The sequence below is a fragment of the Clytia hemisphaerica genome, unplaced genomic scaffold (assembly GCF_902728285.1).
Source record: "Clytia hemisphaerica strain Z4C2 unplaced genomic scaffold, Clytia hemisphaerica genome assembly, whole genome shotgun sequence".
Classification (NCBI taxonomy): domain Eukaryota; kingdom Metazoa; phylum Cnidaria; class Hydrozoa; order Leptothecata; family Clytiidae; genus Clytia; species Clytia hemisphaerica.
The window spans coordinates 2256873-2401051 of record NW_027103334.1 but is presented as its reverse complement, the minus strand read 5'-3'; the positions used below and the strand labels follow the sequence as shown (position 1 = coordinate 2401051).

Genomic DNA, 144179 nt, shown 5'->3' with positions numbered 1-144179 from the left:
TAAAAAAACATTCGGCAGTTAAACAATGCGTTGAAATCCAGAACTGACGGTCGATTTAATACTTCCCCAAATTCAGTTGCGAAAAATTAGTGAATCTCTAAATCTTCCATAGTTTCTCCCCTGATTAATACGAAAATCCAACTAAAAACCGTCTTGAAACTGAAAACTACAGGATCGAGGCTATTCCCAACCTCAATTTTACTTTTGTTGCCATTTTTAGGTTTCCAAATAATATATATATATCAAAGCACGCTTGTAATATAAGGTTGAAACGTGTTAATAAAATTTTGAAGAAAGCCTTTGGTAGCTGGAAAGAGGTGCTTCCTCACAGTTCTTACATATAGAACCAGCACGATATGATAGCTTTCGAAATCACACACTCAGTCAACTAAGTCATACTGTGTTTACCTAACGAAAATAACAGTTTTCTCTCTCACTCAATCACACCTTTTCCCCTTCTCTTCTTTGCTACCAGCAGATCATTGCGTTGTGACTATTGCAATTCTCGCATACCACTGGGCGGCCTCTATACCATTAAACCGGTCGCCGAAATATTTGGCGCCAAAAATATGCCCATTTTGTTTTATTTATGTTCGACGACTTGTCGTAAACAACTTTTGGTTTCTACGCATATACCACGGTTCGATGAGGATGGAGCAGCTCTGGAAAACTTTCCAATGGACTAAAAGAAACTATGTAGAATGAATATAACGATTATAATTTGACACTTGAAGTTGCATCAAACTATTCAACCAGCCGTACATTTATTCCCCAGTCAAATCAACTAATAAACTGCCTCGATGGATGTTTCAATGGATTTCCAGATAGCTGGAGTTCCCAGAAATATTTTTTGGCCATTCTATAACTGCTACCAGTATGTGAACTTGTGAGGACCTTTCTCGGTAGAACCCTATCGGTCCTCGTCACGACACGAAATGATAAAAAGAAGGCCACGAATGAAAACAAAAACACAGAAATAACATGTGCGTCGAACTGCGCTGAAAGAAGCTCCGGAGCTGAAAGTGATTTTCTGTTTCAAGATGTACCATATAAAATTTCAATTAAAATTTTAATTGTAATTAACTTCTGTTCTACATTTTGATACTTTTTTGTTCCAAAACTACTCTACGCGCGGAGTAAAGCAAGTAAGAAGAAATTTGAAAATTCACTGAGTTGGAAATTTTGAATCGACTTACCCGCCGGGGAGTGTACAAAAAATATATATTTTCTTTTTCGAGTTTTCACGATTGCGTAAGTTTTTGGTCCTAACGTCTAACGATCCCGGGATCGATCCCCGGTTGTAAAACAATCCTTGAATTAATTGCATGACGTCAATGTAAAAAAGCCAATTACGTGATGACGTCATTATTTTTACGTGTAGGAAATTTTTAGATGTGTAAATATTTGCTTGTAAAATTTCAAAATTAGATTTATAACCGGATGTTTTAAGGGTTAATATTTTAATTAAATAATGTTGTGATTCTATTGTTTATTTTTTCTAAAATATTTTTCTAGAATTTGTAAATTTTTCGCCAAATTTTCAATTAAAAGAGTTTAAATACCCGTGAATATTTAGTGTGATTTTGTGGCAACTCTGTGAAATTATTTTGGCAATAATAGAGGGTTTATTCAGACTTTGACCTCTAAAATTTACCTCAATGTGAAAAAATTGCGCGGATTGAGGAAACTAGAAAATGTTTTTCAAGTCAGGTGTTTTTCTCTGAATCCACCTCGTGTTTTAGTTTTCCTCTCTCTCTCTCTCTCTCTTGTAAAAAAAATCTGTTCCACAAAATTCACTTCACCAAGGAAGAAGTAGAAGGAAAAATGAATCGGAAAGATTAATAGAAAAATATAGAAAGAAAGAAAAAAAAATCTTGATAAAAAAATGAGAACCTGGAATAAATCAAATCAGATTTTCTTTATTGTTTTTGTTGTTTTTATAATCTAATTGAATAAAGAAGAAAGATAGGATAAAGATAACAGATGCATACAGGATGAAAATGTGCTTCTTGAACTTTTAACAGGGTGTGTAGTACATCATTTTTATTGCCTACTCTTCACTCAAAACACCGCGCTCTCTCAACATATGCCTTAACAGAATGCCCCGGGAAGTTTAAAATCGTTTGATTAATCCGAAACTTTTCATTCGACAATTTCTTGGCAATCCTGTATGTTTATATCTTGGCCAACCAAACTTCGAGGACTTATTATTGAGCTTCCTTCGCCCTCGTATTCGTCTCTCTCAACAGAAACTACTGTAAACACCCCTGTATCTATCACATTGGTCATCCTACTCTGTTGTGCTTAAGAATAAGGGGGTCACTTTGCAATTTTCCGGAAAAATCACCCCAACAGCATTTTATAATGACCCTTAAAAAGACTGAAACAATGCCAAAACCTTCATTTTCCTAGGGGTTTTTGGGAAAGTTACCTCAGAATAAATCACTTGATATTGATCCCCCCTTTTATGGTTGTTCAGTACAGTATCCAGGTTTATACATCCTTCTAGCGTTAAACTAACTTTATCGTAAACAAAGATCTAACACTCCAAGGCTAAATGCTTATTTCCTGGTTTGAGGCATTTACAAGTGAAACAAGAAATCGGTGACCTCAGTGCACTAATTACTAGAGCTATTATAAAGCAATTAACAAGATTTCTCTTAAACTCGTTTATTCTTTCCTTCCTCTCGCTTCATCAATCTCGCTGTATCGCTGCATGTTCGTGCAATTAAATTAATGAGAAGACCTCAATTGGATCAATTCACTTTTTTGTCAAAATGCGATAAAAAATTTCCCTTTTTTCCGACACCTAATCGCAAACGGATTTTATAATTCGTTTGGCATCGGCCCTCGTATGAAATCAAACCATTAACATGCTCTTGTTTTGCAAAAGCCGCTTTTTTGCGGAATTTGACACAAATTGAGGATAATGTAAACATCCTGTTTATCTGGATCAAACAACAGTCAAAAGGAAAAGGAATCTTGCTTGCGCTCTTCGGGGCATTGACCTTAATGGCCGATGGGGACGTGCCGCTGGAGTTTGAAAAGTGGATTCTGTCAGAAATGAAAGTTTGGTAAAAGTAGACGAAAAAGTAAAAACTTTCCACCCTTAAATATGTCCAAAATAGCCAAAAGTCGACCCTCTCAGATACACTCCTCGAAAATTAGTAAATTTGAGACCCTATTCCCACCCTTGGTTATTTCAGGTGTATACCCATAAAATTGTTTCACCTTTATTCTTATACAGTATGTTATGAACCTTGGTTGGATGTTGTTATGACGTTTTTGTGCCTACTGGGAAAGTCCCCTAATTAACTTTGATCGGAGTCGCAGCAGTATCGTTTTGTCTGCAAGGAGTATATATTTGAGTGTCCTATTTAAAGGGCTTCAATATCTATTAAAAGTAAATGGGTACAAAACCCTTATTCTTATCGTTAGTCAACTACGTATCTATCCTTTTAGAACTATTTCCTTGCTTCAAAACCTTTAAAGAAAATTTCTATTTTCTATCTGTTAAATTGTGGTTTAAAACCGTTATATGGGACGTTTAGCAATGATGGCTCAAAAAGCTATTTAGTCCATTTTAAGTTAAGTTTACATGTTTGGGAAAGTGGAATAAAAAGCCTGATTCCATTTAAATCGATTATGATTTTTCTCCTTCATTAGCTAATTAAAAGGGTATAATAATCATTACATGAGTTTTCAACTAATTTTTATAGCCTTTTTACTATAGAGCATGAATAGAGCAAAGAAAATCTAAATTGGTCATTGATTCAAGAAGTGAATACTGTCTCAGAAAACCAGTAAATTGTCACTAGACTCTTTATAATATGTTATCTATACATTAGGATGTTCTTTACCATTTTAGATATTCTAAATTTCGCCTCCTACATATTATTTCGAAGCAAAAAAAGAGCTTTAAATAAAAACAGTTTTTTCATAGTCTTCTTTTACGACTCCTATTTCGTTCGATGTTCTATGCTTTTCACGGAATTTTAAAGTCAAGTATAGAATAATAATAATCTCAGTTTGAACAAGCTTTAATTTGTTTAAGGATCCTTGTTTTTTACAAAAAAATTAAAATGTTCTTTTTGAAATTATGCACACATTGGTAAAAAAAATTGAAATAGGACATTTTTATATCCTTCATAAAGCTCTTGGAAAAAATTATAGATCTATAGATTTGTCGTACAAAAAGGACTCCTTATAGAATCAGGGTAATTTACTTGTCTCTTTTTCAAGCTTAGCCAAAAGCTTTATTTTGAATCTCATCTAAAGTCATTTCATTACGACAGCGAAGAATTTAATAACAACAATCTCTTATGAAGTCAATGGCACACCACGTAAACTTCTCTCGTACAGGACGTCCTTTATAAAATCTCTGCATGCATGTAGTGCTTTTGATTATGAATTCGGTCACTGCGACTAATAAAGGGAATTTTGTCATGCCATTACACATATCCCCTCATGTGAAAACGACTCAGGGCACCGAAACTATTTTTGAACTAAAACGACTCATCTCAGTACTTACATTCCCAGAGTTTCCCAGAGCCTGAGATTTTTTCCCATGTATATACGATAATATTTGTTCGAAATTATACTTGTTGGACCACTTTTATTAGCAGGTCAAGAATCAATCAAATTGATTGATTGATTGATTGACTTTTGACATAAAAATAACTACCTAGTCGAGCAAAATTTTCAGCTCTGCAAATAAGAAAGTGAAAAAATTTGTTGATATTTTCTCTCTGTTTGTTCTCTAGAGAAGAGGCATTTTGTCGGGTGGATCAAAGAGAAATTTTCTCGAATTTTTTCACATGTTACGTCATTTTTCTTTTGTTTTCTTCCCTCTTTTTTTGCACAGGGCAATCATTTTCAATGGGTGCATATTTTACCACTTTAAAAAGTAGACCGCTCCTTTTGTTTTATTATACCTTTTGTGTGTATGTTGTTATCTTTTGTGAAAAATCTCAAAAAGTGAAAATAAATGAAATTCTTTATAATTCTATAGAATTTTGTTCAAATTCCCATGTTTGGAGATCAAAGTTGGGTTGGACTGCTTTTGTTTCTTGGTGAATAGGGGGCAAACGGGGTACAACGCCCCTTATTGTTTGGGGCACAGGTAGAAGGGAATAGTAGAGGATAAAGTAAAACCTCAAAAATAGGGGGCAACGCGTGTTACCTTTTATTTCTTATTAGAATCCAGGTATATATCGCGTATAATAGAAATAAAAACGCGATAAATCTTTTTGATAAAAAAGTATTTTATTGCGTCCTGAAATTTAGTTCGTATCCTTTATATTTTTTAAGGCCACACTTTTTTTGTATTATCAAAAGAAATAATAATTCTTTTTTTGTGATATGCGATTATTCATAGTCTAATTTGCGGCTGATAATTTTTAGCTTTTCAGGCGCGCTGTATTTTTTATATTTGCATAGATATTAGTTTCAGAGCTGCAAAAAATTTGTTGCTCCAGTTCAGGCTTGTGAATTTTTTTTTCCCGTACCTTTTTCTTGTAAATCTAATTTTCAGTTTAAAATTTTGATATTTGCAATAAAAACTTTTTCAGCACAACAGTTCTACCTGGAATCGAGTTAAATCCTTTAAAAAAAAAGAAAATAAGTCATAAAAACTCATAAAAATATGTTCGTCTTTATACCACACATCGAGAATTTTCCTTTTAAAAATATTTTATTTTTGATTTTTTTTTTAAATCTCGTGCTGTGCCAGTCAACAAAAGCTAATTTCAATCCCAGCCTCCCAAAAAAAATTATTTCCCCTTTTTTCTTGGATCAAATAATACTATTTGTCTTTCTGCAAAATTTGCGCGAAAACGAGGTCATTGAGCTCGGAAACTGTTTCGAAATTGGAGGAATCTTTCAAGGAAATCAATGGCATTTCCGGGGGTTTAATGTTTAACGTATTATATTTTTTAGGTCGGTAAATATATCTTTTTTCAAAGGGTAAAGAAAAATCTTGAAAACAAATAAAAGAAATATTGTTTCTATTGACTATATAGAAACACAGCCGGGCTTATCGGCCTAAACACAAACAAAGAAATATTTCGTGAAATTCTATTGTTTATAAAAAAATTTCAAGCGAAACCACGCTGCTCTTTGTGTTTGAAGTGCGCCCAGTACACAATCGATAAAATATTCAAAATATTAAAAATCTAGTGGGAGGAGAGAGCTAGGGAATTTCTACCAAGTGCACCGATAGAGCTCAGAGAAGGAGTGCGCTTTGGGTTGTCAATTTCGTTCACCTGAGGAAAGATAAAGAGAGCTGTATCTAAAGAGTAATTATCACTTTTTAATAGCTATTCGAATAAGTAGGTCAGATCTTATGAATAAACAAGTGTTATAGTGGTGCACTTTTACAACAAATACAGTGAATAAAGATTGAAGAAAGAAGTTACATATACACGCAGAAGCTCCATTCCTAAAGAAGATTTATTGTTATTGGCAATTCTTTCTGGTAAGTTTTTTTTGTGTTTATCTTTTGCGTGGGAAGCTTTACAGATACTTCTATGGCCAGAAGTATGTGCTTTCTTTCAAATACTTAGGAAATGCATAGGCTCCAATCTCTTGCGAAAGTGCTACAGTAGATTTTTTCCATACAATATGCGATGGCTGATCGCCTTATACTTTGCGGAAGTTTTCATTATGTAACGGGACATTTTTTGAGCTATGTGACCGTTGTCTCTCATTCGACCTGATCAATTATAAAATGATGTCTCCAATTCGATAATAGACTATCAACGTTTTTATTGATTTTTTTTATTGATTAGCAAAAAAATAAAAATTTATATAGAATAAAAAATGGGAAAAATAAGTATATCGCTGAGAGATCGTTCCTTCTATTTTGTTAGAAAAAAACTTGATGTGAATTCCCAATTTATTTCAAAATAAAGACTTTTTAATGTTGATCTAGCTAGCAAACTAGCTATTTAGACCTATTGGATATTTTCTATAGGTTTTATATACTATAAAAACTCTTTAATAAAAGCAATACAAGCTATTTTTTACGTTGAATAAAAACAGTATAGTTTGTAATAAATACGACGACTCGAGTTGTTAGTGTTAGCTTATTCTCTTTTTTCTATATTTCTATAAACTTTGATAATTCTATGTTGGTGTGTATAGTAAAAAGTCTATACCCCATGGTCAACGATTCTTAATTTCTTGAAATAGAGTCGATATGATACAATTGGCGTCTAGCCAGAAAGGGGACACACAGTATTGACTAGCAGGGGAAAAAGCTTGTACTCTAATTATCTCTAGCATAGCAACTTTCTATTTTCGGTTGTACAAATTTTTTCGCTCGTTATTCTTGGGGGAAATCGAAAGTGATGTTTCTAAAAAATTGTCAAAAAACAATTCTCGCGCATTTTTTACGCTTAGAAACCGATCGTTACTAAGGACAGTAAAATTAATTAACAAATCAGAAAAGTTCGACTTTTTTATTAAAATACAAAGGAAACAAAAAAATTTCTCTGCTCTGTAAGAAAAATCACAACACAACTACTTAACATAGAAAAAAAACAAGTTAAACAAAAAAAAATCACTGTAAGATTTTTGGAGTAAGTTTATAGTCGTGTTGTGTAGTTTAGTAGTAAGATTTTAAATGAAAAAAAAACTTGAGTTGGTTTTCTGTTCAAAAAAAGCCCGGATTTTTTCTCTCTCAATCGGGTACGACCTCCTGCGGTATTACCACGGTTGAGTGGCTCTACGGCCGTATACAACTTTTGAATAGAATGGATTTAATAAAAAAGAGAAAGATTTCAATAACCTATTGTTTGATATTCGAGTCAAGCTTTATGACGACAAAATCCTTGGAATAATTGACTTTTTTATTTTTATTATGATTCGCTAATAATTAATTAGAAAAGGTCGTTGTGCAGCTTTACACTGATGTCTTTTATTATGTTTAAAAAAAAAATTTTTATTCAATGGGGAGAGAAAAAAGAGGGCATTGAAATTTTTTTATTTCATATAAGGCAGCTGGCATCATAACAAATGATAAAAAACTTGTTCACTGAAGCACAAAAAAACTAAAATAATTGAGATGAAATTAAGGTTATCATCACACACACAGACGTTTTCATTCATTCAATGAGTGTATAGTCCGAGAGGAGAAAGGAATATAGAAGGAATTAAAAAAAGGAGAAAAATAGAAGAGGGAAAAAGCTAAGGAACGGAGAGCCCTTTTTCCAAATAACTTGACTGTATTTTTATAAGAAGACTACACATATACAACAAAATAGAGACCTTGTTTTATTTATTTTTCTCCTCTTCTTCAAGTTTGAATGTTATCAACAAGCGCAATGAGCCAACCAGAGGACCACGGGCCAACAGCAGGACAAATGGTCAGTGCAGTCAACGTTAACAGTAGCCTTTCCAATGGGCAAACCAACGGACAATTTAATGACCCGATCTCACACCATCCTGGACATGATCATCCCGTCGATCACAAAGACGAAAAGAAATCCGATGAACCACCGAAAATTAAACGACCCATGAATCCGTTCATGATCTTCGGTTGCGAGAAACGACGCAAATTAGCGCAAGTTCACCCACGAATGCATAATTCTGAAATCTCCAAAATCCTTGGCGCTGAATGGAAACGCATGAGTGATTACGAGAAAGCACCATACATCCAAGAAGCCAAACGTCTAAAGGAACAACACAGTATTGAATACCCGAACTACAAATTCAAGGCGAACCGACGAAAACCACGACAAGCTGTTAAGAAAGAACGTCCCGCTTTTCCATACGCAACAGATCTTACAGCACTTCCAACCGGTATGAAATATCCTTATCCAAGTCCTTTTTTCCAAGAATCTATCTACGGTAGCATGTTCCCTGGCATGCCTAGTGGTAGCCATCCGGCTTACACGACCATGTACAGCGACTACGGTTCTATCGCACGTCAAGCCATGACCGCACCTACGGTCGTACGTGGAACGCAACCGCCACCGTCAACGACACCTTCCGGATCCACCGAATATTACGCACTCAACAAAACAGCGAGTTCAGGCGGTGGTAGCGGCGCCGGAACGCCAATGAATGATTACTACGCAACGGCCGCTCCCAACAAAGGCGGTGATTACTACCCAACCATGCATTCGTCCGCCGGTACGGCTACACGCTCCGAACGTACGACCACGGCGGAAGGTAATATCGACCGGTACGTTTCTACTAGTGACACTTCAGGCGCACGTCAGTTTGAACGTTACTCTACGTCTTTCAACGGCGGTTCACAAGCGAACTCTGGCGGCGCTTACGCTGCTAATAGTCTACCGTCATTGAGTAGCGAAACATATCCTATTTACGAACAAAGGCATTAAATGTTGGTTTTTTATAATGGGGAAAAAGTTGACATTTTTATAAAAATGCATGTACTTTATTTCCACTTCATTTTTGTCCCCAAATTACGTTTTGGGGAAAACTTCAAACTCCACTAATGACTTTTAATTAGGATGTTTGGTCATTCTAATCAATTAACTTTTGTTTTCTTTCAAACTCATACATTTAAATGAGAACGTCGTAATTTTTTAAAGAAATTCTTGTTGTTTTATATATACTTTTATTACTTTTTTCTTATTTTTTTTTTCAAAACATACATGCATATACTACTTTCGTTATCTCTCATCCACTATCCAAGTTATTCCCTAGATTGTTACCTTCTAGAACTCAAATTCAAAAAATATTCTACTATTCTAATGTCTAGATTTATGAAAAAACGTCTCTGTGTCAAAATGCTAATGTTTGATTTTTGTTTTTTTTAAGTTTTTTTAATGGTCATTCTTACAACAGTTTTGCTTTAAAGGAATGAGAGGTTCCAATATCTTTCCTTTTTAGTCCCTTTTTATGTTGATTTTGAAAAGCAAGAACATTCAGTGTAAATAAGCAAATAATTTGTGTTTCAAACATACTAAACAATTAATAAAGAAGACGTTGCATTGTAAATTAAAAATAAAACTTCTAATTTGGGAAAACACAAAAAAAACATACCACTGACATCTTACCCCCCCTTTCTAGATGAACCCCCCCCCCTTTCTGAAAACTTCCCCCTTTCTAGAAAAAATTCTCTTACCCCCCCCTTTCTGAGATTTTCTGAACATCGCTACCCCCCCCCTTTATAAAGGGGGGGGTGCGAACTATGTGAATGTTTATGTTTTTTTTTTGAAAAAGTTCCATATGTAAATTATTATATACGATAAAAGTTCTAGATATAAAACAAAATCATAGGCTTCTGTAGGCACAATTTATAATTTAGTAAGTAGTATAAAGAAACAGATGAATTCTATGTTTAAGTTATATACGGATTTATTAAAGACAGAAAGGCTCTCATGTACATAAGTTTATTTACCATTAAGATACCCTAGCACATATTATATAATGCCGTTTTTTATCAATGGTTACATATAAATAGTATATATTATTGTTGTTAAAACTTTTTAAAAATGTTGACAAGGTTTACTAAAAAAACCTTTTCGAAGAAACACACATGATAACTAAGAAAACTTTTTCGTATTTTTTGAACACAGAGCCTTGAGCTCTTCCTTGTGATTTTCGAGACAGGTTCTATTCTCAGTTTGATCGAGCTTCTTTTAGCCCGATTCGTTTCAATTCTCCCTTTTTCGGCTCATCCTAACCATTAAAAAATACTTTCGTTTTCGTTTTTTTTCTCTTATATACGAGTCATCATTTTCGGCATAGCTTATTATTTTTCCAAGAATTTCTTTTTCTTTCAATTCTGAAGTCACATATCAAATTTACATAGGCGTTATTTAAAAGGGACTGGAAACCCAATCTTGCCTCAGGCTTCTGAAGGGGTTTACAGGTGTCGGGGGGGGGGCTTCTTGGTCCCCTGTAGCACATTGTACACATAAATTCGAAAACTGATGCTTTAAACAAACTACACAGGATATCATTTTGGGTCTGATGTATTGAATAGCCCTAACCGCCCTACCTCTCCCTTTTCTTCCAAAGTTTCATAAATTCTTTCACACATCCCTATATTTCAGTGGAGAGGTAAAAATTTCGAAAGTGAAAAACAAGGGAATAAATAAAGATGAGTTTCAAATCTTGTTCCCCAATTTCGAGTTTCACGTTTTTGTGATTAATTTAGTTTTTTTCTTTTTTATCATATCTTTTCTATTTTCAAATTGCGAGAGGTAGAATATAGTTGCTAACAATCAAAGTGTGGTGTTTATTTTTCATAAGAACAAACTATATAAGAACATAATAAGGCTTTGATGGCCGTAAATATTAAAGAACAAGTTAAAAACATTTTAAGATTTTGGTAGGCCCTAACACCCGATTTCTTTATAGGAAAAGGAACAAAAATACTCACACAATGGCGAAAATAAGAACATGTTAAGAAAGTTTTTAGGCTAACTAAACTAAAAACTAACTAAACTAAAAAAAGTTAAGAAAATCCGAAGGCTTTAAAAATTTTGGATGTTCTTATGAAAAAACGTGTAGCTTGTTTGAACGAAACATACAGGATGTTGAATACCTGCAAAAGAACTTATCCAATTAACGGCTTCTCTTTACCTCATTAAAGTTGATCACCCCCTTTTTTAATTCTCATATCGATCGCTCCATAACAATTCATTAAGGGGGTAGTCATATGAGATTTTGAAAATTGGTGAAAAATTCATCAATTTCGGGATTTAGGGCTTTTTAGGATCCTTTATCCTTCCTGAACATACCCTGAAAATTTCAAGGCCGTAGCATAAATATCTGCCGATATATTGGGTTTCTTATGAGCCCTGGTATACAATTTTCTCCTTAGCAACGGGAAATCGCATCCGTTGCTAGGGCCTCATTTCCGTATGGCTGCTCTAAACATAGCATCATGACATACCAAATGAAAGCTCTTTTTACGCCCTTTTTGGGCGTCTAAGTCAATACCGCCTTTTTTCCCCGGGATTTCTTAATATGACGTAATTAAAGATGGTAACCGAAGAAGTGGTATTTGCAAAAACATTCACATTTTGGGGGCAGTCAGCTGTGTTTTTGACATGGAAACTGAGCTTATGTATTGTTTTGGATTGAATTATGATATTATTGAATGTTTTATTTCATTTCTCACATCTGGGAAAGCTTTGGAAGCCTTTAATTTGAGTGAAAGCAACAATTTGATTCTGCGAACTGATGTTTTCGAACAGTAAAACTTGTACACCGAAAAAAACTTTTCAAAGTGATGGATTATAGACTTTGAATAAAGTTTGAAGCAAGGAGCCAAACACATTCAATGATGTATCCATTATGATTCTTAAATCCAGTGGAAATCTAGTCTTTCATGAGTCATGGCACTCATGGCGCCAGAGGCGATCCTGGAAAATTAAGTAAAACTATGCATGATTGACGTTCAACCTGAAGACACGTTTCCCTAAGATCAACACTGAAATTCAACTGTAAATGATATAAACAGATTTGAGAGAGCACAAGGATGATATATTTTGTTGGTAATATGTTTTTTGATGAGAAAATGCACTTTTATTGACTTAAAGCCATGTTTACGCGTTGTACGCAGAGTTGACGCAAAATACCTGGAGATTCCCGGAGCACGTGGAAGGCCATTTTTTCAAAAAACTTGGACTAATTTAGTATTTCCAGTACCTTTTCAACATTAAAAGTTATGTGTCAATCCATTTTGGTCAACCACAGCAAAAATTTTGTAAAACGGTCTATGTATCGCAGAAAAATTGAGAAAAACCTCTATTTTCAACTTTCTGCGCTGTTTTCTCAAAACACGTTTTAGGGGGTTTTCGCGCACCTTGTCAGCCTTTTCTCAGGAATGAGAAAAGCTATTGACTCGAAATTTTCAGGGTAGTTTTCCATTATGGTAAGCCTCAGGATGAATGAAGCAGTTTTTCAAACAAATCATTTTTTGGCTTTTAAACTGAAAAAGTACAAATTTTAGGTTCCAGACCCCCTGGCTTGAAATTTTGAAAAATTTTTCCACTCATTCTGGAGACTTTCATAATACTAACCTTCACCAGAAAAAATTTTTTGAATAGCTTTCTTAGCTTTTCTTAAAAGGTTGACACAATATTTTTATAGCTTTTACCCCCTGGACGATATTACCCCCGTCTTTGCTATTTTTAGAATTTTTTTTTAATTTTTCATATCCTTTATAGTTGTGCTACAATTGTGGAAAGTTTCATTGAAAAATATTTACTACTTCACAAGATATAACAAAAAGTTTAAAAAATGACATTTCAAATTTCTCATATGACTACCCCCTTAAGTTGAAGACACTTCTCCTGTACCCCATTTTTCTTTTCTGAATTACAGTAAAGGTCTTGTTAGACGGTAACATTTTTGTGTAACATTTGCTAACATTTCTAAAAATAGAAGATTTCAAAAATGTGCTCAAGAAATGTTAACATATGTTACACGCAAACATTTTGTGTGTAACATTTGATTTTTTTTATTAAAAAAAAAGAGAGAAAAAGAGAGAAAAAGAGAGAAAAATCGGCGAAAAAACACGTGCGCACTTGAAGTATCCTTTTAAATTCCCTTTAAATGGCGGCATCCTTTGATTCAAAATGTTAACCATCGAGAGCAAATCATTTTTTTTTGATTTGCTATCTGCGCGTAACATTCGTTAACATTTGAATGTTTCTGAATGTTAATCGATGTTACACAGTAACATTTTGTACAACATTTGCTATTTTTAGAAAATGTTACACAAAAATGTTACCGAATGTTATCGTCTAACAAGACCTTAACCCATCATAAAATCCTAAAATTCTCATTTTTAAGTTAAGGGTAATAAATGGTAGATGATATATATCTAGACATGATTCTAAATGTTAAATTGGACTTTTCTCTTAAGTTTTTGACGAGTTTATCGAAAATATTCTTGAATTTTAATAGTATACACGCTTTTTTTTTATAAGAATACACTTTATAAGAATGTCCATGATGAAAATGGCCGAAAAATTAAGAATATGCTAAGAATATCACCATCATGGAATTTTGCTATTCAAGCTTAAGAATGTCATTTTTAGAGCATTTTAAATTACAAATTGCCATTTACCCCCAAGTAATAAGAATGCTGTAAGAATATTTTAGGCTGATTTTCCCAAAAAAGTTAAGAATATCCATGATGAAATGGATTTACACCATTTACACCAAAAAAAAGCGTGTAATGGAACCGTGATTTTGTATTTTTTCTAGCAACTCGACATTTTCTACAAGCTCAAGCTAAATTTCTTAAGATTCCAAAGTTTTGATTCAGATACTCGACATAAATTACATTTCTACTCATTCCGCCCAGTGAAATTTTAAATCCCTTTATTCACTTGAAAGTACCAATTTCACTGCAGGGGGCTTTCTTTCACAAACTGTTCTTTTGTTCTTGTACAAGCAGGACACAGGAGAAAAATTGGAAATGAGTTCTTATTAGATTTTGACCAATCTCTTTTCAAAGATTCATTCAAGATCAAAAAAGTTATAAAATTATATTAGTCACTAAATCAAATCAAGTTCGTTAAAAAATTACAAGGAGGAAGATTATAATTAATTTCCACATTCAGGAAGAAAAGATTACATTTTCAATGATTGAAAAAAGGCTTAAATTTCATCATTAAAATTTTGGCGCGCTTTTTTCCATGCATGCAATTTCTTCTCATGCAAAATTTTTCATCAAAAAAAAAATCTTACAGCCTGGTGTGAATTTCACAATTTTTACATTTGCTTATTAAAAGTAGTGGAGAAAATGTTATAAAGTTAGAGATGACGAAGTTAATACGACAAGACTAAAAAAAACGACAGCACTTTTGATTGATTGAATGAGCAATACACCTTTCCCGTAATTCAAATTTCTCAGAAATGGCCCGGGAAAATGTGCGCTCCACCGTTGTGTATAAAATTGTTTGGGAGGTAAAAATCGCGTTTTTGCCTGCGAGGGGTTGGGGAAATTGGGATTTGAGCCTCTAACTTTTGACAGCGACCTTCTTTTGGCAAAATATTTTCAGGGTGGTATAATATCATGAATAGGTTGAACATACTTAAATTTGAGGGGATTTTGTTCGACAGAACTCAAGAAAAGCTCAAAAAACCAACTTTCCCTAAGGGAACGCAGGCAAAAACGGGTTTGTTTACCTCCAGAGACCAAACGGTGGAGAGCATCAAAATAATGCGCACGCATTAGTTTTACGAATTACGGGAAAGGTGTATTCATCTTATGGAAGCTTAAGTTAAAATTGAGTGGGGACTTTCCAACCAACCATTTTATAGTGTTTATAGGGACACTTTTATCAATCAATCCTCGATATTTAAATAATATGATTTCCATAAGGTTTGCTTTATTTATTCTTTGATAATACATTTATAATAAAATTCAATGATTGAGCTAAAAGATATTTAATCGAGTCAACCATAAAAAGAAATGTTCAAAAACTCACGGCCTTTTCTATATTATAACCCTTTCTTAGAAATTTTAAACAGTTTTGACATGTTATAAGAATGTAACAAATAGATATTATATAGCCAGGGTCTAGATATTATAAGACGTCTGAAAGGCTTTACAACCTACTATTTGATTGTTATTGTTAGCAAACTTAAATTTAATATATAAAATTCACAATCCTATTGCAATTCTATTGCATGTATTATACTGTTATATTTTAACAAACTGATTTTTTAGAGCTATTATAACTGTTTTACATGGCCTCTAAAACGACATTAATACATTATGTACAGCAAATGAAGTGCCTCAGGCAGAAAAGAAGAAAAAAATCCAGAATAAAAATCACATGACCTTCTTTTCTTTTGAAAAAGGACACGCCTAAACTTATTCTTAAAATGTTTATTTCTTCACCATTTTGTGAGTATTTTTGTGCAATTTCTTAAAAATCGGTTGTTTGTAAATTTCTAAAAATGTTCTTTTGTTGTTCCTTCTAATTTGGTCGTTGTGGTCGTTGGGGAAATTCCCCATTGTTTGAAATTGCCTTTTGGTGGTGATCAAATTATTATGTGTTCTTTATGTTTGATGTGAGCCATGAAGTCCCACTAATCACTTTCAGGCTAATTAGACTCTTATTTGAGCCCCCAGTCACCTTTCAAATCACGCAATCACGCAAAAAAAATTCCCAAATCACGTTATCACGAGTTAGATTTTCTTTCTATCACGATCACGTTGATCACGCTGGTTCCTCCGATCGCGCAATCACGCACTTAAAAATCTTCAATCACGATAAATCACGAACTTGAAAAAACGTCAATCACGTCATCACGAAAACCGCTGGGGGGCCTCTTATTTAGCATTGTAAAGTTAGGAAATTTCGCCTGGCGATAACAGATCCATGAAAGAAAGGGATTAAAAGAGGAAGGATTGAACACTCCCTTTTAAATATGATTATTCAGAAAAGCCAGTAAAAATATATATAGGAGACAACTTTGTTTTTGATTGAGCAATGCGAAAAAAATAATTTCCCCTTTTTTGTTGTTATTTTGGTAAAGAAAAGTTATCGCTTTTTATTTGATAAAAATTAGATAAATAAATAAGCTTTTTCTCCCTTTGGAATCCTTTTTAGGGAAAAATCGAAACCTTTTGGGATAAGTTCATATAGGTAACTAAAGGGAAACAAGATATAAAACCACTCTGTTGCCACATATTTATTTGACCTCAAAATTCTTTCCGCCAAAACTTTAGTCGCATAAAATACAATTAATAATATGAGGTATGATTTTCACTCTTTCACCAATTTAGCCTCTAAATACTATACAGTAAGGTTTACAATTGAAGTTTGCCTTTGTAACACTAGGTTCGATTGTCGTAGGCCCAGTCCCCCAGATTCAAAAGTCGGAATGAGTTCTTCCAAATAAGAACTGTGCATAGGCTACATGGGGGATTGAATATACAATCATGGAGAAAAGGTTTTAGACTTTTCAAAAATCCATAAAAAAAGGTTCTCACAAACTCGGTAGGATTTTATCAGCAAGTGAAATAACGAACCAAAACTCGATGGAGGTTGATATTCCCATGTTTTTTATAGCTGGGGATTTGAACTTCATTGTTTTCTAGCCAGAAAATTCAGTGGAGATGGATAAAATAGTACAATATTTTCCAGTGGGGATTTGCTTATCTGATTATTTTCAGCGGGGACAAAAATTAGAGTATAGTTTTCCACTGGGGTCGATGTTTTGACCAATTTTTCCAGTGGTAAGGGTTCCAGTGGGTCTTTTCACATCTAACTAGACCATATTTGAGATGACTTGTTCAATCATTTTTCAACAACCTTTCAGAGCTCTCTGGTCCACCCACCACCTGTGTGGCCGAGTTTCACTCATTTTCAGTCCTCGGGAAGTCCAAGAATCATAAGGACTAAAGTCATAAGAACTACCAACAAGCCTGTTGATATTTTCTGTCAAATACGTGCGTGTGGTTTATTTGGCTTACTTGGAGAATTTCTCAAGTGTGAAAAATACTGTTTTTGGTACTTTTGGGGAATTTTGAAAAGTCTACAAACCTTTTTACCACGATTGTATATTGCCTATTAACAGTTTTTTTCTAGGAAAGCTTCTGAAATTGAGGTCTGTTGTAGTAATATTTTTCAAATGGTTGAATCTACAGAGGATGTGAACGAGATTGAAAGTCTCCTCGTGAAATGACATTAATTTATTAATCAGCCATTCAAATACGTGTGGCCCCCTATCGAGTTCGAAACAAGAGAAAATCATGTTACACTCCTATGCTCCCTCTTTTTTTATAAGCATCAAGTTTTTGAAGAAAGTACTTACTAAATACACAAAGGAATATGATGACCATTATGACACAGAACTAAAAGTAAAAAGCTCTTTATTTGTTGTCAGTAGCCAGTGTTGGCGCAGTACTATCATAGATTCATCTTTTCAGATGTATCTCAAAAGATTTCGATATTTCGCTTTAAACACCCTTGTGGACCCGGACCCGTTGGGTTCCCCACCCCACTGGAGAATTTGGCCAAAATTTGGTCAACGCTAGGAAAAGTACCCTTCAATTTCATACCCGAGTATCTACCACGCTTCTTTCACTTTCTGGAAAAAAGTTTTATTTTTATTTATGTTGAATTAATATCACAGATGCGACTTCTTCATGTTCTTATAAAAAAAATCTTTCGATTCCCGTTTGGCATAAATTATTGATAATGTACTAGTTTCTAAGACCGATTTTCACCTCCATTCTTCCTCTTCTTCTTTGTTCATCACTCCCTGCTTAGCTAACGACTCTTTGTTGTTTACGGAGATGGAAAAAAGAAGAACCTTGTTAAAATAGGTGGACATTTTATTGATGAAAAAAATGAAATAATGAATAAGAAGAATGTTGAAAAAAATCCAAGCATGTTACTTCTTTAGCTCATCTTATAAAAACAAACCGTAATTTTGCATTATTTATTTATTAAGTTCCGACGCCAAATCTCACCAGGCTAAACTGAAGTATCCTCCTCCCTCTAAGTCGCTACTTTAGCCTCAGTTCCTGAGTTCTCGGTCAACAGTTCCCAGGCTAAAAGCGTCTGAAAACCGCGCGAAATCACAATTTTGTAACTTGTAACAGATTTATACTTAAAAGTTCTTTTATAAGAACTTCCCTGATTTAAGATAACTTTATAAAATGAAAAAGTGAAGAATTTAAAAAATAAAATGTTAAAAAATATATTTTGAGTTTGAGTTTGAATATGGAATGGTTTAATTCAGACTTGTGAATTTCTATGTGATGTATCATACAGTATTCATGTGAATGTGAAAAAAACTACATGAATTAACTCAATAATTCACTCTCGGTAACATCCTTGCCGACCCATCAATACTGAGTATTCACAATACCTTTTAGGATAGGGTATTCATTCAATCACAGCTACTTGTCTTTAACAATGATCAGTTAATAAAGTTACATTCGGAAATTGGTATTAAAATATAATACAGATTATTCTGTAACTTCATTTTAAAATTATGTTACTTTTATAATCCTAAGCTGCTGGTATACTTTGACAAAAAATTATTCTATTTTATTAAGTTTACACTTTTTGACTGTTGTTTTGACAAAATTTTGATGAACAAATTTGGTTTTGTTGCGATTTCTTTTTCGAAATTATACAATTTCACTTCTGCTTGAAATATATGTATTAGACTTGTATGTGTGGACTAGGATTATCAAGGGAACATTTGAGGTGTTGTTTCGATCTAACATTGATTTACTTTGAATCAAATAAAAGCTATAATGAGCTTGTTATTATTATTTGGAGAGAAAGTTTTTTCTACGTTTCTTGGAATTATAAGGGGGTGGGGCCACGCCTCATGGATTAACGATCGAATATTAAGGGCTTGCATATACATGTTTTTTATATAAGTCTACCCCTTTATCAGGATCGTATTTTGCTTAGCATTCTATTGTCCTCAAACAATATAGCCATTGCTTAGGTACCAAAAACAGAGTCTGCATATGGTTATAAACGTTATGCTTATAGAAAAAAACATGTTGTTAATTATACTTTTTTTCATTAGACCCAGTAAACCTTTGCTGAGGTTCGTATATTCTTATTTCAATTTTTGGTTCTTTCCCCTTTGAATTGCTCTCAAATTTTTTTTTTCTATAAGAAAGGTGTTTTTCCAATTCATCATACTCTTAAATTTTTAAGGAAAATCGTCGTGATATATTCTTAAGGCATTCTTATGTTTTTAGGTTACAAACATTGCTTAAATTTGGTATGCAATATATACCCCAAATAAAGATTTGGAATTTTTGTAAATGTTTTTAACTTTGCTGGGGGGGGGGTGTAATAAGCAGGGGGTGGGTACTCCAGATAAAAATCAACCAAATGGGGGGTCATAATTAAGTGCTATTGACCTGATTTTGTTAAAAATCCCTAGGAAAATGAAGGTTTTTAGCTAATTTTGGCACTTCGTAGCATAAAGGTCATAAAATAAAGTGATATGGGGGTGATTGTTTTTCAAAAATTGCAAAATGACCCCCCCCCCTACAATTTAAGCACACAAGAGAAGTTGGCAATTTACAGGTGAAATGCTCTAAAAGGGGCATTCTTAGGTTCAATTGCAATTCCATGATGGTGGTATTCTTAGCATATTCTTGATTTTTTGCTCAATTTCATCAGGAATTTCTTATAAAATGTATTCTTATAAAAAAACGTGTATCCTGTTCTCATTCAAGGGCGAAATTAAGGCTTTAGACTTTAGACTTCATAATTTTTACTGCCTCGTTGTTCTTATTAAAAGAAATTGTATATAAAAAGCACGCCTGACAAGACCCTTTTTCACTCAGTGAACTTCTTACCCTGTAGGCTACAGTGTGCAGAATTTCGACCTAATTTTGTTGTTAATAAATAGCTTTTAATCAAACTTGATTGATGTCAACAAAATTGATTAATTGAGCTGTTGCAGTATGTGGGTTATTTTGACTTGACCACTTATCACAATGAATATTCATATCATTTGATAATTACCTTGACTAATGATTGACAAAAAGTTGTCTTTTCTTTTCTTATTATCTCTCTTAATTAGCTTGCTTTTATTCTTTACTTCTTCTCATCAATTAAATCGACTAGATTGTTGTCTCTGCCCTCTTTTTTCACCTCTTGATTGTAGTGTCGCCTACTGTATGTTCTTTGCAAGAAAATAATGTGAATGTTTGTAAAGAAATGTGTTTGTTGTGTCAAACAAGAATCTTGAATGTTGTCGATTGTAACTGGTTGTAATCATTAAGAAATACAAAGTCTTTTCATTTTCAGTTTTTTTTTTTTGGGGGGGGGGAGGGGTTCAAGGTTTACGGTGACACGTTTTCGGCCTTTTTCTGTCCGGTAGTTCGGTATTTTAAGAAAAAAAGTACGGTATTCCGATATTTGAAATGCTTCCGGTGACGGTAAATTGCCTAAAAATGCTTCGGTATTTCGGTATTCAGTACCCCTTGAACCCCCCCCCCCATTTTTATGTTTGACTGTTCAACGGTTGTTTTGTATTGAGACATGTCTGTTCCATAATGGTTGACCTTACTCAGGTTGCAAGATTTCTTCAAAATAGAGACAACAAAGAACAACCCCCTTCTCACAGACCCGGTAGGGTTTTTTCAGCCAGTGGGGGGGGGGGGTAAAAATAACGGACCAAAACTCGATTGGGATTGATATTTCCATGTTTTCATGGCTGGGGATATGAATTCCATTGTTTCCGGGCTTTAAGATTTGCTTATCAGATTATTTTCAGCGAGCACAGGGACGATATTTTGAAGAATTTTTGCAGATCTGGGAAAGGGGCTCAGTGAGTCTGTTAGAAGGGGGTGTCAAATAGTCAAATAATAAGCTATGCTGCTAAGTATGAATCAAATCAACTAATAACCTCCCATGTCTCATAACCCAGTAAAAAGTTAGAGGGGACTCCTTAGACTGGTTACCCAACTTAATTAATTAGTTACTCGTACTAAAGTCTATTCACGATAAGTGTGCACTCTTTTTTCATTTACCTATAACTTTTGAAGGAATTCTTCAATCTTTATAAATTTGGTATCATTGGAAAGATATTAGTGAGTGGAACAATTTGAAATAAAAAAATTTTTAAAAAAATTCTAAAAATGAAGATGAAAATGAAGAAGACAAAAATGAGATCTTGTAGAAAAGTGCTATAACTATCATTTTCACTGAAGTGAATCCTTAATCATCGAACGTCATCACTGTGAAAAAAATTCTCTAAAATAATCATTCAGTCAAAAGATATCAAACAAAGTTATAGCTGATTGAAGTCTAAAAACGCTGTTTTCTGCAGTTTTTTGCTGTTTTTTGGGGTCAATCACTTATGAACTTTGTATCATAACTTTATATTGAATAAATATTTTAATAAAATTTCTTCACAGTGATTATCTCCTAAAATCAAAAAATCTCTCCAGTGAAAATGAAAGTTATGGCACTCTTCTACAAGATCTTCATTTTTTTCTTCTTCATTTTCATCTTCATTTTTAGAATTTTTTTAAAAATTTTTTTATTTCAAATTGTTCCACTCACTAATATCTTTCCAATGATACCAAATTTATAAAGATTGAAGAATTCCTTCAAAAGTTATAGGTAAATGAAAAAAGAGTGCACACTTATCGTGAATAGACTTTAGTTACTCTTATGATTTGTGATGAAATTGGCAAGCATTCACAAGAATGCCAAAATTATTAGCTTGAGGTATGTATTGAATCCTGAATTTGGATTTCATTCACAGCTTCTCCAAATTTAGATTCAAATTCTAATTCAATCCCCTTTAAGATCAATTTCAGGCTATTTTCTGCACTGTGTATCATTTTTTGAAAGATTTCCAGTGAGGTGGGATTTAACAGATTCAATAGATCTATTTGCACCCCTGTTTCCGGAAGCATTTATATGCCAGTGATTGGAAAATCTTCTGGTTTAAGTGCTTTTAGATGCTGGGAGTTTCTAATTTCAGTGTTTGAAGCTTATTTTTGGGCGTGGCTTTAAGATTCTAGGGAGTTGAGCCCTTAAGGGGTCCCTTTTGTCTTTTTTTGGTCAATGGCTTTCGATTATACCCCGTTCAAAAATTCAAAAGAACTTTTCCTAATATGGGGACTTTTAAAACTGGCATAGGGTTATCTGAAAGGTGCATTTTACATTGCAAAATTTAGAAAGTAAAAGCAGTTGACAATTTATTCCAGAAGTAGAATTACGACAGTTAGTTGGCGGTATTCATCCATTGGATCTCCAATTTGATTATAAAATCTGTATCATCTTCAGACGAAATATCTCAGTGCCTAGAAGGAAGTAATTGTTGTTGTTTTTTAACAAGAGAAAGACAAATTGACGGATTTGTCGGTGAAAGTATGATGATCTTGAGTTGATCTTTCAATTTCTTTTGAATCTCTTTTTTTAATAAACAATATGGATAGATATCATCTGAAAGATGGCCATATCCATACAAGGAAGGGAGATGTACGAATATTTCCAGAGGGTAATCCGAAAAAAAATTCCAGGGGGTCTTTTTTCATTTTTCCAAAGTTATTCTAAAATTTCCACGGGGTAGAAGACTGATTTCAGTTCGTTCATCCTCACTTTGAGGTATCCCAGCTGGCACACAACGTTCTTTCAACGTTAATCTAACGTTTATCTAACGTTCACAACGTCCATATAACGTTAAATAAACTTTGAAACAACGTTGTGTGCCAGCTGGGATGAATAGAATCTTTCCGAGGGTACTTTTGCAAATTTCGCCATTTTCCAGGGTATCGACACATTTTCAATAATTTTTTTTGACTTGGAAAGGTTCGTCCATCCTCATGTATGGTTTTTAATGGAACAGTCCAATGCCAAATAACCTTCACAAACATTAACTTTATGCTTTTCGTTTGTTATAGCCAAGTAAATGTAGGGCTAGAGCTTCCTAAAATTCAATAAACAAATCACAGTAGAAACACTTCAAACACCTTCCAATCATCCAATAACCTAGCTTCAAGATGAGTCACTTAAGGAAATCAGTCAAAGGATCGGAGGGCAACTGGATTGATATGCAAATCAACACATTTAGTAATTGGGTCAATGCTAATCTCAATCAACGTGACCGAAGTATTGAAAATTTGGGAGAAGGTATGCTGTTACATTTTTACTTTAGTTTTCAACAAAAGAGCATTTGAAAGTTAGGCTATCGGTGTCCTAAAATACCCCTGTGTCACAGACCCGCTGGGATAGTCCAGCCCCACTGGGCAAAAATTCCGTCCCCGGTTGGAAAATACCTTAGAATTTCAGCCTCACTTGGAAATTAACTTTTATTACATTCCCCATTCGAAATTCAATGTTTAAAAATTGCACTTCAAAACCATCGCTACTGAATTTTTTAACCTTGAAACAAAGGAATTTCTATCCCTTTTGGGATTTCAATAGGAATTTTTATCCCCATTAAGAAAAAAAGTTCCCCCGGTGAGACAGGGGTGTCTAAAATGACTTGAAAACATGGTGTTATTGAAAGGGTCAAGGTTAATCCAGTTAAAGGAGGACTATACCATGGTTGAATAATGAGGCGTATTATGATGTATTCATTTACGAAGTCATTTTATCTCTTTTAGACTCAAACATAATTCCCCCGTATGGCTAAACACATTACACGTTTTTTTATAACAACATCAAAAATTTTTGAAGCCTAAAAATGTTCTTAAAAACATGTTCTTATTTTGATCATTTTGTGAATATTTTTTACCATCTTCCTAAGAAATAGGGTGTTTTGAGTCCTCCAAAGCCTTAAAATGTTCTTAACTTGTTCTTAACATTTTGGCCAGCGAAACCTTATGTTCTTATATAGTTTGTTCTTATAAAAAGAACGTGTAAAAGGTGCACAGTAAATCTTTTGTATTAACTCTCTGTTTAGGTTTTGCTGACGGAGTAAACTTGGTACATTTATATGAAGTCGTTTCTAAGAAAAGAATTGGTAAATATACGAAAGAACCGAAATTTCACAATCAGTATATGGATAATGTTTCTCTGGTGTTGAAAGCTGCAGAACAAGACGGTGTCAAAATGGTCAGTATTGGTAAGTGATCATCATCCTGTTTTATAGTTTGAAACCTCTATAGAGATTAAGGGGCCGGTTTTGGGTGCGGCCTTGGGCGTGGCTTTTATTGAAGATTAATAAGATGAGCTCTGTTGTATAATTTAACTATTTCTCACCTACATGAAATAAAAAATGTCACACGTCTCTTATTCCCGATAAGATATTTTGCTGATAATTCGATTATCAATATCGCTGAATGAAACTTAGCCTTTTTTGTCATCCAATTAGACAATATCTGGGGTTCTTAGAGATATATTCCTCAGTCGATAATGAACTAGACGGAATCACGATTTATTGTTTCTTTCAATGAAACCTTTTTTCATGTTGCACACATAAGGACTAAAATTTTTTTCTATAAAGAGTAAATTAGATTAACAGCTTATGACTGTTCTTTTTCTTAACACAAGCAGAATTCTTGATTTTTTCTTCTTTTGTTCACTTTTTATTGCGCACCAAATTTAAAGTTTTCATTTTTTTCATTGCATTCAATAATGCAATTACAAAAGGATTAGCGATAAAAATGTGGGAAAATTTCAACATTTTGTGTAGCTTTATTATCACACCTTTGTTGTTAGTGATCAACCTTGCCAAAATTCACGGGAATATCTTTAGATTATTATCAAAACAGAAGCATTTCAATCGATTACAATTTTTGGAGTCTTTTCATTCTTACTCCATCACCAACAGCTTTTCCTCGGCATTTTCCAATAGAGTCTGATGATAAGGTGCTTCTGCTTAACTTTGACGTTTACGACCATTTTTGAACTGTTTGTCTTTCCTTTGGACAAAAACTTTCACGCACCTGCAGTTAGTGGATTCTCTTTAACTCGTAACTCGTATTTCTACTGAGCTCGAAAAGGTTTTCTGTCCCTTCAGTTAACAATGCCTTATAGACCTTACTCCTTAATATTAAATTCCTGTAACTCGAAATAATTTGGGTTCCCTGTCGTCGGAGACTCAATTGTCCTAGAAAAAGGCCTACTTTGAGCATACAAGGAAAGTTTCTGCTAAAATCTCAAAAAAAGGTCAACTTTTTGTCATTCCTCCCTCTTATCAAAACTAGTTGCGAAATTTCTGAGGTACACGTTTATTTTATAAGAATGGCGTTTTTCAATTTCATCGTGGATATTCTTAACTTTTTGGGGGAAAATCATCCTGAAATATTCTTACTGTATTATCAGGCTAGAATCCAAACCCAGCCTAAATCAAGCATGCAATACATACCTAAAGCTAAGAACCTTTTAGCATTTCTGGGGAATAATTGTTAGTTTACAGGTGAAATGCTCTTAAACTGGCATTCTTTAGGTTCAGTTCCCAAATTCCACGATGGAGGTATTTTTAGCATATTCTTAAGTTTTTAGCTAATTTTATCACGTATATTCTTATAAAGTGTATTCTTATAAAAGAAAAAGCGTGCAGACAGTTGGGCGAAATCCCTTGTTCGAGATATGCTTTCCGTTCATGAGATGAATCCTTACGGGGAGACGAAGCAAACTGATTTTTAGCAAATTCTCCCATCATGTACACGTTTTTTTAAAAGAACATCCAAAAGTCAAAAACACATCAAACATTCAAAAGTCAGGATGTTCTTAGCTTTTTGAGTTTTAAGCCTAAAAATGTTCTTAACATGTTCTTATTTTCACCATTTTGAGAGTATTTTTGTCCATTTTCCTATAAAGAAAATAGTTTATTTTCCTAAGAAATCGGGTGTTTTTGAGTCCATAAAGCCTTAACATGTTCTTAACATTTTGGCCGTCGAAGCCTATATAGTTTGCTTTTATAAAAAAAACGTGTATATGAAACTAATATAGCAAAATTTTTACAAAAGAGGATTTTTAAATTGACCGAGGAATTCGGTGTCATTACTGGAACTTTGCGTGCTCTAACAACAAAATCCTGCAAAATTTGATGTGAGTACTGTCGAAGTAGAGTACTGTATCTCAATTTTGGATATCTTGTCAAGTAAGAACCAATTTTCTTCATCTACACGTTTTTTTATAAGAAAAAACTATGTAAGAACATAAGGCTTCAATGGCCAAAATATTAAGAACAATGTTAAGAACGTTTCAAGGCTTTGCAGACTCTAAAACACCCAATTTCTTTTAAAAAAAGGACAAAAATTCTCAAAACATGGTGAAAATAAGAACATGTTAAAAACATTTTTAGGCTTAAAACTCAAAAAAATAAGAACATTCGAAGCCTTCAAAAATTTTGGATGTTCTTATAAAGAAAACGCGTATTTGAGAGTGTGGAAAAATACATCATCATTCTTTGTAATGATTATTTCGCCCACTGGCTTTTTTCAACAACTGGGGTATTTTGCCCCAGGACACGAAGAGTCTAAGCTTCATGCTAATATTGTTAGTGGTTGATTGTTTCGTTAATTGTTTCCATGTGCTGGTCTAATTATAGTATTGTGTTAATTAAAAAGGGAGTCCTGCGGTTTGATTGTAATTAGCAATGATTAAATGTAACTAGCTGTTATCTTTAATTACATCTGGAAAGTTTCATTTCCGTTTTTAATAGATTTAAATTGGACATTATGCTATTACAGTGCTAAGGCTGCCGGAGGGGCAAGTCATCCTTGCCTTGCCTAATTTGAATATTTTGCCGTTTTAAATTTCCCCAAATCGCATAATGTTGAGCTGTCTCAGGTAAGTTATGGCATTTCTCAAAAATATGAAAATTGACTGATGATTTTTGAAGACCATTAGCCGGCAGAAAATGAGCAAACCAATGATTTACAGTCTGTCTCAAAATAATTTGCAGCTGAGACAAAAATGGCTGTAACTTTTGATAGAATTCGAATCAAGTTTCGATTCTGTGCTCATTGAAAAGATATTTGTGGGTGGAATATTATCAAGCAAAAAAATTGAAAAAAAAAGAAAAATGAAAATAAAAATTGAAGAAGAAAAAAATCAACTTCTTGTAGAAAAGTGGTATGATTAAGTACCATTTTCACAGGAGTGATTCTTCAATCTTAGATCATTATCACTGTGAAAAAAATTTTCATTCAATCAAAAGATATCAAACAAAAATTATTGCTGGTTGACTCTATAAAGTAGTAAAAAACAACAAAAAAAAACAGCATACTGTTAATCAACCAACTTTATGTGATATCTTTTGATTGAATGAGGATTGAATACGAATGATACCATAATGAAGTTTGCCCTGTAGGGGTGTTACCTAATTGTTTACGCCCTTATTTTCGCGAAAAACCGTAAAAACTAAAAAGTGCTGACGTCAGCAAAACTTGTTTTTCAAATAACTCCAGTTTGGCTAATCAGCAAAATACGAAATTTTGCTAAAAAGTACTGATGTCAGCAAAATTTCAAAACATTTTTTTTTGCGGTACGAACTAGTTTTAAGTAAAAGAGGTCATGATATTCTGCTTATCTTACTTAGCCAAGAAGGATGTCTGAGTTCCCCTTATTTTCATGAAAAAAATGATAGATAAACAAAGTAGACAAGTTTGTGATTAAAAAATGTGAAACTTGTTTTTTCAACTTTTTCCCAACTTTTGTGGTGTGAAGGAATCTCCAGGTGACCGAATTACGGAAAATTGATAACAAGGGGTAAAAACACATGTGGAACATCACTGTTTCCCGAATGTTGAAAAGTTAACCACAAGATACAACCACAACCTTTTTTATAAGAAAAGACAACAAGTTTTATTTTATTTTCAGCAAAAGCTTTTCGGTAAAACCGTCTTCACTGCTAGATGTTTAAAGAATTTTTTTTTGTAAGAGTACTGGCTCTTTCTTTTGATCTCAGGAATTCGGGCCTAGTATCCCTTCGAGACCATAGCAGTGGCTGACGAGACTAAAGTCGGAATTCGGCTAAACTAATTTTTTTTTTTCAAAATCCTCTTATAATTTAGTTACTCTTCAGCTTCTCTAGTGAGCCGCCCTCAAGCAGCGCTCACGCCTTCTCGCCCTCTATACAGCTTACTCACGGTGATCTTTATAAGATGATGAATTCTTATGAAACGCACATTTATTTGTCCAAGTGGCGAGGCTGTATTGTCTGAAACGAAAGTTTGCACAAAATAACCTTCGTGAGATTATTTTTCGCAATATTTTATCAATCTTTAAGAATCCCCGTTTTCTTATCAAATCTTTTCGTAGTTAAAATCAAATTTAGCAGCCTCACGTAAAGGAATTACGTCATAAGACCTTTCTCTCGAGTAGATATTTTCCCCTTACTTAGATTGTATCTTGCTAGAGCTCTTGGTAGAAATCTTTTGATGTATTCTTAAAACCGCCATCTCTTTGCGATCAAGAGTTCTTGGTTTAACTATATTCCGTCTGTTCACCTTTGGCTCACAAGTTTGTGGGTCTCATATACCTTTTTCCAACGACTCTTACATTACACACGCCTGCCTAAAACGAACAGTTTTTTTCCACGCTAAGAGCCTTTTTGTTTCGTCATCCTTTCAATCTAAGACGAGAGCAGTAAATTTATCATAATCATTTGTTAGCCAAATGTCTGGCATCCTCTTGTCAAAAGAAAGCGATTGTCCAAAATTTCAGATTCCAACTAACATAGAACAAAGATTTTTTAAACTATATCAGGTTCTATCTATGGGTCTAAAATGCTTGTATGCTTGTTAGGCCACTCAAATTTACTGTAATGGTTGAAAGGAAAAACTTCAGTTTATAAGCGTGAGAAATTGAATCCCGGAGAGCCAATCTTGCTGAAATTCCTGGAGAAAATAAAATTCTAAAAAAAAAACTGATTATCATTCAACCTACCTGTTCTTTCCCCTGTAACTTTGGTGCTTATAAAATTAGTCACTTGGTCCCGGCTTCATTGTCACCGATAACTAACATTCACCACACTAAGAACTCTTTTCCTTTTTCTCGACAGATAGTGACCACATTGTCAACGGTAACGTTAAAATGATTCTCGGGTTACTATGGCAATTCATTCTTCGATATCAAATTGTTGGTGCTGACGATAAAAATGTAAAGATTGCTTTGAAGAAACTTCTATTGATTTGGCTTCAACACGTGATCCCTGAACAAAGGATTACCAACCTGACCTCTGATTGGAACGATGGTGTAGCCCTATGCAACTTGATTAATGTTCTTCAACCAGGACTTTGTCCAGATTATAAACATCTCGATCGAAGTAATCCCGTTGACAATGCTGCAAAAGGTATGTCTCAATATTGTTTCAACTTCGTCCCTGTGTATCCCAGGCTTTATTTACGTTACTGATGGACGCCAGAGAATACTATCCGGCGCTATCAGTAGGCATAAAAAAGCCACAGGAAAAAAATAGGCAGGAAACGAGGTTAAATAACAACACTTTATAACTTCACTAAAAATTGCAATTTGATTGAAAAAACAACTCCCTAACGAGAAAAAGAGGCTAATTTGTGACTTATAGCTTTTACAAAACTATTGTCAGAGCGGCCTAGAGCTGGTTAGGTAAACCAGTTAATTGTGAAAGTATTGGCATTTTTGGTGCTATGTTACCTATACGTGCCTCTCTTTCAGAGAGTAACTATTGGTTACACTGAGTGATAGCACCTCAATAAACGAAAGCCTTCTATCAAACTAACCGAATTTTAGTAACTGTACCTCAAAATGGGCAGTTCCATTTAGTATCCGGGTTGACGAACATTTTCAAGCCTAAAACTTCTTCTGGATACCTCCTGGAAAATGGAAAAGTTTGCAAAAATATCCTTGGAAAAACTTTTCTTCATTCCTTGAAGTGAGAGTGGAGGAACTGAAATCAGTCATTTAACCAATGGAAGTTTTAGAATAACTTTTTACGTCCTGAAATATAACGAGAAGAAACTTTCCTTAGACCCCCCCCCTGAGAAATCTTCGCGAATTATCTCCTGGAAATGTTCGCCCACCCCTTGTACACATAAAACATGGAATAGCCCAATATAAGTAAGATTATCCTGTATATCTTTTGAATTGATTTCGAGCTTGTTCCAGAATTCTGTTTTCCAGCAAAGTTTCTTTTCTTCCTGGCTGACATCGCTTTACTTATGTATCGAGCACTGTTAAAAAAACAGAAGAAATACTTACATGTTTTCCAACATACACTTCTGAGAGTCTCCGGGAGTTTAACATCATTAACTATAACCGTGCTATTTAAAAACAGATAATTTTCCGACTTTCCACTTTTCTAACTTTCTTTCCAGGAATGAAGCTTGCGGAAGAGAAATTCGGCATTCCGCAAATTATCAGTCCATATCACATGACCAACCCACACGTGGACGAGTTGAGTATGATGACGTATTTATCTTACTTCACGCAAGACAATGGGATCGGCGAACAATGGACTCTGGGATTGGTCAATGATTGGAATAAACAACACCCTGTACAGAATTTTAACAATGATTGGAGTGATGGTAAAGCACTAGGTAAAAACATTTTTTTAGATTCCTGTATCCTACTGTTGCGATACTATGATATTACATTTCTGTGTCATAGATCCGGTGGGGCCCCAACCCCACTGAAAATTCGCTCAAAATTTTGTCCTCGGTTGGAAGAAAAATACCCTACAATTTCAGTGAAAACCTTGTCTGAAAATCAAGATAATATAAGAACAGCCTTGATTCGGTTATAATTTACTTGGTGCTCTTATAAATAGTGTATTATAATGTGGTACCAATGAGACATAAAGGCTATTTTCAATCTTGTACTTGTTTGAAAATCTGGCAGGCCACAACTTATTATGTAGAAAAAAGTGGCTTCAAATCTTACATTGAAGAGTTTTTTCTAGACTGATCAGTAATATATAATTTGTTGACACCAAAAAGTGGCTTCAAGGTGCTCTAGTATTACAGTATTCGGATTTCCTTCCCAGCGAGGTTCAAAAAGACGCTTTTCCGACTCAAAATTTGAGACAATTTTAACCTAATTGTTGTTTAAAGTCCATTCGCCGTCTGATTCAAAAAGGCTTGCTTTAACCACTTGTTTCACAGGCTCCTTGGTCAATAATTTTGCACCAGGAATTCACATTGAGAATCAACCAGATGATGATGTTCAGAATTGTAAAAACGCAATGCAAATTGCTGATGATTGTCTGGGTGTACCATCCATCATTACTGCACAAGAAATGGCAAACCCTAATATCCCTGAACTTGCTGTTATGGCATACACTGTTCAATTCCGAAATGTAAGATCCCTTCTTTCTTTACTGTTTAATTTGTTTTCTCTATCTAACGGTTTTGGTTTACTATTTGAATTTACTTCTGACGATAGAGTACAATCATGGTCGTATATTTAAGAAAAAAGGGAAATTCCTACGAAATCTTATAACCACAAACGATTTGGACGCGCTCTAAATTAGGATGGAAGGGTAGAGTTTTAACTCTGAGCTTTAACGCTAGACTTAAGACTAAAAGTTCAAGAATGGTCCAATAGGGCTCAGAATATAGCCTGAAAGTCTACTCTTAGATTCCAAATAAACGGGGGGGTTCGAATAAACGGGGGGGTTGGGAAATTTTCTAGATTTTAATAAACGGGGGGGACCTAATTGCCGGGGGGGTTGGAAATTGTACTTCTGAGACCCAAAAATAAGGTAAAATCAGGCTAAAATCAGGCTATTTAGAGCAAAATAAGGGGTCTTCTCTTTGACAGCTGAAAATATTCTTAGAGATTAATAAACGGGGGGGGTCCTAATAAGGTCCGGGGGGGTTGGAAAATTTTCGAAAAATTAACAAGCGGGGGGGCCCGTTTATTTGGAACCTAAGAGTATAAACCCTGAAATACTAAATATAATATATTTATATATAATAGATTTATCAATTAGCCCAAAAGCGACTTTCTCGCGCGAACTCCAAATTTCGAAAAACGAGGAAATAAGCTAAATTCTCAATAGGTTTTGACCATCATTGTAGTTATTTTTTAAAACATCGAGATTCAAACGCTCAAAAGATTCATTTCTCAACAAAATCAGTCTGAAAAAGGGCCATTTTAGGGGTTGAAATCTAAATTTTCCCCCGTCGGTTCAAACCGGTTGCACCTCCTTACTCACTATATTTGTTTTCGTTTTTCTTTCCACATCATGGCGAGGTTCTGAACTATTGTACCTAACTGGCTCAAAAACCACCACCCTTTTGGATTCAGTACATCAAATGCTTTTAAATGTTGAAATTAGTGCTTGAGTTTATGGTGGTTTTGGTAAAATTGATGCTAGAGTGTATGGTTTATATGAAATTGATGCTAGTGTTAATGGTTTTGGTTGAGTTGATGGTTTTGTGAATGTAAAGGTCGAGTTGATGGTTTTGGTGAATTTAAAGGTTAAGTTGATGGTTTTGTGAATTTAATTGTTGGGTTGATGGTTTTGTGAATTTAAAGGTTGAGTTGAAGGTTTTGTCAATTTAAAGGTTGAGTTGATAGTTTTGGTGAATGTAAAGGTTGAGTTGATGGTTTTGGTGAATTTAAAGGTTAAGTTGATGGTTTTGTGAATTTAATGGTTGAGTTGATGGTTTTGGTGAATTTAAAGGTTGAGTTGATGGTTTTTGTGAATGTAAAGGTTGAGTTGATGGTTTTGGTGAATTTAAAGGTTGAGTTGATGGTTTTGGTGAATTTAAAGGTTGAGTTGATGGTTTTGGTGAATTTAAAGGTTGAGTTGATAGTTTTGTGAATGTAAAGGTTGAGTTGATGGTTTTGGTGAATTTAATGGTTGGGTTGATGGTTTTGTGAATTTAAAGGTTGAGTTGAAGGTTTTGTCAATTTAAAGGTTGAGTTGATAGTTTTGGTGAATGTAAAGGTTGAGTTGATGGTTTTGGTGAATTTAATGGTTGAGTTGATGGTTTTGGTGAATTTAAAGGTTGAGTTGATGGTTTTGTGAATTTAAAGGTTGGGTTGATGGTTTTGGTGAATGTAAAGGTTGGGTTGATGGTTTTGTGAATTTAAAGGTTGAGTTGATGGTTTTGTGAATTTAAAGGTTGAGTTGATGGTTTTGTGAATTTAAAGGTTGGGTTGATAGTTTTGGTGAATTTAAAGGTTGAGTTGATGGTTTTGGTGAATTTAAAGGTTGAGTTGATGGTTTTGGTGAATTTAAAGGTTGAGTTGATGGATTTCGTGAATTTAATGGTTGAGTTGATGGTTTTGTGAATTTAAAGGTTGGGTTGATGGTTTTGGTGAATGTAAAGGTTGGGTTGATGGTTTTGTGAATTTAAAGGTTGAGTTGATGGTTTTGTGAATTTAAAGGTTGAGTTGATGGTTTTGTGAATTTAAAGGTTGGGTTGATAGTTTTGGTGAATTTAAAGGTTGAGTTGATGGTTTTGGTGAATGTAAAGGTTGGGTTGATAGTTTTGTGAATGTAAAGGTTGGGTTGATGGTTTTTGTGAATTTAAAGGTTAAGTTGATGGTTTTGGTGAATTTAAAGGTTGAGTTGATGGTTTTGGTGAATGTAAAGGTTGGGTTGATGGATTTCGTGAATTTAAAGGTTGAGTTGATGGTTTTGGTGAATGTAAAGTTTTAGTCGATGGTTTTGGTGAATCTCACATTGGAAGCTAATGAAATTGTGGGATTTGATGCTAAAATTGATGTTTCGGGTAAATTTGATACTGATAGTCATGGTACAACTTGCAGCAGTCACAGTTGCAATTGAGCGTTATTTACTTATTGAGTGTGCGTTTGAACCACTGAGCCCTCTGTAAACCCTGGAGAAAGTTTTTCAATCCCGGTCAACCAAAATCTTTGATCGGAGTTTTTTGAAAGTGGTAGCCTAATGGTAGCACTACTCAATAGTAGTGTAAATGTATCAATAGTGGAAGGTTAACTTTTCCTTGAATACTTGCGATGATGTAGGGCTGTTTGATGTTAATCTTTAACACTGCAATGGATTCTTGGCGGATAAAACTTTCAAAGAAACTCCGATTAAAAATTGCAGATGTAGCTTTCTTTGTCCAGTCAGTGATTTGAACAGAGCTTCGTTTCTTTGTTTGGTGTTTTATCAATTGTCTCATTGTTTCAGAAAACAAAAGCAATTTGAAAAGACACTATAATTTATTACTCAATATCAGGCATCCTCAATATTGATATTACACCTTTCCAGCGTAAATGTATAGGCACTCCTGGTAGAGTCCTGATAGGGAAACTGCTACTACTCATTTTTTATTCTTAATCTATTTTCATTTATTATATAATAAAACATCGTCAACCTCATATAATACCGTAAGATCTATAAGTTTAATGGGTTATTCAATGCATTTTAAAATCTCTCCTTATTAAAAGAAATTGAATAGACATTGGAAAAAAGTCACTACATTTATTGAAAGAACTTTCATTGACAATTAAGTATTTATCATTAGCTTTGTTGGTATCGAGGAAGGGTCATCTGCCATTTACTGTCTTTTTAACTTTATTAGTAACTCAGATACGTAGCTCATAACAAAAATCCATGACTGTAGTGGACTTTTTGAGATTTTGATGAGCTTTACCAGTATTCAATGACATTCTTATAAACTGTCTTCCAATGATGAGGAATGATATGATGATGCGATTAGATAAAAACACAGATTTCTTTAGGTATTTTTATTGACTAAGGTAGATGCTACGGCTTTTGATTACTTTTTTTTTGCAGGAATTTCATTATTGTGTCTTTTTCGTTGATATTTGGCTGACTTCTAGAGGTTTACTGTTTTTTGAGTTAAAACCTGTGTAGCCCAGGGTCCACTTAAAACCTTTTTGATAGACTGGACGGATGGCACGATAAAGAGGCTCGGTAGTATATAATAGAGCTTTTGCTCTAGGTGTTTTTGGAATGTCGAAATAGGATTAAAGCGATGTTTTTATTTGAAAATAAGGGATATAGGAAATAGGAAATCAGTTATGGATAATAGTTTTTTCGATTCTTGATTATATTTTTAAACTTTCAAGTAGTTTTGGATTTTTGACGTTTTTCTTTTTCAAAATGATGACCTTGCCAAGTGGTCAGTCTACCTCACTGGATTGAGTGTCATCAAACATTATCAGAAAGCAAAGTTCAGCCAAAAGTAGACACTCCTAAGCTTTTAACACCTCTGTGTCACAAACCCGTTGGCCCCGCTAGAAAATTTGGCAAAAGTTTCGTTCTCATTAGGAAAATACCCTGTAATTTTAGCCCCACTGGGACATTGGCTTTGACTTCAGCTCCATTCGAAATTCAATGCTTTTTAAAAATGCTGGATTTTGGAACAATAGAACTTATATCCCCGTTGGGATTTTAGTAGGGGTTTTTATACCCACTGAGGAAAACAGTTCCATCGGGGCTGTGAGGCAGGGCTATTTTGTCAGGAAATGGTTATGATGACGTCATCACAAAACTTTCAACCTTCATAATTTTTTATACGAATATTTTCAAGGCATGTTTTATACCTCAATTGTCATCAGAATTACGACATCTTTTTGCTGGGACCATCAGATTTTGAATTTTCTAAAAAAAATAATTTTTTCCCCAGCCATGCGGAACTTGGGAAGGAACTTGTAGTGAACGACCCTGTCCAAGTAAGTTTACCTGATGAAATCATCTGGCAGATGACAAATTTGGGGTTACTGTTTAAAATTCGTATAACGCAACAGTGCTGAAAACATGTTTAAAAAGCTAATTATAAAGTATCTTTAACTTTTGGCACAGGACTAATCAAAAGGATTTTAGCAACGTGCTGTTGTATGCAGCTTGCAGTTTTCAACCTTTTACATACATATGCTTATGATTTTATCAACTGCATACTAAAAGCTGTGGAATTTCTTTTAGAAAATATCATAAGAGAGATCTTGAAATTGATGCCGTGTTTGTCGTTGCTTCAAAATCTGTTTTATTAATACTAGCGTAAAACATGAGCTGAAAATCAGAATTTAAACTTTTACCGTAAAACAGTCTTTATTTGATTTTTGTCATTCAAATAAATGCAATGTTTAGGGTCTTCAAACTTTGTAAAATCATATTAATTAAATCCTTTAATTTATCAATTTCATCTATATATTAATAGGCTAAACTATCAAACGGTTATATGCCACCCATGTCTGACGTATCGAACGCTGAAGCTTTCTCCGCTTCGGGGCCTGGGCTGAGTGAACCACGTGTTGGCGAAGAAAATGAAATTTACGTCCGCTGCGAACAAAATATACCTTTCGATGATATACAAGTCTCTGTAGCAGGTAAGGATCTTTATGACACTTCCATAAGTACAGTTGACGCTCTCCAATTCGACGTTCTACTCTTTGGTACGCTCCATTACAAGATAATATTGAAAGTTACCGTCAACAAGAAAACCCTCATAAACGAAACTCTACTATTCGATAGGCTCCGCCCGTATTCGATGAAAATTCCTTTGAAAATTGAATTAGAGAGCGTCAACTGTATTTGGATACGCATGTACTCGCTGATGTATTGGATATTTAGCAAGGTAGTTTCAAAGAGGGGTTGTTTCGATGCTATAAGAGCTTATCGAAAGCATCATTAGAACAATTGGAGAAAGAATCATTGACATAAAGATCTTTGTCACAGTTATATTGGGAAATTTTTACAACAATGGGATGAAATTCTATTGTTCCAAGCTCTAAAAATCCAATTCAATGTTTCATTAATTTCAAATGGGGATGAAATCAAAGTTAATTTCTCATTCATTGGGGATAAAATTGAAGAGTATTTTTCTCTGTAGAATAAATTTCGGCCAGATGTTTCAGTGAACCGGGGTCCCACCGGGTCAGTGAGACAGGACGTACACAAATCTGTATTTTTTCATACACCCTTTTTTTTATAAGAATGGTGTGTGTTGTAATTCCATTTCATCCTGGATATTCTTAACTTTTCTGGGAAAATCATCCTTTAATATTCTTACAGCATTCTTAGGTTAGGATCCTAATTCAGACTAGATTTAACATTTAGTACATACGTCTCAAGCATAAAATGGCATTTTTGTGAAAGGAGTGAGCCTTACTTAGGGGTAATTGACAATGAAAATGAAAATGCTCTAAAAATGACATTCTTAGCTTGAGTAGCAAAATTCCATGATGGTGATAATTTTTGACCATTTTCATCATGGACATTCTTATAAAGTGTCTTATAAAAAAAAAGCGTGTATCACTAATTTTTTTTTTTTTTTAAGTCTTGTACCAATTTGCTCTATGTTTAATTTCGGACCAGACTACAAAAGACTGCCCATCACATACGAGGAAAAAAATTCACAGCTCAGACTATATAAGTATACACCTGAACGAGAAGGTCATCACAATGTTCAAATCAAATACAAAGACCAGGATATTCCAAAAACTCCATCAGTTGTAAATGTCAAAAGTGATCTCACTAAAATCAGAATACACTCATTTGAAGGTATGTGCGCCCGTTTATATTTTTACTCTGTTGCTCAAATTTCATGAACATAATCTTTCAAATTACTTTCTCTTTACTAGACTGGAGTCGTTTTTTATCCGTGTTGTAATACAGTAATATGTGGGCTGTATGATAATGCTTAGTAATAATACTAATAATTAGTGATCATCTTCACTCTTCTCATCAATTGTGGATGGACTGCAAAACCTCAAACTCATTGAAGCAATCTTATTTGCGTGAAGTTCAAAGGAAACTAAGAGCTATGAAGAATTCCTGGTGGGACAAAAAATCTACTGAACTTCAAGAAGCTGCTGATCGCAAAGATTCCAAAAACGTTCATCAAATTTTGAAATCTGTCTATGGTCCAAGATCAAATGGCACGTCGCCTATGTTAGATACTGATGGTCAAACTCTCATCACTGACAAAGCAGAAGTTTTAGACAGATGGAGAAAACATTTTGAAGAACTTCTAAATCGTGATTCAACAGTTGATGATGAGGTTGTTAATTCTCTTCCACAGCGTCCAGTTGTTGAAGAACTTGGTCATAATCCCTCTCTTGAAGAGGTTCAAAAGGCGATCAATCAATTAGTTTCTAACAAAGCACCAGGAAATGATTGTATTCCTGCTGAGATTTTTAAATTTGGGGTGCTTCCTTGGTTGAAAAACTACATGACCTCTTTGTCCTTATTTGGGAAATTGGTAGTGTACCTCAAGATTTCAAAGATGCCTCAATCATTCATCTCTGCAAGAATAAAAGTGCTCGTAATATTTGTGATAACCACAGAGGTATTTCTCTACTGTCTGTGGCTGGTAAGATTCTTGCTAGGGTGGTCCTTAATAGGATAATAACTCATATTGTCCCTGATGTGTATCCCGAATCACAATGTGGTTTTAGAGCTGGCAAAGGTACTGTCGATATGATATTTGCTTTGCGTCAAATTCAAGAAAAGTCGCGTGAAAAAAACAATGACCTTTGCATGGTATTAATCGATCTAACTAAAGCTTTCGATACTGTGAATAGGCTTGCTCTCTGGAAAGTTTTAAGGAAGCTTGGTTGTAAAGTATTGAATTCAAAGTGAGCCATAGACTTCAGACAAAAATATTCATCTCGTTCATTCTGTCTTCTTGTCATAACTCGCACTGTTGAACTAACTTCATACAGAGCGATCAAAAAATATATAGTGAAAATTCTGACATTAGAAAAAACTAGAAACAATGAGCTAGTGACTATACTACAAAGGAAATACAAACGTCTAGGGATTCGTATAAAAGATAATTACTTTGAGAATATAAAACGAGATAATTGCTACAATTGATAGATAATGATCGTAAGAGCGACACAAAGGACATCTTTAGCTAAAAGTTCCGTGGGGAAATATAAAATGTAACACCCCCGTCCTTGAGAAAACCTCTCAAATGAAGTTTACAACCAACACCAACATGCCCATTGATCATTACCAATTAACACAACGAACGTCAATCGAACCAACCAGCACCACAGCTGGATACGAATACTAATCGAATCAGTGGATAACGACCAACAAATTGGATATAATTGTCAACCAACCAATGAAGGTGTTAAATACCAGATTGATACGGATGCTGGTTCTCCTGGTGGGGTGCAATCCTAGTTGCTCAATTCGAGTGGTGAAATCATTGTGATTGGCCGTGTGTAACGACCGGAATGAGTGATGACTTCGACCTTTCGGACACGATTGTCCCGACCAGGAAACACTTGATTGATGCGGCCGAGCAGCCATTTGCCGCGGCTGAGTGATTGGGTGTCATGTACCAGGACCAGGTCACCAACCTGGACGTTTTTTGAAGCTCGAGTCCACTTGTTTCGAGCGGTTAGAGTTGGAAGGTATTCCCTTCTCCATCTATCCCAGAATTGTTGAGTGATTGACTGGACTTGTTTCCAGCGCTTTCTTGGAGTCACGTTGTCATTGTAAGTGATGCATGTTGGAAGTAGAGTAGAAGCTCTTCCAATGATAAAGTGGTTTGGAGTTAGCGCGTCCAGGTCAGACGTGTCATCACTGACTGACGTTAGTGGTCTGCTGTTGACAAGTGCTTCTACTTCAGTGAGGACTGTCAGGAGAGTAAAATCGTTTAACACGACGTATTCGGCCATGATGATCGCATTGAGTGACGTCTTTACACTTCGAACCATCCGTTCCCATACCCCACCCATGTGTGGGGATTCTGGAGGGTTGAAATCCCATTCAATGCTTTGACGTCTCAAACTTTGGTCGATCTTGGCAGAGTCCATACGTTCTAGTTCCTTCTTGAGTTCATTGTTTGCTCCTTTAAAGTTTGTCCCACAGTCGGAACGAATTAGCTTTGGGCTTCCTCTCCTACAAATGAAGCGTTCCAATACGTTGATGAAGTCGTCTGATTCTAAGGATGGTGCAACTTCTAAGTGAATTGCTCGTGTTGTGAGGCAGGTGAATATGCATCCCCAACGCTTTACACGGCTTCGCAGTACCTTGACGAGTATTGGACCAAAATAATCAACACCCGTGTGATAGAACGTAGGCGTTGATACGGTTATTCGGTCTTCTGGTAAGTTCGCCATCTTTGTAAATGATGGTTTGGCGTTTAGCTTTTGACATGTGATGCATGATTGTATGATCTGTCTACACATGGCTCTTCCACCGATAATCCAGTAACGCTGCCGAAGGAGTGACAACATGTGCTCTTTTCCGACATGGTGGAATTGGTTGTGAAACTTTCTGCCCAGTAAGATGACGGCAGGTTGTTGGCTGGTAGGACGATTTGATGTTTGGATGCATAGGGAAAGTCTCCATACTTTAGTCTACCACCAACACGCATAACTCCTTGATCATCTAGGAACACATCAAGTTTCTTTAGAGAACCTTTCAGTTGACGTCCTTCTTGGATTTGCTTCATTACATCTGGGAAGGATTCGTTTTGGATGAGTTTGACAAGCTGGTGCTCACTTGACTCTTCTTGTTGTAGAGTTGGTTGATAAGTTGGACTTGATGAGATGATTTCTAGTCTTTGCGTGGATGTCAGTTGCTTGGATTTGCTCGATGATTTTCGACTTGCCTTGAAATTCTTGAAAAAGATGTGTATCCATGCAATGACACGGACGATCTTTCGCCAAGAGGAGAATCTCTCGTATTGTAGAAGAGGTTTGGTTACGTTCATTTGCGTGACGTTTACCCTTCGAAGTTCAATGTAGTTTTCGTCTAGGGGAATCTTCGGGATTGATGGCCATTCCGATTCAGGTAGCCTAAGGTACGCTGGACCGTTGAGCCATACATCGTCTTCTACTGCTTTCAACCCTTCCTCTCTTGTAGCTAAGTCTGATGGGTTTGTCTTTCCGGGAACAAACTTCCATTGGGATACTTCGGAATGCTCTCGTATTTCAGAAATACGGTTGGCCACAAATGTTCTGAACCTTCTCTCCTCATTGTTGATGCATTGCAGGTTCAGCGTCGAGTCAGTCCAGAAGATGGTCTGCTCGAAGTCGTGGTCGAATTCTTTGTTGATCGTTTCTTTGATTCGCACCGCCATCACTGCTCCTTGCAGTTCGAGGCGTGGTAAAGATATTTGTTTTATTGGTGCAACTCTGGTCTTTGCCATAATGATGTGAACACGAACAGCGCCGCATTCTTCGACTCGTATGTAGGCAGTTGCAGCGAAGGCTCTTTCTGAAGCATCGCAGAAGACATGTAGCTGAACAAGTTGAGATGATTCAGGGATTAGATCCAGACTTCTGGGGATGCGGATTGATTTTGATAGTTGTGACAACTCCTTTAGCCATTGTGACCAAACTTCGTTCGTCTTGACATCTAGTGGTTCATCCCAATTGACTTTCAAACGCCATAAATCTTGAAGAATCAGTTTAGCTTTGAGTGTGAATGGTGCTAGGAAGCCCAGAGGGTCAAATACTGTTGATGCTTTTTTCAAGATCAGTCTCTTTGTGAGGGTAGTAGGGATCGGATCGACGTTGACGTTGTAGAGAAAGCAATCTTCCTTTAAATCCCACTTGACACCTAGAGCTCGAGTGATCGTGTTTTCAAATTCAATTGAGGTATTCGAAGCGCGTTTGTGTTCTGGAGCGGCTTGAAGGACTTCCTTTGAATTGCTGTTGTATTTCGTCAGGTTGAATCCTCGATTTCCCATCAGTATGTCAGATGATTTGATGAGCTCCTTCCCCTTGTCTTCGTTGGTTACTGATGAGAGGAGATCGTCAACGTAGAAGTTCCTCAAGAGTGTGTTGATGACATCTGAGGGGAAGTTGCCTTTCTGATCAGTTATTGCTCTTCTAAGGGCGTATGAAGCACAGCACGGCGAACATGTGGCTCCAAGGATATGGACGAGCATCTTGTATTGATCTGGCTCTTCCTTTGAATGTGGATCATCGTGCCAGAGGAACCTCAATGAGTCGGTATCCTCAGGTTTAAGTCGAACCTGATAGAACATCTTCTCTATGTCGGCGACGATGGCTATTTTGTGTTTCCTGAACCGTAATAATACCCCAAGTAGACTGTTCAGCAAGTCTGGACCGGTACTAAGACTGGAGTTCAGGCTTTGATTCTTGGTCTTTGAAGCTGCATCGAAGACCATTCTCACCTTCCCTGGCTTATTCTCGTTTATCACTCCGTGGTGGGGAAGGTACCATGATTTGGTTAATTTTTCTTTGGATTCTGCCTTTGTCAATTTCCGGGCATAGTTGTGGTTAAGGTACCCATCTACATTTTCTTTGTACTTGGTAAAGTAATCTTGGTCCCTCTGGAAGCGTTTGGTGAGGTAAGATAGTCTCCTGAATGCCATTGGTGAGCTGTCAGGAAGTTTCTCATCAGACTTCCATAACATGGGTACGACGTAATGGCCGTCTACGAAGGTAGTTTCGTCTTCTAGCACTTTTAGAAACTTCTTATCCGTCACTGACATTGGTTCCTGCATGTCGAATTCTGTTCCAAAGGATTCAGTGTCCCAGAATTGTTTGACGAGATCGTCCAGTCTGTTCTCCTCTTTGTGAACCCTTGGTCTGATGTGTTTGATCCATATTGATCCTGACGCACCTCCTTCGTATAACCCGAACAGGGTCCATCCTAAAGGTGTCTTGGTTGCATAGGGTAGACCAGACGCTCCCTTTCGAACTTCTTTGGTAAGTAGAGCTGCTGGCACGTCGGCACCAATGAGGACTTGAACTTGTCTCGATTCTACTTGAGGAAGATCGATGTCTCGAATATAATCCCATTTAGGGTCATCTGTTACTGGAACTGTCTGTCCTGGAACCTTGAAATTGTCTTCATGTAGAGAGTAGACATTCTTCACTTGAGAGACGAAGCTTCCATCTGTGGAGGATAACTTTAAGTTGACAATCTTGGCCTGCATTTCCTCCTCGTCTTTGATGGTACCAAAGGAAACTTTCTTTACCTTTCCTGGCAACTTGAGTGATTGACAAAGGCTCTTTGTTATGAGTGTACACTGGCTCCCACTATCGAGGAGGGCGTAAGTATTGACTGAATGACCAGCTTGGTTTGTAACTGTTACTGGGACGACTTTCAGGAAGACGTTGTAATCGTTTCTGGTCATGTTGATGCTTGGTAACTTTGGCCCGTCCTTTCTATCTTTGTCTTTAGAAAATTCGGGTTTGGCCTTGGACTCCAAATTTACTATTGCCTGGTGGATTGTAGTATGGTGATGCTTCTTACACCCCTTTGCAAAACAAGTCTTTTTTGAGCTGCAGGTACTGACACCGTGTCCTTGACCAAGACAGTTAAAACATAGACGCTTTGACTTGACAAAGTTGAGTTTTTCGTCATCTGGTTTTGCTTTGAAGCCTTCACACTTGAATAGGTAGTGATCACCGTTGCAGCATGGACAGTGCCTTGTATTGTCTGTTGGACCAAACTTGTGAACACGTGGACCATTTCGATTACTTCGATCAGTTGGCAGGTTTGGGTCCTTTGAAGCCATAACTCTTGCTTGTAGCCACTGCTCCAAATGGATCAGGTTTGGTTCTGCCTTTCGCCTGAGGATCAAGGAGTACTCAGACCATTTTCTCAGGAGGTGGTTGGGAAGTCTCTTTAGTATTTGTCTCAGAACATCAGTGCTGTGGATGTCAGCCGTATACTTCATTTTCACTAATGTATTAATGCAAGTAGACAGGGCGTAGTAGAATTGGGTTAGAGACCTTGAATCATGTTCGGGTATTTGGTTACCAGTGACAACCTTTCGTATTGTTGCTTGGGCAACCAGTGAAGGATTACCAAACATGTATTTAAGTCGTTTGAGTGAAGCGATGTAGCCATCGGTGTCACTTGCGAAGCCTTCTATTGCCTTCTTTGGTTCGCCCACGAGGTGTTGGTTTAAGTAGGTTCTTTTTTGAAAGATGTCCAAGTACGGTTGATTGTGGACCATATCGAAGAAATTTGAGATAAACAAGACCCATTTATCGGCGGCCCCATCAAAGGTAGGAAGTCTTTGGGGTGGCAGTCTTTGCTGAATGAGCATCTGCATTTGAACGTCATGGATCCTACCATCTGGGATGATGTTAATAGTGGATCGATTGAGGTCGTCTATCCAAGCATCTACAGCTTGTGTGGAGGAAGATTCATCTTTGTCTTCCGGCGATACCCTTTCGGTTTCTTTATCTCTCTCCCTTGTGGACTTTATTTTGACACTTGGCTGACGTTTGTCTTGAATGATGTAGGTACTGTGGAGAGGATCACCTTCAATGATTGGACTATTCAGTGGTGCATCGGTTCGCAGATTTTCTTGGAACGTAACTTGCCTTTGTGTTCGACTGTTTCCGTAACTTTGGTACAAGTCCTGGTTGGTAAACTCACCACTTGATAATCGAGATTTGAGTTGATCTCTTGTTGTTTGGATTGGTTCTTGAAGGTAGAGTCTTGATTCTGAAGTTGGGTCTAGTCCGTCTTCGTAAACATCTGGTCTTCGGAGAGGACTGGGTAAACTTGAGTTTGGTTGGTTTCCCCTTTGCAGGTTAGGATAGTTGTCGAGAAAGGGGGCTGTTTCTTGTGAATTTGCAAGATGTGGTAAGTCTGAAAGGCTGCTGCTTTTCCTTCCTATGTGCTTTACATCAGATGATTTCTTTACATCAGCATTGTGTCGTCTGTTTGTAGTTTCAGTAAGGTTCTCAGTGACATGAAGCTGTGAGAAGGCTGCGGTAATATCGTCAGGCAGTGATTGAGGTCTGTCATCTGTCAGGGATTTCTCCTCTTCTTGGATTTGGGTTGCGGTTTCTTCTCTCCACATTTGGACTCTTTCTTTAACTTTTTCCGATGAAGACGAGGATAACGTGTCGTTCTCACGTTCCTTCAGGTATGTTGTAACGTCACCACAACAAGAGTTGATTCTCAAGGAGAGGTCATCGATCCAGATGTCATTGTAATCAGGGTTATCGTTTTCCAGGAGTAGCATCAGGTCTTCGTGTAGTATAACAGCTTGATGATGCATGTCATCGAGAGCAGTTCGAAGGTATTTTACCTTAGTTCGACTACCTCTGGTTAAGATTAGTGAACTGATCTCCTCTATGGTTTTAGTGATCATGTACTTCTTGCTGTTCCTTTTTCTCTTTGCTTGAGAAATCTCTCTTGCCTCCGGCATTATGTCGAGACAGATGGATGGAGAAGAGAAGAAGTTGAGTGTTGGCTTGAAGCTAGTCTCTTCAAGACTTAATTGATGGAAGGCAGTTACTGATTTTTGTTAGCCAGCTGCTTATTGGAGTCAAGATATAGTGGTACTTGACTTGATGTCTAGACTTTGTTCGTCTAGATTGAATGTGGTGATCGGTGTGATCTATGATTTGTGTACTTGAGTTGTGCGATTGGTATCCAGGTCTCTGGGAGCAGAGTGTGAATTGAGCAATCGGTATCCAGTCTTGCTTGTGACGTGGATTGAGCGATCGGTGTTCAATCTGCTCTAAAACTTGAACTGAGCAATCGTATTCAAGAAATAAGGTAGGTATCCAAGCTATGTGATTATAGTTGGATTGAATTGAGATCGGTATCCAAGCTATGTGATGATAGTTGGATTGAATTGAGATCGGTATCCAAGCTATGTGATGATAGTTGGATTGAATTAAGATCGGTATCCAAGCTATGTAATGATAGTTGGATTGAATTGAGATCGGTATCCAAGCTATGTGATGATAGTTGGATTGAATTGTGATCAGTATCCAAGCTATTTGGCGATATTGGATTGAGTTGAAATCGGTATCTAAGCTATTTGAGCAATATGATAGAGATCGGTATCCAAGCTATTTGAACGATAGTTGGATTTTGAGAGAGATCGGTATCCGAGCTATTTGAGTGATAGTTGGATTGAGAGTGATCGGTATCCAAACTATTTGAACGATAGTTGGATTTTGAGAGAGATCGGTATCCGAGCTATTTGAGTGATAGTTGGATTGAGAGTGATCGGTATCCAAACTATTTGAACGATAGTTGGATTGAGAGTGATCGGTATCCAATCTATTTGAGTGATAATTGGATTTGAGAGAGATCGGTATCCAAGCTATTTGGACGATAGTTGGATTGAGAGTGATCGGTATCCAAGCTATTTGAACGATAGTTGGATTTTGAGAGAGATCGGTATCCGAGCTATTTGAGTGATAGTTGGATTGAGAGTGATCGGTATCCAAACTATTTGAACGATAGTTGGATTTTGAGAGAGATCGGTATCCGAGCTATTTGAGTGATAGTTGGATTGAGAGTGATCGGTATCCAAACTATTTGAACGATAGTTGGATTGAGAGTGATCGGTATCCAATCTATTTGAGTGATAATTGGATTTGAGAGAGATCGGTATCCAAGCTATTTGGACGATAGTTGGATTGAGAGTGATCGGTATCCAAGCTATTTGAACGATAGTTGGATTTGAGGGAGATCGGTATCCAAGCTATCGTTGAGCAATAGTTGGATTTTGAGAGAGATCGGTATCCAAGCTATATGAGCGATAGATGGATTTTGAGAGAGATCGGTATCCAAGCTATATGAGCGATAGATGGATTTTGAGAGAGATCGATATCCAAGCTATATAGATGTGTTTTGAGAGAGATCGGTACCCAAGCTATATGAGCTATATTGATTGACAAAGACGAGGTTGGTAGGATTGAAATCGATATGAGTTTCAATATATCGATTGGAATCGTACTCTGATAACGATACAAGCGATCGTCCGAGGGTACAGTTGTAAGTCAAGTGGTCAAATGTGATTCCAAACGATGAACAAACAAATAAATGGTATACCTCACCAACCAAGTAACTTTGTGATGTAACCAATCTTGGAATCTGTCAGGGATTTTGACTCCACGAGCGTCTCTTCTCAGGTTGTTCTCAGCAATCACCTCAGGGAATTGGACCAAGATGTCCCTTCTGATGCGGTAAATCTCGGATGCCAATTGACAAACACCCGCTCTCCAATGTCGTGAGAGAAATCAGGAATATGGACTCCACGAGTGCCCCTTCTCAAATTGACCAGCAATCACCTCGGATGCCAATTGACAAACACCCGCTCTCCAATGTCGTGAGAGAAATCAGGAATATGGACTCCACGAGCGCCCCTTCTCAAATTGACCAGCAATCACCTCGGATGCCAATTGACGAACACCCGCTCTCCAATGTCGTGAGAGAAATCAGGAATACTAGCCGTCCCGGCGTCGTCCGAGACGACTCTTTAACATGATTATTACGCTCGCTTCGCTCGCTTTCACTTTAGAAATTACACATATTTTGTTTACTTATGCGAAATATGTTTTAGTAATGTAAAAGGAAAATTTCTACGAACAGTTAGTTATGTTTTCCAAGGAAACATAGTTAAGACATATTTCTTGTATTTTCCAAGGAAAATCACCGAGTACGATTTATTGTATTTTCCAAGGAAAATACATCTTATATACAGTTTTTTGTATTTCCAAAGGAAAATACCCTGTTACGATTTCTTGTATTTCCCAAGGAAAATCATCTTATGTACAGTTTCTTGTATTTTTCAAGGAAAATTACCTAAAAAAATATGTTGAATTTTCCAAGGAAAACTAATTGAAGTAATTTCTTGTACTTTGCAAGGAAAAGGAAAACATCTTTTGTCAAATCACTTAATATAATTTCTTGTATTTTCGGAGGAGAATTACATCAGACATTTTTTTTTATGTTCAAAGAAAATTAAAACTATTTTGATACTACTTTCATCAAGTTGGTTTTTGAAAAGAAAACTTTAAAATGATAGAGTAAATTGAATGCAAATTAAATGAAAACTGCCTGGGAAGAAATGAAGATCTTGCATTGCTAGAAATTACCACAATGAAAAATATCTTGTAAATATATTCTTTCGTTTAAGTCCTTTAGCCATCGTGGCTAGCCATCGTGGGTAGACATTCGAGGGTAGACATTCGAGGGTGACTTTGAAAGACTTTGAATAGCTTTGAAAATTTGAAACTTAAATATTTCAAAATGAAAAAGAAAAAGAAGAGTCTTCAATTTCAAAGTGCTCCTGAAAATATTCAAAAAAGAAGATAAGAAAAAGAGAGAAAAGATTAAATGTTTTTCACGGCTTTCATTTTAAAGCTGAAATTTTACTAATGTAAAAACCAACACAGAAAAGGCGCGAAAAAGAATTGCCGTCTGCTTAAAAATCGCTAGCGAAAAAGCTTCATGCGAGAATTGGAGAGTTCCGATTTTAGCGTATTATAATATAGATGGACTCCACGAGTGCCCCTTCTCAAATTGGTAAAGTCTTTTGTACGAAGACTTCACTTCCACTAATAAACAAATTTCTTCTTGGTATAAGTGGTGGTTCTTGCGAGTTATTGTAAAGTATTGAATTCAAAGTGAGCCATAGACTTCAGACAAAAATATTCATCTCGTTCATTCTGTCTTCTTGTCATAACTCGCACTGTTGAACTAACTTCATACAGAGCGATCAAAAAATATATAGTGAAAATTCTGACATTAGAAAAAACTAGAAACAATGAGCTAGTGACTATACTACAAAGGAAATACAAACGTCTAGGGATTCGTATAAAAGATAATTACTTTGAGAATATAAAACGAGATAATTGCTACAATTGATAGATAATGATCGTAAGAGCGACACAAAGGACATCTTTAGCTAAAAGTTCCGTGGGGAAATATAAAATGTAACATTGGTATACCAGAAAATATGCTTAGTGTTATTTCATCGTTTCACAATGGCATGAAAGCCTCAGTTCATGCCGGTGGAGAGTCATTCAATGTCTCTAATGGCACCAAACAGGGCTGTGTAATGGCTCCTGTTTTATTTGCTCTTCTCTTCTCAGTGATGCTGTCTCATGCTTTTGAGGATTGTGATAAACGCATTCAAATCCAATTCAGATCTTCTGGTGGATTGTTTAATCAGCAACGGTTTAAGGCTCGCACTAAGTTAAGTTATGACTTAATTCGTGAACTTTTGTTTGCTGATGATTATGCTTTGGTAACTTCGAATTGCAAAGGCGAGTTCTGCCTTCGGACGTCTTAGACACAGACTTTGGAACGATCGTGGTATCAGATTGCAAACAAAAATAAGTGTCTATCTAGCAATTATTATACCGATACTTCTCTATGCTTCTGAAACATGGATTTTGTACAGAAAACACATCAATCTTTTAGATTATTTTCTTATGCGTTGTCTTCGATCGATTCTAGGTGTTTCTTTAAAGGACAAACTTACAAATAACGAAATTCTCTCGAAATGTTCTTGCATGGGCCTTGAAAGCATGCTTATGAAATCACGATTGCGTTGGCTAGGGCATGTTGTTCGAATGGATGATAAGCGCATTCCAAAATTTCTTTTATATGGTGAATGTTCTCAAGGTTTCAGGAAGATTGGTAGGCCTCTTCTTCGCTATAAAGATAAAGCTAAGGCCAATATTAAAAATTTAGGCTTAGTAAATGATAGGGAAAATCTCTGCCAAAACAGATCAGGTTGGAGAGCAACCTGTTTCAACTCATTGAAAGCTTTTGAAGAACAGCGGCGTGAGCATAGAAATCTTCTACGTCAAAGAAGAAAAACTAGGCCAATCTGTGCGCAATTCTCTTGTGAACTCTGCGATTTCAAGGCAAGATCTAATGCCGGTCTCCTTACACACAAACGTTTTAAACATAGATAAATGAATTTCTTTTACTCTTTTTTTTCTTTCCTTCCTAATTTAATGTACATGATTTTTATCAATTTTAAATTTTAACATTTCAGTTTTCTCTTAACTTGTTTTATTTTCCTTTCTTAACATCTCTCATTTCATTTCATTCATTCATTCATTTCATTACATCAGTTAAATAAATAAAAATTTACAACTGCTATCAACGTCACTCCTCTCACCCAAATCGTACACTCGCTTCACATCACACCTCAAGACACACACTCAAGATAAAAATTAGATAAAATGACATAAATACTAAAAATAAATACTATTATAAATTGATAAAATTGATAAAATCTAAAATCTAATGTTTTCGAAAGATTGAGTATAGTCTTATGTTTCAAAGGATGGGCATCGTGGTCAAAGTGGCCAGAAAGGCTGAGAGACTAGAGGTGTGAGACTAAGACTGAGATGTGTAGTAAGAAGATGCATAGTGGAGAAGTTAAAAACTAGAGTAGGATAGATAATTTGAAGAGCTCTTAAAAGAAAAAGCAATACAAAGATATTGCTTAAACTTTCAGGTGCGTCTTCATGGCGTCAGAAAAATCCTTAGAAGAAATTGTTTTCCTAACTTTAATTGGTAAATCATTAAAAAGTTTAGCTCCACTATATTTGAAGCTTTGTTTTCCAAGTTCGAGTTTCATTTTTGAGGTCTCAATCAGATACCCATTGTTCCTTGTTTTAGTATGTTTTCTCAGCTTAAAATAACCGTTTAGGTTTGAACAAGTTTCATTATCAATCGAGCTTTTAATCAGGTTTAGTGCTTCTGCGTGGATCAAGTTGAGTATGGATGGAATACGTTTCCCCGTTAGTCGATGAGCTCTAGATTCAAGAGATTTAAACTGCTTCTTCTGAGTTTCGGTGTATGTCAGCTTGATCGGGCCTCTGTACGTCAGAATTGGAACAGTCATCATGGTGAAAATAGAATAGGCTGCATCTTTAGTGAGGTAAGAACAGAGTTTTTGGAGAAGTCTCAGTCGACCGGATGCTGTTTTGTAGGAGGTATCGAAGGTTTTGTTAAAGTTCAGATTTGGATCAACTTTGTTTCCGAGATATTTGTATTCCTGTACGTAATTAATTTGTTGGCATCTGTAGAAAACATTAAGGATTTTGTCGATCATTGAGAGACGTTTAGCTGTTCCAAAGAGCATAGTTTCCGTCTTTCCCTTTTTCAAGTTAGCGATCAATTCGTTGTTGTCGAAGTATTCAGAAACTTTATTCAAGTCGTGATTCAGATCACTTTCGATTTGCGTTTTCAACTTTCCGTTGCAGTATATTACGGTGTCGTCTGCGTACATGATGACTTTTGATTTCTCTAAACATTCTGGGAAATCGTTGAATAAAATTAAAAATAGCAGAGGACCTAGTATAGATCCTTGGGGTACGCCAGTGAACAACGGTTTTTTGTTTGATAACGAGTTGCTGATACGGACTTGCTGATTTCTATTAAATAGGTAACTTTTAAACCATTTCAGTTCTATGTCGGAGATCCCGTATTCTTGAAGCTTTTGCAGTAGAATAGCATGACCAACGGTGTCAAATGCTTTTGTCAGATCGATGTAGACAGCTCCTACTAGTTCTCCTTTGTCGATCGAAGATCTAATGTCATCAAACAGTAGGGCACTAGCAATTTTGGTTGATCGGTTTTTTCTGTATCCAAATTGACGATCGGTCAGTAGGTTGTTATTTTCGAGGAAGTCAGAAAGTTGGCTTCTAACAGCTTTCTCCAATATTTTTGAAAACGTTGGCAAGATCGATATGGGCCTAAAATTTTCTGGTTTTTTGTCCCCGGATTTGTGGATAGGTGAGACAATAGCTTGTTTCCAAAGTGTTGGAACTTCTCCTGAAGTGATGGACATGTTGATGACATAAGCGAGTGGTTTGGATATCTCGGTGGCACAGTCTTTTAACATTCCAGGAGGTAAATCATCTGCACCTGTTGCTTTGTTGCGCTTTAAATTTTTCAATTCTCTTTCGACGAAAATTTTCGGTACGTAGTTGAAATTAAAGGCTTGAAGAGTTCTTAGTGGACGAATTTTAGGTGGTCTCCAAACGTGGTCGGTGAACTGAGAAGGTCGATTTTAGCTTTTTGATGACTTCGCTAAAATAATCGGAGAAGATGATTGCTGTTCGTTCGTTTTCTATCTTCTGGGTAGAGAAAGGTACATTTGATTTTGACTTTGTCGGGAATATTTTTTTGACAGTGTCCCAAAATTTCTTTGGGTTTGATTTGTTTTCTTCTAGAATTTCTTTGTAGTGTTTTCTTTTTGAATCTTTTAATTTTCCGTTGCATTTGTTTCTAAGTTTCTTGTAATTATCATAATCGTCTTCGGATTTTGTTCGACGTGCCTTTCGTAAAGCTAGATCGCGTTGGTTCATGAGCAGTGTCAGATCTTTTTGTAGCCATGGAGACGGTTTTCCTTTGATTACTTTAGTAGTATGAGGAGCATGTTTGTCGAAAACAGTTTTTAAAGTGCTCGTTAGGAAAATCGTTGCCTCGTTGGTGTCATGCAGTTGGTACAAAGGATTCCAATCGATCTTTTTCACGTCATTTAAGAGTGCCAGAGGGTCATAGTTTTTATAATCTCTTGTTTGTTTAAAGATTGGTTCATATTTTGTACAATTTAATTTTCTGTTGCAACCGATTATGTCGTGATCTCCAATCGATAAGGGATAAACAATTGTATCTTTGATGTTTGATGAGTTATTTGTGAGAATTAGATCAATCAAAGTTTCTGTTGTCTACTTTATGCTGAACGCTCATCCGTCGAAATCGACGAGAGAGTCCATCAGATGATAATACGATCATTGTTACAGGGATCTCTGCAAAAATCAGGCTTCAAAATTTCTTAAGGTGTGGACCACATGAAACATTTTTCTTCAAATGGAAACATTTTAAAACTGAAACACGGAAAGAGTTACAATTTGATGAAAAAGTTGCTAGTGACTCCAACTCAAATGACGGAAAGAAAGCATATACAAGTCGGTTTCTGAAACAAAGAATGTTTCAAAAAAAAACATCACTAGTTGCAGAAAACTTTTGAAACTTTTCATGGTAGTTACTTGACGGTGACAAAAAATATTTTGCTGAAATTTCTCCGAGGCAGGTAGGCCACTTGAAACAAGGTTTAGCCATTGAATCGCAACTTGTTTATGCTTCATTTTGATGAATTTATTTCAAGCGGCCCCAGACCTTTATCTACGTTAACTCTTACAGTGTCAGCGTAGCTGCTTTCCGTAGGATGCTCAAACTGGAAATAGAGTTTGTTTGAACCTGGTTTTACAACCCCGGGTCACTGAGACAGGGGTTTGGTTTTGCATCAGGGAATGGTGTGTGTGTTTACTTTTTGACACATATAGCACCTATGGCAGTGCTTTCAGATCAAATTTAAATTGAAGTAAGCTTGTTGCAATAAGGTCCATTCCAGCGTTTTCAATTTTCTCTCGTTGTAGTCTTTTATTTTGGTTGAATGTTGTATTTTTGAAAATGAAAAATTAATGATTTTTCTCCTGAAAAGATGTTCATTTAACTCTCTTTTTCCCATACATATGGATTGTTAATAAAAAATATTTGGGAAAAAGTTTCAATCCTATCCAAGTAAAAGAATAGTTTGTAGAAAAAAGCTTGAAAACATGAAAACTGGATTATGGAAGTTTTAGGAATATATTTCACACTTACAAGACGAAGTGAGTGAAATGAATAAGAATGAAAATTGAGAAGAAACTTTCTAGTTTAATTTGACATTCATAGTACCAGTGGATACCCCTTAAAACCACATACCCCTTAAAACCCACAATGTTGCATTTTTGGCTTTCATAACTACCAGATTTAATTTTATGTGGTATGTTTCACTTTTTTACAACCTCTTATAAATGTTCTTTCATAAAATACCAAATTTTAAGGATTTTAAAGATGCTAAAGTATCTTAAAATTCGAAGTTATTCAAAATTTTATCAAAAATCCCTTCAAAAAATCAGGTTTTTTGGACCTAGAAATTACACAATTGAATTTAAGGTCATAAAACTTATACTTTTTAGATACCTATACTTATGGTAGGTATGAAAAAATCATTTTCATCTTCGTGAATAGACCCCAACGAAAATGACACGCCCTTAAAATTCTACTTTAAAGCACTTTTATGGTGATGATCAATAAAATCTGAAAATCGACTTTCTCAAAACCTGGTCATGTTGCATACCAAAATGTCACAAATTTGATGGAGATTTAGAAAAACATTAGAACCATAGGTCAAAAATGAAGCGAATGAAGGTTTTGGCCTTTTGTAGCCGTTTTTGACGAAAAAACCACACACAATTGCATTATGGGCATGAAATCCTGAAAAATGAAAATATTGTTTGTGGGATGAATTTCTAGCAAGTCTTTGAACCATTGAATCACGGAGCAACACCAAATTTGTATCCATCAGCTGAGTATCCCGTTAGCAAGGGTCGGACTATTGGTTTTTAGCCTTATTTTTGTAGGTTTTAAGGGGTATTTTGATTTTAACACATATTTTTGAGATCATTTAGGTAGTAATGGTATATTCATAACATTAGTAACTTTACAGTGAATCACTGTTCAAAATTTGAGGTCAAAAGAACTTTTTTGTAAAAAGTTATTCGAGAAAAACCATTTTGTAGGTTTTAAGGGGTAAATAGCTAAAACTGCACTTTTTCACTTCCTCGTGAAAAACTGAAAACTGTTTTCTACAAAACATCACTGCTAGGGAAGACAATCATAGACAACGTACTTTCAACACAAAAAGTTTCAGCCTTACACTCCAACTAAACAATGAGATAGAGGGTACCACTTTTTATTGTGGGTTTTAAGGGGTATCCACTGGTACAAAGTAAACTGACCTTGGATCTCTTGGGTTTTGGAAATGTTCACTTTGCATATTAAGAACGTTAATAATCTTGAAAAATTGCGTGGTTTTCGAAATGCTTTCTCTAAAAGTAAGTTAACACTTAAAACTTCTGAATGTGAACCGTTAAGTATTGTAGCTTTGATCTCTTTGTTCTTTTGATTTGGTTAGCTAAAACTCATTGGTACCAGGTCTATACTTAAGATTGCAGGAGGAAAAGCTGTTGTGATGTCTGACTCTCTTTTTGCCGAAACAGGACACTATCTGAGTTTTTTGGTTCCCATCAACCAAATTTATATTCAGTCGCTCAGATGGACAAAATGCACAGTATAGGGCATAAAGTAGACTTAAAAAGAATTCTCGTGTTGAGAACAGTGCAAAAAATCAGATGCACCCTGAAAACTCTGATACATATTTCGCCCTAGTGTATAAAGACTAGCTAATAGTGAAAGTGTTTTTATATTTTCATTTTACCCTATTTCTTGCAGGTGGAGTTGCAGAGGAACCTGTTGAATTCGTAGTAGACGCTGGCTCCAACAGTGCCAATATCACAGCCAACGTTAGTGGGCCAAACGGAGCCAATCAAAGTTGTGACGTGACGCCAGTCGGTGACGGTAAATATAAGGTTCGGTTTACACCACGAGGTAGTGGAGCGCATAATGTATCAGTAGCGGTCAACGGCAAGACGTTGCCAGGGGAACCGATACAAATACCGGTGGAAGAAAAACAGGAAGATGAAATTGCAGCCGAGTACGATAAAGGTATGAAAACATGTTATATAGCCAAAGTTTGTTTGCTGGCCTTTTTAAAACTCTAAAACATAAAATAACCACAGATATATTCGTTTACACACTAGATAGGGTAACTACTCACAGATTTCCCGTGGAAAGTGTGTCCAGTTTTGAAGTAGGCTAGTCCGCCATGTTGTTTTCCAATTTACCTTAGATTTTCGAACGTTCGAATATCAAACATTCGAATCGTGCTGTTGACGACCAGAATTGAAAACAGGATGACAGACTAGTCAGCTCTAAAAATGGACATGCTTTCTATTTACGGGTAGCCCGATCCAGTCACGACATTTATGTTCACTGTATTTTTTTTTGTCACAGATAAACATCTTTACGCTGAGCTATACGAAAGGATTGGAATAGCGGTTGACACGCAGAATTCAGGAAATGGTTCGATAACTGCTAAAACAAGAGGACCAACGGGAAACCAGGTTGCTACTGACGTTGATAGAGAAGAAGAAGGCAGTTTTACGGTATGTGAGAGAAAAGTACCTCCCTTCTGTGTTCAGTAATTGTTTTAGTAATTGTTAAGGTTATCAAACTTTAATACAATTCTCCCATGCAACTTATGTATTTCGCTGATCACGTTTAAATGAACAATAAATGAGATAGATTCCATGAAATTATTTTGGACAAACCTCATTTTTTAACAAAAGGAAAGTTTTCGATTCAACGTTCTCTTTTCATAAGATGATGCCATAAAGATAATTCATGTCTTACTTTCTGTAAGGATATTCCAACTCTTTTGGGGGGAGAAATTTGTTGAATACCTTCCACTAATTTTTTCTAACCGTAGCACAAGGTCCGATGATTTTTCAAATCATTTTTCATTGTGAATTATTGTTCTTGACCAAGGTGGATTGTATTGATGTTTTCTAATGAGATATTTTCCTGATTAGGTTTCATTTACACCACAAGTGATTGGTGAATATCGAACGAACGTCTTTTGGAATGATAAAGAAATACAAGGCAGCCCTTTCATCGTTTGGGTAAGTCTTTTTTAATTTAATGTACCCCGGTGGAGGTTCTATAAATTAACCCATGTCCGTCCGTTCGTTCGTTCGTTCGTCCGTCCGTCCGTCCGTCCGTCCGTCTGTTACCAGCTTTTCTCAGGATTGGCTCATTAGTTTTTTCTGATTTTTTGCACAATGATGCAAAATGGCAATGCCCAGAACGTGACGGAGCCCGATTTTTGAGAAAAAATTTATTTGGGCAAATTTGGGCCAAAAACTACCTAAAAATAGGGCTTTTTGGACTTTGTGCAAAATCCTGTCATTACTTTTTTCTGATTTTTTGTACAAAGATGGAGGGCAAGATTCTCTAAAGAATGGCTGAAGTGGTTTTTCCCGGAAAATTCTTATTCGCCTTAAAAAACGGATTTTCGTATTTTTGGGGAAATTCCCTTTAACCAAATAAGAAAATATAGCTTTTCTCAAAGTTGACTCATTATTTTTTCTGATTTTTACAATGATGCAAAATGGCAATGCCTAAAATGTGACGGAGCCCGATGTTCGAAAAAAAATATATTTGGGCAAATTTGAGCCAAAAACTGCCTAAAAATAGGGTTTTTTGGACTTTGTGTAAAATCCTGTCATTACTTTTTTCTGATTTTTTGTACAAAGATGGAGGGCAAGAGACTCTAAAGAATGGAAAAAGTGGTTTTTCCCGGAAAATTCTTATTCGCCTTAAAAGACGGATTTTCGTATTTTGGGGAAATTCCCTTTAACCAAATAAGAAAATATAGCTTTTCTCAAAGTTGACTCATTATTTTTTTTCTGATTTTTTGCACAATGATGCAAAATGGCAATGCCTAAAATGTGACGGGGCCCGATTTTCGAAAAAATATATATTTGGGCAAATTTGGGCCAAAAACTGCCTAAAAATAGGGTTTTTTGGACTTTGTGTAAAATCCTGTCATTACTTTTTTCTGATTTTTTGTACAAAGAAGGAGGGCAAGATTCTCTAAAGAATGGCTGAAGTGGTTTTTCCTGGAAAATTCTTATTCGCCTTAAAAGACGGATTTTCGTATTTTGGGGAAATTCCCTTTAACCAAATAAGAAAATATAGCTTTTCTCAATGTTGACTCGTAATTTTTTTTGCACAATGATGCAAAATAGCAATGCCCAAAATGTGACGGAGCCAGATTTTTAAGGAAAATTTTTTTGGGCAAATTTGGGCCAAAAACAGCTTAAAAGGTTTTTTGGGCCTGAATGGTTTAAGTGATTTTTGTATTTGTAGATATTCCTTTTTACAATTTTACATTATTCAACACACAAGCTTTATTTTTCCATTCTGAATTTCTGTACAATTATTGTCACTTTTTTCTTATTTTCATCTGATGTTAATCATTAGGTAGGTCCATTCAGCATGTTGCTTGTTTAATTTAAATTTAATGCTTCTTTTCCCATGTTCGAATCGAGTATAAAAATATTTCATTCTCCATTTTAATCAGTTTTCAGGGGGTGTATTTTGAGGGTTGATTATAACTTTTTATGAAATAACACAAAAAAGAAGAGATTCTAACGCATCAATTTTAACTCTTTATGGAGGCTCCATAACTCAAACGCGCACGGGAAACACAAATGTATTCCTAAGTTAAGGAAATTACGTGTTATGGAGAAAGGGTTATAAGGCATTGTTAACTGAAGGGACCATGAAACTTGATCGAATTAAGGAGACATTCGAGTGATAAAGGTTCGAGATAAAGAGACTCCACTGTTTATTTATTTTTATTTATTTTGTCAGGTTAGTGATCCAACAAAAATCGTTTCGTCTGGTGACGGGTTAAAAATGGCACGAATCAACGAAGAAACGCACTTCGAGGTCGAAACAGCTGGTGCCGGTCCAGGTGATTTAGAATCATACACGGAATGTGACGGAAGACGGGAAGACGTAAAAGTTGTTAAGAAAAATGAAACATTATATGATTGCGCGTTCCGACCCGATAAAGTCGGCGTACATAACTTATACGTGAATTATAACGAGAACCCGATTAAAGGATCTCCATTTCCTGTCAAAGTCGGTGATCCCGAGGAAGTTGTCGTTATTCCCGATCAGGATATGGTAGTTGAAACGTCCAACGAATATTCGTGCGTCGTTAAACTGACGGAAGATGCCGGCGAAGGTGACGTCATCAGCAAAGTCAGAGGGCCTGATGGTCACATAATACCAAGCCAAGTCAAATATATCAGTAAAGCTAATAGAGAAGTGGCGTTCCGCCCAACTCAACCAGGGCGTCATGAAATGGATGTTTACTATGCAGGCGCTCGCCTTGACGGCTGTCCGTATTACGTTAACGTTACAGAAAACCAAAGGCAGAAAGTCGACCCCAGGAAAGTCCGAGTCACAGGTCCTGGAATCACAGAAGGTAACCCGTTCTTTGTTTTTTTTCATATTTGATTGACACAAGAGAATTAAATGTTATTTATATTCTCTCTTTTTAAAGCCTTTGTAAAGTCCTTAAAATATGGATAAGGGAGCTTACAACTGGGGACACCTACAAGCAAAGTGTAACCCTGATCAGATTGAAATTTTACTTCCGAATAAGAGTCAATCTTTCAATCTAAGTATATCTTTAGAACCTCAGACTTGATAAAGACAACCGTCGAAACGTCGCATACACAACTGTGTTTTTAATGTTCACCTTTAATTTTTGACACAAAAATACATTGACTTTTACGTTCACTTTGGAACCTCAGATGTATATCTCCATTGTTTTTTCCGGTAAGGGTAACATGCCGGGCTTCATCTTTACTCGTGTTTGCGTAACATTTTCCCTGCTTTTAGGTACCGTGAACGAGCCATCCTGTCTTAACGTGGATGCGCGGGACGCAGGTCCCGGACATTTAAGCGCAACCGTACGCGGAGTACGTAATGACGTCGTTGCTGGTATACGTGACAATAAAGACGGAACATATGACGTGACTTATACACCAGACGTACCAGGAGCGTACGCCGTCGACGTCAAATGGGACGAGGAGCACGTGGAAGGAAGCCCATTTAAAGTCACTGTCGAAAATAAACCACACCCTGAAGCAGTCCGTAAGTATTCTTACGTATAATTCATAATATTTATCATAGTTTAAAAGTAGAGAATTTAACTACTGTTCACCAGTTTTTCTTTCAACCCCATGCAGGTAAACAGAAAATGAAAAAGATCGACTGCGGTGGCAATTTTACTGATTCATAAATCTCTACATAATTTAGGAATTAGTTATGTAAAACTCTTGATATATGCTACCGTTGCCATCGTCAACTTTTTGGCAAACATTCCAAAGTAATCGACTGTTTAGAATTCTACCATCGGCCAAATAATTAAAGGCAAGATAATAAAGACATTCAAAATCATATGATTTTAACCACTAAAATGAAGAAAGTTTGGTAGAATTGTTCAGTTTCACAAACACACAGGAATAAAAAATGCATAGTAAAGAAAGACTTTAATTCAATTTAAATGATAATGAGGTCAACCATTACCAATTTGCTTTGAAATAGATCAGGCTGTAATAAGGTCTGCGGGGTACATCCAAATCTATTGATATACAGTGGTTGGTATATAACATTGAAAATGAGTCAATCAGTCTAGAAGGTGACCTTTAAGTAAAGACAACTTTGAGCTTGTATGAGAAGGCTAGCTCTCCTTACCATTTTTCCTCTCATCTCAAATCCGAAAAATGGGCAAAAGTTCAAAAAACACCAAAATTAGATTTAAATTTAAAGTTATAATCAGTTCCTCGATGTGATCCTCTACAAATGGAAGTTGGGATGAAATAGTTTAGAAGCCATTATGAAGGCACTTATTATCCACCCAGATGTGTAACCCACGTGATTTTTTCAACAAACCCAGGGTCGAAAGTTAGAGTTATTGATAATACTCATGACGTAATGTTTAAAACGGAAGCACTCAAAAGGGCCGAGCATCGATCACAAATTTTGAATTCAAACAATAAAACTAGTGGTAAACGCCCGATTTTTGGGTGCTCATTTGATCAGGGGGGGGTACAGACACAGGGTACTGACCCATAGCCAGGTGGTGGTGTCTATTTTTGCATTTCTAAAAAGTTAGTACCTGGTACTACTTTGGGGTTGGGGGTGTATATTTTTCACTCTTCAAGCAAGTACAGGATACTATTTGGGTACTTTTTCACAGAGTTTTGCTGTTTTTCAATAAAAAAAGTAGTTTGTTGTAATATTTTGACTTTTTTCAAATAATAATTTTTTTTGATTTGCAATTTTTTTAATCGACAATTTTTTTTTACTCTTTTGAGAAATTTTTTGATATTTTTGAAGACAAAACTTCGAAAATGGTCAAGAAGTGTGTGATGAAAATCAAAGGACAAAAGCTTCTCACTCCATCATTGATAGTTTGCTTGAATTATCTGTCAATTTTTAGTCTGAAAAACTAACAATAGTACCCCGCTCTTGGTCTAATAGGGTCTAATCTGTAAAATTTAAGATTTTAGGGGTGGTGTCCCTATTTTTTACAGCAAAAATGGAGTAGTACCCGGTGCTAAATATGGGTGGGTGGTACTAAACAAAATTTTAGTAAAAAATCAAGTTAGTACCCTATGGGTTAGTACCCTGCCTCTGTACCCCCCCCCCTGATCTGAATAAAACATTTCAGGGCTCTGACCATAGTCGGAAAATTGATTTTAGTATTTGAACATTAAAGTTATTTTTTAGGTTCTTTAACACTTTTAACAATGAATTGCCTTTATAAATTGCCTTTTAATCAAATCCCTTAAGAGTAATTAGGAATTTAATCGCAAAAATGACGTTATGAACTTTAAAAAGACGTTAGATATATGTTGCATCACCTTCTTTTATAAAAAGTGCTAAGTTTTAATGGGTAATTAACCTTTTTGTTTCGAAGTTTTTTCAAACTGTCCGAAAAGAATTGAACTGTTTTAAATTTTTCGGAAAATTTTTCTATATTAATGCATCAAAAGTTATGGCTGTTTTTCTATGAAAAATTGGTCAAAAAGCACTATTTTCAAGATTTTGAAGCAAATAAGCTTTTAAAAAAAATTTCCAAAAAATTAGTTCGGTAAAAGATACACCATCTACCGCAAAAAAATTTTCAAAATGTTTTTTCTTCGCCGAAAATAAGCTCTTCAAAGTTGAAATACTCTTCTTCGCAAAAGTCTTCATTTTCTTCTTCATCAATTTTTTTCATTGCGATTCTTAAATTTTCAGACTCACGTATAATTTGCCTAACAGAATATGTATAACATGCCACAATTTTGTGTGCTACATCAAGTAGAAATTTATATTTATATTTAAAACAAAGAAAGCACTAGAGTAGAGTCAAACCGTCATTGTAAATACGGCCCAACTCTCATCAGGTTTTACTTTTTCTTCCTTTTGGAAAGGTTGAAGATTCCTTTACAGCCCCTCATGGTCCAGTACCAAACTACTTAAATTACAAAGGTTCTGTCAATCTGCTACATTGGGTTAGTACTAGTAATCGTCAGTAAATAATCATTAGTAAATCATAGTTTTTTTAGAAAAGAATAAGGGGACAAAAGTGTCCCCCCGCCAAAGAGTGCAAAAAGTGGTAATAGTGCAATTAACGATTAATCGCACTCCTCTAAACCAATCAGTTTCGAGTCATTTTGCACGGCTGACGATTATGCTAATAATAAATTGTTAATAATAATCGTTGTTGGAGAAAAAGTTATGTTAAACTGTACCAACCCATACTTAAACGGACAGTTTGACGGTTATATGAATTCTGGATGTCTCATTAGTGCCAGCAACTTTCTGGTAATAAATCATCAAAAACCGTATGACCTTGTGAAAGAATTGCGTAGACATGAAATATTACTGTAACAAACCGTACTTTGCAGTTCTTTTTCGTGAACAAGAGTTTGGTACTGGCTATAGTTGTTTATGTCGATTTAAATGCTGATATGAATTATTACTCGGATTCCTTGCTTTAATTAGCTCCTCAAGGAACTTTAACCCAAGATCAATCAGAACGAGAAAAACTACCCGTTGCTATGGTTTTCTTAATTATCAGTTGCTAATGACCCAATCTAATTACATTATGCATGAATTTGTATGGGACCTTTTATGTAAAAGACAATCTGATGAAAAGACTGATTTAAGTATTTTAAAGTTCTTAATAGAATGAGATAAGAAAGGTCTAATTACTTAACTGCAAAAGTAGGAAGACAAATTCAATCCGGGGGTTTACAATAGTTTTAAAATTGTATCAATTACAGATTTTGACGTTTAGGGCGCGTGTAATTTTAAGTCGATTTAAAAACTGTGATAAACCCACATTCCTTGAACAGTTTCCGTATCAAAAGATGTATTTTGAATTCCATTGTAACTTTTTTTAACATGTTACTGAGACCCCCTGGAATTTTTTTTTTCAAGATTCATCAAAGCATTATCTCAGCATAAACACTATAACTGACTCATTGCACTTTTATAAGGCAGTAGAACAAATTTTTATGTTTGATCCTCTTTTTTATATAGAAACGTCTCTTGACATATCATTTTGACAAGTTTTATAAAGTTTAGGCTTCTTTTACAATATTTGTCAACGCTTGTACGAATCATTTGACTTTAAGTTGCTTTAGATTTTTAGTTGTTTTTGGGGGACCTGGACCTTGATTTTATGGTACCATGACTAGCACTCAAAGCGTAGGTAAGGATCACAATTAGATATTTTCATTTAAATTCTCATTTGATTTGAGCTTTAGTGTGACTTTTCATCATGAATCAACATTGGACATTATCAGACTTAACCCGCAGTTCGCATTTTTTCAAACTATTGATGCATCGTCATATCATTCTTAAATGTTTATAAATGGTTTACCATCTTTATTACTTAGAGTGGAGTCTTTTTTGTCCTGTAGTGGGGATTCTTTACGCATGATCGTCTAAAATTGATAAAAAAGTGATATGCATCTTTTTGAGCAAACCAAGCTTTTTAAAAGACAGAACCTAACGAAAAAAGATACATTTTTGTATGTCAAAACAATGTTTTTAATGACATAATCAGTCATAAAAAAATGTGAAAATAAAAAAATGCGAAAAAAATGACATTGTTGTTAAAATTAATGTAATAGCAAGATCTGATAAATACAAAGTTGCAAGGGATTTCTCAAGGGAGATGACTTTTCTATAACAGCTAGGACAAGCGTATAAAAGTATTTAAATACCTGTGTGCAGTTTTTTTATCAATAAAAAGAGGAATTTTTTGTGTCATTGAATGATAATCAGAGAAAGATAGAGAAAGAGCAGTTTTGCAATACGACAAGAAGTAAGGGTGGTTTCAATTTTTTAAGCAAGCTGTGCTTGTAGAGACATTTTATATATTTAGAAGCAAATTTGAATCAAAAGAAAATTAGATTTTTTTGACACACTAATTTTTACGACTGAGAGTTATTGATTGGTTGGAAATCTAACATTTTTGGATCACTCGTTTGGCATTTGGTTAAATTTTGGTTTAAAGATTTTGTTCCATTTGGACCATTTATCAAGAACATTTTCGATTAACGCATCTCTAGAAAAGAGTTAAAAACTCGACAACAAAAGAGTTAACATCTTTGGCAAAGCATTGTTGCAGATATTACACAGATCATTTTAAGAAAACAGGTTAAAAATGCTGCCACCTAAACGTACGCCGGCATCTCCAACTCTCGAACTTCGTGGAACCAAACCCCCTGAACATCAACGTCAACTCGAGTCCACTCCTTTCGAAGAAGAACGACGTATGGCTAGACAAGAAACCATTCGCTCTCTCCACCAGCATCACCACCAAAACAACAATAATGGAGATTATCACCAGAGCTATAATTCACATATTGAGGCACCACAGGCTGGGGTTACTTACATACAAGAAGACGGGCTAGTTAAATCACACTCAGCTTCTTTAAGGCAACGACAAGCAGCTAACAATCCGGTTTCAAAGCAATGGTTTGACCAGAACAGTTCTTCTTTAAGAAAACCAACGTACACACAACATTACGATCACGGTGTCGCACGACAGACACGCTCCATGAACACAGTTACCACTCACGATCAACACGACAGACAACACCATTACGATCGACAACAAACGTCACGATCCTTACATGGTGATTTTCAACGTTCACATAATCATCGTTCGTCAGCCAGTTCTTTAGGTAGAATCTTAGATAGTTGAAGAGAAAAAGTTCTTTCGCAAAAATAAATAAACTCTATCATTCAGTACTTTTAAATAGGTATTTCAGAAAAAATTACTTCTTTGCTGAGAATGTTATTTTTGAAGGGCCAGGTTCTCCTGATAACTCTGGATTGTCGTGTGTATTTCAGATACTGCACCTTAACAACATGGTCTCATTAAAAAGGGGGTAAATTTGGTCTCTGATAGCCAAATGACTTTCTGTCATTATCTTCGGTTTGTTGCTTTAAAATTGAGGTTTTTTGGTTTCGCTTTTTTCCTAAATGTTTTTTCTCTTATTGGTAAGGTAATTACGAGTGGACTATCTCAAAATAAGGAATTCTAGAGTGACGACAATACATCTTCCTACATAAGATTTTGCTACCCCCTTTTCAGGGGAAAAACCCTGTTTTATTTTAACTCTGTACTTTTAATCAAAGGAAATGAACGATCTATAGCTCTAAACCTTAATCTCTCTCTTTTAGTGGTTGGTGGTGACGGCATCAAAGAGGGGACAGCTGGACAACCAGTCACTTTTCACTTAGACGGGCGAAATGCAGGACCTGGTCAACTAAGCTGTCGATGCCGTGCACCGTCAGGTCAAATGACCTATGTACTCATCTCAGATAATAAGGTAAAGAAATATTTAGAAATTTTCTGGGCTTATTTGTACTCGTATGTAAAGTATTCACATTTCTTTCTCTTCAGACGGATTTCCGTCTCAGCGAAATCGAAAAAGAAACTTTTCCTCCTTTAGAATTTTTCCTTGATCACTGAATGTATTACTGTTATATTTTGTGAAAGTTGAATCCTATTTCAAATTTACAATCCTAATGTTTAGCTTTGTCTCAAGGACAATTACTTTAAACTTTTTTGAAAACAAAAGTTGCTACAAAATGACATCAAACACATGATCTCGCATTTTTGTTCTAAGGTGAACCAAGATCTGCACAAATTTGGTTATTTATTAGAAATATTATCTCCTATCAGAATCTCAATGAGGCATCACTTAGGATTTGAATTTAGGAAAATTAAAATTTTAATTTTATCATTTTCAGGATGGTACTTACACTGTAGATTTGAATGCTTCTGAACCAGGGCTCCATACAGTCGAGGTTGAATGGGATGGCCAACCTATACCAGGGTCCCCGTTCTTGGTCCGCATCATGCAGGCACCCGATATGAAGAAAGTTCGAGCACACGGTCCAGGTCTACTCTCCGGAATTATAAGTATGTATTACTTATTCTTGGGACTACCCTTGCAAAGGATTAGAACCATTTCAGTCCAGCGAAGAGGCAGACCTGTCTAATTTTATCATCACCCGTGTTTCTTTATATCCTATCATTAATCTCAAAGAGACCGGATTTTATCATCGGAGGCGAAATTATATCCTGAGAAATGTAAAACAGCTTAAAAGTTCTCAAAAAGGTCAAAGCTAAGTCAAGTTAAGGTCAATAGAACTAAACACACCCTTAAAAAACCTATTTTGGTCAATTTATCCTCTTTTGCATCGAACGTGATACACCTTTATTATAAGAACAATTTAATAAGAACAACGAGGCTCAGAATCTCCAAAAAATAAGAACAATACAAGAAAAATGCTGAACCTTGAATTTCACTTAATCCTATGAATAACATAACGTAATTCATTTATTTTAATTTCAGATCAATTCAATGGAAATTTCCAAGTCGATTCCAAAGGTGCGGGTCCTGGCACAATGAAAGTACGTATTCACGGCCCCAAAGGTGCTTTTAAAGTCGAAATGTATCGCGATAACCCTAAAGATAGATCAATCAATGTACGATATAATCCGTCCGAGCCTGGATTATATACGGCGAATATTTACTGGTCAGATGAGCACATTGTTGGATCACCGTTCGAAATTTTTGTCGCTAAGAATGAACAAGAGTTGAATGAATGGAGACGCAAAGCGGAACAGTCTCATAACGGATACTAGACTTATTTCCGGTTATTTTCTTGGTTAAATTTTATGTTTCTTTTTGTTGATTTGGCTTTTGCGGGTCTGTTGCTTGACCCGGTGTTAGATAAAAACTACTTCTGTGTAAGTAAGGCCCGATTTCAATTGCCACCATAAAAAATTGTAGGTTTTTTTTGACCATTTTTGATAGAACCACGAAGCAAACTTTATTGAAAAGTCTTATGTGACTTTACCCGAAATTTCGTAAATCCCTGTCGACCCGTCCATAAGGGGAAAATGATAATAAGTAATGATACCGAATTTCTTCACATACTTTGTATCTATATATTGTTGTTTATATTTCTTTTGTTATTGTATACATAATATTCTTCTCTTTTTACTTTTGTAAAAAAAATATTTCAATATTTATAATATGACATAATAAAGCTCTCTAGATTTTGAAACATTTAGGAAAATCCTTAGATCTGAAAATAAAAAAAAAAACTTTGGGAGCTTGCCGCGCTTTTATCATCATCAATAAATATCTTTTTGTTAGTCATTTTTTTGTTTTGTTTTCATTATTTTTTAAATCAAACAATTTTCAATTAAGTGATAATTATTATTTCTAAAAATACATTTATGACTCAGAATTTTAAAAGGTATATTAAGATATGTAGCTGTTCATTTTTCACTCCTTTTTCATTGGAAAATTATATGTGGTAGCCGAAGGCACCTTCATACAGCGTGGCTCATTTTGTAAGCTATCATAACATTATATCACAAAGATAAATCATTGTTCATGGTATCTATGGTCTAAAGATGTACAGGTTTCAGTACCAAAAAAAGACTAAAAGCTCTCAGTGTATACCATGCTAAAATAGAAACCGAATGTAACAATCAATTACGTGGTTACTGGCTAGGATAGACGTTGACCTAAAGTCCATTCGCTTTGAGTTTCTTTTGTTTGCCAATTTTCAATCAATACTTCATTTCTAACAGATTACCGTTGAAAGAATATGTTAGAATTTATCGAAAAATTATTCTGAAAAGGGCGGTTGTTTTTTTTTTCAGGAGTTATAGTGCTCTAAAATATGTTTCTAACATAATTTGTTGTATTTGAAGCATCGTTACTTCTCGGTCCTTACTGGTTCCTGGTTCCAATATTATTTTGTAACATTGAAACCTAGTGGCCACCTTGGTATAGAGATAGACTACCCTTAGAGAGACTGAATTTCGTCTATTTTTAACGTTTTTGCCACCCTTAGTAGGGAGAGACTATTTCCCCAAAATTTCAGCTAAAAATTTTCGAATTTTTGTCCAAACTTTTCGAATTTATGACCTTTGAGGGAGTCGATTTTACAGAGGCTCAATTACTTTTTATTTTATTAATGGTTTGGCTCTCGCACACACACCCGGCACACATTTTGCTTAAGCCCTCCCCGGGCCCCTATTGGAGAGATTGTAAATTCGACCTCAAAATATATTCATATATATATATATTAATACAACCAAAAATTCTTTTGTTTTCCAAGTAGGCTTGAGCTGAGGAGAGTGGTTTTATTTTAACCGGTTTTAGCTGTTAGGATAGGGTTTCATTCAGTATATTTATATACTTGGAGGATATTGCCGTTCATCATCCAAAGGGTCTTTGATTTATTACTAAGGTGAACAAGGATGAGAGTACAGCTACATTGATATATGGCATTTACGAAACTTGATTGAAATTAATTTGCCAAAGACGTGGTACCTGATCATTCGGTCGGTAAAAAAGTACGTCGGTAAAAGTCGTAAACTAAAAAATATTCGTCGTGGGCGGAACGTCTACCTACGCCCAAATTACCGCCTAGCTCTTACCTAATGCTCAGCACACAATCTCCCATACATTACCACGCTGAGTCATTTTTGTTTTCTGAGCAAGTAAATTTCCAAGCGAAGCACACAGCACGACAGCGACTCAGACGTCTAGCAGGGAGGCAGTTAATGGCGGATGATAAAAAATATTTTTTGAGAATTTTCCACAACTTTTGCCACATTTTAATCTCACACAAATCTAATCCAATGAAAAATGGCGACAAGCAGTGTCCCTGGACATATTAGTTCTAGTAATTCTGGATTTGTCTCTGCTCAGCATGGTACTTATGGATTTAGAAACAACGAAGTTGGAGGCTATGATGTGAATTTTGTTGAAAGGGCGAATCCTGATTATCAATGCCCCATTTGTCACTTCACTTTTCGAGATCCTGTTCAGACCAGAGACTGTGGTCATCGCTTCTGTGAAACTTGCCTAGAGCCAATATTAAGGTGAGACATTTTTCCTTTCCAAAACAAAAAAAATCTTAGACGATCTGTGTTCTCTAAAAGAAACGGCAGCAGAATATCAAAACGTACCTTTGCTTTAGTTTAGAGAATACCAGACAGGTCCAGACATTATCAATCGAAAGAATCGAACGCAGAATTAATTTAACGCAATTGAACACAATTGAATAATTGCAATTCGATTGTCGAACGCAATCAAATCGCAATCGAATATTATATATACTCAGGATTTGCTGTTTGATTGCTTCGATTGGTGGAAGGCTTCTTCTTAAAAGAAAAAGGCATATATCTATTTTTCGGATCCGGCATGCAGGAATCCAGGACCTGCAGGCGACCTATTAGGGTTGGCTATGGGTGTGGTTACGTGCCGTAGTATAGTGGTAGTCAACCTTGGCTTCTGTGCAGGCGGCCAGGGTTCGATTCCCACTCACGGCAGTTCACTTGGCAAGTGAACGTTCCTTCGCCCGGGTCAACCCATGCCATGTGAGGGGAATTGGGTAGTCAGTTCAAGGTGCTGACGGGACACTCACTAATAAGCGTCTATAGTTGCGAGAATAGGCCTCTAAAGCCTCCTGCAACTCAACCAAATAGAACCAGATTGGCTAGGAATTGGGTTTTTATCAGTTAGGGTTAGGGTTGGAGCTCGAAAAAAAAACACTCTTTTGTGATTTCTCTTCATATAGTCTGGTCTGTAGTTTGTACAATATAAATAGCCGTCAGAAACACTCTCCAGGCATGAATTCGTGGCGCAATGGATAAGGCATTGGGTTTCCAAACTATGGAACTTTGCATTTGGTGGGTTCGAATTCCAACGGTGGTGAGCTTTCGGTAAGTCGATCAGTCAGTTAGAAAACATAGAAAATAACTCACATAGAACCAGGAAGTCAGAAAAACTACAAAAAAGAGACTGTAAAATACAAAATAAGTCCAGATCTGTCTTTCGTCTTTATGAAGAAGCCATGACCGCATTGATAACGTTTGATTGTATTTGATTATGTTCGATTACGTTTGGTTGATTCAATTGTTTTAGATTTTATTCGCTTTTGTACGGTACTAAGCGCTCCGGCTGCCCACGCTAAAAAGCTCTAACGCAACAGAGTGATCCAATTTAATTTAATTGCAATCAAACTCATTGAACATAATCATAATCGAACGAAATCAAAGATTATTGACAATCAATGATCAATCAATCCAATCGAACAAAGTCGCAAATAAACACAATTGAATATTACCCAGGAATCGGCCGTTTGATTGAGATTCGACTACATTCGACAATCGAATCGCAATTATTCAATCGCATTCAATTACATTCAATTGCAATTTTCGTTTGAAGTTGTTCGATTGACACCATCTGGAGAATAGACCTTTGGCTAGATGCGATCCCATTTGACTCCATACTAAATTGGCAAGTGGTGAAAACATTACATATTGAATCCAAAAACCTAACATAATCAGACCTACCAACTTGAGATGAGATGTTCTTCGTGAGATGGGAGCGAAATCCAAATTTTATTTTAAGGACCCTCCGGGCGCTCTGGAAACGTCTGGAGTAAAAAGTGTCGTTTTCTTAATGCTCTGGAACATCGTGAAGATTCGGGAGCACTTCCGATGTTCTGGAGCTAGATTTTCGATATGATTGGTCTGCTACGGAACTCCGGAATGTTTTGGAGCAGAGCAAGATATCTGCGATATAATTACGATAGTACTCGTTGTGCTAATCATGTGGGACAAGCTGGAGTTTTTACAAGCTCTTATTTGATTTGGTTGGTCGTTAAGATGTAATAAAAGAATCTCATTACTTTTCTAAACAACGCGTCATCTCTATCACTTTAAATGACCAATTAGTGAAGTATCTCGTAAAAACTCCAGCTCATCCCAATCATGTGAGAACTAACTGCGCACATTAAAAAAAAATCAGACTCGTGGAAGTGAAACCTCACGCTTTTCAATTTTTTTGATATTTCGACCAGTGATGCTTTTGAACATAATGTGACAAATTCAATTTCATTAATGGCTGAACATCATATCAACATTTTGAATATTTTTTGTAACCATGTTTAAACAGTTTTTTAGAACGTGTTAAAAATACTTGTTCCCGAAGCACCGGAAGAGCTCTGGAACTTTCTGGAGAGAATAGTGTTTTTTTAGCTGCTCCGGAAAACTCTGGAAGTTTCCGGAGCGCCGGGAGGGTCCTAAATTTTATCTTATTAAACTGTATACAGTAATCTGAATTTTCAGAAAATTGTAAAACTGGAGAAACTTACTTGAAAATAAAAAATGTGTGAGGAATCAAAGCCAGACGGTGTCAATGCAACGACAAATTGAACACTGAATCAATCACCCAATCAATCGAACACAATCAAATCCAACCAAATAATTGTGGTTTGATTGTCAAACGTAATCAAATCGTAATCAAATATTAACTAGGATTTGCTGTTCAAATGCTTCAATTACAATCGATTATATTTGATTATGTTTGATTACATTCAATATTGATTCAATTATTCGCTTTATCGCTCTTTTACGGTACTTATCAGTATAGACCTAAAGGCCGGTCTCCACTTTCACGCAACATGAGCAAAGACTTTTTGACACTTTTGTGAGGTCATTGGTTGGTTGAAAAATGAAGCAATTCCATTGGTCGAAATTGACGTAACGGATGAAAAAAGTAGAACTAAAATTCTTTATACAAAAAATACGGGCAACACATACTTGTACCATATGCTGCACGCAAGCCCTTAATTAAGCTAAAGTCCCGCAAAAGCGGGACAAAAATTAGTTTTTTGAAGTTTGTAAAAATTCGCCACCTAGAAAATCTATAGAATTCAGTATAACTGAACTCTATAAACTTATAAACAAAAGAACCGAACTAATCTCCACGTGCCGTCATATGAGCAAATTCCTTTTAAAAAACTTTAAAGACGTCCCTCCGGACACATTTGATGTCCCTCGTGACAATTCATAGTTTTACGATTTTATCACTTTTTACCACTTTTTTACGACTTTTTAATCAGCATTTTACCAATTTTGTAACATATGTTTTCACACAGCTTTTTAATTTTTTAGTTACATCTGATGATTGCTTAGAGCATGAAACTCCGAGTTATGGATTTTTAATTTTTTGGTTTTGAAATATATTTTTGATTAAAGAAGCTCTACTCCTAGTTGGTTTTATCGAGCACTCTTTGAATATGATTTCACCTCATTTGATTGATAGAATTCAGTATATATATGAAATAAGCACCAGTAAAAAATACAACTTTTCTATTTTTCCTTTTCTTTGCGACAATTCTAGGAATGAAAATGAAGGGATGATAATTGAATGCTTTCCGGAACAGTTTCAAAAATTCAGTACTGGGTGTGAGACATTTTTGAAGGCTCACACAAAACTGTCTCATAGAAACAGAGCACATTGTGCATAATGTCTATATTTTTGCTATGGTTAAGTCAGATATATCCCTTAAATAAATGCATTATTTTTAACCTAAATTGACTTACTATATCTCAACTTATACCCAGAAGTAAAGTGTGACAAAAAATGACTTACTTTAAGGATGACATATTTCAGTTTTTTTACCCATAAAGTAAGTCATTTATTGGCATAATCAACACCAAAAGTTGCTCATATTTAACTACTGGATGATATAGGAGGTATGAAAACATGGATTTATGTTTAAATTATTTTCAACTGTTGATTGTGACAGAGAGTGACATACTTTGAACATAACAGGGTAATTCATTTAGTATATCATTTATTGTCACGAAGAATGACTTCATAAATATATTTTTGAAAAGCTGATAAAATTTTCTATTACCTGTCAAAATTTCAAGGCTTGTAATTAATTTGAGTAGATTTTATTCAACTTTAAAGATTTTTGTCCATTTTTTGTGTTTTTGAAACTGTTCTCCGCTGATGATCCGCAGCACTATCGTAAAGCTAGAATCGCTTTGCGTACTCTTCGCTTGAGAAAATGATTGACAGATTAAAGCTTTTTAGCGAGTGTTCTGCGAGCGTTCTCGGCTCAGTCCTCGGACCGCGTTAAAATGGTAGACTTAGCTGTAATGTAGGGTAGGGCGTCAACTAGCCCGGGGTCCACTTAAACGTTAAAGCTTTTTTCATAGACTGGATGGCGCGATTAAGTGGCCCGGTAGCATATGGTAATATGCTTTTGCCTAGGTGGACTGTAAAACAGTCCGCCAGATTTAAGTTGTTTTTGGAAGGTAAAAACAGTATGACGCAATGATTTTGATTTCCCTGGAGTATCTCCAGAATACTATCAAGCAAGCTTGTCTTAAAAAATGCTATTTTTTGATGAATATGATTTTTTTTTGCTAAAAAGCAATTTTTGAAGACGCCATTATGAATTTTTAAAATAAGTGAAAAACTTGAAATTCATTTTGCTTAAAGACTTTATTGAAGACTTCCATATCTGAAAATTTCAGACATGTGAAGTAATCAGTTTAAAGTTTATGAACTTGCAAAATTGGCCTTAAAAAGCATTTTACTACCCAAAATTGGCTTAAAACGGCCCGTTTAGGGCTCCATTGGGCACAATTTTCAACCCAATATGATTATTTTGTTGTTTCTTCATAAAATTTAGTACAGCAAATGAAAAAAATAAGATTTGCAATAGTTTTGACATATTTACAGGCCTGAAAAGGCCAGAAAATGCCATTTTTTCCAATTTTTGCCTGTAGTGCGAATCAGTACCCCCAGGGGGGTTCGGCCAATTTTGAACTTCTGAACTTAAAAATTGCGCAGAATGCCTCACAATAGGTTAAATTTTCATAAACAAACATCTAGAATTTTTTGACTTTGACATTTGACGCCCCACCCTATAATAGATAATTTCGATGGAAGTTGTTGGAATGTTTATGACTCAGGGGGGGTACAGACACAGGGTACTGACCCTTAGCCAGGTGGTGGTGTCAATTTTTGCATTTCAAAAAAGTTAGTACCCGGTACTACTTTGGGGGTGGGGGTGTGTATTTTTAACTCTCCAAGCAAGTACAGGATGCTATTTGGGTACTTTTTCACAGAATTTTGCTGTTTTTCAATAAAAATAGTAGTTTTTTTGTAATATTTTGACTTTTTTCAAATATTAAATTTTTTGATTTGAAATTATTTTAATCGACAAATTTGTTTTACTCTTTTGAGAAATTTTTAGATCTTTTTGAAGACAAAACTTCCAAAATGGTCAAGAAGTGTGTGATGAAAATCAAAGGACAAAAGCTTCTGACTCCATCATTGATAGTTTGCTTGAATTATCTGTCAATTTTCAGTCTGAAAAACTAACAATAGTACCCCTCTCTTGGTCTAATAGGGTATAATCTGTAAAATTTAAGATTTTCGGGGTGGTGTCCCTATTTTTTACAGCAAAAATGAAGTAGTACCCGGTGCTAAATATGGGTGGGTGGTACTAAACAAAATTTTAGTAAAAAATCAAGTTCGTACCCTATGGGTTAGTACCCTGCCTCTGTACCCCCCTGTTTATGAAGGCTTTTGACAGAAAATCCTTTGTTTTATTGTCAATGATGACAGTGCTGAATATTAATTTTGTTAGATCTGACAAATTGATGTTTGTAAGTGCACTTTATAGTTTTGATTCCCATTGAAGAATCATATTCTGGGTTTCATGTTATTAGATACTGTTTTAGAGCTTTAGTGCTAGCCTGCTTATATCTCTCTTTTATCTGATTTTCCAATGGCCAGGCTAGCTCTAAGGCGCTGTGGTATAGTGGTCATTGACCTTGGTTGCTGCACACATCACAGGTTCGATTCCCACTCGCAGTGGTTCACTTGGCAAGTGAATGAACCTTCGCCCGGGTCAACCCATGCCATGTGAGGGGAATTGGGTAGTCAGTCCAAGGTGCTGACAGGGCGCTCATTGAAAGCGTCTATAGTTGCGAAAATAGGCCTCAAAGCCTCCTACAACTCAACCAAATAGAAATAGAAAATAGAAAAGTAAAGCTCTAAAGCAGTATAAACACTTGTTTCTGTAGGGTAGGATACTATATGATAAACTGTAGGGTGACAATCCAAAAATATACTTGGTTCACATTGCCCAAATGACTCACATTCAGAACTGTAAGCCAGGGATTTTTCTAAGCACTTTTTTATGTCCGTATACCGGCCAAAATACTCAATTTAAAAAGATGAGTTTTTGAAACTCATCCAAAATAGAAAAGCTATTATTACCATACTAGGAAAATTGAACTTGTTGGTTGTTTACAAGCAAAAATAACTAATATCATCTACATATTCAAGATTTTTTCGGGAGCTTTGCCCTCTGAACACCCACCAGATCCCCAGCTACTGTCAGGGAAATCCCTCAATTGCGGTAGTAATTTTTTACTGCAATTTCGGTATGAACGTCACTTTTACATGATATATTCAAGAAACAGAATTCAAGATTCAAGGAGAAAACAGGCAATTTTTGTTCATAATTGATCATGTCTTTTTAACGTACAGACAAAACATTTTTTTCCGTAGATCAGATTCTTTTAATAAAGAAAAGCTTACTTCTCGTACGATTTTTTACTGTCGATGTTTGTTTATCTTTGTCGACCAGCACTATATGTAGCCGTTATAAGCCTTTGTAGGCTAACGACGAATGAAAACTACCGCAATATCGGTGCAGTATACTGCAATTGAGGGATTTCCCTGACTGAGCTACATCAATGTATAGCTTTGCTGAGCAAATTCCCTTTCAAGCATATTACAAACTTGATCTACATTTACAAAAACGGCCCCAGCTCAAACGGCTCAAAGTGCTTAGAAAAATCCCTGTAAGCCAATTCCCAAAAATGTTGAAATTCCTTATTAATGTAAGCAATCCCTTGCATCAATTTGGCTCTAAGGCTCTTATTAAAGAGTATCTAGCATTATGAAAACAAGAATGCGAATCCTCAACAGTCGAATCAAACCTTATAGTACATATTAACTAATATCAAATTGCCAGATGAAACAAAATCAATTAGCAATTTCATCATCTGACAATCAAAGAAAAGAATTTCCATCCTGTTCCATCAAGAATCTTGTAATATGTAAACATTCAAACAACTTTGCATCTAAATGATTTCACACAGCTAAATCAGAATTAGTATTGAAGCAAATTATATAGATTTACAACTAGTCGAAAGTGCGCATTGCACTTGGCTCAATTTCAATATTTTCCTAACCATTCAAAGGACCAATTGTAGCAAAAATGAGAATAATAAAAATATTGAAAAATGAAAAAAAGAAACAAGTGTACAAATTTCAGCAAAATTCCACTTTTTCTGAACTCTCAGATTGTCCCAGTGTTTAAGCCTCGTTTTGGCTCAAAACTGATCCTGGAGCCGCCTGAAAAATTCAAAAATTATGAAAACAACCTCATATATTCACCCAAGGTACAATTGTGCCAAATTTCAACCAAATCAGACTACTGGCTGCACAAAAATAATGGGTCATACACAGAAAAACTGAAAAACATTCTCAAAAGGGTTTCATGGCTAAGTGTGTTTGTATTAGTGGTAAATGCAAATATATGATGTAAAAATCATTTTCGTGTGACACCTTTCTATTAAAGTAGCAAATTTTCTTCTTCATCACTTTCTTGCACAAATTTTGAAAAAGCAATTAGTGGAGAGATAAGCGTATTCAAATTATCTTTCCAACGATACCAAACTTTTTACATGCGACAGCTGATTGGAAAGCTATATATAGCCAAGAGTAAAAAGACTTTAGGCACATTGTTTAAATTTTTCGCTAAAGTTGTGAACAAATTGGACTTCAACAGTTTTAGTAATAGGTGCCCCATTTGATCACAGGGGAAATGATGGGTCCTCACGTATGCTAAGATCATTGGGACTTAATTACAAACACTTTTTCCTGTGATATAAGTGCATGGTAAAGAGGCTATTCTGATTGAAGCACAGGTCACCGGTTACAGGACAAAGGTCATTGAATGACTATGTCATTTTTGTGTAGTTAAAATATCAACTTTCAAATAAAGTTAATTAAATGCTTTTGTCCAAATTCCATAGAGTACTGATTTTGGTTAAAACAAATTAACCTATATTATCTCCGATTTCAGAATTGTTAGAATTTAAACTTTTATGTTATTTTCTACAAAGATGATGTGATATTCAGTGAAATTGTTCAGAACATTTTACAAACTAATTGGCGAATAAAAATCATAAAAAAGAAATAAGTTTATACCTAAACTAATACATTATGTTGGACGGTGAAAAAGAATTGATTTTTCCCCTAAAAAAACTAATACATTATATACTGAAGCAGCAAGATTAAAAACTTAAAAATACTGTCAAATTGGATTAATGATCAATTTTCTTTCCTTTTTTACTTCTTGTAGGAAATCACCAGCGTGTTGTCCGATCGATCGACGACAGTTGACCAGAGATAAAGTAAGTGAATGTTAAGTATATTTTAAAACACACAAACACCATTTTTTTAGGTTATGGTTAAGAAAACTTTCGAATTTTAAAAGGCTTTAAATGCTTTCAATTTAAACTATTTAAATAGACCTTATCGGAGTTTGATTTTTCTAAAAAAGTGATGCATTGTGGGATTGTTTCGAGTGTATTACAATAGAATTCCCTCGAGGGATTCTAAGAGATTTCTATTGTAATACGTACTCGAAACAATCCCACAATGCATCGCCTTTTTAGAAAAATCAAAAACTCCGATAAGGTCTATTATGTAGTATGATGAGAATGATCTGAAAGATGTCTTGTGGATCATTAAAAAAACTGTGTAAACAAATGGCAAGAGATACGTTAATTGATGTCCTTGAAATCCTTCCTTGAAACTGAAAGTCGATTTCTGCAAACAAATTTACGAAGTAAAGAATAAGTATGTGATTTTCATGTATAATGACGTCACGGAATCATCTAAAGAAGCCAGTTATCGCTTATAATTGTTATTAGATGACGTCATGAACAAACGCTCTTAGTAATTTGAATTAGAGTTAAATTCCATTTGTATTAGTAAGAAACTATTCCGTCTGATACTAGTGCATCCCGGATCTAACCTTGTCATCATTCATTTTGTATGACGATGATATCATTAGCCTAGACCTTCCAGTGTGTTAAGTATGATTTGAACATGGCGTGCTATACAGTGTATATAAATTGATACGTTATCTTTAAGAACATGATTCATAAGTATAAGATTTCCCATACTTCACAAACCGAAATATTTGATTTCAACAATGGGATCCTCGTCGTGTGTTCTCATTTTCATATATATAGGAACCCATTGTTGTTTAGTTCGTTTTATTGTAGAATTTTGTTCACAAGATTTTGAAGATTGTGTATTTTTCTTGATCTAATAAACGACAATGAAACCCTAGTTAGTAGCAGACGTCTCGCTGTGCTTAAAATAATAACCTTTTAGTTTTATAATACTTAACTATAATGATATGATATGTGTAGGGTTTAAAGGTAATAGAAATGATTAGCATCCTCCTAGTTTTCCATTGATAATCCATCATACCGTTGATGTTATAAGAAATGTGCAATGTAGGTAGACAGTTATGCTATGGTTACACACGACTGACGCTTATTTGGGTTCGATGATAACATTTTATAGTGCTCCGAAAGCCAATGAATCTTGGTATTTTAAAAGAAAAATGCCAAATAGGGGCTGTAACTTACAAATTTGTGCTTACTGATTGTGCCTCACAAGATTGCCTTTGTTTTGTTCTTAAAGAAAATCTCGAGTCTCTGTTTCCTACTGGCTAATACATATGGAATGTTATAGAGCCTTTATTGATCGTTATTGAGATTTATTTCTATTTTACGGAGGTTCCCGAAATATATAGGTTGATTGATCGAAAATAGTCCGAATAAAGCAATTCGAATTTTTCTCTCAATTTTTTCTCTCCCGAATTGCATTTTATAGTATGATTATTTGAGAGAGTTTGTTGCTGATGTAAAATAAGCCTGGGTTTTGTGATTTGATTAAGTGAAGATGCCTGGATTGTTCAAAAAGCTTGGTGGTGGCGGTAAAAAGAAGCCAAAAGAGCGACCGCCCTCTTTGAATGAACGTTCAAGTCCTTTAGCGAAAGAAGTCCAGCATCAATTCGTCGACAGTTTGGGTGGATTGTCATTCCCAACGTCACCAAGTAAACGAAACGCCCTTTCAGCGCCCTCCGCACGGCGTAATGTGGAGCCGAACGAATTCACCATTCTCTGGTCGCGTCCTACTCTACACCGGGATACAAAACTGAACCCGATTTTCGTCAATGAGCCAACAGAGTTTTATGAAGGCGCCTTTATACCACCCGATAATGTTCACGATTTCGGTGCATTACCCCGATATCGGGTTAATGAGCAGCAGAGTCTGTACGATGATGACGTCGTCATAAGCCCACCAACCAGTGAAGATAAAACGAGTTCCCTTTATCGGTCTCGTAGTATGGGAGCTATCCCGTCTTACAACACCGAGAATCAAGGAAAGAATCTGGCTGAAGTGAAAAAGCGAAGGCGCGAAGAAAACTCTGGCCGTGGTCGTTTATTTGGTTTGTTTCAAAGTGAAGAAGATCTTACAAATTCTTCAACATTTACTACCTTTGGGAATGGTGCACAACGGAAGAGAGATAGTGGTGTGTACCCACATTCAGACGAAAACGAAAGCATCAGTACTAACAATCTGCATCAAAGTAGGTCATCTAATTTGGCAGTATCCAACGATTCAGGCACATTCTCCAACGTCGATCAACTAGAAGAAACGATGCTGGAAAGCAGTTTGATCATCTCAGCATTGGAAAGCAGTAAAGATGAACAAACTCAACAACACCAACAACAAGATCAAGATTTGTTCACGACCAATCGAGCACGTGGTAAAGAGAGGCACACCAGTCGGTTATCAACAAACAGCGATACTGGGGAGTCCATGTTCTTTATCTCTCAAACTTCTTTCTCTGGCCCATCACCAAGTGAAAACCTTACAGAGAATATTGAGCACACATCGAATAATTCCAATAGGAGTTTAAACGATAGCAAAGAATCAAGCACCAAAAGATCTCACATCGATATTCAACTAGCGCATCACCCTAACCTGGAAACCAAGCTTTCTTTAAATGATCGTTTTGCCAGAAGCCCGTCTCCTACCCTAGCTGCCGTGCCGCGTGGTCGCGTATCCTCTATGAAGTACGATATTGAAGGGACGGCAGCGAGAAGCAAGTCTGTTTCTAATCTACACACCAGACGAAGTTTTGATTCAGACGATGGGGAGGATGATGCGTTCGAAAATCGGACACTCAAATCGGCCGCCAGTTTCGGACACATTGGAACCAATAATTTAGACATGCTTCTTGATGACCACAAGTTCTTCAAAAATGCAATCGTTTCCAAAAATGCACAAGAAACTAGTCAAGTAACCAAGAGTCAAGTGTCAGAAACTCGGCGTGAAAGGGCCAAGTCTAGGATTAATGAAGACGAGGTCTTGCCTTCTCTCAGTAACCAACAAACTGAAGTGGCAAGGTCAAAGTTGAAGTCTTCAGACTGGCACCAACCGGCTGGCTCTAATATTGTATCCTCAAACGAAGGGCTGGTGCCTTTATCACCGAATATGAGAAAGGAACGGTTGAGTAGTATGGACAACAGACATGCCAAAGTCGATATATTGACCAGTAATAACGAGACGTTCCGCGTGGTCCGCAAAAGTGCTGGGCATGATGACGTAGATGAAGAGAAAGCCGCTCTCGTTCGACAGAGGCTCGGTATCCCGGATACTTCAATAACACCCAACGCAGTCTCGACGCCTCAATTAACAGTAGCAGATTTGAATGCCCAGGCTAGAAGTGGAACACCTTCCGGTTATCGAAATTCAGAAGGAACCTTTAATATTTTGACCGGAGCTGGTGTTACCATTTTGAATACGAATAATGAAGAGGAGTCTCGGCTACCGGTTGTTAATAGGGGCGCGCGTAAGAAATGGACGGTGGACGAGCTGTTAAGATCATTGGGCCGTTCTGTGTTCCCTGAATTGCTAGATGGAGAAGTTAGTTGATTTCTCTGCACTAGTTTGTATTGTTATCCTTTGATGAAGTAAAGCCCTAGGTTTTGAAGTCTCACAATAACAATAACAAAGTTTCAATTATTTACTTTCAAGACAAAACGTAAACTTGTTAATCGCATCATCTGGAATATTCAAATTGCTTAAAGGTCTCTTGTTATGCTCACATGAAATTTTATTTTCATTATTTAGGTGTACCCAGATCGAGCGTGCAAACGTACCATCATGCAGTTGATGGTGAGATGTTATAATCATGGCAGCGATTGTGAATGGACTGGAGAACTCAACAATCTTCAAGTAAGGAACACTTTGACTTAATATCTTTGTTTTCGTAGTACTTAAAGTACTCCATCCTCTAAAAGTTCAATGTTATTACTTGATCGGCGATTTTTTGTTGAAATAACTTCGAGATTGGTCAACATTTGATTGGATCCTAGAAACACACAAAGATATGACATTTGCTTGGTGAGTCGACCGAAATTGGGGTAAACTGAGGAAGCAACTTTCAAAAATTGGTTATTGGCGCCGCTATTAACCGAATAAATATATCAGAGGTGCCTTTTGTTTTTTTGGCGCGTAGTGTAGAAGCGCTTTTGTGAAAATACGAGATGCCGTTTGTTGATATTTGATAGTTGGCCATATTAGTGCATTTTTGATATGTTTTAGTAAATGAAATTATTATTTTTTCTTCTTCCTTAGGATCATCTTGAAGCGTGTCAGAAAACAGAAATAACATGCGAAAATTCCTGTGGCCGGACAGATATAGCTAGAAATCAGGTATGGAAAATACCCATTAAAAACTTTTATTTTCAAATTGCGTTATTTTCTCTTTTGTTTTTAATTATTCTTCGAGTCAAAAGAAAATGAAAAGAAAAGTAGTGAAACCTTCAGATTTTTTCCCGTGATTATGACGACTGATTGAATCTAGTAGTTTCTTTTTTTTCGAATTGTACATCTTTCAAAATCTGGCGATAGATTTTACTTTCCTTCCAGCGTTTGATTGAAAAGACACGATACACGTTTTGGGTTTGAAATAAGTGACTTTATTTCCCATCAAAGAGATTCTCCTCTAGCCCTTTGGTATTAAATAAATAAATACCTTAAGGGAAGAAATTTGGTTGGGAATTTAATTTGGCGGACCAGGGAAAAAGCAAATTTTGGCGAGAATTTAATTTGGCGGATGACGGATTTTTGAATCCGAAATCAGGGTGAAAACATTGATATCGGTGGAAAATTGGGAAAAATCGGACATAAAAAGAAAAAAATTAAATTTGGCGGATGGCCGAAAAAAAATTATTTGGCGGGAACTTAATAGTCTGAAATCCGCCAACTTTTCTTCCCGCCAAAATTTCTTCCCTTTAAGAAATGATAGGCCACACTTCTCAAGTAAAGAATTCGGTCTTCGATTTTCTCTGATTTCGTTCTTTTAGATGAGTCAACATACAGGAGTTGATGGTGATTGTCCGTTAGCAGTTGTGTTGTGTCGTTACCATGATGTAGGATGTAAATACAAGGTTAGTACTTACTCCCTTTCCTTCTGTACGAAATGAATAATCTGACGCACGTGACCTTATAAACAGTTCTGGTTCTACCTGATCACATGAGAAAATTCGTAGAAAAGTGAATAAGCCTCTTTGTCCAAGAAATTATATTTTTTAACTCTACGAGGCACTATACTATAATCTTACATTTTTATGTCCTTTGATTTTGAACTTGCCGGGAAATAGAATCATTCGAATTTATATACTTTCATGTGCGTTCAATACGATAAAGTCAAATGATCTGATTCACATAACATTTCAAAATACTTTCAATGTTTCACTAAGTGAAGGTTGTTTTTGAAATTGAGTTATCTACCTCGACCATATTTCTTGGCGGGTAAATAAACAGCCCTGAAATAGTTGCAAGGAAATTTAGCCTTGAAAGTTCTATTTTTCTGACTACCACAGGCTAGACGAGTAGACATCGACTTACATTACCAAGAATCAATGGAAGTCCATTTAGATTTTGCGCACTCTCGAATACGTGAGTTGGAGGTTCGTCAAGAGAACATTTGTATGAATGGGAAATTCTTATGGAAAATATCAAACTACGACCAACTAGTAAAACAATCGGCATCAAAGAAAGATAAAGAGAAATTATGCAGTCCGCCTTTTTATACGGGTCAGTACGGTTACAAACTTCGTGCAGAGGCCTTTCTAAATGGACTGGGGCAAGGCAAAGGATCGCATCTATCGTTATATGTCGTCATCATGAAAGGCGAGTATGACGCAATTTTGCCTTGGCCGTTCAAACAGAACGTGGATTTTGTCTTGATAGATCAAGACGATGATAAAGCAAACCGTCAAAATAAAGTCTGGAAATTATCATGCGAAAGAAACAGTGACTATTTTCAACGCCCTAATAAAGCGAAAAGTTTGGGTTTTGGATGTCCCAAATTTGTTTCCTTGGACACTTTAAAGAGCAGAAATTATATTCGTGATCAAACGATTTTTATTAAAATTGAAGTGGAATCTTCAGACCACCTCATATTTGCTCCGGTCGCTACTCATTGATCATAGGCTAAGTTTATTTTTGGTTAGGCTGTTGTTTACTTTATCAATTCTAGTCATTATTCAATCAAATTGAAGAGGCCTGGGTTTTACCCGGATTCTGGTGGGCGCCCATTTAAACCTTATGGGTGAAAAAGAAACTTCTCTTTTATGTTTTACTGTATCTTTTTATAAAATTAATGAGGCTCAGAAATTACAAAGATATATGAACAGTTTGAGAACAATGCTGAGCCTGTTTCCAAGAAATTTTAGGGTCAAAGCAACGTAGTAAAAATTGGGTAGCCTAAGATAATTTGATTTCGCCTAAAAACAAGAACAGGGTAATAAAAATTCATGGTGTCAAAAAGATTTAATCAACCAAGCCTCTTAAAAATTTACTGGCTCTAATAAAAAAACTTTGCCAGCAAGTATGTATTGCCGTAAAAAAGCGCTCAACTTTATTTAGTCAATATCCCTTAATGTGAAATTTGTCACCCTAAATATCACGGGCTCTTTAAAGTTTTGTCAATGTGAGAAAAAGGAAGTTCTTTTCGTGGGCAACTATATGACAGAAACGTTTACAGCTTCAACGCCACCCTCCTTTTCCTGTTTATCAATCATGATCTTTTCCTCATCTTCTCAATTATTTGTAGGAGTATGGTGATGAAAAATGAAATTCATCCTAATTCCTTCCTTCAACGTCCTTGTCATTTTTCAATTCAATTGATAATTGACATCTTATTATAGGATACTCTAAACTCTAGTGAGATGAACGATCAGGCTAGGGAGATTCCCATTTATCTTCTCCACTCTGGACACACTGTAATGTAAATATTTCTTCGTATAATTAGAGTTGATTTCTAATTGCTTGAACAACTAGAATTATCTTACACCCCTGTCTCACAGCCCCGGTGGAATTTTTTCCCACAGCGGGGATAAAAAAGTCTATCGAAAACCCAATGGGGATAAATACTCTATTGTTCCAAGCTTAAAAAATCCAGTTGGATGGTTTTGGAGTGCCATTTATAACTTTGAATTTCGAATGGTGATAAAATTAAAGTCAATTTCCCACCGGGGCGAAATTTTGGCCAAATCTTCCATTGGGCGTGGGGTTCCAGTAGATCTGTGATACAGGGGTGTTATCTTGTAAAAATATTTTATAGAATAACGTTTACATGGAATTATTCATAATTTTCTAAATAAAAATTTAAACCCGTGCTGCTATATTTGTTTGAATTACTGAGTAATATTTTTTTTTTGGTAGGGCTTTCTCTTCAATATAGATTTGTTTCTAAGGTAATTGGATTTTAGTTTTGAAGGTATTCAAAATAAAACGTCTTTATAAAAATAAATTTTAATGCTGTCTGTTGCTCCAAGAATGTCACCACCCCTCTCACCCAATCAAAAACAGTTCTTATGGCGACATTTACTGATGATCCAAGTAGTCATTCTACTCTCGTTTATCTTTCCAATGATATCATATTTGATCATTTCATTAGTCAGTTATATCCTCGCAATATTTAGATTAGAAACTGGTGCCATTTTGAGTCATGATATTTACTACAACTAAATTATTTGTGCGCCGTTTCATATCTAAAAAAGCTTTACAGGATGAAAGTAAACAATTATATGTGGCTTTTTGGATCCTCCCTTTTAGCTAGTTTTTGAAGTGCATTATCACACCACTTAGAATGCTTCACGTCAACCCTTAAGATAACTCCTATGCAGTTTCTTTGTGAACTGAATCAGAAAACATACCCTCTTTTTAAAACAATATTCCAACTACAGGGGCTTCAAAGAACCTCTGTGCCAAAAATGGAGCTTCTAGCACGAAGGATAAAAAGTTCATTTTTTTGCGTCCTCATTTTTCATCTTCATTTTCTGAAATTTTTAGAATATTTTTTCTCAAAGATTTAAATGACCTGAATTATCTCTCCGACGATGTATAATTTCTTATAATTAAAGTATTCGTTGAAAATGGCAAGCAAAACAAAAAGCAATTGGAACAATTTCGGCACTCCTTTCGCTCTTACACCTTTTTCAGCCAAAAAGAAGAAAATATCGACTTCGCCCGCGAAATTGTTTAGGGGACGTCAAAATTTCCGTCCCAGTTCGCCCCGATTTTTTGCAACGTATTTACACTTCTGTCTTTACTTGTTTAACTAGAAAACAGAAAATCTCATTAAGGATGCCAGCTGATCCTAGCGTGTTTAGTCTCGTATCTGGAGCTTTAAAACCATTTATAGCCCTTAAATGACTTACATCAACGGCCAAACAAAACTTGGAATGTCTTTTATTTACTTGCGAAATCCTTTCTCGTTGTTGTACTTGGAAATATTTCAAAACTGTATACACCTTTTTTTTATAAAAACTTATAGCCCTGCAATACAACTGTCAATCATTTTTAAGAAAACTGATTGGATGATTAATGTCACGTGGCCGGTCAATATTTCTCCATAGTGACCAGTTTTGAAATTGACATCATTAAAATGTCAATTACTTTTATTACTTTATTTTTGCAGGGCTATAAATGGATTATTAACCTCAGAAGCCTGTCTCTCTTGCAAAATATCGACCTCGTTCGCTCGTATTGGACCTCGCTTCGCTCGTTCCAATACGTCGCGAACTCGGTCGATATTTTGCCAGAGAGACCAGCTTTTCGGTTAATAATCCATAAATACAAAATTTTCGAAGCCTTGGGATGTTCTTAACGTTTTAAGGTTTAGCCTAAAAATTTTCTAAGCATGTTCTTATTTTTCGAGTACTTTTGTCCATTTTCTTGAGAACTTGGGTGTTTTAGAGTCTGCAAAGCCTTAAAATGTTCTTAACTTGCCTATGTATAATATTTTGGCCATCGAAACCTTTTGTTCTTATATAGTTTTTCTCATAAAAAAACGTGTAAAGCTAAAAATCATTACTTAACCTATTAAAACTTGTTGATTCCTGAATAAGTTTCTTTTTTTACGTTTTATGAGATAGCAAGCAGTGTAAATGCGTCTAAAACGCTAGCGCGTAAGCGCGTTTTTTCCATTTTGTGATAAGACCCTGATTCCGCGGCTATACAGCGCATTTTGAGTTTCTGTCTCTCTGTAGTATCTGTATTACATCAAGTAAAGGCAACCAATTTAGGCGCTCTATAAAGGTGGCATCATATATATCTTATGGGTATATTAAAGTCTATTCACGATAAGTGTGCACTCTTTTTTCTTTTACCTATAACTTTTGAAGGAATTCTTCAATCTTTATAAATTTGGTATCGTTGGAGAGATATTTGTGAGTGGAACAATTTGAAATAAAAAAATCTTCAAAAGAATTCTAAAAATGAAGATGAAAATGAAGAAGAAAAAAATCTTGTAGAAAAGTGCTATAACTTTCATTTTCACTGGAGAGATTCTTTGATCTTTGGAGGTCATCACTGTGAAGAAATTTCACTAAAATATTTATTCAATACAAAGTTATGATACAAAGTTAATAAGTGATTGACCCCAAAAAACAGCAGAAATCAGCAGAAAACAGCGTTTTTAGAAGTCAATTAGCTTATAACTTTGTTTGATATCTTTTGACTGAATTATTATTTTTGAGAAATTTTTTCACAGTGATGATGTTCGATAATCAAGGTTTCACTTCAGTGAAAATGATAGTTATAGCACTTTTCTACAAGATCTTCATTTTTTTCTTCTTCATTTTCATCTTCATTTTTAGAATTATTTTAAAGATTTTTTTATTTCAAATTGTTCCACTAACTAATATCTTTCCAATGATACCAAATTTATAAAGATTGAAGAATTCCTTCAAAAGTTATAAGTAAATGAAAAAAGAGTGCACACTTATCGTGAATAGACTTTAGACACTTGGAAAGCCCCTGATAGAGCTACTCTGTCTTTTCCCAAGCCACGGTAGTTGAAGAAAAATAAGGCGCTATCTTTACTGAGTAAACGTCACGGCCTTTTCTCTACACAGTAGCGTCTATTCTAGCCTATACTAGACGTCACCCGCGTTTTTTTTACGCAATTAACGTCTATTCCACTTTGCGACTTTTTCGAATGTTTTGAGCCCGGGTTTTCGGGCTCTAAACATTCGATTTTTTGACGTCACTTTAAACTTTCGAAGCTCCTGCAATAGCGAAAATATATAATAAGAAATGGGATGAAAAATCCTGGTTTTTTGTGAGGTGCTCGCTAGCAATTTTGTACAAAAAAACCACCATGACGCATTCTTTTTAACCGATATGCTAAATTGGATATACGCATACAGTGTACCTTGTCGGTAAGAAAATTTGCGTCGGCAAAAAGTGACGAGAAATCACTTGGTGAGGAAACTTTTTACCGACGAATATTTTTGCAGACAATAATTTTTGACCGAATATTAATTTTTGCCGAAAAACGTTTCCTACTAAATGACAAAACTGTACCGATAATTATTGAAAAGATGCACTTAGATGAGTTTAACATTGGAGGATGGATATTTTTTAAGGATACATTGAACATTTTGATAAGGTTATGTATAGTCTTTGAAATGTTCAAGGGTTCTCTTTGAAAGAGAGGTAAGTATTTTACAATAATAACGCAAAATATAACATTTACTGCCGAGTAACCTGATAACAGCTGATCATAATTTTCTTACGGGCACGGTAAACCTCTGCAGACCCTTGAAAATTAACCAGCTGAGGAAAATAGCCCTCCCGCAGAAAATTCTACAACGCCCTATTCATAAACACAATCACGCAACTTTGTTGTTATTTCCACTCCTTTTAGACGAACGCGGTCCTGCTTACGATTTAAGCATATTTGTCAGATTGTTATGTTTATTCACCCATCCCTTTAGAGCTTCAGCGTGGCGGGTAGAAAACAATCACAATCTGATCTCAGGTTAGATGAACGCGGTCCTGCTTACGATTTAAGCATATTTGTCAGATTGTTATGTTTATTCACCCATCCCTTTAGAGCTTCAGCGTGGCGGGTAGAAAACAATCACAATCTGATCTCGGGTTACTGTCGAGGAGATTGACATATCAATAGACGATATCGGCTTCACATGAAAACTTAAATTTGAACCCCGAGAATTCCCCACAATACTTCGTGCGGAGAAAATTTCACCGTGAACTTTTTTTGCGCACAAAGCATTGTGGACAATTTTCGGAGGTCAATTATGAGTTTTCACGTTAAGCCGATATCGTCCATTGTGCACACGTACTAATGACAATTAAACTTCATTAGTATGAAATATAACGAGCAATTAATTACCTTCCAACAGAAAAGACTCGCAGTCATGATTGCGAAGGGAATAGAATATATTAGCATTCAATTTCCTCTTTACAGCAAATCATTTTCTCGATGTAACACAAATATTTAACTTGTCAACCAAATCTTAATTCTCATGGGCTCGTGAAAAATGTTTTTATCTAAAAATACAATGAAAACCAAACCAAAACAATCAGTTGAAACGCCATTAAAAACAACCAAATTTCAATCAAATCAGCAATTAAAACAATTCTTTTACAACACTACGCATGCGCCTGTAAATAAAACAATAAATGGTCATTCAAAAAGATATCAAAATACCGCTTGCTGTTATAAAAACACACAAATTTTGCAAGAAAGAATCATTCTCGAGCTGAACTATCAAGCAGAGGACAGCGCTTCTACAAAAGGTTTACTTTCAAAATAACTACAAGAAAATCCAACTAAAGATGGCAGCTAATGTTACATTCGATTACTCTGGAAAAGTGGTGCTGGTCACAGGTTTGTAAAGATAATTTCTTCTATAATATCTTCTACCTCCAAGTTATATACCACTCTATCCCATTGTCATTCATAAAATGTTTCGACCGCTTTTCTGGGGTCCGTGGCTAAAAACATTAGTGTCGCATCCTTAGGTACAGAAAACATCTTGTGTTCAACTAGTAAGTGATTCACTAAGCTGACCTTATCTAGAGCCTGATTGCACGTTTTTTATAAGAACATTCAAAAATTTTGAAGCCTTGGGATGTTGTTAACTTTTTGAAAAAAAAATTTTTAACATGCTCTTATTTTCGCCATTTTTTGAGTACTTTTGTCCATTTTCCTATGAATTTCGGTTTTCTAGAGTCCGAAAAGCCTAAAGATGTTCTTCACTTGTTCTTAACATCTTGAGAATCGAAGTCTTTATATATGTTCTTATATAGTTTGCTCTTATAAAAAACGTCTATTACTATTTTCATTGGAATCCTAGTCCGAAAAGTAGAATCGTAGAATTTGCAACATTGCGTGTTAGTAGATCTTCAATTCCCTTGTACACTTCAGAATTCCTTCTCTCCCATATAACTTCGAACCATTTTCTGGTATATCCGATACCTTTTATAACAGATTATAAGCTTATTGATATAAGGATTAATCAATTTTTTTTTAAATATCTTTATCAGGTGCTGGATCAGGCATCGGTCAAGGCACTGCATACATGTTCGCAAAGTCTGGTGCCAAAATGGTCGTTACAGATCGTAACGAAGGCAAATTGAAAGAAACGGCAAACAAATGTGAAGAATTAAGCAAGCAAAAGGTAATTCAATTAAAAGCTGAATTAACATTTTCCTCTGTTCGAAAATTAGAACTATGATATTTTCCCTGTTTCGGGAGTAGGACAAACCCCTAGAAAAGATTACTCTAGTACGAAAGAATCCCTAAAAAGACTTGAACTATCCGTCAGGGTGACTAATGAGTAAAGGATGGCTATTTTTGGAACACCGTGAAAAAATCACGTCCATATTTTTGTTTCACGTGAATTTAAACCATCTTGTCATTCAGAAATCCTTCCATTCAAAGTTTTCTTTTAGTGTTTTTCTTGCCATCTCGGTGCAAAGCTGACCTTTCAAACTTTGTAATAAACAATCAAAATTATCGGAAAATATCCTACTGTGGCTGAGAAATTTATGACCGTGATTTTTATTGAGGTGTTAACAAGCGAAAAATTAAAGTCCTACCGTCGTTTTGTATAAGATTCTCATTTCTGCACTAAGATTCTTGTCAGTTTTCCGGAATCTTTCCGCTTCTTTTCCCGGCATGAAATGGAAAGGATTTGTTTCTAAAAGTACCAAAAATCTTGTGTTTACTAACTTGCGAAACTACCTCACTTTCCCAAGCTTATTTGTCGACTACCCGAAGTTCTGGTCATTTTCCGTCAGAAAAGTGGCAAAGGAATCTTAGTGCGGAAATAAGAATCTTATACAAGAACGACGATATATTTTTCTCTACACAGACTCAGATTTTTACTAAGAAACAAGTTCCACCAGCAATTATATATCTATAGGCGCTTATCCATTTTCAACATATAAAAACAACTTTAAGAGAACGTCTCAACTTGTCTTAGATAGACGTTCCTTTGACGTCTCGTTTTTCGCGCTTCCCCGAAAAAATCTTAAAAGGCCTCATCCTAAAGAATATATCCCGAAAGGGCCATAGGTGAAACTCTTAGATATGAAATGAAGCAAATCATTTACCATCTGAGCCGCGTGACCGTTTTGGCTTAAAACGCTGAATCGGAAGTTAGATATATTGCCACATTAAAAATATACCGCGTGTGTAAACAAACTTTCAATCCGCCATTCTAATTGTGGCGAGAATCTTAAGGCTTCGTTTCTTGCTTCGGAAAGGTTAAAGATCTCACACTCTAGCTCTTCGAAGAAGCATAAAAGGCAAATCATCCATCCGAAATCCAAAAATGTATTTTACATTTCTTCATTAACAGGCTCTGGCAATTGTTGGAGATATCACAGTTCAAAGTGACATTGAGAACATTATCAACACAACCATGGATACTTTCAAACGTCTCGATGTCTTGGTAAGTTATTATTATCAACATCAAGTTAGATATTGACGAAGTCAAATCCTTTGGTATTAGATGCTATGCCAGAATGTCATGAAAATTTTAACATACAAGAACTTTAACTCAATAAGGTACGTTCATATGACTAAAATTAGTACTGCGACGCATTGAGTAATTTAACTTTTTTTATTACGCAGGTAAACAATGCTGGAGGTTTAGTTATGGGAACATGTCTTCAAACATCAACGGAAGATTTTGATCAAATGATGAACATCAATGTCAGGTAAACGACTTCCAGCTGGTTCAACGTTTATCTAACGTTCACAACGTCCATATAACGTTAGATTAACGTTTAAACAACGTTGTGTGCCAGCTGGGCTTGTGTTCTTTCATTTCGTTCCTTCTACACTGGTATGTAAATTAACGAGTTCATGTATGTCTGTTCTTCTGCTACGGAGATGGATAGTTTTTTCATTTTTCTGTCCTGACTGACTAGGGATGAAGGTAAATCAGCATTTTTCGGGTCAAAACTGAGTAGTTCCAAATCGTTTCAGTCACTTTACCGTCCTCAGGGTACATAAATTTACAATTTCACTGCAGCAAGGGTGTCGTAAGAGACGAATGTACACATCTCCAAATAAGGACGATAAACGCCCTATTTACAATTTATATTCATCAAGCTAGTGTTTGATTTTTTGGCACAAGATATTGTCTCTTTGTCAGCTAAACAGGTCGCTTCTTGCAACAAGATGAAGAGGTACTTAAAGTGTACCTACTTCAAACACTTGATTGTCTGTATTTGTTAATATTACGCTAATTCAAATGTCACGTTTTGATGGGCTAATGTTTACATGATGGGTCTATTGTTAGATGCTACACGTGAAGAACTATTTCTAATGCGAATCACGTACTTAAAGAGAAATTACTACCTTATTACACGAATATTACTAGTCATTTTATTAACACGAATTGAATTAATTGTGTTTTAATAAAAATCCCCTTAAATAAAACCAGGCGCTGTTTCCTTGAGAAAGCAGAAAAATTCGTTAATTTCAGATTGTGAGAATTTCAAGGCCGTTAAATACTTGCCTAGTAATATTCGTGTAATGAGGTATATACACAAGCTCTCTGACTGGTCGGACCCTAATTATGTTATAGTTTTTATGTAAATTCTTGTTTCCAGATCTGTTTTTCTTATCACCAAGATGGCTATCCCGCATTTGAAGAAAACTCAAGGTAAAAGTCAGCTCATTCATTTTTGCTGAATCCTAAAACTGAATTTCAGCAAACTTTCCCTACTACAAGAAAGCCTTCGCCATTCCAATATCTTTATCTCTAGCTAAAATGGTTTTCCCTACAAATAAACTAAAACTTGATGGTACCCTGAAGATAATATCAGAGTATATTGTAAAAGTGAAATTATTTTTTGGGGAATAAAAACCTTTGTGGAAAAAAGATTATTGTGGTGAACAAAAGCAGCAATTTGAGAAACTAATTTGGGAAAAAAATGGCCAAAAATTCTTTTCATATCGGAACACGGCGATCTGGATTTATCGGATTAAAAAATGCCTATTTTTGGTCGTAAAGAAAAAATGACGATATTTAACACAACGAATATCCAGTGAAAACTTGAGATCTTTAGCCCTTCCCGATCGGGAATTAATTCGATTCCGATTTTGAGGGATCTTGATCTAAAATTAAACTTTTCAAAAATTTCCCGATTTTGAATAGTTTTTATCAAAAAATTTGTTAAATCGGGCCGTTTTAAAAACAGTACTGCACTAATTACAAAAATAAACTTTTGGTTTCCCCGATTTTTAAACATTACTCTAAAGATCACCGCGGAAAAATACCAGTATGTTATGATCTTGACATTCGAGATTGGAATTTTGAGATTGGAATTTTGAGCAATAAACACTAAATTTCTACTCATTAAGACGTGTATTTTCTATCCCTATGGCCATTAAGCTCGTTCAAAATATTCTATTGTACTGGCTAAATGGGTCAATGTAACAATGGTCTGTACTGGGATAATTTAGAATGCGCCAAAAGATGTCGCGTTTATTAAAACCGTGTATTGTTTAATCTTTTAGGCAACATTGTCAATGTTTCGACCCTTGGTAGCTCGAGACCAGTAAGTTTTTTTTTCTCGATCTCTTCAGAACTTTCAGTTGCCTCTTTCCTTTTCATGAGACCATATTCGATTCAATAAGCATGAATAGAGTATAATATGAGGGGTGGTCAGAGCAAGTTTCTTAAAAAATTGAGCTAAAATGCTAAGCAACTTCAACCCTAAGCCGAAAATTTTCTTTTGTTGCAGCAAATTGGAGTAAATGCATATTGTACCAGCAAAGCAGCTTTGGATCAATTTACGCGAGCTACTGCAATTGAGTTAGGAGCTGACCAAGTTCGTGTCAATTGTGTCAACCCGAGCATTATTGCTACGGAAAATACCTCAAGTAGCAACCATCCCACAATCTCAGTATGTAGTAGTTTTTTAATTTCTAAAATATTTCTGTAACTTGAAAATCATTGTACAGCAGGCCCTTTCATCTAGTGCCTGTTTAATCCATTTAAAATACAGGAAAGATTTTAGCTATAATAACTGCCCTTTGAATTCCACTGGCGGATTTAAGACAATAGAGCAAGTACGCCAAAAAACATACTAAGGAGTGCAACGGTCGTTAATTGACAATTAAATTACAATTACAAATCTCTTAACCCAGTGCACCTTGAAAAGTGTACACTTTACAGTGTGTCTCGAAAAAGATACTGTATCAGACCACTTATATTAAGTAGAAATAGTACTCTTTTCAATTGTTTATACGATATGATCTTTAATGTGTTGTTTGACAAAAGACATGTCTTTTAGTTGGCCTTAATTATTAGTCGGCCCTAATTTTTGTCACCAAACCAAAATTTAGTCACTTAGGGCCGACTAAAATAATAATTAAATTTTGGCAATTTCTAAATTTTTAGTCGCCCCAAATTTTTAGTCGGCCCTAATTTTAGTCACCTCGTCAAAATTTATTCACTAAGGGCCAACTAATAATTAGATTTTGGCCATTTCTAAACTTTTAGTGGACCCAAATTTTAGTGGGCCCAAATTTTTAGTCAGCCTTAATTTTAGTCACCAAGCCAAAATTTAGTCACTTAGGGCCGACTAAGTTTTGGCCGATAAGGTAAATTACAGAATCAACGAATATCGTGTATTTTTCACCAATGTTCCAACTGTAATAGTACTGTACAAACAAAATCGATGGTAATTTCCCTTCTGTATTTAGAAATGATAGGTAAACTTTTTCATATACGATAAATATTTTCAACTCACAGTTCTTTTCTCGCTGTATGTGTCATATGTCCATGGTCAACTATAATAAACCATTGCTTGAAATCATTGCGGTTAATTTCTCATAGAGTGCAATGGAAAGAAGCAAAGACGTGCACGCCCTGGGACGTGCTGGTACAGTTGACGAGGTAGCCTCAGTTATCTGTTTCCTAGCGTCAGGAGCTGCTTCATATATGACTGGAGCATGCATCCCAATCGATGGAGGACGATCAAACATGATTCCAGTCTAGATCTTCAACAATACGATATTTACAGTCTGTAACATGGATTTAAAAAAAATTCTACCAACAAAATCGAAGTACTTTGATTTCTTTGAACAGTGTGATTTTTAATGTTAGCTTACTATTTTGTGAATTTTTTGTGGTTTTGGGTGAAGCACTCTTTTGTATATTGTCAATTTTTTCACTTTTCTATAAAAGCAAATATCTTTGGAAATAATTTTTTTACTATGGTTGAATAAGAAATAAAAACGAAATACAAAAAATTTACATGGTCGTATTAATTGATGCATCGAGAAGGAACTGAGAAGTGAATAATTTCAATTTGAAGATAATTATTTTTTGGGGAATTAAAGGGGAAGGCTCCGCTTACGCTTTTCTAAAATCATATAAGTAACACTATAGATGCCAGGAATCAGCAATGATATTCACCGGATTGGTTACCGGGTGGAAATAATCTCATATCATAATATCATATCACCGGATTGGTTACCGGGTGGAAATAATCTCATATCATTTCACCGGATTGGTTACCGGGTGGAAATCTCAAATAACACCGCATAAACGGATTCACCGGATTGGTTACCGGGTGGAAATAATCTCATATCATAATATCATATCATATCGACCGGATTGGTTACCGGGTGGAAATATATCAACCGGATTGGTTACCGGGTGGAAATAATCTTATTGATTACATCATCACTGGCATGAAGAAGATTCAAAATTTTCAATAAAAGCGTAGCGTAGCGAAGCCAACCCCCAAACTCCCCAAACTAAGACCTGGGTATCAAAATAATACTAGATTTTAAGAACTATAAAGTATACCAAATTCATTTGACCAATTAGTGTCCAGGTGTCCATTTTTATTGTTCACGTCGTCAAGCAATTACCATTCTCGAAAGTCTTAATTTTTATCATTCGAAGAACTTAATTTTTATCATTCCAAACACTCCTTAGTTCACGTACTTGCCCAATTTCTCTCGACCAGGTTCTTCGAGTGGTGTTGTTGAGATGTATGTAAGACACAAAACAGTTGCTTCTCCATCGTCCCATCAATTGTATAACCGAGTCAGGAATACCAGCTGTTGATGCGGGTGAGGCTCCCCCGATGCGAAAACTATGTGTGCTGATGTTGACATCACGCAGTGAAGAATTTAAAAATCTGGTGACATGACTTCTAAAGTCTATTCACGATAAGTGTGCACTCTTTTTTCATTTACCTATAATTTTGAAGGAATTCTTCAATCTTTATAAATTTGGTATCATTGGAAAGATATTAGTGAGTGGAACAATTTGAAATAAAAAAAGCTTTAAAAAGATTATAAAAATGAAGATGAAAATGAAGAAGAAAAAAATGAAGATCTTGTAGGAAAGTGCTATAACTATCATTTTCACTGAAGTGAATCCTGAATCATCGAACGTCATCACTGTGAAAAAAATTCTCAAAAATAATCATTCAGTCAAAAGATATCAAACAAAGTTATAAGCTGATTGACCTCTAAAAACGCTGTTTTCTGCAGTTTTTTGCTGTTTTTTGGGGTCAATCACTTATTAACTTTGTATCATAACTTTATATTGAATAAATATTTTAATGAAATTTTTTCACAGTGATGATCTCCTAAGATCAAAGAATCTCTCCAGTGAAAATGAAAGTTATAGCACTTTTCTACAAGATCTTCATTTTTTTCTTCTTCATTTTTATCTTCATTTTTAGAATTTTTTTAAAGATTTTTTTATTTCAAATTGTTCCACTAACTAATATCTTTCTAATGATACCAAATTTATTAAGATTGAAGAATTCCTTCAAAAGTTATAGGTAAAAGAAAAAAGAGTGCACACTTATCGTGAATAGACTTTAGTAATGTATTCGCCTGATTCCAAAACGAAGAACGGTCCAGGTGGACGTGTAATCCGGAAAAAGTAAAAAGAAGATATGGCATTAACAGGACAAAGGGGGGGGGGCACAACCTTCCCACAGAGTGATGGTGGTTCCCACACGAAAAGGGTCTGTCTTGCTTGCTTTTATTCTGATAAGTACACTAGGTCCTTGTAAGGAAACATCTGACACACAAAGGTTTGTTAATGGATCAAATGACCTTGAACTAGCTGAGGTATACTCTGAAACTCGAAGAAGACCAAAAAAAGCTGTAAGCACTAGACATTTCCAAAGTGCTTGGTCGTAGGCAGAAAGTTGACTGCTAGAGATAAAAGATAACATTTGTCGAAGGTGTGCAGGTGTGATAGGATTTCTAGTCCTTCTTCTAGCCACTTGAGTGCGCCTTATCCCTCTACAGACATAGTAGAGTCTTCGCATGGAAGCAATTCTAACTTCGACGCCTTGTTGGAGTGCGCAAAACTGAATTCCATAGAGATATACTTTTATTGTATTGTACTGTAGACCTTGTCTCGCAAGAGAAGTGACAAATAGTTCTAAATGTAATTCTTGTGGCAGCAACCACACAAAGCGATACATGAAGCAAAATCTTGAAAGCGATTGAAGCCTGATTGATATGTGCGCAAAGAGTTTCGAGAGATACCTTCAGCTAGTAAACGGTCTCGAGCAAGTCTAAGATCTCCCATGCTTCATCCGGGATCCTGGAAGGTTCTGGACTGGCGGACTCTGCTAGACTCAAGAACCGGCCAACCTGCAGGCGAGAAAGTAAGTCAGCAAAAACATTATCTTTGCCTGGCAGGTGTACCAAAAGAATATTGATGTTCATCCTTGCAATGAAAAGAAAAAGGTGTCGAACTAGTTTCATCAAAAGTTTGTCTTTACAGGAACCTGAACGCCAAACGAGAACAATGTCTAAATTATCTGTAGAAATAGTGACCTGCTTATTAACCAGGTTATCCGCCCAAGTAATTACAGCCATGGCAACTGCAACAAACTCTAAGATATGAATAGGAGTTCCTTGTGCAGAAGCTGGCAAGGCAACAGAAAACCATTTAGGACCCAAGACAGCACCTATCCCGAAACCAGACGCATCTGTGAAGAAATCTAAGTGTTCTGATGTCACTACAGGATCCTGGAAAAAAGCGGTCCCGTTCCATCTCGGAGCAAAATCACTCCACCACTTGATGTCTTCAAGAGCAGGTTCGGAAATTTCCACTATGTCACTAAGCTCTGTCACCGATGTGGAGAGGTCAATCAACCGCCTCATAAAAGTGCGACCTGGCTTAATGACCTTGGCTGCAAAAGACAAAGAACCAATCAACGAGAGCAACTCTCGCTTTGAAGTCTGAGAAGCGTTATTCCAGCCTCGTAACTTAACTAACAAATCTTTTAACTTTTTGTCTGGTAATCGACAACACCTGTTCAGAGTATCTATTTCTATGCCTAAAAATGTTATTGTCTGACAAGGGCCTTCTTTTTTGCCCTCTGCTAGGGGAATGTTCAAACTGTTACAAATCCTGTCAAATTGGTTCATTGCCTGTGTACAAATATCTACAGATGAACCAGTGAAGAAATAATCATCCAGGTAGTGTAACATGTCTTTAATTCCTCCTTTAACTTTTCAAATCCACTCCAAGGAGTCAGCAAATGTGTTGAAAATGTATGGGGAAGAGCGCAAACCAAAAGGCAACACAATGTCTACGTAATACTTGCCTTTCCACCAGTAAACCATTAAAGGCCAGTCTTCCGGATGAATTGGGCAGAGCCGGAAAGCGTGCCTAATATCCCTTTTTCCCATGAAACAACCTGTAGGTGTAGCAGCTAAATCGACCGCATCATCAAACTTAGAATATTTTACAGAAAAAGCTTCCCTAGAGATACCATCATTGACTGATGACCCTCTTGGGCTGCTGAGATCAAGGATAACTCTGATCGAACCATCAGGCTTCGGCACACCACCCAAAGGAGAAAGATGGAAATTTTTAAAAGGAGGTATAGTGAAGGGATCTTTTGTGTGTCCCCTGTTCATCTCTTTGAGAATGGCTGTAGAAATGTCCTCAGAAACATCATTGGACGAAGAAAGTGGTCTTTTCCTTCCTGGCTGCCTGGTGTCATTTTTGTAATAAAACCAACACGAAAACCATCTGTGAAACCAGATTTAAGAAAATCAACAATGTAGGGGTCAGGATGACCCTCAAGAAAAACAAGAAACAATCGTAAATTAATCCTGCAAATAGCAGAAGGAGGTAAGGGAAACAATCCTGCTGGTACACTATCCAGAGGGCCTGGATGCTCTGCAGCTGTGTGCTGGGTGACCTGGCCTTCCACAGTAGGAGCATTTATGGGCATAACGACACGTGGCGCCTCTCCTGCAGAAGCTAGAGTTAAAATAGGGGCATGCCTCAGTCGATGCATCATGGGCACTTCCTTGAAAGGGATTTTGTGCATTAGCACCAGAAATGGGAGGTCTAGGTGGTCGAGACTGCGTGAAAGTACTAGTAGTTTGGTCCTGTGAGGACAGAGGGTTAGGACACCTAGTTGCATAATGACCTTTTCTCTTACATTTGTAGCAAGTCACATCAGGAAACGAACCAGCTTGGCTGGAGGAAAAGCTACCAACCTGAGGCCTCAAAGTTGAAGAAAAAATGTCAAGGTCGATTCTGTCCCAGAAGGTTTCGGTTGGGTTTACAGCCAACTTCCTTCTGAATTGGACGTCATAATCAGCCACACATTGAAAGAAGGGATACGTCGTGAAAAATCTGCAAATCCTTTCCTGGTATCTAATCAGTAAGGGGGCTAAGTGTTCATGAAACACCATCATAGCACCAACGAACAACGACCAAGCAAGAAACCACCATTGTGGGTTTGAAACTTTTACTTTACCTTTTGACAGTCTATGATTTGAGTCCCCAGTCCCAGAAATAGAAAGGCTCCCAGGATCACCCTCCGAAACAGAAAGGGTAAATGACTGAGTTGAATTAGAGGCAGAAGCTGGCTGGGGAAGAAGCAAATTAAAGTTAACAAACTCACCCTTCTGAATTTTATCTAGCTGCTGCTGTGGAATTCCAGGAATGGCAATGTTTTGACGGTTTGAAAACGGTGGAGGGTGTAGATTAGCCTCGAAAGTATAGGGGGGAGCCTCAGCACTGCGTACAAAATGGCGGCGAAGTTGTGCAGGATTATTGTTGTTATTATTTTCTCTCCTCCTGCGGTGTCTTCTCGTACGACGAGATTTTCTTCGGTTTCTCCTCGAACGACGGTTTCACGATGTAAATTCTCTTCTTGCTGCCTCTGTCTGTTCGAATTTAAGATGGTTTGCTCGCGATCAAACGCTTCAAGCCGTAGAATTAATGTAGGGCGTGACCCTGAAGTTTGAATGTTTCGTAATTTGCAAGCGTCTTGTAGGGCCTCTTTGGTGAAACGTTGATATGAAGATGAATGTATAGCATCAGTTCTTGTGTCTTGTTGTGGCTCGTGTTGGCTGTCTGACAATACCGATTCCTCGTCCACCAACCGCATTGTTCTTGCTCTCTTCTTAGGTGGTTGTGGTTCCTCATCAGAAGAACTACATGATGAGTTTGAAGAGCTGGTGCCACTGCTCGAACCCGAAGGATCAGCCAAGCACAAGGTTAGAATTGTGAGATTTATAAAAACAAATATATTCTTCATGACTGCTTTGAGTAACCAAGACTGACGATGTTCGAAAGAAGCGTTACTAGAGACTGAGGTATTTTATATATGAGACCACGCACGAGGTCGGCTAAATTTAGAACCCAGACTTTCTGGTCAAAGTAGATCTGGTGAACGCATACGACTGACAGGGTGTAACGGGCGTTTACTAGGGCGCCGTCAAAGACTCTCTTTTCAATTAACCTGAGTTATGAATAACTCCATTTAATCTACTGCTGCGGGTACTTTTTTGAATTTTATTTAACGTTATAATTCAAATTTTACTGTATTTCACTACGCCTGTCTCAAGTCCCGGGATTTTCCCCACAGTGGGGATAAAAATTTATATTGAAATCCTAATAGGAATAGAAGTTGTACTGGTTCAAGCTTAAAAATCCAGTTTTCAATTTTTATATTGAATTCCGAACGGGGATGAAAATAATATTAATTTGCTAGTAGGACTTAAATTGTGAAAATATATAGTTTCTATCCCTACTTTGATCAATTTCTACACTCAAATTTTCATCCTCGTTGTAGGAGGAGTTCAATCGGGGACAGAAAAATATGAGATAGGGTACAAGAACCTTTTCCCTTTCGTTTTTTATAAGAAAACCCAACCTTAGAATGTTCTTCACTTTTTGGGGTTCAAGCCTTTAAATATTTTTAATTTGCTCTTAACATTTTGGTCATTGAAGCCTTATGTTCTTACAAAAGTTCGTTCTTATAAAAAAGTGTATCAGAAAAAAAATCTCCTATCCTATATTACAATGGTTCCCAAACTTTTCACACAGTTTCAAATATTATATTAAAAGTCCCCGAACTCGTAGAATGTTATTTATTTTACACGCAACAACATACCGTAGCTCATCTAACGTTTCCAGCTCACCCAAATAGAACATATAAACGACTGGACGTCTATCTTCTTTTGTGTCTTTGAAGCGAGCTTCATTGCCACCAGTATTTCAAAATTGGTACAAAAAATCCGTAACTATTCCGTCACTATTTCTTTTAATTACTTAAGTAAAAGGATTGGTAGAGCTTGAAAATGACTCGTAACTCACAAAATAATTATCCATTAGTCTCAAATTATACGGTTGGGACAAATTTTCCCAAAATCTTATTATCGAGGATTCACCATAATGTTACGCCAAACTTTTACATAGCCGTAGCGAGATACCCTGAAAAATTTATGTGGGAGTGCAGACAGTATTTACAGTGTCGTAAAAACCGCTCTCATCCATAAATTTTGCAGTGTATCTCGCTACGCCTATGCTTATATCTACCGAATCACACTTACTTCTCAGCCGTCTGACTACTTGATTGGTTTCTACCCCTAATCTATGTCATAAGCATATGGAAAGTTAAATTTGGATTTAACACATGTTAAATCGTGGTTTAAATATTTTATTTGATAAACGCTATACTTTAATGTAGTTGATTGTCTATAATTATCCTCATTTCAGTGAACGCGAAAGGAACACAGTTTTATTGTCCAATATGTTCCTTAAGGGACAAAATTGTCACTTTAAAGACAAGGAACGAATATTTTATTCCTTAATAACCTTTTTGTTCACTTTAAATTTTGAGAAGAAACGTTTGTTCCTTGATGTTCCTTACTCTAGGGAACATTTAAATACCTTTGAAAAGGAACATTCTTTTAATTTTTTGCGAGATAGATATGTTCTCCATGTTATAAGAACAATGTAGGCATTTTTGAAAGAGGAACAGCTTCTTTAATCTTTAAAGAAAAACTTGTTCCGTTTGATGGATGTACAAATCAAAAACTTTCACTCCGTGTCTATTTTTGATTAGGCCATTCCTTAAGGGGGTCTACATTCGATAATTTCACAAAGACAAACTACGATGATCCAATCAAATTCATTTCTGCTGTTTGAAATTAAAGTGAAAAAAATCCTACAACCCCCTTGTATATACCTATAAAAGCGTGCTATTTCGGAAAGACCTTTAATCAGTGGCGTTCAGCCATGAAATCGACTAGTCGATTTTTGCTGGTTGACTGGAAAGCTATGAATGGCGCTGCTCATGCAAAAAGGAAACTGATACTTCGAGTTAACGCCCATGGAATGTTTGGTTGTCCACTCAAGAATTGTCTACACCAGGATTTTAAAAGCAGCCGTGGTTTACGTAAACATATCGATGGGAAACACCCATGGTACTACTATTTCGACAAAGAGCCCAATGTTAAGCGCGATGAGATCGAACACATTTTACCTTATCGTAAAAAGGTTTGTACGTCCAAAAAGCCTTCTTTTTCATTAGATGAAGGGATCGGGCAAACATTTCTCCTTTGGCTTACTACGACCTGTGGAGGAGGGAAAAACTACAAGGAAGCCACACAAATAGCCAAGAGAGCAATGAAATTTTTCGTACAAGCTATTGGTAATAACGAATGCGACAGGAATTTGACAAATGAATACGTAGATTGCTGTTTGGGCTCCCCGAGCATATTGATAAACTTTTTGCATACTTTAGAAAATGAGTGGAAATTATCTTCTTCGGCATCATTAAACTATATCAAGTCTATTGGGGATATGTTAGATTTTCAAAAGTCCCATGGTGTTTCTGATGACGATTTACGACGTTTTACAGTGACAGAAGTTTATTTAAGAAGAGCCAGAGAGAATTTGGGAAAAAAGAAAAATCTTGAGTGTACGAGGAACCTTGACTTAGAGACTTTGATTTCAAGAAATAGCTGGGCATCAATTGAGGAAATGGAGCGGGTCATTCCATTTCATTTGAAAACATTCAAAACTATAATTGAAAAGTGTCAAAATGAGAGTGGACTTGTCACAAAAAATGATATGGTGTTTTGTATTCGATTTATTACCACCATGCTTTTTCTGAGAGTCAAATGCTCAAGACCAATGACTTTTCAGTTTTTGACAGTTGCAATGATTGAAAAAGCTAGAAAAAATAAAGGCTTCATTGACCAAACAGAATTCAAAACTGCATCAACTTTTATTTTTGACACTTTAATTATAACTGATGACGTCATGGAAATTATTGATCTATACATCAAATACGTAAGAACTCGCCTTCAACCAAGATGTGAATATCTCCTAATATCGACAAACGGCTCACAATATCAATCTTTGACATCTGCAATAGTAATGTTAGTACATCAGGCAATCGGTAAGAACATTAATCCGACTCGTTATCGACAAATTATTGAAACTGAAAGCAGTGATAGACTTTCTGTTGAAGAACAAAGGGTTATTAGTGAAGACCAAAAGCATAGTTCAAGAGTTGCCAAGATTCATTACAAGAAAAAGCAGTCTCGTATTGTTGCAGTCGAAGGTAAAAAATGCATGGACAAGATGACTGATACGGTAAGGATAGAGAAAGATATGATGGCTATGTACAATAACATTGATACCCAATTTGATTCAAGAGTTATTGAAAAGAGCCGAAAAATAATTGAAGAAGCTCAACCAGGCTACTCAGGTGGTCAAGATTTTATACAGTCATCAAGTGACTTTGAAATTAGTGCCTATCAACCTTCGTCGACTAATGTCTATTTGCCTAACGAATTTAAGGACTTGTCAGTGACACACATTGGAAACGGTGTTAGTAAACAGCCCGTGGCTCCCGGGGGGGGGTACTACCCTTGTCGACCGACGGGGGTGCTCCGCCGAGGTTCGAAAAATGGACCCTACGTGGGACTCGAAATTTGCAAAAAAGTGACCCTGAATGGGACTGAAATTCCAAAATCTTCTCAAATTTTCTACTTTTTCCCCGAATTTTCCAAAAATAGGCACCCTACGAGGGACTAATATTTCTATTTTGGTATTTTTGCGACCCTACCAGGGACTCGTGGAGGTTAAAAAAGGTACCCTGACCAGCGGAGCATCCCCGTAACCCATTTTGCCCTAGTACCCCCCCCCCCCCCGGGGCCGTGGCTACTTCAAGCAACAAAAATGATTTTTTAGACCTAAGAAAAGACACCACTACTATCCAGGACACCGCTAGAAAGCAAAGTAAGAATGCACGATTTACAATTGAGGAGGACAGGTGTCTAAGAGCAGGTATAGAAAAATATGGGAAGTTATGGACTCAAATATTAAAGGACAAGGATTTCGATTTTCATTCAACAAGAACAAGAGACAGTTTACGCATGAGAGCAGATTCGGCGGCATTTAAAGCTGGCTGTAATTTACAAAGATGAATGAAATTGTATTTTCATAACTATTCATCTTTATAATAACTAGTATTTTCTTTGTTAATTTCGCTTAGCGAAAGTATTACGATAGCCTTTCGCGGCGGCGGCGGTGTAATGAAAAATTTAGAAAACGAAAGTGTTTCATACGGTGGGTGGACTCGCTAAGCTAAGTTAAAATAATAATGTTTGGTAATTTAAAAGTTCATCGTGTAACCACGACCCTTTTTCGCGCATTTTTTGATACTGGGCCTGATATTGTAGAGATTTCGCGCGTTTTTTATACTGGCCTGATACTGTAGAGATAATAAGTTAATGAGTGAGTTATTTATAAGTTCAGTAAGTTGTATCATTAGCTCCACTGTTTCAAGCGCACAGATATTTTTTGGTCGTAAATAAAATATCTGTAAAACGTGAAGACCATATTTTTCAAGTGTGGGCTACTTCTTGTAGCTGTTCAACTCCAATTCATATTTAAAGCAATACTTAAGCTGGTTAACAATCCAAAATCTTATCCATCAAGAAGACATAGTAAGTATAAACCTTTCAACTTTGCTTTGCCAGGTCCACATAGATTTATTTATCTAAAGGATCTGTTTGAAGCACCTTTTTTGCCTCTTCACTTTTTTGTGATAGAGAATTTTTTTTTTCTTTTGCCATTCTCAGATTCGTTCACTGCAGTGAATCTGATTGTGGTTTTTTTTCCCGCCCTTCGGATTTATGCGCGGTTCTCGGCCACTGAATCTGATTGAGGCAACCCGTGGCCAGGACAGGTGTGGATTCTGTGCCTGCGACCGATCGAGCTTGTACGTATCGACAGCTCTTAAAAATTCAACTGCATTGTCAGTTAACAAATACAAAGAAAACAATACTTTATAGTATATTTTTTGAAGAAAATATTTATTTCATTTATACTAATACTAATACTTTTTACTAGATACTTTTATACCATAATTCAGTCAGCCAGTTTATATCTGTATTTGTGCTTGAAGATGATATCTATTGCATTATATCGTGCACGCATAGGAAGCTTTGCTTTTACAGCTCAAAGAAACGTGAAATGTATTGCTAAATCTATTACTGTTGGTTCCGACATTTCCAATAATGCATTCTCGAAACTTTTTAGACCTGTTCGTTTTATAACACTTTTTACCCTGCTATGTTTTGCAATTCCAAAATCGTTTGAGTTAACTGAGCTTAACACACCTTTAGATTTTCTTAATCTTTCAAGAAATGGAATTTTTGTTCAATATCCCAATGTAATGGGAGATCCGAACCTTATTTTTCTCAAAGTAAATTACACGCTTTTACTATCAGGTGATATAGAACTCAACCCTGGTCCAAGTGTTCAAGGTTCATTTCATCAGGGCAATAGTAAATTTGGTCAGACTGCGGGTATACAATGTTCCTCTAATTGTTTTTTTGCCATTTGCTATGCTAAGTTTAGAAAACTCTCACTATGGAAGACTCATGATTTAGATTACGTTTTAGAACAAGGTGATTTGAATTTTAAAAAGTTGGGTATTACAGGGCAGTCCCCATACATTGAACAGTTTTCCAAGACCATTGATATAGGAGATAGCACTTGTGCACTAAATTTCAACATTTTTGAAGGCTTTTTTGAGACTGGTAATATTGCAGTGAATTTTGTTCAGGAAGAACTCCTAATGCAGCATTCTGGTGCAGTTTTAGTAATAGCTGGAAATTGCCTAGCTGTAATGCACTACAACAAAAATTATTTTCTTTTTGATCCACATAGTAGAGATTCTTATGGTCATCAAGTTGAAGGAGGCATTGGAACTTCAGTTCTTTTAAAATTTGACAGTATACAAGAAATTAAGCGATATATAAGGTCAGAATATAATAATACCAATCTTTTTAACATCATTTATCTAAAAACTGATTTTCACAATGAGAAAGATATAAAAGGTACAATTTTAACAAAAGTCTCACGCAGACAAATAAATGCTACTGTTAAAAGGTATCGTGAAAAAGTGAAAGGTACTGAAAAGCATGAAAAAGAAAAAGAATCAAAACGCATACGACGAGAATTGAATAATGGATCAGAAAAACATGAAAACGAAAAAGCATCAAAACGCATGCGACGAGAACTGAATAAGGGATCAGAAAAACATGAAAATGAAATAGCATCAAAACGCATTCAACGAAAACTGAATAAAGGATCAGAAAAACATGAAAGTGAAAAAGCATCAAAACGCATGCGACGAGAACTGAATAAGGGATCAGAAAAACATGAAAATGAAATAGCATCAAAACGCATTCAACGAAAACTGAATAAAGGATCGAAAAAACATGAAAATGAAAAAGAAAGAAAGAGAAAAGTTTACAAAGCTAACAAGAAACTTAATGTAGGAAAAGGGGTTGAGAACTTCAGACAGAAAAAACAAGAGGGTCCTTCTTACATTTGTGTAATGTGTAACCGCAGCATGTTTAAAAAATCTGTGATAGGTTTTGATGAGCAAAAGTACTCATTAATTAACTTTGAAGAAATAGAAAATTTAAATCCTGTAACTTCCTTTGATGGTAACTTCTATGTATGTACAACCTGTCATAGAAAATTAATGAAGGGAGAAATCCCATGCCAGTCTGTTACTAACAAGCTTCAAATTTTTGATCTCCCAGATAATCTAAATGATATACGAAAACTGGAAAGAATTTTAGTGGCTCAAAGAATTTTATTTTCTAAAGTCATGATAATGCGCAAAGGAGAATTCCCTAAATTACAAGGTGCAATATGCAATGTTCCCATTGAAACACCAGGTGTATGTAAAGTACTTCCTAGAGGAAGTGATAGTAGTGGTGTAATAAATGTTGAATTAAAAAGAAAAATATCCTACAAAAACCCTGTTATTTCGCAGCAAGTAAGACGACAAAAAATTTTTGAAACTTTGGACTTTTTAGTGAATAATAATCCTTTGTATCATGATATAAATATTGATATGTCAATAATTGACCAAATGAATAATGATGAATATGTTGAAAGGGTTTTATCAAATAATGATTCCATATCAAACGCTTCTTCCAATGATATAAGATTTGTTGACGATACAACAGTTACTTTAATCAAGCCTTTTGAAGAGCAATTAGAAAATGAATTTGATTCTGATGATCCACTCAGTGCATATCGGACACCAACATGTGAAACAGTCATTGTATCAGAAGTGCCAAACATTATTTTAGATGATGAAAATGCAATTTTAGCTCCGGGTGAAGGTCAAACCCCCAATTCATTAACACAAGATGAGTTCTGTGAAGAGCTAGCCCATCCTCATCTTTTTCCTACTGGGAAATTTGGTTATAACGTAGAGCGAGATATAAAATTGTCGCCAACAAAGTACTTTAATCAGCGTCTTTTAAATTACACTCAAAAGTTTGCTTCGGATTCAGATTACATTTTTTTTGCTCACAAAACTTTACTACAGCTTAACCTTAGAAGTAAGATCAATATTGCAATGAGAATTTCAAATTCCAACTTGACTGCGGGATTATTAGCAAATAATTTTAGTGATACAATTCAAAATTGTGTAGCATCTGATAATGCATACAAGTTTATGAGTACTATTAAAGGAACCCCTGCATACTGGCAACATATGTTATCTGATGTTCTTGCAATGGTTAAACAACTTGGTGTCCCAACATACTTTATGACTCTCTCTTGTGCCGATTTACGGTGGGAGGAATTTGTTACTATTATCAGACAATTAAGCGGGGATGCTGATACTGATCATGAACTTCTTGATTACCAATCTAGATGTGCCCTACTTAATAGCAATCCTGTTGTGCTTGTGCGTCAATATCAATATAGAAAAGAGTTGTTTTTCAAAGAGATTATAATGGACGGCCAACTTGGAAAAATTACATACTATGCCCTCAGAGTAGAATTTACTTTCAGGGGTAGCCCACATGATCATTGTTTGCTTTGGGCTAAAGATGTCCCAAAACTTGAAGACGGAAAAGAAAAGTATATTGAACACATAGATAGTGTTATTTCTGCTAATGTTCCTGATAGAGAAGAAAGTCCTGAGTTATGGAATTTAGTCACTAAATATCAAATACACTCCCATTCTAGAACGTGTAGTAAATATCGCAAAAATGAATGTCGATTTAAATTTGGAAAACTTTTCTGCAAGCGCACTATTTTGTCTGAACCGCTTCCTGAAGGTTTACCTGAAACTGAAAAACATGATATTTTGGTTGCTAGAAATAATGTGATCCAAACTGTTCAAGAATTTATAGATACAAATTTGCATCCTAAAAAAGAGAAACATTTTGGATCCTGATAAGCCTGAGTATATTGAAATTGGCTCTATTGATACAATTTTGTCTTCTTTAGGGTTAAATTATGAAACATATGAATATTACTTATCAATCTCACCAGACAAAGATCAGCATTTGTTTCTAAAACGTGACCATATTCTTGTTTTGTCAACAATTATTTTGCAGAAGGCCTCCTAGCATGGGAGGCCAACATCGATATCCAACCAGTGTTTAATGCATACAAGGCAGTTACATACATGTGTGCCTATTTTTCAAAAAGTGAAGATAAGTGTTCAACTGCAATGCAAGAAGCATTGAAGCAGGCCAAAGATTCAAATGACAGTCAGTTTGAGAAAATGTCTAAAATTGCCAAAGTTTACAACTCTAATAGAGAATGCTCAATCCAGGAAGCAGTTTACTTAACAATGCCTGAACTGTGGCTTAGAAAATGCTTTCCTGCTATTTCGTTCGTTAACACTAACTTACCTGATCAAAGGTACAGAATTTTCAAATCAAAAGAAGAAATTGAGGAATTGCCTGAGGATTCTGATGATCTTTTCAAGCGAAATATGTTAAATAGATATATTGACCGCCCAAACACAGGGCAATTTAATACTATGTGTTATGCCACATTCTGTGCAAACTATACATTAGACACAAGAAAAAATACAGATGATGAAAATGATTGGCAGCCTACTGTACTAGATGATGCAACAAGTGCAGTGAATCATCAAGAACCCCAAACACTTCCAAAATCAGCCAAATTAATCAACAGTAAGGAGAAACTTAAGCTTCGTAAGGTTCCAAAAGTTTTGAGGTACTACACTCCTAACAAAAACAAACATCCAGAAAAATTTTCCCACCATATTCTAATATTGTTTTACCCATTTAGATCAGAAGAGAATGATTTGAAACTTGATGGTTCATATGTGTTGAAGCTCAATTTAGATGAAGTCAATGCAGTTGTTAACGAGAACAAGCAAATCTTTGAACCTGATGGTCATCTTGTTGATTTAGTACTTCAAAACTATCGCAATGACCTTATGCATAATCAAGATGCCTTTGCTCAACAAGAAAATGATGAAGTGCAAGACCTAATGAGTAACTCATCAGACAGTGAAAATGATGATGAAAGTCATGATATCGAACAAAATTTAGCACCATTTACTCAAACAGTTCATGGGTTGCAAACTGATGACCAAATCAATACCCATATAAGATCTTTAAATTCTAAGCAAAGAGATATTTTTGATATAGTACTAAATTGGGGAAAAATGTATGTGCAAAATTCCAAGTCCAATAATCCTATACTACTAGAACCATTGAGAATATTTTTAACAGGTGGTGCGGGCGTAGGAAAATCTCACTTAATTAAATGTGTTTACAATTGTTTGTCAAAAGTCCTAGCATATAAAAGTGATGAGCTAGAGAAGCCACGTATTATTAAATTGGCCCCAACTGGTATAGCAGCTATCAATATATCTGGCACCACAGTACACACAGGATTGAGTATTCCAGTTGGAAAATTCAGAAATATGGCTGACAAACAAAGGACTGCCATTAGAAATAAATTACATCATGTAAAGTTGATAATAATTGATGAAATATCTATGATTTCGTCGCAACAGCTTTTGAACATCCATACAAGATTATGTGAAATTTTTGGTGTAAATGACAACACACCATTTGCAGGGAAAAGTATCATTGTTTGTGGAGACCTCTTTCAATTACCTCCAATTTTTCAAAGTTCAGTATTTTCAACTGAGGGACCTATTATTGGTGCATTCAAATTATGGCACCTATTCAAACTAGCTGAATTAGATGAGATTATGCGTCAAAAGGATGACTCTGACTTCATTGATCTCTTGAACAATGTAAGAGTAGGTGAATTAATGATGAAAGTATGATTAAATCTAGACTGATAACACGAGAACACCCTGATTATCCAATAGAATCATTGCATTTGTTTGCAGAAAATGCTTCAGTCCATCTTCACAATATTCAAAGATTAGATACTCTGCCCTCGGAAACAATAAATGTAGAAGCTATGGACGTTTATCCAAGGGATTTTACTGAATCTCAAATTACCAAGGTTAAGAACCTGCCACTTAACGATACAGGTGGCTTATCAGTTCTATTTGATTTGAAAATAGGGGCAAGAGTAATGCTAATTAGTAATATTGATATAGAGGATAGGTTGATCAATGGTCAACTTGGAACCATCACTGACGTAAAATTCAGAAACAATAAAGCAGAGCTAATTTATGTTAAACTAGACGATAAGACGGCTGGAATAAAAGCTCAAAGTAAAGACCAATATGCTAAGGCCACTGAAACTGTTCCCATTGAAAAGAGTGAGGTAAATTTTCCCTTTGACAAAAAAAACCCATACACTTCACCTATCATTTCTCGGACACAATTTCCTCTTAAGCTAGCTTATGCTTGTACAGTGCACAAAGTTCAAGGATTGACTTTGGATTCAGTAGTCGTTAGTTTTGACCTTGCAAGGCAAAGAAAGTTCAATGCTGGTCAAATGTATGTTGCAATGAGCAGAGTGAAAAATTTAAATGGTTTGTACTTTACTGGTCAATATCGACGTAGTGCTTTTGTCTGTAGTGATAAAGTTAGTGAAGAATACACACGATTGCGTCAGAACAAAGTTGAAAGAGTTGCAGATATTATGAGGTGCAGTTCTAATTTAAATGTTTGCCTATTGAATGTAAGATCTTTAAAACGACATGCAGTTGATATTCAAAAGGACAGATTTTTGTATGAAAATGATTTGTTATGTCTGACAGAGACACAGATGAGTTATGAGCATTCTGAGGAAGACAAACAAAGTATTCATGAAAAGCTTCCTTATTATATTCTTAGTCATAATATTGACCAGCATAAATTCAACAGTGTTACTGTCTGTCATTCTCCTTCTTTTATTGACATTGATGAGTATGATCATTCATCATGCTTTTCTCTTGTAAAATTTAGAAAAGCTGAATTTACTGAAAAGGAATTTTGTGTTTTGGTTCTCTATAAAAGTTCAAAAATTCAACGTGATGTGTTCTGTTACAATCTTGCTCAATTTATTGAAAGATACACAATTGATATCATTTTAGGAGACTTCAACATGGACGGCTTTGAAATGGAGCATGATCAATTGTTGGCTGACATTCTCCAAGATTATGATTTAGTTCCGAACTTTCCAACACATATCGATGGGAAAATGCTTGATCAAATTTGGACACATAAGGAATTGGTGCACGAGTATGGTATTGAAGTTATTCGTAAATGTGTGAACTTATCCGATCATGATGGAGTCAAATTATCGCTGACTTTGCTAGCTTAGAATACCCGTCAGAGGCGATTCCCGGCGGGACAAGGGGGGTGGGAAACTGGGGTGGTGGATGATCTCAACTTTCTGATGATTAGTTTTGAGTGGTTAAAATTGCAGGAAGTAAAAAAAATTATCTCAAATAAAGAGGGTATAGTATCCCTTTTCTCCTATAGCAAATTCTAACTAACTTAAAAATTAATCATCAGAAAATTAGCCAAAGATTCAGAAACATTTGCTTATGTTGTCATAGGTGCTTCTTTATGAACAGTTTGAATTGATCAAAGGAATTTTTTTGTGATAGACTGAGTAAACTAGGAATACTCTTTAAAGCAATGATGTTATCGAAAATCTGTTAATATGATATTAGTACAGATTTGATTCTGGATAAAATGAACTTTGTAATTAAGGATTGAAGCTTAACTCTGTTGAAAATATGCAATTAAGGTCATCCCACCACCCCGTCCATTCTTATGTAAGTTTTCTGACGTTTAAAGACTATTCTTAAAAGACATTTATTCTTTGGGGAGGAAGGCTTCTTTTCTGCATTAACCAAAAGGAGGGCTCTGTTGAATTTGACATTTGCAGATGAAGTTGGGGAGGGTGTGAGAAATGGGTCAAATATGTGTGAGTGTCTTTTATGGATGGTCTATGGTAGAAAAAAATCTATAGACAAAGGACAATTAGTTTAAAGATGCCTTTCATTAATTCATTTTTGATTACTATCTCGTCAGGAAACTTACATACCTATGGATATGGCATTTAATGTATTATTTTATTTATTGTATTATTTATTCCTATTTTTGTATTATTTATTCCTATTTTTATATTATTTATTCCTATTTTTATATTATTTATTCCTATTTTTTATATTTATCATTTTTCTTCTGTTTTTCATAATTATTAAATTTTTTTAAATTATTATATTCAAAACAAAGTAATATTTCTACCATTTTTTAATAGGTTTTTGTTAATTGTTTTATTATTTTCTTGTATTCTTTTTGTTATTCATTTGCCTACTCAAAAATCAAAAAGACTGTCACAGAGTTTAAAAAATAGACAATATGGAAAAATATGGAATGAAAAAATATGGAAGTGCATTGCAAGTGAATTGATTCATCTATATATGTATGCATTTTGGTTGATATTATAAGGATAATTATGGAAACGTTGAATAGTGGTATAAGTGGATATATATTTCTATTTTGGAATTATTACAATTGATGTAATCGCTTATCCTAATGCAGCTTAAATTCATTGAATCTCAAAATATCCTAAATTGTCGTCATTTTCAGTCTTTATTAACAAAGAGTCGAATGGCTTCGAAAAATTTCATTACAATCACCAACATTCGATACAATCGCCAACATCGATACTGCAAAGTATGCGCTTAAAGTCATTGTATCATAATCGTTTCATCCGATTTTCACAATATGCTGTATTTGCTCATTGGAAACATAAAATTTTATGATTTTCAGCATTTCTATAGTAAATCAACTGTCGCGCTCAGCCACCAACCGACCATTGATAATACAAAAATAACAATTATCGTGATTTCCATGATTCCACTGTGACTTCTTCGACGTATGTATCCAGACTTGACCTCAATCTTCGAAATGTCGTGTGATTTGTTCCTGTCGGAAAAAAACGTTTTGGTATGTAAACTTTGTATGGTATGATTACTCGAAATGTGACATTTATGTAAACGAAACACTGAAAACTAATTTTTATTATTTTGGAAGCCGGAAATCCACCGGATGTGAAAAAAAGCCAAATTTGCACAATACTTGTAAAATTTGTAAATTGCTAGCTATTTTCTATGAACTATGTTATATCGAAATTTTGGAATTACGAATACTTGGAAATATAATTTTTAGATTCATGAAATCCGAACTCAAGTTACCCGTTTTTGCCCCTGTACCAACCTGTATTTTCCTGTTCATTAAAAAAATTTCGACCGGAAATGACGTAAAATTTTACCTTGCTTTTCGTTCTAAACTCACTCAAAATAGGTTTATTTAATCGAAGAAATTTTAGCGAGACTAATTTTAGCGTATATTAGCGAGTCAGGAAAATCTTGATTTTTTTTGGATTTATTTTAGCGAATCACGATTTCAAAAAACTTCGCGTGGATAAATTTTAACGAATACTCGTATTACATTATTGACTGAACTCGTTTTCTAGCATTTCTTTGCACTTAAACCCTTCCTATTGATAAAAATGTATCAATGCCATATAACCAGAAATTGGCGTGGATAAAGTTTAGCGATCTGCCGTTTTGGCGTGTTTTAGCGAGATTTATTTTAGCGAAAATAGGGAAAACTCGCTAAAACGCTAAAATTAGTCTCGCTAAAATTTCTACGATTAAAGTATTAATTTTCCGCATTCCTCTTCAAGTTTTAATTGTGTGTATTGTTCTCCAAGGATTTCAATGTTATTTTCTTCTTCGTCTTATTTAAGGCGAAATTTTCGACTTCTAGTCGTCTTGTTTACTTTGTAAGAACTAATTACCGAAGGGTATATCACCGTTTATCAAGAGTTATCGATTTGATTCTTATAAAGTATATGCTTATAAGAAAATAAAGAAAAAATCAAAACTGTGAAGCTAAAGACACAAAGATATATGACGTAATCCAAAGAAAACCCGCGAAAATCGTCCGTGGTTATACGAGCGTGTAATTTGTAAATTGAATTTAGTGAGTTTGTCCACCGTATCGAGTACTTTCGTTTTCTAATTTTTTTATTACACCGCCGCCGCCGCCGCCGCCACGAAAGGCTATCGTAATACTTTCGCTAAGCGAAATTAACAAGATTTTGGGAATCATCAATAAAATCACACCCCTTCTCACAGAACCGATGTGATTTTATCAGCCAGTGGGGGCAACAATAACGGACCAAAACTCGATGGGGATCGATATTCCATAGTGCAGAAAGGGGTCTGACCCCCCTCTTCTTGGCATCCCCAACCTTTAAAAATGCCTATCCCCCAAGGATAGCTAAAATAGCTAACAAATATATGTGAAATATCTTTAGAAAGAGAAAGCGAAATAATAAACTTCTTTTTGACTTAGACTACTCTAACAGAAAATTTGCTTTCATTGAAGACCAAAATTCATAACAATGCTTGAAAATAATCTACAATATATATGTATACCCCCTTCTTAAACTATCTCTCCAGTTCCTTGCTACCCCCCCCCCTTTTTCATGAAAATTTCTGAGGGGATGGAAAAAATAGCACAATGCTTTGCAGAGAGGATTTGCTTATCTGGTTATTTTCAGAGGGGACAAAAATTAGAGTATAATTTTACGCTTGGGACAATATTTTGGCCAATTTTTCCAGTAGGAAGGGTTCCCAGTGGGTATTTGAGAAGGGGTGTAAAATAAGCTGCAATAAGATGACAAAACCACTAGTTAGCCTTGCTAGACTTGTGAACACAGTCGGAGGTGACCTGACTGAAGTTCTCAATTTCATCTTGATTTTTTTTATTTGCTAAACATTAAGTTTAACCTATTAAAAAGAGATTAAATCCAGCACCATTTTAGAATCTTTCCTATGACCTGGCCAAGGATTAAATCCACGATATTGCACACAGTATTCGAATGCTTTAGTTTTACGCTATACGGTTCGCCAGGGAAGATACCAGTTACTTTCAAATTTTTTAAATCTTAGTAAATCGTTATAAAACTTAAAGCTCTCTTTTGCTCACTCCTCGCTTACCAGACTGTTTTACCCACTTTACAATAAATGAATAAAAAAGTAAGTCATTTATAAATTGTGACATTAGAACTTACCTCTTTACAAGCTTTTTTGTAAGCGCTGATATCTTTTTTGATCGTCTTGTAGAGTTGGGAGGGAAACTGACCAACCATACACTAAAGAACATAGAAAATACACAGTGAATTCTCTCAATATAGGGCTTGCAATAGAACGTAAATTCTTGTCCAAATGAGAAACATTTTATATAAGAAAAATGAAGTTGCTTGAAAAAAGAACCAAAAATAGACCGAAACTTGACATACTGAGAGTAAAAACTAACGTGACCGACCTTGATTCCACGGAGCGGTATAGCGTTACAAGTTGCTTGTGCTCTATCCGTTAAAGTTTTGATTTCCGCTTTCAAATTATTTTTAAGCTGTTTCGCCTTTTTTTTTTCGTTCTGCAAAACATTTTTATAGGTGTTGAAATTTTCATAGAGCTCAAATAGATATTCCTTGAAGCTTCGGTGACTTGCTGATTGTATTGTGGTTTGTGATGATCTCTGTTGCTTGTTAACAGGGTTCAATTTATTGAGCTGAAATTATTAGAAGAAAGAAAGTTTTATTCAGAATTTTTAGTTGATGACAGCTCTTTTGTCTTCCACATTTCATCACAAACACCCTGCACAGACCCAGTAATCCTTCCCTGCTCACGGGAAATTTCCATCCCCGGTGGGAAAAATACGCTACGATTTTTCCCATTTGGATTTCGATATAAATGTTATCCCCACTATGGGAAGAAGCTACGCCGGGGTGTGAAACAGGGGTGTCCATAAACCTCGCTTACCACGTTGTCGAAGTATTTTCAAGACAACTTATTCCAAACAGTTTTTTCAAAGTGTTACTCTATTTGATATAACTCATGATTACACCTAAACGTTTTTTATAAGAACAGACTATATAAGAACATAAGGCCTCGATGGCCAAAATGTTAAGAACAAGTTAAGAACATTTTAAGGCTTTCAAAAAACCTATGACCAATAACAGCAACTTACTTTTCTGATTTGTTCTGCACAATTATCAGCAAGTTCTTTTACAAAATTCATGATTTCTGGGTACTTGTAGTTGGTTTCTTTGTTATGTTGTTCAAAGAATGTATTAGATTTTGTATGCAAATTCTGCAACATTTCATACAAACTGGTGTTTGGTTTCTGAAGAATAAAATTCAAGAAAATCTCGTAATAACACATCAAACAATTTAACATATGGTACCCTGAGTATCAGAGGTTAAGTTTTCAAAGAAAATAGTAACCTCTGAAGACAAATAATATAAATTTTATCGCGCATGTGTCAATCTAATCACTGTAGAAAAAATCAAAGATGAAGAGCAAATATTACCATATTAATGTCTAGCAGACTGTATCAGTATGCAGTTTACTATTTACGAATTCCCCAGAAACCTCCAAGTGTAGTTGAAATGAGTTTATTTCGAAAGAAATCTTTTACATGATCCCCAAATGTATAACAGTAATTACTAAACTTTTAATTATGGAAATGTCACTTTAATTGAATCGAAATAATAGACAGACTTTATGTTATGATTCTCTATCACTGACTCTTTTTACAAAGCATTGATGACTTTTTGTAAGTTGTGTTTTCAACGACGGGAATAAAAATATCGACTATGACGCTCATCCAAGATCTTGGATGGTCGTCATGGTTACTTTTGTCTTCGCTGATTGCGCGATGAATAGAATCTCGATTCGTCGGCACAGCGTAAATATATGATTTTGAGCTGTGCTTTTCACGGTAAACATATGGCGTTCTAAAAATGACACGTTTGTATACCAGGCCTGTTTTATGACCATATTTATGCTAAACAATAAGAACCCCAATAAACTTTGTGAGACTTTCCTCACTGGAAAAAAAATAACACCATAAAGGTAGTCCTTGGTGAGAAAAAAGAACACTGAAAGTCTATCAGCGTTCTAGGACAGCCAGTAGCGTAGACAGGAGTGAAGAACGATCTGCGTAGGAGAGCAAATTTTTACGACAAAGCAATGCGTTATTCGGGGTATAAAAGCATAATTACTGTGTCGTTTAAATCTGCCCTCCTAAGCAAATGTTCCTTCTCCCCTGCAGGACAACCACTAAAGGATCTAAAGTTTTTGAATTGTATCTTTGGGAAAATAGCTCTAGTGGGTCACTGAAACAGGATCCGGAATGCAATACCTGAAAAATGATATCGGTGGAAGTCCTTTTGATTTCCTGTTTCTAAAAAAGAAAAAAAGGCGTGTAAGATAATGTAGGCATTTACTTTCATCGTTTCATATATAATATCAAAAATATTTTTACGTTTTCTAGGTACTTAAAGCAAGGGTATTATCCATTTTAAATACATGTTTTTTACCATAAGCATTACGTTTATGAGTATATGTAGGCTCCAGTTTTGGTACCTAGACAATGACTCTGTCAATTAAGAAATAGAATGCTAAGCGAGTCTGATATAGGGGTAGAATAAGCCCTGATCATAAGATTTTGAATAGTAGTAGTTTTGAAAGTAGGTTCAGATTATAAAATTATCGGATTTGATCTTGGAGAGATAAGAATCTTTTTTGGACTTTAAAGTTCGAAACTTACATCAAGTTTGTTGATTATTTCAGTCCAAAAAGGTTTTGCTACCAATATGTGAATTTCTTCGATAATCTCCATTTCAGTCGGAATAATCTGTCCCCAATCGCAATTTTCTGTTCCATCCAACGGTAAAGGGCTCGCATGAATTTCATGAAATATGATACCTTAAAAAAGGCAAAATAGAAAAATTAAGTGGATTACCAAATGCTTTGATATATCTTCTGTTCGATCGGCGGCCTTCAACCATTGCCTTCCAAGCCCGAAGGGCTAGACTCGAGACTCCTTGATGGGAAACGAAGCCACTTATTTCCCATTCAGAACGCCCGCGCGTGGTTTTTACACAAACGCCGGATTGAAAGTAAAATCTATCACTAGATTTAAAAAGATATAGTCCTCAAAAAACAAAGAAACCGCTAGATACAATCCGTCGTCATGATTACGGCGCGTTTTGGATGGAGAATAAGTGGCTTCCAGGGAAAGGTTAGAGATTCTACTCTAGCCCTTCGGGCTTTAAAACTCAATGCATTCAACCATTATATTCACATTTCATTCAAACCAGTAAAATATTGACTCTATCCCTAATGAAAATTCTTACCTAAATGTAACAAAACTAAAAGAAACCAAAACCTCTCAAAAATCATTATTTTGCTTTATTCTTCTCTAATCGTTTAGTGTATAGCTTTAATTTATTGACCCTTACTTTGAAATGAACCCTTACCTTTTTATATACATTTCGAATCTTCAAAGTTGAAGTCATTTTCGGGTTTAACCCACCAAAGGTATTGTGACGCATCCTTTTGTTGGAACTATTCTTTGTAAATATATAGTTCAGTTCATGAATCCCGGACAAGTTAAAAAAATAAATAAAAACCAAGTTTTTAAATTCGTTGAAATAGTAAAAATTCTTTTTCTTTTAGTCATATTCCCTGCAATACATGCAAGCAGTCCCGCATTGTTTTCTAAGAAAGGCAGATGAGGGAGGGGGTAATCGTCACTACTTATACAATGCATAGAGGCAATAAACGAAACTGACAATTTTTTTGGCCTTGTGAATAAGGTAAGTTTATAAAAAACCCTTTTTTAATTGTCCTAATTAACCACTACTTTTTTGCAGACGCCCTATTGACACCAGGCCAACTATATAAAACTAGTACTCAGTGAGGGGGGGGGGGCAACTTTGTCCTAACCAATCTTTTTATGATTAATCGCCCTTTATCCTACTGTTAGACTTTTAAAATTTGACTTTCCTGTTTTTTTTTATTCCGTATAATTGACTTACTGTAGGTATTTAGATGAAAGCTAGAGCTTAATAGGCATTTTTACAAAGAGTTATAGGTATCATTATCTAGATATCATTATTGATGCTATGGAAGCAAGAATATAGTTTAAAACACTCTGCTGATATCTTTATAGATAAATCATACATTGTTTTGAGTCTAACTAAGTTTACAGCAGTCGTATTACATCACTCCTGTGCCACAGACCCGCTGGGACCCCATACCCACTGGAAAATTTGGCAAAAACTTCGTCCCCGGTGGAAAAATACCCTGAAATTTCAGTCCCACTGGGAAATTGACTTTGCTTTCATCCCCATTCGAGATTCAATGTTTAAAAATTGCTTTCCAAGACCCATCCCCACTGGATTTTTTAACCTTAGAACAAAAGAATTTATATAGCCATTGGGATTTCAATAGGAATTTTTATCCCCACTGAAGTAAAAAGTTCCACCAGGGCTGAGACAGGGGTGTATTACAAAACTCAAACAGACAACTTTTACCATGAATAACATACCGTTTAACAGCAAATGAAAGATACTCATCATGAAACTTCTATAGTTATTTCTTGATAGTCCTGAGTTCCAGCTTGATCCGAATAGAAGGCCATTAAAGGCAAAATAGTACCGGTCGTGCACTAACATTTAACTGTAGTTACTCCTCACTTCTTACTCAAAATTTTCTCTTAGAGTCGCGGCAAGCCATTGAGTCTCTTAAGTAAAAGTCGTAAATAATAAAAAAACTTATTGCTTAAATCAAGACAGAGTGATGGGTAGCACCAAAACTTTTGAGATTTACTCAGTAGATGCCTAAACAGTTCAAGGAGGAGTGTACGAGTTGAACGGTGTGTCCTTTTTGTTGTCGGTGCTGATGTGATGATTCAAGAAAAATCTATGGACTCGTAAGAATTGGTCAGAATAAGAATTTATGGAGAAAGAATTCAAATTTTTAATGGACCCAGGCCCCCAAAAAATGGACTAAGATGAAAGCGATCAAAATCTTAGAAAATGGATTTTCTATTTTACTGCTGGCAGTGGATATTAAAAGAACACTCTTGAACAGAACAGAACACTGTAATCTGAATCGCAGACCTCTATAGATATACTTCCTATAAGAAACTTTTTTCGCTAGAGGATGAGCAGAAGACTAAGAATACTGCCGCCAGAACTTTTTCTAGAAGTTAATAGAAACGGATGTCTTTTTAAAGCCCGTTGGACTTGCAATCATATTTGTTGAAGTGACTTTGTTTTGGGTAAATACTACGATAATTAACTTTTAGATATATTGCCAAGTGTGATCGTGACTAATGGCATCACAGAGGAGATCCATCGTCTCGACTCCATGATATTTGTCTACAAGGATTTCGTCATATTGGGATAATAATAAGCAATGAAGTTATTAACACAAGGCATATATAATTTCGTGTGAGAATTATCGAGAACGGGGTCATTTGAAATGGTGAGTTTTTTACCCTTTCGTAGAGTTGACGAGATAAAAAGGTTCCTTCATACCTTAGTCAATCTAGTACTCCCATAATTTACAGCCTTTTTAATCTTAGCCATTAAAAAATTCAAATATTACAGTTATGGAATCATTGCTTGGGTGAGATTTCATGGAGTACACAGGAAAAAATGTTCGATTTCCAAGGTTGAAAATTCGATATTTTTGGGTTGGAAATTTTTGTTTTATAATTGAAGGTTGGAAATTTGAGCGATTACTTTAAGCTAATTTGCAAAACGTATATTACCCATAGGTTTTGTAGGATAAACCAATGCGCTTGAAAAATCAAGTGAAAAAAAAAACAATGTAGAAATGACAATTTTCCAAGGCTGGTTGGAAAACATGACTTTTTGGGTGGGAAATTTTTATTTTCCAAACAGTTTAGGAATTGAAAAAAAGGTCAAAAATCGAGGTGAAAATACATATTTTTTGTAAATTTGATACCTAGGGTTGAAAAACTAGACTTTTAGGGTTGGAAATTTGTGTTTCTCTCAAACAGGTTGAAAAACGTTAAAAATCCATGTGGAAATTACATTTTTGTGAAATTGAAACTCTTTCGATTGGAAAACTAAACTTTTTGGGTTGGAAATTTGTATTTATCCAAACAGTTTGAAAAACGTTAAAAATCCATGTGAAAATTACATTTTTGTGAACTTGAAACTCTTTCGATTGGAAAACTAGACTTTTTTGGGTTGGAAATTTGTGTTTCTCCAAATAGTTTGGAAAACGTTAAAAATCCATGTGGAAATTACATTTTTGTGAAATTGAAACTCTTTCGATTGGAAAACTAGACTTTTTGGGTTGGAAATTTGTGTTTTTCCAAACAGTTTGGAAAACGTTAAAAATCCATGTGGAAATTACATTTTTGTGAAATTGAAACTCTTTCGATTGGAAAACTAGACTTTTTGGGTTGGAAATTTGTGTTTTTCCAAACAGTTTGGAAAACGTTAAAAATCCATGTGGAAATTACATTTTTGTGAAATTGAAACTCTTTCGATTGGAAAACTAGACTTTTTGGGTTGGAAATTTGTGTTTTTCCAAATAGTTTGAAAAAACGTTAAAAATCCATGTGGAAATTACGTTTTTCTAACCATTTTCTGCGCATGTCCTTGGGAAAACCACAAGCGATTTTTCGCTCAAAACTGTTTTGATGTATAGCTAACCTAGATATTAGGCTATAATGTGAGCAGTTAAGCTGTAAGTTTCCGTCAGGTGAGGCGTCTCTTCGGAGCGGCCTCGGTCAATCGCAGTGAGTTCGCACAGTGAAGCACATAGGGTACTTGTGTCATAGTTTCAAATAGCGCCCTGCTGAGCTGTGTGAGTGATCTAAGATCAACCACGTATCTGTGCGAACAATAACGAGAGATTGACCGGGAGCCATCGAGCCTAGGCTAGCGAGTGACTGTTCACAAAAACAAAAACCTTGTTTAAGATCCCTAAGATCTCTTTTCCACATCTCTGCGTTCACTTTTTGGATTTTGGCTTTTTTCAACCTGAATTTTAAAAAATTCCAACCTTGTTAAATTTGGATTTTGGCTTTTTTCAACCTGGATTTACGAAAATTCCAACCTTGTTAAATTTGGATTTTGGCTTTTTTCAACCTGAATTTTAAAAAATTCCAACCTTGTTAAATTTGGATTTACGAAAATTCCAAGCCATGGAAAATGCAAAATTTTCAACCTTGGAGAATGTCCCACATTTTCAGGTTGGATTTTCCATTGGATTTTATCTTTTTTCCAAATAAGAAAACATGAAATTTCCAACCTTGGAAATCGAAAATTTTTTCCTGTGGTAAGCGAAAAGCGAATTTGATACGGTAAAAACGGACATGAGTATAGATGTATTATAAAGATCATTACTTTCAGTTGACCTAGCAAGTAATACTATTTTTCCGGTGTATGATAGTGTCATTGGTATACGATTCTTAGAAATTGAAAATTTGTCTTAAAGTATAGGTTTGTCATGGTTAATCTTTTACATTTCAAATTTCTTTTTGTTGATAATTTGATTAGATACTTAATAAATAATAGTTACAAACTTGCAAAATATGCTTATTAATTAGTTTACAATCATAATATTGCTAAAATGAGAATTCATGTTTTTTTTGCTTAAAAGGTTAAGTACAGTAAAAATCAATGACTAGAACTTTAAATATGAGTTCCTAAGGGTAAAACCATAATAGAGTGAAATCTATTGCAAACACTTTCGAAAGGTGCGATGTCATTAAAAGATAAGAAGATATCGATTAAATTATAGTAAAACTACATAGCTACACGATGATGCATAAATTATACATCTTACACATATTTCTAACAGTATAAAAATACCTTCTTAAAATCGTAAATGAGCCCTTATTCAACATTTTTAGAGACATCGCTCTATCCACTACACAAGGGTCGGTTTTTTCACCTTTCAAAGTCTCTCTAAGGGTAGAGAACTTTTCAAAAATCTAAGAAAATTTTTCAAAAAAGTCTCTCTAAGGGTCACCTTTTCAGCAAAAATCAGTGTCTCTAAGGGTCGGTTTTTGGAGGTCCGCACATACCCCTCATCTGCAAACTGTAGTACCCCCCCAGGCACATAACCTATAAGCCCTTGTCAAGAATTGTAAAATCAAGGAACTTGGTAAAAGTGTTAATTTTCTCCATTAGTTTTTACCAAATTGGAGGTAGGAGGGGGTAATACTATAGTCGCCAATTTTAATCGCCTTAATTAGGTTTCACACGCAAATCTGCTGGAAAAATCCCAGGGTTTGATAGTAGATTGCTCTCTCCCACTTTTTCAGCTTTTGGTCTATCGTCAAGACATCCAGTGAGTTTTGAAAAGAAGTATGTGTATGTGATGTATTTGTAAGAATGAGAAATGTTAGTGCGTAGGAATACGTGAAGAAATGATGATATAAATATAAACAAGAAGCCCAAGGGCGAAGGCCCAGCATTAAAAGTTTTGTTTCTAAATAAGAGTGATAAAGTTTGCTTAAAATCATCAATTTTAATTTACAAGCTTTTTTATATTGAATTGGCACGAATGTGGAGCAAGATTGGTAAGAAAGAGAAAGAGAAAATTTTTTTGTGCTTATATTAGCACAATATAACAAACTGATATGAAACATGTGTCTAACATGAAACGTGAACACTTATTTATGTTCAAACACAAACAGTCCTCCCGAGGGGAACCAAAGGGGTTGAACAGAGACATGGCATATCAGTGATCATATCAGTTCTTCGAAAAATAGTGCACACGTAAAATAGGAATAGACTACGAAAATAAAAGGAAAACACTGTGACAAGACTAATCATAAATGACAATAAAAAACACAAACATATAACAATGAATATACCTAATCAAATAAATTTCATGACAATGAACGTATAAAAGCAAAACATATGTAATGAACGAAATACAGGAAGTAGCATAAAGCCAAACTAGAATATAATATGCCTAATATGAATATTGGATAAATATGTGTTATAAGTAAATCGTATAAAGCTTTCCCCCATGTAGTTGATGGGGAGGGCTGGTGGAGCAAATTATAAAAACAGCAGTACAGCAAAATGAAGAACTGAAAAGGACTGGCCAGGTACCCTGTTCTGCTATATGTATGGGAGTCTGAAAGAGAGGCTAAATGGGAAATCTGAGCCCAACAGGGCAGACACAAATCAAAACAAACTGATGTATCTAAACTCTGATATACCTAAATATATCAGACACTTAAACACAAACAGTCCTCCCGAGGGGAACCAAAGGGGTTGAACAGAGACATGGCATATCAGTGATCATATCAGTTCTTCGAAAAATAGTGCACACGTAAAATAGGAATAGACTACGAAAATAAAAGGTCCAAATCCAAGTGTGTGTAGTGTAAAAGAAAGTAGATATATACAGGATGAAAGACTAAGAAGAGAGAAAATCTGAGAGCGTGCGCTGGGCATGCAAGCGCTGCGACAGAGGCATGTGGAGGTACAGATAGATAGCATCTGATTTCCAGTCACCCATCACTGCAATCGTGTCAAGTGGGATCCCAGCCTCTAATGCAAAAGAGGCTCCTCCACGCCGAAAGGAATGTGAGCCGTACTGAGACGAGGAAAGGCCAATGTTGGAGAGATGGTTGCGGAGAGAAAGCATGAAGTCTTTGTAGGTGAAAATCCTATTTGAGCCATAAAACGAGTCCCTCCAACAAAAGGCCTGAGCTTGGGGTCCCGCCCCAGGGGTCAACTGAAAAGCGTGGTTTACAGCCGAAACAGGACAAAGGGGAGAAGACATGGCAACCAAGGGTATAGTAACAGTGCGTTGACCCAGCTGCATAGTCTTGCTCCACCTGACCCTGATGTATACTGTAGAAGGATCCAGGGTGAAGTCGGACCTGACAAGAAAGGTAGCTGGGGAAAAATCCTGATGGGAGAGAGGGAGGAGGTGACTCTTCCTAAACAAACCAAAAAATGAAACAAGGCAAATAGCCCAAAAAGAAGCGTGCTTGCTGTCAGAAAGTTCCAAATGCTGCCGGATACGGTAAAGAATATCAGTCGTAATAGGAAGTCTAGGCACTGGAGGGGATCCCTTGGTGCGTTTGATACCTTTGAGAACCGAGCTCAAAAACCAATTATCTGCCAAGGCATTACCCAAACCATAGTCCTTGTGGAGTAGGCCAACATAACTAATGTAGACGCAAACTGACTGGGGCAACAAAAATCGAGCCAAGTAGGCAGCATACAAACAAAGATGCACTGTAGAAACAGGAGCGGGTGAGATGTCCAGCATGGAGCAAAAACGGAGGTAGGTCTTACGGTGAGTACGATAGGCCTTGTGTGTGTTGGGGGCTAATGTAGCCTGTCGATAAAACAAAACATCGTTCAGGAGCGAAGACGCGATGTCTTGCCCTAAAAAACAGATGAGAAGCAGAGGCTAGAGTGAAGCAGCCCCACCAAAAAGAAAAACGAGCAAGGGGACATGTGCCCCAATGCTGCAAGGTTCACAGAGTTAGGACCGTACCAGTAGAGCAAATGTTGAGCAAAAGCCTGAAGGTGACAGGGAAAGTGGAGACGTGAAATGTGGTCCGCAAGGACATTAAGTTTACCAGGAACATGAAACACCTTGATACCGAAGTTGAAAGTAGCTGAGAGCCAAAAGGCATCTCTCAGGTGGGACATCATGTCTGGATCCTTAGTGGTACCTTTGTTCAACATTGCTACCGCTGCTGTGTTGTCGCAGTGAACGTGGACCGCCTTATTCTGAAGAAGGGGAGCCCATCGTTTCAGGGCTAGGACAACACATAAGGCCTCCTTGTAATTGATGTGAGAACCCGAAAAGGATGGGTAGTCAACCAGGAGGTTGGAGTAGAACCAATCTCCTTGAAACTCAGCTCCGATACCCATAGAGCATGCATCAGTATGTAGGTCAACAACCGGGCGAGGGTCATGAAAACGACAGAACCCATTGAAGACCTCCAAGAACTGAAGCCACCAATCAATATCCTTGAGAAGCTCCCCACTAAGACGACACTTTGCAGATTGCTTCGGCAGAGTGTTCATCAAGTCCAGGATCCTACGAAGAAATGTCCTACCACCAAAGACAACCTTACAGGCCCAATTTAAGCGTCCGGCTAACTGCTGGAGTTGTCTTTTGGTAGTCCTCGTTTTTGATCGAAAGGACTGCAAGAAAACCTTGAGGTCTGCAAGTTTCTTTGCGGAGAGAGAAAAGGGTTAATTTAACCGTATCAATCTCTACTCCCAAGAATACTAATTTCTGACAAGGGGGTACTAGTTTGGAGGGGCTGATTGTAAATCCCAGCTCCTATAAGAGGCTACGTAAGGTCATATAAGCTGCCTCACACTCCTCTTGGGTTTTCCCGATTACAAGAAAATCATCAAGATAGACAACCACATCCTTGAAACCACGGCGGGACATCATGCGACGAACCGATTGAGTAAGACGATGGAATATACCCGGGGCACTACTGCCCCCAAAGGGTAAGCGAGTATCAACAAAGTTGGTAAAGTGATCATCTCCTGTGAACTTCCACTTCAACCCTAGAGCATCATGGTTGGCCGGGTGTACAGGAACAGACCTGTAAGCACGACGAAGGTCAACTTTGGCAATAAAATAGTCCTTCCCTATCAGTTTGGTGGCATCACTTAGGGATTGAAAGGACTGCTTTTCAACAGAAATGTAGGAGTTAACTCCTTTGCCCGGAGGCATTGAACAGTCATGAATAATGCGAATGTCATCAGAATCTGGCTTTGGAACAGCTCCAAGTGCACTGACAATTGATGGCTTAGAATTAACAGCGACATACTCTTAGGTGCCAAATAAACGGGGGGGTTGGAATAAACGGGGGGGGGGGTTGGAAAATTTTTGAAATTTCAATAAACGGGGGGAACCTAATTGCCGGGGGGGTTGGAAATTGTACTTATGAAAACCCCAAAATAAGGTAAATATAGGCTAAAATCAGGCTTTTTGGAGCAAAATAAGGGGACTTCTTTTAGCCAACTGGAAATATTCTTTAAAATTAATAAACGGGGGGGTCCTAATAAGGTCCGGGGGGGTTGGAAAATTTTCGAAAAATTAACAAGCGGGGGGGACCGTTTATTTGGCACCTAAGAGTAATTACCGGCCACAATCTCCTCGAGGATAGCTTTGTCAACTTTCTCTTTAAAGATTGGACCGGTGGCAGAAGAATAGTTCTCCATCTCCGCTGGAGTGATAGAAGAATCTGAGGGCAAGAGCTGAAATCCATTTTCGACCCCTTCGAGAATGAAGGCCCGATCTGGATCATCTCTAAGTTCCCTCTCCCAAACAGAAAGGACAAGCGGAGATGAAGACAAAGACAACGGAGAAAGAGGTCATTGGCCCGGAGGACCTACCTCTAAAGACGAGTGAAGGCACCCTTGGTGATTCTTCCCACAGGCCTGCGAACTTTCCGGTTGCAAACATGGGAGTACTTACAAGTAGACCTTTGACAACATTTTTTGCTGTTGTACAACCTGCATATTTCTTCCCCGTTTGGAAGGCGTGCAACAATGAAGGATTTCAAGTTGCCCGACTCGCCGGGGTTATTCGATGAGTTATACCCAGCCCCTGACGCAGTAGATTTCGCAGCCCAGCGCGGAATAAGAAGAACTTCGTGTAGGTGACTATGATCAGTACCGTAAACCCAGATGACTTCGGCCACTTTTGACCATTTTTATTTTCGTTTGCAATAAATATGGATCGTACGAGTATGAAACTTCTTATACATCATCTTGAAGTCCCTCAAATTAATGTGTTAAAATTTCACAACCTAAAAGTATTTCCTTCGAAAGTAATGACCCGAAGAAGCCCAAAAAGTAGCAAAAGATGACTTCGGCCAGCCTCAAAATCAAATATATGAAAATATATCTGTTTGTTAGTAATTACGGCTCGTTAATTGTTCATGTATATTTTTACGATTACTAGGCAGTAAACCGGTTCGGTGGGATCGTGTTAAGTAACAACGTGCTTTTTAATTAATCGTTTTTCCGATTTCATTTTTAGGCCCTGTCCTCTTTGGAATCAGGATGGATCAAGAAACGAAGTTTATAAGAACAAACAAATTCTGCAAGCATTTGCTTTGCGTTTGTTGTTTTACCGAAGCTGTAACGATTACATGTCAAAAGGAAAAGCGAGCAACAGAAGAACATAATAATCTGCCCTACACACTTGTATCACAGAACCCGGTGGGACCTAACACGGGAAATAGCAGTAGTAAATTTCTGTTGCAAAATATCTTATAGCGGAAGAAGATTTGGGGTTTAATTAAGTCGGGGAAAAATTGTGACGGGGGATAAACTTTTGTTAACTTTTCATAATTTCCCCCCGAATCGTTCAAGTTTATCTCCTTTCCGAATCCTTTTACGAATTACTCAATGGATCTTTCTCTTTCCCTAATTGGAATTGTTATCTTCTCTCCATTGGGTGCAATTCACCAATAGCTGCGACATGACCTCTCCGATTTCACTAAACTGGAAATCAAACGCAAGTGTAAAATTTGATGATACTCTGTGGTTATTGTAAAGCCGCTCGTATATTTGGACATAAACGGATGATATACACTGTCCCGGACATTTACTGACACACATAGACGTATATTTTTTATATTTCACATATAATAGAACACCCCTTTCTCAGTGACCCAGTGAAGTTTTGAAGCCTGAAGCCCACCGGGTCTGACTATAGGATCTCCAAAACTCACTAAGTGATAACTTTTAACTTCGTCGAGTAGGAATTCTTAAAAAAGCTAACGATTGTTGGCCGGGGTAAGACCATAAATAAGATCTATGATTTGGGTTCTATGTAATTTCTTTCACCGGGTTATCCATCAAGTGGAGCTGACCGGGTCACTGATATAGGGGTATAATAAAAATATTTGCATATAAAATCTCCGTGGATACAGTCGGGTGCATAATTCTTAGCGCTTCGATGTTGAATAAATGATTTTCCTGCCGTGTTTTAGTCAAGTTGACAATTAAGGGTCATGTCTACCTGAGAACGATCTCGATAATCGGTTTATCCAGTGGTTCCTATAAAAGACAACGAATGAACAAAAATAGGTATATTTAGGGCTTCATTACGTTAGCTCTTTAGATAGAAAGCACAACCAAACCCATCGAATATTTATTAGACATATAAAGAAATTTACAGTTAATGTTATCTCAAAACTTAATAAGCGGGGTGTGGGGGGTTATAAAATTGTCCTAAGTGGAAAATTAATTAGCGGCCCCCCAGCCATTAGGTACCCGAGACTACTTACTTGTACACTATTCTGCACTTTCACGGTATCCCTCCCTTTTATGTCATTATATTCCGCTACTCGTCATTGATACTACCTAGAACGCAAATGTTAATGTCTAAATCCTGTAAATTAGAAGATGTAACTTTACTTTATCTATGTTGGGATAAATTTTTGTCATTTAGTAGTCAACGGCCTAAAATAGGGGTGCATGACAAAATTTTTTTACTAGATGAAAGATACATATTAAAATGGTATAAAGGATGACGATAAAACCAGGTGAAAACATTCGAGAACGAAATACCTTTTCCTAATTGTATGCCGTCCATTATGATTACGATGCGTTGACTTCTTACTCCGGGATACTTGATAGCTGTACCATTATTCGACGTGTCGATTTGGAATATATTGAAAGAAAAGCAAGATACTCAAATTATTTTAATCTTCAACCGGCAAAACCACATTTAATACCGATCAAATATGAAACGGTTGGCACACAACAGCGTTTCAAAACCTTTTCTAACATTTTCAAATGTCCATCATGTGGCGCTAGAAGATTTTTACAATCCCTAAACCGGCGAAACTCTGGATTCATTGACTTAAATCAAATCAAAATACCTTACGTGTCTGCCGCCTTAGGTGGATTAAACTCCGTGGAGTAATTAAAAACGGTAAATTCGTGATTTTCATGAATTTTGGCCCTTTTCGCGAAACTTAGTTCTTGCTAAATTGAAAATCCGTAATAACTAAAAAAATTGGTGCGTATTTCCTTCGTTGTGAGAAAGGGGTGTAATGTGTATTCCCTTCGTTGTGAGAAGTTGTGAGAAAGGGGTGTAATGTGTATTCCCTTCGTTGCGAGAAAGGGGTGTAACGTGTATTCCCTTCGTTGTGAGAAAGGGGTATAACGTGTATTCCTTTCGTTGTGAGAAAGGGGTGTAACGTGTATTCCTTTCGTTGCGAGAAAGGGGTGTAATGCGTATTCTCTTCGTTGTGAGACAGGGAAATAGGAAAGCTCACATACACACACTCGCACGAGACAGGGATGTAATATGGTATTTCCTTCGTTGGAACCAGAGAGGTGGTCACCCAGAGAGGCGCGAGAGGCGGGGAGAGCTAAAATGCTATTTGCATGAGGCAGGGATATACGTATCTGATAAAATGATACTTCTTCGGGAAATTCTCGTATCTTTCCTTCCCCTTTTTACGTTGCCTTAATATACATCTTGAATTAATGCTTGTGAAAGAACATGAAAGAGCAAGCTTTTAAACTTTCATCCCGCTCAACTTTATCGATCGTGATATAAAGAGGCCCTTAAAAATATCCTTGAACTCATTTGCATGTCAATGAACTTCATGAAATAACTCTCGCAGGAAATCTACAAAATGTGACGTCATTCTAATTAGATCGTGCAACAGTTTAACAACTTAATCGATTGACATGAATATTTCAAGTTGTCAACATAGACTTATTATCCAAAATAAGCTAAAAAATAGGGTCAACTTTAAGGGGTTATAGCTCGTCAAAGATTCATCATTTTTCAAAAAGATTTCGTACACTTTACAATTGGTCTATATGCAGCACTGCTGTGTAAAATTTTTACAGATATCTTTCTGCAATCTTTTATAATCACGGTTTCAAAAAAGACGGTCAAAGATTTCCGTTTTTTGCCCCATTTTCGTGAGGAATAAATATTCTTGTTTTTTCTATTGTACCATCCGAAAGACCTTTATTGTGGCCAAACGTGTAGAAAAAATGAATGTGATTCATTCATTCTATAAAAAGTTACAGCCCTTCAAAGTCGGCCGAAGTTAACAGAGGGTGGCCGAAGTCATCTGGGTTTACGGTACTCCATGGGTAGCCATATGTGTGCTGCAAAACTCGAAATTCATCATCATAATGCAGCACAGACTGCCACGAGTATTTCAGCCTAGACTAATGTTAATTTTTCTTTCAGAAAAAAGACTATAAATTGTTTACCTTTATTCCTGCAGCTTCCCAACATCCAAGCTCTCGAACATCACAAGCCGAATGAAATTACTTTCGATTTCCCGTAGAAATTATGCGATGAATAATCCGGGGGTTGAAGAATTAAGATTTTTATTTCCGAACAAGTTATCTTTGCTTATAACGAAATATTACTTTTCAATATATTTGCTGAATATAATGTTTGATTACAAAAATACTTACATTGTATTTAAAGTTTGAAAAAGTCGATTCTACTATTCTACTAAGCTCTTTGTTTTCATGTCAAACCCCCGTCTCAAAAGAAGTCCCAGAATCCCGAGATTTTTGCAGTCGGGCGTTCAAAACAAAGGCGTTTTTATTTTTCCGCCCACTTACGAATTTTTCTTTATAATAGGCATTTAAAATATCAAATTTAAAAATAGTAGTATAAAACCTTATTTTTTACCGTATAGTATTTCTTCTAAAACAAAAAAACAAAATACACTAGAAAAATAAAGAATTTACGAGTGTTATCAAGCCACCCAAAATAAACTTTCATTCGTCCGCGTCATCGAATTGTTGTATACGTCACGATCTATTGTCAACCATTGTCCAATCCCGTAAGCGATTGACGCGCCGTCAGTAATAATCTGAGAAGAGAACAATAACATTATGACATCACACAAATAAATTATGCTGGGAAAGTCCGCGAGGACAACATGCGGTCTTAACAATTTTCCCTCGCAAGTTTGGGGGGAAAACGAAAGTACTCTATATTTTACGTATGGGGAAGTGTAAGAAAGATTTACAAAATAGAAAAGTTTCGTTTTGGGGTAAAGAATCAGTATTGTGAATTTAAGCGAGTTTCTATTTTGCAATTTTTATACAGAGCCAAATAAAGATTTTTTCTATTGTTCTTGCTCGATTGCCTCTAACGATAAGTCCCGTAGTTACGAGGTTATCGAGACAAAATGTGACGAATTTGCGCGGAAAAGAAATTTAACATTAGTCTAGGCTGTATTTAGTCGCCAGTTCAAGAACCTTAACAGAGTAGGCAAGGTATTCCCTAATCTCCTGCATGGAGGAAAGCTTACTTGAAAACAAAAGTTCATAAAAAATTCTAAGGTAGCTATGTTAAATTGTTCTACTGTAACAGACGACAGTTTCGGTTTTGTATCTTGCAGAGAAAGTTTTAAAACACAGTTATTATCACTTGCAAACACTTTTCCTTCTTCTGAAGGACGTAGCCTCGAAACAAAATCAACTATACGAAGAGGCTTACCACGAGTTGGATCATTCGTTCTTGTTGGACGTAGCAGGATCTCGCTTTGGTTAATTGTTGGACGTTGAGGATGGAGAGTGGATTGAAAATCAAGATTCTGTTGGGTTCCCACTAAAGGTGAAGGGTTTACAGCAGACGAAACGATGTGCGGAAGGACGGATGTAGCCTGGGAATCCAAGCTGATATTTTATTCATGAAAAAACAAAAAAAACCCTTACCAAAATTTTCCTCACATGTGAGATTCGATGTTTCAGTTACAAAATATAAAATAACAGCTTGGTGGGGGCTGTGCAATCCCACAATCCCCTTCAACATTTGAACTTTGGCAGATTTAATTTTATCCAATCAGAAGAAAGAATAAATTTTAATATTTATCTAATTTATGTCAATAACAAACATGGCAGCTTCAAAAATAAAAGTATATAAAAATGGGGGAAAAGATGGCCAAAAAAAAAAGAGTTTCTAAGTTCAAACTTCCATAACTTTGTGAAAAAAACAACAAAAAAAGCTATAAAAACAGATCAATTATCCTGAACTTTCCATCGAAAAAGTATAAATTAAAGCCCTCCAATTATAGCCAGCTCCGATACCAGATACGAATACGTAAAATGACATAAAATCTAGTTTCCTTTATCATTTTATCGAAGAAAAAACCTTAATTTGAATAACCCAACTGCTTCCAACACATCCAATTCTATTTTTTACTTCTGCTTTCGGTTTCTCTACAGCTCGGTCTACCATTACTTTCTATCTTGTTTATGCAGACATGGTTATATGTAGTTAGGATATTTCTTACTTAGCAAGAAAGCTTTTGGTTAAGTGAGTGAAGTCACGATCGAAACAAGCTAGTAAGACAAGCTAGTGTTTCTCCTGCGCGGGGAGGGGATTTCCTTCGTAGAGACTTGAGTGAGAAGAGAGTGAACTTTGTACCTTCTGTTCTGTTTTCTCAACAAACGAGTAACCAAACAATTTCCCCCAAACTCGCTATTATTTTACGCGGGAAATCTGTATCATAAAAAAAATTATTTTACCGTCCCGGTATTTTCTATCCATGCAAACATACAGGTCTAAAATGAGTATTTCATTTGTAATAAAAATTGAAAATAGCGAGTATACTAGTGCTTAAAAATTTAAAACTACATCGAAATGAAATCAATGTCATTTGATGTTCCTCTCACATATACAGGCTATACAGCAAATGAGCAAAGAAATGAGTCTTAAAACGAGTCGTACGAGTGCGCTAGATATCGTCGTCAATTGAGACATGCGAAATGTTAATAAGAGCGCTTAAGAGAAGATGGATGTGAAAAATTATGAAATGGAAAAATGAATCATGACCTCGTGCCATCTGTGCGGTTTGGCTTTTGCTGTTGATGATGCTGGAAGAAAACTTAAGTCGGTAAAAAGTTTCTCTCTATTTAAATCGAGAAGTAAAGACGAGGTTCCAGCAGATAGGTTGAAAAATATCGGTATAAATGTTCGGGCAAACACGAAGGATAAAGATTGTATTTGTGCTAAATGTTATAACGGAATCAAGGTTCAAGAGCAAGCGAATTCCCTTGCAAATACTTGGAGAACGAATGGGAATATCAACACGGAAAGGGTAAACGATGATGCTCCAGCTACTAAAAAAACCTGCGTGGAGAGGGTAAGTTCAATCTACTTAAAGACGCCTGAATTGTTTTCTCATAAAACCTTAAATTCAGAGATACCGAATTTTAATTCTGTACGGGACAATTTCCTTCGCATATATAATAGCGCTCAATTAGCTTTTTTTTCTAAACTAGGTCAACAAAGACGTTCTTATTGATACTCTAAGGAAAGAATGTATCAAAGAGCTGGCGAGTATCGAGAGAAAGTCAACGATCACCGACGTATCGATAAAGAATCTCATTACTTTCACGGACGACGAGTTATGTTCGCAAATTGACGCGCTCTGTCCAATCTTGAACGCAGTTTTGCGATCTGCAACGGGTGCTAGGGAAGGTGACATGAAAAACGCGGCTCGGCTCCAATGCTACTCGCTAATGTTTAAAGCTAGGTATGGTCATTGTCGAGGAAATGTTGTCGCCCATCGAAACGATCAACTACTAATGGCAGCTGGGGTTAAGAAAGTGGCATTCAGTTGGTTTAACAAAATGGCTCTTACAAATTCGTACACCATCGCTAATCGAAAGAACAAAGGCATGACGGTGGACTTCGATAAAAAAGTTCTTGATTGGAAGGAAAAGTTGAGTCGTTAAAACAAGATGAAGAGCTAGATGAAAATTTTGAGGTACCTGATAATAGTTTTTGGGACAAAGTCACAGGTCTTGATTATTTATGTGTTATAAAATGAAACAATAAGTAAACTTGCACGTTTCAAAGTATGAATAATTTCTTGTAATTTTACATTCAAGCCCTTGCATGCAGCAAATTTGAAATAAATGTACAGAGCCAGAACATTTTAATAATCAACATCAAGCTTGAGAGAATAAAATAAAATTGAAACAGAAATTTTTTATTTGATTTAGTTCTGCGGTGATAATGTCGATATGGAAGTCATTGTGAGGCATCAAGGACTTGGCAATCCTAACAGAAGTCATCACTGGTTTCATACAATGGCTGTCAAATCACGAGTTTTAAAAAAAGATGGTAATAGCTTTAGTTATATTATTAGTTCTTCTTACAGTTCTATCAACTATCGTTTTCGGTAAAATGTAACAGATTAAAAACAGGTTAAAAACAAAATTTATAAAAACAACTAAATCTATTCTTTAGATTTCAGAACACCAGACGAATACACCAAAATGAGGCTGCTACCAACGAAAAACACAAGTCGCGTGTTAATGGAAAGCTTCAAAATATTATTTGCAAGAATTTTGGTCGATTTCCTACCAGCATTCAAATGTTTCACGAAAAATGTTACAAGACACATCAGCCATCCATTTTCGAAAAAGATGAACGAAAAATCTGATGTTGTAAGAAAATATATTTTTGCTTAAACGCTTTAGGGGGGTCTATCTGCCTGACAGTCACATATCTTAAAAATAATTAAAGAATCAGTAATTTTTTAATTCATAAAAATGCACTTTACATACGCTAATAAAAACAAGTAATTTGTTTGCAGGTTTCTCTTGGTGTTATTTTCGAAGGTGAACAATCGTCCTCCGGAATTGCAGAAATCTCAAAGCAAATTCAAGAAAGGTAAAAACATTAATATATAACAATAGCTAGAATTTTAAAATATATTTGTCCCTAATCAGACTGAGATTGTCAAAACGCTAAAAATATTGTTAAAAACATTACTGTGATTTATAGGTATACTCCCGTGAAGAAAAATGAAGATGGAAAAATCGAAATTTTGAAACCAATTCTAGTAGTCGGAGATCAATTGACCGAAGAACGTTTCTCCAACATCAAAAAGGCCTTTCAAGCAGGAGATACATCATTTACCAGGCTGGAAGGAATTCAACCTGCCTTTGCTGATTGGCACTTATTAAAAACCCTTTTTGAGGCAAGTTAAATTTGATTTCCATAATAATGAATTTGATTATAAAGTTTATGCGAAATAAGTGTAAAAATTATATAAAAACAATTACTCTTGTACATCTACTTAATCTGAAAGTTTTTTTTCTCTTCAGATCAAAGATAAAATCTTCAGAAAAGATTCATCATCAGAATTTGGGACGTCGACTTGGTCAATTAATGTTCTGCAAACTGTCAATGCAAAGAAAGGACCTCACAAAAATTACAATTCGTATAAAGAGTACTCGGATAAAGAACTTAGTGCTCAAGCAGTTGCAATGACAATGACATATTTTAACATGAAAAACTATGGAGGTAAATAAATGAAAAACTTATCTGATAATAAAAATGTTTCCAAAAATACAAAAAAAATACTTCTGTCCTATCAAAAAGCTAAATATATAATAAAAATCACTTCTTTTCCTAGATGACCCTGTTCCCAATGATATCAAAGAAACGCAGGACGAGGAGAAGAAATTCAACTGGCTATATGGACATGTTGAAAACATCATTAAAAAGTAAGCTTCAAATTAACTTGTAATAAAATTTTAAAAGCAAGTAACAGGGCATAATTAGTTTTTAAATTCTTATTTTATTATCTATCCAATTAACAACAAGACTATTTATTTTAGATACGTTGTCACTTACCAGGCTGATCAAAGTGCATTGAATCCAAAATCGACAAACCGAAGGATTTTTCGATGTCACAAAAAAGATTGCAAGTTCTTGTACACGCATAAAAAGGCAAGAAACAAGCATGAGAAGCAGGTTCATGGGTACACAAGGTATATAAAGTTTGTTTTAAAATTGCTTAGTGTCAAGTAAAACAAACCAAATTAAAAACTATTTAACTAAAAAATTATTAACTTCAAAATCAAAATAGTTTCACACTTTTTATTTTACAGAAAAAGGAAGGACAAACTTTCAACAAAACGAATGGATTGTGACGTTCTAAATAAAACAGACCACAAGTTGGCTTACCAAAAGGCATTATTTACAATGAATATGTTACTGAAAAACATCCATGATTGTATTAGAGAGGGTAAGTGAAATGAGAAAAAAAGTGTAGTTTAAGATTAGTACCTGTTATCATTGTTCTAGATTTTAAATAAGAAATGAGTAAAATGTAAAGGTTATGTTTTTTTCAGGTGATGGAGAACGACTCCTTGAAAGCTATAAATTTGCTTTATTGTACCTCAAGCACTACAACCACACAAAGTACAGTTTTGGCCTTCTGAAGCTGTTCACGGAGATTGAATATCACCCAGATCGTGCGCTTGGTTTGATATGGGGTCGATTTGTAAATACAAAAGGTATGGATAACACTAAATGATATAAAACTATATGTAAATTAATGTCATATAATAAAATAGACACCCTATCAGGGCTGAAAATAAGCGTCGGTTATCGGTCAATGTCCAACTGATTAAGTCGTAAGACCGACAGAAAAATAGAAACTAGATTGTCAATTAAAAGCCCTACAAAATACTTTATTTCTTTTAAAGGATATGCTGGTCATAACATTTCAATGGATCTACATTTGGAACATTTAAATGGTTATCTCAAGGAGGGCTTCAGGGCACTGAGAAGCAATTTAAACCAGTCAAACGCTGATCGAGTAGCTAAAACCCTCAACAATGTGAAAGATTTGATCCAGAATACTGAAAAAAGCCTGAAAGCCCAAGCCCCAAGAAAATCCCACACAGTTCCTTCATTTTATGAAGACGTTAAAAAGCTCGCTGAAGAACTTGTTAAAGCAGATTCAATGAAAGAGATTCCAGATCGAAATCATGCAAGCTTCCAAAATTTCAACGAAAATGTTATATACGGTCTTGACTACGATGGTATGAATGACTGGGTTAAAGCTTATAAGAAGAAGTATGCAAAACTGATTAATTCGTAAATATAAGGTTTTATCATCACATCTTTTTTTTTTTACTGATGAACTTTAACAGCTGAGCTAGGTTTCTATTTTTTTGTGTGAGAAAACTTTTAAGAACAATCTACTTTGTCAAGATTTTGTCAACAATATAAGTTAAGAGTAAACAGAATAAACAAAATTAATAGCTAATTCATATGCATAAGTTAGGATTACATCTTTCCTAACGGAAACACCCAAAAAAGAGGCAAAGACCGGTAGTTTCTTTTAGGAAAAAATATGTAATGCTAACTTATGCATATAATTTTTTTGTAAATAGATCATTTATAAGCTTTTATAGTACATAATAGGAAATTTCATTTTAATCATCCAATGAAAAAAAATCATCATCACTACTACTAGAATGTGATGAATCATTTGAAAACACAAATTGTTTTGAGAAATGGTTTCCAAAATTTTCAAGATTTTTATCATAAAGACCAGGATCTGGAATGTCATTAAAAACTTCAAACAAAATTACCATAATCTCATGAGCCAAACGTTCATTATTTACCATGGTACTTTCCAAAATAAATTCTTTAGTGGAAATGTATTTTAAATTTAAAATAACATTATCAATTACATCAAGTGTAAGGCCAGAAATAAGCTCTGCTGGAAAGATTGAAGTACCAGGTGATGCATCTTGGAGGCGTTCTGAATTTTCCAACATGAGCTCTCGAACAAGATCTTCATCGTCAAGAGAAACTTCCCGGAAAACTACATGAGAAGGCCCTGTTTGAATCGGTTTCGGTGGTAGAAATTGAGGAGCAGATAAAAGATGACAAGGTGTTTGACCATCACCAACACAATAACACTTTGATGCACAGTAGCTGCAGCAATCATGAAGCGGAGACAAAGGAAGAACATTGTAACCAGATGGATTAAGAGGGGAAAAAGTGCAGTACGTAAGCAACCAAGCTTAACCTGATCAATGTAGCTTTTCATTTTGTCACTAACATTACCACTTTTACAGCCAGGATATGTGTACATTATGACATTACACATGTTTGCAACATTGCGACCAGCTCTACCAATTTGTTGTGCATAATCCACGGTATCAAAAGCTGGACCAAAATGGATCACAAAAACAACGCCTTTTGCATTTATACCGCAACCCAGTGCACTTGTGGAAATAATAACTCTGATATCAGTTTCTTTAACCAGTGCATCAAGAATAATATTTTTCTCATCTTCAAAAGAAGAAGAATGAAAAATTTTAAAACGTTTGCGAACATCTTCGGCACTCAATATATTACTGACCAACAATTCATCATACAACCAACCAATCATATCAACTGTTCGACAATAAATTATAATTTTTGGGGCATCTCGACCATATTCCTTTAATCCTTCAAGAACCCAAAATAAACAATCTGCAGATTTAGTTTCCAAATTGATAATGTTTAATTTAATATTTTTTCGATCAACAGACTCAGAAATTATATTGACAGTGCGGGAAAGATTACAACTACTTTTTATTAAGTCAGTGATATCAACATTGACGGTGGCACTTAAGGCCAAAACTGGTAAATTGATGCGACAAATGGAACGTAGTTCATTAATTTGCTTGAAAGATTTTCTAAAGGGCTCCTTGCCAAAATCTGCTTCACCCCAAACTACTTTGTGTGCCTCGTCAACTACCAGACAAACCAAATTCTAGGTGGAACCAAGCATGTCCCTCCAATGTTTCTGCTGGACGAATGACTCAGGTGTCCCAAACAAGATATTAAATTCACCTTTGGAAATTTGAGATATTTTGGAAAATTCAAGTGAAGAAGCCTTTAAGCCAAGTGTTTGATTCGTATTACAGGATTGGACTTGGTCTTTGATGAGTGCAACAAGTGGGGAGATAACAACAACAAGTGGGTTCTTGATATCAGGTCTGAACTTCTTGACACAAGCTGGCAAGATTTGATAAATCAAACTTTTTCCAAAACCAGTTGGCAAAATACAAAGTGTATCCTTCCCCATCAAAATACTATCAACAGCTTCAAGTTGTTTGTATTTTAGCTCAAACCCAGTTAAACCATTACAAAAATTTCGAAGAGATTCAAGTTTGGTTACTGCTGCAGCCGCCATTTTTTCCTTAATTATTCAATGTTTTGATTTTGATTTCACCGCGAAAAGAAAATATCTGAATTTCGTCAGCCAATCAGAATTAGAATCGGAGAGACAAAATAAGCCAATCAGAATGTTTCATCCGAATTTCGACTGAGATTGCGCAACCCCCACCAAGCGACCCTTTTATCATTCCTCATATTTTCCTTCGATTAACAAAAGTCTACGGCATTAACTTAGTAGCAATAACGGGGTTTCTCGATTTTATAAAAGAGACGCTTGGATTCCCAGGCTAGGACGGATGTTGTTGTAGTTTGGGGAATCCGAAGGAATGCTTGATCCAATCCAATAGACGTTTGGGGGATTCCCTGGCGGGCGGTTGATATGGGCGCTAATGGTGGAGCTGATGAAGAAGGGAGGGCGTTTGAAGATTGGGCGGTTGAAACTCGAGAGGGTGCAGCTTGTCTACTGGCTCTCAAACGAAGAATTGCCAGTCGTTTGCTTTCAATTTCTCTAGCCAACCTTTTTTCTTCCTCCTCGATATCATGCCTGAGGGTTTGTTCCTCATTTTCCAATAAAGATAGTTCTTCCCTTAGCATATCAATTTGGTTATGGGCGGCAGGAAGTCTACTTCGCTCATGCGTAACGTTCGGTGGTGAGGCTGATATCCCTGTGCAATTTGGTCCAGGTATGCCAAAATCATGTCTTAATCTTTCAATGTGACACCCAGGGCATTTTGAAGCTCTGGCAGATCTGGATTCAGTAGACTTTGGTGACAGTTCAGTGGAAGCCCGGGGGGGGGTACTTAGGCAAAAATGGGTGCTGGGTATGTGCGTGCCTTAAGGGTAGGGTTTTTCACCCTCCCAAAGTCTCTCTAAGGGTTACCAAAACAACAAAAGTCAAAATCAGTCTCTCTAAGGGTCGGTTTTTTCACAAACTCGGGTCAAAGAAAAGTGAAAAGTCAAAAAAGTGAGAACATTTTTAAAAAAAGTGAGAAAATTTTTCAAAAATTAGAGAAATTTTTCGAAAATTGGAGAAATTCTTTTAAAAATCGAATTTCTTTGGCCCATTATAGAAATTTTTTGTGAAAAAGTCTCTCTAAGGGTTGGGTTTTTCTACACTGAGTCTCTCTAAGGGTCACCTTTTCACCAAAATTCAGTCTCTCTAAGGGTAAGGGTCCAGAGGTCTGGCACGCACATACCCGACACCCATCAATCCTAGTACCCCCCCCCCCCGGGAGTGGAAGACATATTGATGGATACAATTAAGGATTAGCAGCAATTAAAATCAGTAAGATTGTGATGATAGTAGTTGATAAAGTTAGCAAATTATAAAAACAGCAGTACAGCAAAATGAAGAACTGAAAAGGACTGGCCAGGTACCCTGTTCTGCTATATGTATGGGAGTCTGAAAGAGAGGCTAAATGGGAAATCTGAGCCCAACAGGGCAGACACAAATCAAAACAAACTGATGTATCTAAACTCTGATATACCTACATATATCAGACACAAAAATAAAATTTTTGAAAAATCTTTAACAAACATGATTGTGTTAAAGCTCTAACTAAAGGAAGCAAAAACAAATGATAAAAAGTAAAATTAAAAAGAAACTAGCCTCGAAAAAATTTTCCTGCAACCACAGCGGCTGCAACCTCAACATCAGCACTCAAAAAATGCAAAATTTGTATACAAAAATGTCCATTAAAACTGAACAATTTGGAGTTATTGGCTGAAATTTTGTACAGTGACTCACTTTCAGATGCAGATCATAATTCAGTAAGTGTTTTTCCCAAAATGAGGCTATTTCAAGATGGTGTCTGACAGGGTGGTGCCGATAAGCCATTTTGACCGTTTTGGACTGAAATGGCTTAATTTTCTTAGATAAATGTATCTAAAATGTCCTTATTGTTTATTTCAATCATTATGATATGCTGAAATTGTGTACAAAATTTGAGCTTTTTAGTTCAATTTTACCAGGAGAAACAGGCAAAAGAAACTTGCAAAATCAGACAAAACATCAATACAAGCTGCAACATGGAGAATGCTCAAAATGCCTTGCGACAACTTTTTCAAAACAGTAGATTTGAGCCCGGCTCGAACCACCAAAGTTATTTGTCAGCGATTCTGAGCCCGGCATGTGCTACCAAGCCGCTGCAAAAATTTGAAATTACAAACTCCTACCCCTACCGTGAGATCGGGTAACTTGCATCAGTGAAGGCTAACATGGTCATGTATAGCCCTCAAATGACTGACCAATCAAAGCAGCAAAATTTCAAAACAAATGAACTACGCAGCTTCGCTCCCAGCTCTACTCTACTCTACTCTAGGCTCGATTCTCGGGCCTCTTTTATTTAATATTTTCATAAATGATTTATTTCTTTTTATTGTGAAAGCTAGCATTTGCAATTTTGCCGATGATAATACCTTACACTCGTGTGCTGAAACTCTTGCAGAATTCATCTCGAATCTAGAGTTTGACCTGGAAATAATCTTAGACTGGTTTTTAAACAACTACCTTGCTGCAAATCCTGGTAAATTTCAAATGCTAGTTTTAGGAAATCAGAATATTCCTATAGAAATCACTATCAGAAATGTAACTATAAAATCTACAAATTCTGTTGAGCTTCTCGGTATTACCATTGATAACAATCTCACTTTCGAATTACATATCAATGATCTTTGCTCTAAAGCTAGGTCGAGAGTCTGGAGTCTGAACAGAATTCGCAATTATCTAAATTTTGATCAACGAAAGTTGATATTTAACGCTTACATCATGTCAACATTTAACTATGCACCAATAATTTGGATGTTTTGTAATAAAACTACATAAATATGAAGAAATCACCAAAGTCCATAAACGGGCATTGAGAACATTACTTTGTGATTTCATAAATGACTATGAGGTTTTATTGCAAAACACAAAATGTAAAACGGTTCATGAAATTCAGCTTTGCTTTCTACTTTGTGAGGTTTACAAATCCGAAAATAAATTAAATGCAAAGTTCATGCAACAAATCTATATAACGAAGGAAATAAAATTTAACTTCAGAAACAAAGTTTTGATGACAATACCTAAGGCTAAGTCTCAACGTTTTGGAACTCAATCCTTTTTATTCCGAGGAAGCCTGATCTGGAATCAAATCCCAGAAAAAATTAAGCTCAAACCATCAATCTATTCTTTCAAATCCTCGCTGAAAGAAATAAACCTTACAAATGTTTGTCTTTGTAAAATATGTATATAAAATTTTTTTATCTTATGTATTCTTTATTATAGTATTGCGTATTCTCTACAGTTGGTATTAATTAGTATTTTATTA

The 144179-nt window shown here is 35.9% G+C and overlaps 10 protein-coding genes and 4 long non-coding RNA genes across 14 annotated transcripts in view; 9 read left to right on the top strand and 5 right to left on the bottom strand.

The window, feature by feature from the left end:
- LOC136817498 (uncharacterized) overlaps window positions 1–1544 on the top strand; it is a 38320-nt gene extending 36776 nt beyond the window's left edge. The window contains exon 12 of the mRNA XM_067073820.1: window positions 479–1544. Coding sequence (XP_066929921.1) covers window positions 479–686 — 208 coding nt within the window. The 3' untranslated portion in view covers window positions 687–1544. The remainder of the gene's footprint in view (window positions 1–478) is intronic.
- Window positions 1545–6322: 4778 nt separating this feature from the next.
- On the top strand, window positions 6323–9402 carry LOC136817378 (transcription factor Sox-14-like). The gene is made up of 2 exons (XM_067073721.1): window positions 6323–6475; window positions 8302–9402. Exon 2 carries the CDS (start codon window positions 8307–8309, stop codon window positions 9345–9347), a length of 1041 nt encoding a protein of 346 aa, XP_066929822.1. The 5' UTR covers window positions 6323–6475; window positions 8302–8306; the 3' UTR covers window positions 9348–9402.
- Window positions 9403–23355: 13953 nt separating this feature from the next.
- On the top strand, window positions 23356–29776 carry LOC136817368 (filamin-A-like). Its single transcript, XM_067073712.1, has 3 exons — window positions 23356–23585; window positions 24361–24522; window positions 29413–29776. Exons 1-3 carry the CDS (start codon window positions 23456–23458, stop codon window positions 29763–29765), a joined length of 645 nt encoding a protein of 214 aa, XP_066929813.1. The 5' UTR covers window positions 23356–23455; the 3' UTR covers window positions 29766–29776.
- A 932-nt stretch (window positions 29777–30708) lies between these two features.
- LOC136816294 (filamin-C-like) lies at window positions 30709–67386 on the top strand. Its single transcript, XM_067072623.1, has 12 exons — window positions 30709–30928; window positions 31493–31686; window positions 36494–36891; window positions 37613–37836; window positions 55348–55620; window positions 55969–56120; window positions 56547–56636; window positions 58393–59014; window positions 59434–59688; window positions 65290–65438; window positions 65863–66034; window positions 66471–67386. Exons 1-12 carry the CDS (start codon window positions 30709–30711, stop codon window positions 66761–66763), a joined length of 3042 nt encoding a protein of 1013 aa, XP_066928724.1. The 3' UTR covers window positions 66764–67386.
- An 11562-nt stretch (window positions 67387–78948) lies between these two features.
- LOC136817359 (uncharacterized) lies at window positions 78949–83768 on the top strand. The gene is made up of 5 exons (XM_067073702.1): window positions 78949–81050; window positions 81258–81362; window positions 81765–81842; window positions 82496–82579; window positions 83015–83768. Exons 1-5 carry the CDS (start codon window positions 79017–79019, stop codon window positions 83618–83620), a joined length of 2907 nt encoding a protein of 968 aa, XP_066929803.1. The 5' UTR covers window positions 78949–79016; the 3' UTR covers window positions 83621–83768.
- A 5395-nt stretch (window positions 83769–89163) lies between these two features.
- Window positions 89164–95230, top strand: LOC136817349 (uncharacterized oxidoreductase TM_0325-like). The gene is made up of 8 exons (XM_067073693.1): window positions 89164–89337; window positions 89997–90130; window positions 91316–91408; window positions 91591–91676; window positions 92577–92629; window positions 93487–93527; window positions 93714–93875; window positions 94811–95230. Exons 1-8 carry the CDS (start codon window positions 89286–89288, stop codon window positions 94970–94972), a joined length of 783 nt encoding a protein of 260 aa, XP_066929794.1. The 5' UTR covers window positions 89164–89285; the 3' UTR covers window positions 94973–95230.
- Window positions 95231–95890: 660 nt separating this feature from the next.
- LOC136816286 (uncharacterized) lies at window positions 95891–97437 on the bottom strand. The gene is made up of 2 exons (XM_067072619.1): window positions 96908–97437; window positions 95891–96147 (listed from the first exon to the last, which is right to left on the bottom strand). Exons 1-2 carry the CDS (start codon window positions 97434–97436, stop codon window positions 95891–95893), a joined length of 786 nt encoding a protein of 261 aa, XP_066928720.1. The 5' UTR covers window position 97437.
- Window positions 97438–97506: 69 nt separating this feature from the next.
- Window positions 97507–98454, bottom strand: LOC136816276 (uncharacterized). The gene has a single exon (XM_067072609.1). The coding sequence runs from the start codon at window positions 98452–98454 to the stop codon at window positions 97507–97509; it is 948 nt and encodes a 315-aa protein (XP_066928710.1).
- A 31220-nt stretch (window positions 98455–129674) lies between these two features.
- LOC136817333 (uncharacterized) lies at window positions 129675–131632 on the bottom strand. Its single transcript, XR_010848063.1, has 3 exons — window positions 130458–131632; window positions 130175–130250; window positions 129675–129944 (listed from the first exon to the last, which is right to left on the bottom strand). It is a non-coding gene; the product is annotated as an uncharacterized lncRNA (long non-coding RNA).
- A 616-nt stretch (window positions 131633–132248) lies between these two features.
- On the bottom strand, window positions 132249–134151 carry LOC136817341 (uncharacterized). Its single transcript, XR_010848064.1, has 2 exons — window positions 133381–134151; window positions 132249–132748 (listed from the first exon to the last, which is right to left on the bottom strand). It is a non-coding gene; the product is annotated as an uncharacterized lncRNA (long non-coding RNA).
- Window positions 134152–135615: 1464 nt separating this feature from the next.
- Window positions 135616–136199, top strand: LOC136817328 (uncharacterized). Its single transcript, XR_010848061.1, has 3 exons — window positions 135616–135655; window positions 135894–136014; window positions 136141–136199. It is a non-coding gene; the product is annotated as an uncharacterized lncRNA (long non-coding RNA).
- Window positions 136200–136256: 57 nt separating this feature from the next.
- On the top strand, window positions 136257–136778 carry LOC136817321 (uncharacterized). Its single transcript, XR_010848060.1, has 3 exons — window positions 136257–136340; window positions 136490–136566; window positions 136681–136778. It is a non-coding gene; the product is annotated as an uncharacterized lncRNA (long non-coding RNA).
- Window positions 136779–137007: 229 nt separating this feature from the next.
- Window positions 137008–138799, top strand: LOC136817312 (uncharacterized). The gene is made up of 6 exons (XM_067073657.1): window positions 137008–137202; window positions 137315–137405; window positions 137520–137672; window positions 137793–137929; window positions 138036–138200; window positions 138393–138799. Exons 1-6 carry the CDS (start codon window positions 137166–137168, stop codon window positions 138788–138790), a joined length of 981 nt encoding a protein of 326 aa, XP_066929758.1. The 5' UTR covers window positions 137008–137165; the 3' UTR covers window positions 138791–138799.
- A 723-nt stretch (window positions 138800–139522) lies between these two features.
- LOC136816266 (ATP-dependent DNA helicase RecQ-like) lies at window positions 139523–140884 on the bottom strand. Its single transcript, XM_067072597.1, has 2 exons — window positions 140614–140884; window positions 139523–139995 (listed from the first exon to the last, which is right to left on the bottom strand). The coding sequence occupies exons 1-2, from the start codon at window positions 140882–140884 to the stop codon at window positions 139523–139525; spliced, it is 744 nt and encodes a 247-aa protein (XP_066928698.1).
- Window positions 140885–144179: the final 3295 nt, after the last annotated feature.

Bases quoted from the DNA above. Each gene is read 5' to 3' on its own strand.
- LOC136817378 (XM_067073721.1), top strand. From the start codon at position 8,307: ATGTTATCAACAAGCGCAATGAGCCAACCAGAGGACCACGGGCCAACA.
- LOC136817368 (XM_067073712.1), top strand. From the start codon at position 23,456: ATGAGTCACTTAAGGAAATCAGTCAAAGGATCGGAGGGCAACTGGATT. The intron at 23,586-24,360 runs GTATGCTGTTAC...CTCTCTGTTTAG, and splicing joins TATTGAAAATTTGGGAGAAG to GTTTTGCTGACGGAGTAAAC. The intron at 24,523-29,412 runs GTAAGTGATCAT...TTTTCTCGACAG, and splicing joins TGTCAAAATGGTCAGTATTG to ATAGTGACCACATTGTCAAC.
- LOC136816294 (XM_067072623.1), top strand. From the start codon at position 30,709: ATGAAGCTTGCGGAAGAGAAATTCGGCATTCCGCAAATTATCAGTCCA. The intron at 56,637-58,392 runs GTAAGTCTTTTT...TTATTTTGTCAG, and splicing joins GCAGCCCTTTCATCGTTTGG to GTTAGTGATCCAACAAAAAT. The intron at 59,689-65,289 runs GTAAGTATTCTT...TCTCTCTTTTAG, and splicing joins ACCACACCCTGAAGCAGTCC to TGGTTGGTGGTGACGGCATC.
- LOC136817359 (XM_067073702.1), top strand. From the start codon at position 79,017: ATGCCTGGATTGTTCAAAAAGCTTGGTGGTGGCGGTAAAAAGAAGCCA. The intron at 81,051-81,257 runs GTTAGTTGATTT...TTCATTATTTAG, and splicing joins CTGAATTGCTAGATGGAGAA to GTGTACCCAGATCGAGCGTG. The intron at 81,843-82,495 runs GTATGGAAAATA...TCGTTCTTTTAG, and splicing joins CAGATATAGCTAGAAATCAG to ATGAGTCAACATACAGGAGT.
- LOC136817349 (XM_067073693.1), top strand. From the start codon at position 89,286: ATGGCAGCTAATGTTACATTCGATTACTCTGGAAAAGTGGTGCTGGTC. The intron at 90,131-91,315 runs GTAATTCAATTA...CTTCATTAACAG, and splicing joins AAGAATTAAGCAAGCAAAAG to GCTCTGGCAATTGTTGGAGA. The intron at 91,409-91,590 runs GTAAGTTATTAT...TTTATTACGCAG, and splicing joins TCAAACGTCTCGATGTCTTG to GTAAACAATGCTGGAGGTTT.
- LOC136816286 (XM_067072619.1), bottom strand. From the start codon at position 97,436: ATGTATCGCTTTGTGTGGTTGCTGCCACAAGAATTACATTTAGAACTA. The intron at 96,148-96,907 runs GTTAATGCCATA...TATCGTGAATAG, and splicing joins TGCCCCCCCCCCTTTGTCCT to ACTTTAGAAGTCATGTCACC.
- LOC136816276 (XM_067072609.1), bottom strand. From the start codon at position 98,454: ATGTTACACTACCTGGATGATTATTTCTTCACTGGTTCATCTGTAGAT.
- LOC136817312 (XM_067073657.1), top strand. From the start codon at position 137,166: ATGACAATGACATATTTTAACATGAAAAACTATGGAG. The intron at 137,203-137,314 runs GTAAATAAATGA...TTCTTTTCCTAG, and splicing joins TAACATGAAAAACTATGGAG to ATGACCCTGTTCCCAATGAT. The intron at 137,673-137,792 runs GTATATAAAGTT...TTTATTTTACAG, and splicing joins CAGGTTCATGGGTACACAAG to AAAAAGGAAGGACAAACTTT.
- LOC136816266 (XM_067072597.1), bottom strand. From the start codon at position 140,884: ATGGCGGCTGCAGCAGTAACCAAACTTGAATCTCTTCGAAATTTTTGT. The intron at 139,996-140,613 runs GTAATACGAATC...CTTCTTTTGAAG, and splicing joins CAAAGACCAAGTCCAATCCT to ATGAGAAAAATATTATTCTT.